Source organism: Hypanus sabinus (assembly GCF_030144855.1).
Source record: "Hypanus sabinus isolate sHypSab1 chromosome X2 unlocalized genomic scaffold, sHypSab1.hap1 SUPER_X2_unloc_24, whole genome shotgun sequence".
NCBI lineage: Eukaryota > Metazoa > Chordata > Chondrichthyes > Myliobatiformes > Dasyatidae > Hypanus > Hypanus sabinus.
In genome coordinates this window covers 64369-207981 of record NW_026778995.1, presented here as the reverse complement: position 1 = coordinate 207981, position 143613 = coordinate 64369, and the positions used below count along the sequence as shown (strand labels likewise).

The following is a 143613-nucleotide window of genomic DNA, read 5'->3' as shown; positions in this document are numbered from 1 at the left end:
AATATTTAGAATGGAGTGGTTCCTTTAGACAGACGCAGCCTGGATTCAGAAAAGGCAGATCTTGTTTGACAAACTTACTGGAGTTCTTTGAGGACATAATGAATGCAGTGGATAGAATGGAACAGGTGCATGTCATAAACTTGGATTTCGAGGGGGATCTTAAAGAAACATACAGAATTTTGAAGGGAATAGATGAGATAGAAATGGGAAAGTTGTTTCCATTCCATTCCACACTGGAACTAAAGGACATTACCTCAGGATTCAGGGCAGAAGATTTACGGTGGAGATGAGGAGAAACCGTTTTTCGCAGAGAGTGGTGAATCTGTGGAATTCCCTGCCAAGGGAAGCAGTTGAGGCTTCTTCACTAAGTATGCTTATGAAACAGTTAGCTGGGTTTTTGTATAGCAAGGGAATTAAGGGTTCTGCGGAAAAGGCAGGTAGATGGAGTTGAGTTTGTGGACAGATCAGCATGATCTTATTGAATAGTGGAGCACGATCAATGGGCCGGATGGCCTACTCCTGCTCCTATGTCTTATATTCTTATGTTCACTGAACCTAGCCACAACAGCCATTTCAACGCCAGTAACTCCAACTTGTGCATGGGATAGTTTTTCGGAGGGGGCGACTCACTTCCTCCAGCTTTGGCAGGCTCCGGCTGCCAAATGCGAAAGGCTTCAACCCGGTGCCCTGATCGTGATGCAGGACAGCCCTGCGCCCTCTCTGCTGGCATCCGTATGCAGTTCATAGGGCAATCGGGGGTCTGCAAAAGCCGGCACAGGCGCCTGTGTCAGCGGTTCCTTCAGCGACTGAAAGGCCTCTTCACATTTCACATCCCACCTTGCTCCAAAAGGCTCAGGTCTAAGATATTCTTTACTCTCCTCTCCCTTTGTCCTCGTCCCTTTCTTCACCAAGGAAGGGTACCGCACAGAGGCTGAACTATATGGGTTGCTCACTCTCGCGTGACCGATAACGAACCTCCGATGGGATTCACAGAACCCAATTAACGAGTGCTGAACATTCACAGCCTGGGGCGTTGGCCATGCGCTCACTGCCTCCACCTTTGACGGATCGGTACGACACCATGTCCTGAGACTGTGTGCCCTACGTTGCTGGCAGACGTCTTACAGAACTGGCACTTCATCATGGAAAGTTTTAACCCTGAAGATTTCAGGCGGACCTGCACCTTCAGTCGCCTCGGTACATATTCCAGTATGACACTATGAAGCCATCCGAATACACCAATAACTCAAGCAAGTTCATAATCCCCACCTTTTTCTCCATGATCCGCTGGAAGATTGTAAGGGCTCCCGATATGCCATGGGCCATCCTTTCCAACTGGAAATTGAAGTGGACATATGAATGGCGTCGTCCCTTCGTCAGCCTCACTCATATCCTCTGGTAATATCCACTCCTCATCTTTAGCTTACTGAACCACATAACACCAGTCAGCGCATCATCACTCCTTTGGGACTTTACGACTGTTCTGAATCCTATGGTCCACCCACAACTGTACCTTCCTATTCTTCTTCCTGGCCACGACTACCGGGGACGCATAGGGGCTTCTGGACTCAGTGATGATCCCAGCTTTGTTCAACCTACACAAGTGCTGCCGAACGTCCTTCGCCTGAGCGCTGGGTCAGTCTCCGCGTCATCACTCTGAGCGCGGTATCCTTGGTCACACGGATAGTGTGATGAGTGCTGTTGGAACCCACATCAAACTAATCAGTGGGAAAGACAATCTTCCAGCTTTGGTCTCTTCTACATCAACCTCCTTTTCCAACCCGCAGGCACCTGGGAGTCAACTTCCCCCTTTTGCAGGCAGTTTATCCTGTCTTTTCTGATAAGGTCACTACTCATTGCCAGCACAGGGAAGATATGCCCCGGCGCATCCCCTGCTTGAAGGTGACATCCCCCTCCGTAATGTTCCTGACAATCACTGCCGTTCTGTTTGTCTGTACAACCGAGGCTTCTGCAGTTCGCACCTCACCTGTAACCCAAAAGGCGCGCCCGACTCCTCTTCGCAGTCTTCTGGAGTATTCACCAATTGTCCATTACCCTCAGGCATTCCGGGAAATTTGGAGATTCCCATTACTGTCACTAACTCTCCGGACCGTAACACGAACGGCTTTGACTGGGTGAACCACACACTCCCTCTGTTAAACACGTTATCCTGTCCAATGCAGCCACGCACTTACTCAAAAGCAGCTCGGAACAGTAGGTGAACAGACATTATTCTCAGAAAGCTCTCTCCCAGCTTTCACCTTGCGGGCTCCTATCAGCCTCTACACAATGAGTATTGGTCCTCTCAAGAATTGAAGTGCCCCACCTTCTCCGGACAAACTAGCGCTCATGTCTCAAGCACCTCAGCCACTCCCTCATCGGACTCCGAAACTCCAGCTTCACTGACAAATAACCATCATACGGGTAGTCACACGCACGAAGCCCCCACTGAGTGGCGTCGATGGTGAATGCGTCAAATACTGGTTGTCAAATGAACGGTAGAGCAAAGGAACCTGCGACGCTGTGTCAAGTTTGGCTCTTGCATAAAATCCCTCTATCTGTATTTTTCAGGAATAGGATCTTTTGCTTCAGAGTGTTCCAGGACATATTGCTGGGAACATGCGACCCACGATAGGCCAGGCCGTACCTCACTGGTTATCATTTGACATTTTCCAAACGTCTCTTTCTGCTGAGGGACCCGGAAGTTCACTCTCCGATGGGTTTCCCGTCGTTCAAACTCCCGCCTGAAATGTCTCTCCACCACATTTATAACAGAGAGATCCGGCCGCTCCCCTTCTCGTGGTACACCGGCTGTTAGCAGTCCTCTGCATAGTCCATCCCCCCCAGGGGATCCGCCTCCCTATCAGCTTCATCATACGAATGCCCCACAGGCACTGATTAGTAACTGGGACATCTCAGTTCTCAACTCTGCCAGTCTCCTCTACGACACCCCGGGGCAGACCATCCGTGCTCGCTGCAACGCAGGAAACGACTACCGACTACTACACCCTGCTGACGGCGCTCTGCCGCGCCTCCGGCGCATTCTCCTCCTCCCCTGCTTCTCTGATAAGCTCAACAAACGACGGAGAGGGCGCGTCTTACGGGACAGTTCAGGGCCTGGGAGCCTTTCGCTATTTGGACCATTCTTAGCTGATCCACCTCAGCCGACTAATTGTCCCCTCTAAGCCGCATGCAATTTAGCTGTCTCTCCAACCGAAAAACGTAGGCAGAAAGCTTTACCCCCTCCTCCTGCCAATGTTTAGGAACCCGAACATGAACTTCATTGGTCTTACCGTTACACAAAACACCTTTTCTAGTGCTGGAAAGTAGGTCGCAGAACTGGCAAGTGGGTTTTGTGCCTTCTCTGCTCTCACTACGTCAGCAGCCCGCCCGCTCAAATTTTAAACCAATCGCTGTTGTTTTACGTCATCAGAGCACGACCAGTCTACTGACACCGAGGAGATCTGCTCTGCCCTCTTACTCCTCTTCCCCTTTAGGTATAGACTTCATTCAAGGGAAAAGGCGGGACCACCATAGCTGGGAGTTATTCATTTATTCCACAGGAGGTAATTGCCAATGACAACACACTCCTCACTGCGGGGCTGACTACAATTTCCACATCAGGGCACGTCTTCCACTCGCTATGCGGAAACGAGCGAACCCTGTCTTTGATATTTTTGGCCTTCGGTTGCGGGAGACTCGGCTTACAATTTGGCCCGCTCACCTATTCTCATCTTTCCCTGGAAATTATGAACAGTCCACGCCCCACCTCCCCTTGGGCGTCAATAGTACTAGGCAGTTCCACTGCCGTTATATCACCGCTAGTCTGAACTAAAACAAAGTCTGTGCCCGCTATTTTATCAAACCTCCGTCCAAGAAACGTTACTGTCCCTATAGATTTAACAGTACTTGTAATGTCGAATTAAAAATTCATCAGAATTACGAATATCTACCCCATTCAACACGCACGTATTCGTGACCAGTACCACTGTGGATTCACACCACCACACAACACCGGCACCATCCGTATCCTCACATCGTAATCACTTTCCCGGCCAATATTTTAGGACAATCTGAAACACACAACCCGCTGGTTCATTTGCAGCATCACACAACACCCGACAAAATCCCGGTAGAGCCCTCACAATTGTAACCCTCAGTTCTGTCGGCTGCTGAAGTCTAGGGAAGACAATCTCTGGCCCTGCCAAACGGATGAGATTGAGATGCGAATTCATCCCGAAATCCCTCTGTTTGTGAGGATGCTCCGTGATTTGTAACAAATCAGTACCTCGAAATAAAAACCCTGATGCATACAATTAAACAACTCTGCTTTCTGATTCTTAATTTGGATACAGGGTTATTGAAGAGGAAACAAAAAAAGCTTATCTAAAAGCCACTAAAAGTTCACCAAAGGAGCTGTCAGGTTGTTGTTATAAAGTCTCAAGCTTCCTTCACAGTTCAAACTCCAACACAGTGCACTATATCCCGGTTACCTTTCTTTCACTGGACGAAAAGGATTCATGTCGTGAACAAAATATTTATCGGGAACAGAATCTGGAATAAAATAACCTGGGATAAGAGATAACAGAAAATGATATCAGATGATTTGCTGGAGATAATGAAGCCACAGGAATTTCACACACACACACACACACACACACACACACACACACACACACACACACACACACACACACACAGTTATTGCCATTTGAGACCGCTTTGTTTTTGCGAATATCATGGATTTGCCTTAAGTGCTGTGTATTTAATCCAGGAAGGGAAACAGGCCAACAAGCTTCACCTACGTAGAGACATCTTCTCTTCGCGGTAACATCCCTTCTGACATATTATAAATTAATGCTTTCCGTGTCTTGTAAAAATTGAAAAATAAAGAGAAAATACAGTGAACAATGGATGAAAATAATAAAACTGCATGAACTGACACTAAATATCAAGCTCATTACAGTAATCACAGACGACCCCCATGTCAGTGTGGATATCATATTGTCCTTCGAGAATTCTAACTATACCAATCTGTTGCTAAGTCGTTTCTCATTCACATTGGACGCTATCGTGGAACCAGACCAAACAAAAAACAAAGAGGCTTGAAGATACCCCTTCTATGGAAAATATTCTCTCCTTTAACAGCCAAGCCACATGGCTTTCCAAAACATAAAAAAGTCTCAACATACTGCGCTGCACTGTTAATGATTTGAGGGTGATAGTGCACGTTGTAAACATATTGAAACATGGAATAATTTCATCTGTAACGTGGAAACTCTGTGTAAGAAGAATGTATAAGTTGCAGTGCTATGGCCCCGGTGTCGCCAAATCCTTCCTTTAATAAACTCCGACCAACGCCGTAACGATATCTCCGATACTCTTCTGTTTGCCCCACTTTCCCATCCCAATTAAACTAAAGATGCAAACTTCGGCGGACGTAAGCGGATCCCAATGGTCAAACTGACGTCTTCATGAATTAATATATTTATCTTGGAAAGGGACAAAGAATCTGCGGTGTTCAGTTGAGAGCGATGCCCGAAGTATGTCAACACTACGATTTAACATTTTAACAAGGAAAGTATTTTCAAAGGAAAGTTGTTGGAATTATGGAACAAACTGACAGAACCGACATAGATAAGTGTAACTGAAATCATGAACAGATATTTCAACAGTTACAGGGACAGAATTGGTTCAACTGCATAGAGCAGACAGACAACCAGGACATGAGCGTAGATAGAGGTCTTGACTATAAATACCAGTTTGGCGGAAATGTTTATTTCAGTCTCTGGAATCCCGTGAATCGATGATTTAATGAATAAGTGGCAGACGGGGGCGTAATGATGAGTGATCAGCAATAAATTAGCATCATAATAAATGTACTTCGTCCATAAAATCGCACCGAAGACAACTAGTATGAGATCTCCTTTAGCCTTTTCCATCTGGTAAAGGTGATGCATTTCGAAAAGGCGGAGCAAACTCCGTCGGTCAAATGGCCTAAGTCTGCTCCTATACCTCATAGTCTAACGGTCGTAAATTTTGAACTTGGGAAAGAACACCAGAGGGAAAGCGGCCTTAACAACAACACTGTTGTTGATATTGGACCGATATAAAACAAGAGCTCCAATTTCATGATATGAGATGGAAAGACCTGCTTGTCTGATCTAACTGGAAGGTTCAGCGAAAGAGCTGCCACTTACTGCATTTGGAAGGACATTTTTTTTTCCCCTGTGACCTCAATCTGCCACATAAACTCCATACACGTTAATCCTTCTTTCTTTGGACAAGATGACTGGCCTTGCAGTGTTTCATGTTGATATAATAAAGGCGTGAGAGTTCCCAAACAAAACACTTATAAGGAACAGGTTCTATAATAAATTAACCTGGGACTGGAGACGACAAAAACTGTTCCGACATGATATACTGGAGATACAATGAAGGAATGGGACTTCCCACACACCGGAACAGCGTGAGGATAAGCTATTGTTATGTCTTCAGGCGGATATCAACTCCAGTCAGGAAAATATGGAGACTGCATCACCTCCTGATAAATCACCTATGTTAGACATCAGCTGACTTCCCACAATGAACAAACAGACCCTTGAAATATTTGCAAAATAATGAAGGAAAAAATGCAGTCAACAATGTATGAAAATAACACTCCTACAAGGAATAGCACAAAATGTCAATGGAGAAAGGGGAAATCAATCGGTACGTCTGTGAGAGAAATACAAGTATTTCGTGTTAACCAGTGCAGTTCTATGGAAAAAAATGGTATTGAATGTATCTGTTTTTAGAGATTATTTTGCGGAACAAACTCCGTACATTAATTAGACATGACTCCGCAACCTCCATATCACTTTGGAATCATAAATTGGATCTTGGAAACATAAATTAGACCCTGGAAACATAAACTGAAGAAAAACAGATGTTCTCAGAGAAACGTTCGGAAGGAATGTGACAAATGTTCAGGGGATATTTGCTTGGGGTTCTGAGTTGGTACATTCCAATGAGACGTGGAACGGATGGTGGGGTACAAGATCCGTGGTGTACAAAGGCTGCTGGAAATCTAGTCCAGTCGAAAAGAAGGACTTACGAAAGATTCAAAAAAATTAGGTAATGATATGAATCCAGAATATTTTAAGGCTAGCAGGAAGAAGGTTAAAAATGAAATTAGTAGAGCTAGAAGAGGCCATGAGAAAGCATTGGTGGAGTGGATTAAGGAAAAACCGAAGGCATTCTGCAAGTATGTGAAGAGCAAGAGGATCAGACGTGAGAGACTAGGACAGTCTAGCGTGACAGTGGAAAGGTGTGTATGGAACCGGAGGAAATAACGAAGGTACTTAATGAATACTTTGCTTCAGTATTCACCACGGAAAAGGATCTTGGCGATTATAGAGATGCCTTGCAGTGGACTGAAAAGCTTGACAATGTAGATATTCAGGAAGAGGATGTGCTGTACTTTCTGGAAAGCATCAAGTTGGATAAGTGACAGGGATGGGACGGTTTGTGACCCAGACTACTGTGGGAAGAGAGGGAGGAGATTGCTGACCCTCTGGCAATGATCTTTGCATCATCAAAGAGGACGGGAGAGGTTCCGGAGGATTGGAGTGTGCGGATGGTATTCCCTTATTCATGAAAGGGAGTAGGGATGGCCAAGGAAATCATAGGCCTGTGAGCCTTACTCCAGTGGTTGGTAAGTTGATGAAGAAGATCCCGAGAGGCAGGATTTATGAACATTTGGAGAGGCATAATATGATCATAGTCAGCATGGCTTTGTCAAAGGCAAGTCATTCCTTACGAGCCAGTTTGAATTTTTTTGTTGATATAACTAAAGACATTGATGAAGGTAGTGCCGTAGATGTAGAGTATATGGATTTTCGCAAGGCATTTGATAAGGTACCCCATGCAAGGCTTATAGAGAAAGTAATGAGGTATTGCCTTGTGGATCCAGAACGGGCATGCCCACTGAAGGCAAATGCGGTTGTAGTCGGGTCATATTCTGCATGGAGGCCGGCGACCAGTGCTGTGCCTCAGGAACTGTTCGGGGACCCCTACTATTTGTGATTTTTATAAATGACTTGGATAAGAAAGTGGAGGGATGGGTTAATAAATATGCTGATGACACAATGTTGGGGGTGTTCTGGATAATGTGGGGGGCTGTCAGAGGTTACAACGGAACATTGACAGGATGCAAAAATGGTCTGAGAATTGGCAGATGGAGTTCAACCCAGATAAGTGTGAGCTGTTTCATTTTGGTAGGTCAAATATGATGGCAGAATATAGCATTAATGGTAAGACTCTTGGCAGTGTGGAGGAACAGAGGGGTCTTGGGGTCTGAGTCCATAGGACACTCAAAGCTGTTGCGCAGTTTGACTCTGTGGTTAAGAAAGCATACAGTGCATTGGCCATCAATCGTGGGATTGAGTCTAAAGGCGAGAGGTAATGTTGCAGCTATATAGGACATTGGTGAGACCCAACGTGGAGTACTGTGCTTAATTCTGGTCGCCTCACTACAGGAAGGGCGTGGAAAATATAGAAAAGGTGCAGAGGAGATTTCCAAGGATGCTTCCTGTGTTGGGGAGCATGGTTTATGAGATTAGTTTGAGTGAACACGGTATTTTCTCCTTGGAGCGACGGAGGATGAGAGGTGACCTGATAGAGGTGTACTAGATAATGAGCGGCATTGATCGTGTGGATAGTCAGAGGCTTTTTCCCAGGGCTGAAATGGTTAGCACGAGAAGGCATAGTTTTAAGGTGCTTGGAATTAGGTACAGAGGAGATGTCAGGGGTAGGTTTTTTACACAAAAAGCGGTGAGTGCGTGGAATGGGCTGCCGGCGGAGGCGGTGGAGGCGGCAACGGTAGGATCTTTTAAGAGTCTTCGAGATGGCTATTTGCAGTTTGCTATGGGTAACGCCTAGGTAGATCTAAGGTAGGACAGACAGACAGACATACTTTATTGATCCCGAGGGAAATTTGGTTTCTTTACAGTAAATGATGCCAAGTGGAAATAAGTCCAGAACCAGCCTATTGGCTCAGAGTGTCTGACACTCCGAGGCAGGAGTTGTAAAGCTTGATGGCCACAGGCAGGAGTGACTTCCTATGACGTTTTGTGTTACATCTCGGTGGATGAGTCTCCGGCTGAATGTACTCATGTGCCTAACCAGTATATTATTGAATGGATGGGAGACATTGTCCGAGAAGGCATGCAACTTGGACAGCATCCTCTGTTCAGACACCAATGGACATGTTCGGCATAGTTTTGTGGCCGAAGGACCTGTATTGTGCTATATGTTTGTTTTCTATGTTTCTATGTGGAGGTGGACTTCGAGATGTATAACTAACCTACTCGTTTATTGATGTCAGTTGTGGGAAAGATGATGGAGTCAATTATAAAAGAGGAAATTACGGCACATTTGGATAACAGTAGAAAGATCAGTCCGAGTCAGCACGGATTTATGAAGGGGAAATCATGCTTGACAAATCTTCTGGAATTTTGTGAGGATGCAATTATGAAAATGGACAAGGGAGATCCAGTGGATGTAGTGTACATGGACTTCCAGAAAGCTTTTGATAAAGATCCACATGGAAGATTAGTGGGCAAAATTAGGGCACATGGTATTGAAGGTAGACTACTGACATGGATTGAAAATTGGCTGGCTGACAGGAAGCAAAGAGTAGCGATTAACGGGTCCCATTCGGAATGGCAGGCTGTGACCAGTGGGGTACCGCAAGGTTCGGTGCTGGGACCGCAGCTGTTTACAATATACATTAGAAATTTAAATGAAGGGATTAAAAGTAACATTAGCAAATTTGCCGATGACAGAAAGCTGGGTGGCAGTGTGAAATGTGAGGAGGATGTTATGAGAATGCATGGTGACTTGGACAGGTTGGGTGAGTGGGCAAATGCATGGCAGATGCAGTTTAATGTGCATGAATGTGAGGTTGTCCACTTTGGTGGCAAGAACAGGAAGGCAGATTACTATCTAAATGGAGACAAGTTAGGAAAGGGGGAAGTACAACGAGATCGAGGTGGTCTCGTACATCAGTCAATGAAAGCAAGCATGCAGGTACATCAGGAAGTGAAAACTAATGGCATGCTGGCCTTTATAACAAGAGGAATTGAGTATAGGAGTAAAGAGGTCCTTCTGCAGCTGTACAGGGCCCTAGTGAGACCCCACCTGGAGTATTGTGTGCAGTTTTAGTCTCCAAATTTGAGAAAGGACATTCTTGCTATTGAAGGAGTGCAACATAGTTTCACAAGGTTAATTCCCGGAAAGACAGGACTTTCATATGTTGAAAGATTGGAGCGGCTGGGCTTGTATACACTGGAATTTAGAAGGATGAGAGGGGATCTGATTGAAAAACATAAGATTATTAAGGGATTTGACACGCTGGAGGCAGGAAGCATGTTCCCGCTGATGGGTGAGTCCAGAACTAGAGGCCTCAGTTTAAGAATAAAGGGTAGGCCATTTAGAACAGAGATGCGGAAAAACTTTTTCCCCCAGAGAGTGGTGGGTATGTAGGTGGCTCTGTCCTAGAAGGCAGTAGAGGCCAAGTCTCTGGATGCTTTCAGGAGAGAATCAGATAGAGGTCTTATAGATAGCGGGGAGAAGGGATATGGGGAGAGGGCAGGAACGGGATACTGATTGTGTATGATAAGCCTTGGTCACAGTGAATGGCGGTGCTGGCTAGAAGGGCCGGATGGACTACCCGGGCACCTACTGTCATTTGTCTATTGTGTACTGAGTTATTTATCCTCCGGTTTGACCACTTTTGTGGCTCCAAACCAATCTGAAAGCAAGAAGGAAGTGTGACCATACGGGAAAGATTATTGAATTGAACAATCAAACGAAATGCCTTCCTTGACCTCAGAATCTTAATGCGCTTCGCCTATTGTTACTATTGTTGATTATTTGAGGGTAATAGTCCACCTTGTAAAGATATTGAGACTGAGGATTATTTCATGTGAAAAGCACCAACTCTGTGTCATAGAATTGTCATAGAATACATATAATGTACAACGTTCTCGTTTGAAGGTGTGAATAAACAGAATTGAACATAATTGTTATTTTGTAATTCCAACAAGAGAGCGATTTTCATTGCACGATGACGCAATTCATATAAATGTCTTACCTCAAGTGTTTGTTTAGTGGACTGTCACTGATGTGACTGACCACGTAGTATGATTAATTTTCAGAGGGCATTTTCCTCACCTGTATAAGAGCTTGCAAAGCAATCAACAGTAGCGATCAGTAGTTGGACTGCTTTCAACTGATCACCAACTCACACAGAAAATGGGATATCCAGCAATTTACTACATCGCGAGTATTTACTATCCTGTACTGGCAGCGATTGGTATCCCTGGTAAGTAACTGGAATTGGCTACTACTGTATGTGTGTGTTTTGTTCTTCTTGCATTTGTTACAGACGGTGCCTCCTCCGGTTCAGGTTCAAAGTTATATTTTATTTTATTCTTTAATTTTACCCTGGATTTGCTGCTCCTTTCTCATGTCCGATCACTTTGTCAATATTAACAATTGATTGAGTGTTAATATTGATACTTTTCCGGCATTTTACCTTTCTCGTCTTTGCAGCTTTACTATCACGTGTTGTTCCAAATCTGATTCCACATCGACACAGAACCCCAAATGTTTACTGAAATTTAAACAAACCCTACAGCATCGCCGCAGCTCTCTTTGCCAGCGCCCCGGTTTTTCGGCAACACCCAGTTCCTTTTCTCTCCGTCTCAATGTCACTGGAAAGACTCGTCTGTTTATTTATCGACATGTCTTGAGATCGTCTCAATGTCACTGGAAAGACTCGACTGTTTATTTATCGACATGTCTCTGAAATCGCCACGATAAACTGAAAAACTCTTTTATATCACCGTGTCTTCTTAGGCCCAGTTTTGATTTACATCAATATTTATTTCATTTCAACCATCCAGCATACAACATGAGGAAGCAAAATTCCTTATATTGCTTCTCAGTCGCAAAGTACGAGATTGAAGTTTATTTGCCACCTGTACATCGAAACGCATTTAGCCGCCCTGCCCATCCACTCAAAATGTCATCTCCCTGAGTCCATTTTATCCCTGCAATATATAAAACCTTCAGCATTCTCAGCTGTCTGGATGAGTGAATCGATAAGTCGCTCACCGATAACTTGCCGACAACTGTAAAGTTGCAGCTCAACTGTTACTCTGGTCCGTCGTTGTCATCCAAACGAAGGACAGTGACGGAGCCCGTACGAAGAACATTTCCGCTCTCGGAATTGAAGCCTGTCACACCCGGGATATGATCAGATGTCTGAGATTCACTCAATCCGATTTAACACATTTCTATGCCTGTAATCCAAGTTAACATGATCTGGGTGTCTGTGCATGAACGTCACTCTTCTTTGCTTCCTTGCAGTTAATTTAGTGGCGATTGTGATCCTGTCTCTGAGAAACTGCGGACTCTCCAAATGCATCTCCCGGTACCTGGTGGGAATGGCAGCAGCTGACTTACTGGGTGTTATTATTTCTGTTGTAATCGATCAGATCAATAATATTTATGTTTATGCCCTTCCTTTGCTCATTACGCCGGTTTGCGCCGTGACGCTTGTCCTGAGTGTTGTAACCATGGACTGTTCTGTTTGGCTCACGGTGGCTTTCACGTTCGATCGCTGCGTTGCAATCTGCAGCCAAAAGCTGCGGGAACGATACTGCACCGAGAGGACTGCGACTATTGTGATAGTAATTGTGTGTTTAGGAAATTCTGCGAAAAGTGTTCCATTCTACTTTGCGGTAGAACCTTACGATATCATTGACAACATACCCTGGCGATGCGTTTTCGGAATGGATTACCTAACTTTCCCTGCGTGGAAAGCATTCCAGTTGTTTAGCACGATCACTACACCTTTATTGCCGATCGCTTTGATTCTACTTTTTAATACTTTAACAGTCAGTCATATTATCGCGGCAAACAGAGTTCGCCGGGGGCTCAGGAACAGCAGAGAGAAAAAGAATGATCCAGAGGTGGAGAACCGGAGAAAGTCAATAACTTTGTTGTTCACACTGTCAGCCAATTTCATATTGTTGTGGATCCCTTATATTGTATATACTATGAACTGGCAAGTTCAGAATTACTATTACACCAACAGATATTTGAATACCCCGACGTATATCCTGCAACAGTTTGGGTTCATGTTACAATATCTCTGTACCTGCACCAACACGTGTATCTACACTCTGGCACAGAGGAAATTCAGGGAGGAACTGAAGGCTGTAGTCAAACATCTGGTTACGTTATATGATCGACTCTGTAGCTAAAACACTGTTCGATCGTGAGCTTTGAAGGAGTTCAAATGCATTTCAATGTTATTTCCATGTCTGGTAAATGTGTCCATATTCCAGCAGCCAGGTGACCAAATGTTAGTAGCTTGTCGGTTCCGGTAAATTCAGCAAAATTACTTCAACAATACGGGGAAGAAACAACAAATGGGCTCTCCAAGGATCTCCAATCCTATTTTCCCGTTCCTTCACAAAAATTACTATCGTAACGGTTCAGAAGTTCACCCTGACAACCCTCCGCTGAACCCTCACCAACATTGCTTTTGGTCCATTACTGAGGTCCACAACCCCAGAGACAGGAAACGATACACTATGGGGTTGACAGAGACTAGGGACTGTACAGTATAAGGGTGACAGAGACTGGAGATTATAGAGTATAGGGGTGACAGAGACTGGAGATTGTAGAGTATAGGGGTGACAGAGACTGGAGATTAGAGAGTATAGGGGTGACAGAGACTATTGACTGTGCAGTATAGTGGTGACAGAGACTGGAGATTATAGAGTAGAGGGGTGACAGAGACTGGAAACAATACATTATGGGTTTGACAGGGACTGGAGACTATGGAGTATAGGGTTGACAGAAAATGGAGTCTATAGAGTGTAGGGGCGACTGAGACTAGAAACGACACTCTATGGGTTTGACAGAGACTAGGGCCTATACAGTATTGGGGTGACAGAGTCTGGAGATTATAGAGAATAGAGGAATCAGACACTGCAGTCTATAGAGTATAGAGGTGGCAGAGATCGGAGATTACACAGACTGGAGATTACATAGAATAGGGGTGACAGAGACTGGAGAAGGTACACTATGCGGTTGACAGAGACTAGGGACAATACAGTACAGAGGTGACAGAGACTAGAGATTATGGAGAATAGGGGAGTCAGAGATTGGGGATTATATAATAAAGGGGTGACAGAGACTGGAGGCGATACACTATGGGGTTGAAAGAGATTAGGGACTATACAGTATAGACTGGAGACTAAAAATTACTCCAGAATGCCGCCCGCAGCTTCGTCTGCGGCCATATCCATCTATTTTCATTCCGTTCACCAACTTTACTGTTAGACATTCCCGCTTGACGGCGGGTGTCAAGTCAGATGCTCATTTACTCATTTACATGCCCATTTACATCTCGTTTAATGATTGGCAAAATGAAGACGTTCCATCTTAAAGGCGCATTCCCATAATCAAGTGGACTGGACTGTGGTGTAGAGAACTTGGAAATAAAATCTTCGCTGTCTTTGTTTTCCAATGAAAAGTACATTACCCCCAACAAAACCGATCGATTATACGTAATGAAACACAGTAATGCAAATTACATTAAAGTCACGCCATGACTTCAGAAAACGGTTAAATGAAATCAATCAAGCCCCCTAAATTTTCAATGAAGCCTGCATGATTTATTTCGTGACATGCTTCACCCTGAAATAGCAATGAAAAAAACCTACACGATTCAGAAGCATGATGTTCAATATGGCATGAGGAATAATTAAGTATAGTAAGTCATGGGGATATAATTCCTTCCCTTCTTGTTTCTCACATAAACCCAGCACATTCATGTTCCCATTCCAGTTCGTGACAATATAATTTCGTCCGTTCTTGTTTTACACGTTTATGTATTCTGTAAAGATGTACCCATTTTCCCATCAGCCTTTCCATAATCTCCTAATTCTCAACATACAGAACTCTGAACTTCCGATTTGTTAAGTGAAGTGTCTTTATCCAGAGTTCAATTTTTATAACTTACAGTCAACCCACTCATTCCCATCAATATCTCCTTCAGGGACCTATAAGAAGGAAATATATAAACAAGTACCTGAATATGAATTAATGCCTGGTGCACAGTAAATCTGACCGACTGCTGTAATATCGTGTTTAAGTGTCATCAAAACATAAAAGTAATCTGAGCAATTATAATGTTACGTGTGAAGAAATTTCTCCACCAACCTTCATTTTAAAATGATGGCAACCAATTCTGCTGTATATACTGATAAATGGTTGCAAAGTAATTTCTCTGTCATTGTCTATACTTCATGCACAAAAATGGGCTACTCCAACATTCCCAGTTAAATTATCTTTCGTTCCATCTGTAAAAATGTTAAAAACTTGACATGCTTAGTGTAACGCTTAGGACTATCGGCTTGTATTTGTCCAGGGGAAAATCCCTCCTCCTCCTCCCGCTAAACCGCGTCTCCCGTTTGTGTAGATGCTGTATAATGCACACTGGTACAAACTCGCACTCACAATATCAGACAGCACACAATGCACGTTTACAGAGTACACTTTATAAATTTTGCTGGAACTAGGTTATTCATAGCGATACAATATAAAAAGAAAGAAAAAGGGCTAAAACGTTTTTAGAGTTCAATGAGTTCGTGCACAACCGTTGGAGCTCAGTTATCGAAACCTTCTGTCCACCATTCGATCTTCTCCGACCTCCTCGACCCGCCGCCTGGGACCAACCTGGGACCAAAGGGTCCAGCACGTCCTTCCTCTTCGGTTCTCCTCCCGAAAACCCCGCGCACTGACTCCAGGCTCCCACACATACAAACAGAACAACATAGGTTCCTGTGGTTAGTTTGAAAACAGAGCATTACCAAATCAGTTACCCACAAAGAAGTAATTTCATTATAATGTTACAAATAAGCCATTTTATTTAAGCAGTTAACAATTAACATTACAGTTTATAAACTGAGAACCCTGAAATCTCCCCCTCCCCCACCAAATTGAGTCATGCCCTCATGACGTTCAGATAATTCGCCAACCCCTCCTGCAGAACACACCGCCCAATCCAAATGCAGAAAGCAGTGGCATCACTCCCCAAAACAGTGGAGATCACACCCTGTTCCCCAGGTGCCACATAGGCCAACCTGTCTGGGTGGTGCCTACTTCTCCGAGGCCTGGGCACTCCCTCCTCTAAATCTTCCACCTCGGACATTAGGGGAGACCCATAGTGAGTACGAGGCGAACCCTCCCGCGAACGGTCAGCCAAACCCCTCTGCACCATGGAACCGTCTATCTCTTGCTTGGTCCCTGCATCCTTTATTCCAACACCCTGTGATACCCCCGACTTCCCATCACTGGCCCCCCTTACCCCGTCTAACCCAGTGGGGGAAGGGCCAGGAGCCTCCCCCTCCATCACGGGAGCGTCAGCGAACGGCAGCATTTACCAATCGCCCGAGTCATCATCCTCCGAGTCAGTACCCCTCCCAGGGACTGGGCCCAGGTACGACTCCCCCGCAGAGTCCTGCTATAGGTTCATCCGGCACCTCGGGCTCCGGCTCTACCTGTGCATCTCGCCCCAGGGGCAACAGGGGAATCCTATGGAGAATCTTGACGGGCCCCCTCCCATCCTTGAGCCTCACCCGAAAAACCGGTAGATTTGGCATCTGACTCTCTATTACATAGGCCGTGCTGGACCAGCGATCAGCCAGCTTGTGTTTCCCAGGTAGTCCATAATTCCATATGAGGACTCGATCTCCCGGCAGTAGTTGGGAGAACTTCACCTTCTTGTCATACCTCCTCTTATACCTCGGTAGCCGCCTCCCTAACCAGCTCATAAACTCTTTGTACTTCTTTCTTCATATCAGACACATACTTCAAGTAGGGTTTCGGCGTCCGATTACACCTATACGGCTGGGGATGGCCCTGCAGATGACAGGGTGTAGCCTTCGATTTCTCAACCCCCTTCATACCCAGTAGCTCATAGATGAGCTTAATCACAAAGTCTCGTCCTTGGTCACAATGTATCCGCCGGAGAAGGCCATAATGCACATAATAGCATTTTCGCCACCTCAATCGCCCTTTGCTCCTTGGTGGGAATCGCTTGTGCATACCTGGTGTAGTGGTCTTTGATGACGAAGACGTTCGCCGTATTGCTGGCATCTGGTTCTATGGCTGAGAAATCCATACACACCAGGTCCAACAGCCCCTCACTTTTCCAGTGTGACAACGGAGCAGCCTGCACAGGCAGCGTCTTCCGGCGTACGCAGCGAATGCACGACTGGCAATACTCTTCCACCTCCGCCTTCATTCGGGGCCAGTAAAACCTGTCTTTGAGAGATCCATAGATCTACTCCACCCCCGAATGTCCAAAATCTTCTCAGCCCACTCCACATCCCTCTTTTCCACCGCGCACGAAACAGGGCCAATTACCGGGTCATCTCCCTGAGCATCAGCCACTTACCGTGGACTGAATTAGGACCACTGTTTCGTCTTCAGGTCACAGTAAACTGGGGGTAGGTCGTCATCCGAAGCTCCCAATTGGTTCACTGCACGTTCCGGCTTCCCCTTTTCCTCGACCTTCACGGTGATAGCAAACTGACACATGGGTTTCACCCCAGGGGCAGGAATGCTCTCCCAGTACTCGTCCGTCTCCTGTTCCTCAGCTCCTGTCGTGAAAAAGCATCTACATCGAGAATCCTTCTCCCTGGCCAGTACGCCAGGCTATGATCATATACCGACAAGTTCGCCAATCACCGAAGGTCCTGTAGCATCCAGTTTCGCCCAAGTCAGGATATAAGTAAGTGTGTTGTTGTCCGTCCTCACCTCAAACCTGGCTCCGGAGAGACAGTCACTCAGCTTATCCATCACTGCCCACTTCAACATCAGGAACTCCAACTTATGGGTGGGACAGTTTCTCTCGGAGGGCGATAATCTTCGGATGACAAACGGGACAGGTCTCAACCCGGCACCCTGATCTTGATACAAGACGGCCCCTAACCCCTCCCGATTGGCATCGGGGGTCTGCAAAAGTCAGCACCGGTGCCTTGGTCAGTAACTCTTTCAGCGATTTGAAAGCCTCCTCACATTTTGCATCACACCTCAGTAGGAAGGTCTCCAACGGGTTGAGATGTTCTCCAACCTGCCGTGCCCATTTTCCTTTCTTCCCCAAGGGAGGGTAACGACGCAGAAACTGGTTCAAGAGGGACTCACTTTGGCGTAGCCCTTCACAAATCTCCGATAATAACTACAGAACCCCGAGAACGAGCGCAGAGCGCTCACAGTCCGGGGCCTCGGCCACGTGGCCACAGCTTCGATCTTATCCGGGTCTGTAGCTACTCCATCCCGCGAGATTATGTGTCCAAATTAGCTAACAGACGTCTTGCCGAACTGTCTCTTCTCCTCCCTCACCCGACATAACACCTTCAGTAGCCTCGCTTCGTGTTCTTCCAAGATGGCTCCAAACACTACCAAATCATCCAAATACACCAACACTTCAAGCAAATTCATATCACCCAGCGTCTTCTCCATGACCCTCTGGAAAGTGACAGGGGCTCCCGATATGCCCTGGGGTATCAGTTTGAACTGAAAAAAAAAACAGGTTCTCTCTTTGTCGGCGTCACTCATCGGGATCTGGTAATATCCACTCCTCAGGTCCAGCACACTGAATCACTTCGTTCCACTCAGACAGGCCAGCGCGTCTCCGACCCTCGGGACAGTGCGCCGGTTCAGGGTCCTATAGTCCACACACACGCGTATCTTTCCGTTCTTCAGGGCCACTACTATTGGCCTCTTACCTTCGGCCCTCGGAACCGTATACTGGTCAGGAAGGGTGCGCCTGCTCAGTGTCCTATAGTCCACACACACGCGTATCTTTCCGTTCTTCAGGGCCACTACTATTGGCCTCTTACCTTCGACCCTCGGAACCGTATACTGGTCAGGAAGGGTGCGCCTGCTCAGTGTCCTATAGTCCACACACACCCGTACGCTCACTTTCCGCTTCCTGCCCACTACTAATGGGAACGCATCGAGGCTTCGGAACCCAGCGATGATCCCCGTTTCCTTCAACTCACACACGTGGAGTGTTCGTCCCGGATTGAATTTGTGGATGCTGGTGACCCCTCTGCGTAAATACAATACGGTTGGGGTGGCGGCAGCTGCTTTTCGGCGATGGTGTGCGGCTGCGAAGGGGGCAGAGAGCAATCTGTGCGTGTTGAGGGGGGGCGGGGGGGTGGAGACTACCGTACCGGATGAAGTGTTACGTCGAGGTTTGAGTGCAGTTAAAACCTATTGCAAAGTGGAGATTGTATCGCGGAACTTTGTTTTTGAGGCAGGTACAGCTGCAGTGTTAGTGTAGACAAGTGAGGACAAGAGCTGTCAGATTTGGAAAAGTTGGTCAGTTCCCGTTCCACCGTGAAAGGCGAGAGCTCGGAGTTGGCCTCTGCACTTACCTCCTTAGCGAGAAGGGCAGAGGAGCCCCGCCAGAAGATAAGAGTTTTCTCGGAGATATCGCCCGTTCCCGAAGGTGAGGAAGATTATGAGACATGGGTTGAGCAAACGTCACAGTTGTTGAGGGAGTGTCAGTGCTCGGATGAGGAAAAGCGACAGAGATTAGTTGAAAGTTTGCGGGGAGAGGCGGCTGGGGTAGTGCGAGCTGTGAAGGTTAACCAGCCTTTGGCCACACTGAAGGACGATATGGAGGCCTTGGAAAGAGCTTTTGGGTTGACTGGGAGCTCCTCGGGGAGTTTCAAAGCATTTATCAGGAGGAGGGTGAGAAGCTCTCTGCGGACCTTTTATCGGCTAGAGAGACAGCTTAATGGATTGCGGCGCCGGGGGGTCATTCGGGCTGAACAGGTGGGTCAGTTCAGGATGGATCCGGTATTTCGGGGAGCCCAGTCCGAGGACAAGATTGCTTGTAGTCTCCGGCTCTTATAAAACGCGTCCTTCTCCGACGTTCGTTCAACTGATCAGAGATGAGAGGGGGGATGAGCGCGGGTTGAGGCCGCGGGAGGACTCTGTAAGCTGGGTGAGATCGTCAGACCGCTGGTGGGGATGGGAGAGGAGCCGGGTCCACCCGGCAACTGATAAAGGCGGTGGTGGCCAAGCTGAGAGTTGAGGGGGTCGGTAGGGAGGGTTTCGCCCCCCAGAGGATGGTCAACGCAGGATGCTGCAAGTGGCGGAAGGTCTGCGAGAAGAGGCGCGGCTAGTTGCGTGTGCTATTACTTTGGGAAAGAGAGGCATTTCCGGAGAGACTGTGAGAGGCATGGTTTGCTATTACTGTGGGAAAGAGAGGCATTTCCGGAGAGACTGTGAGAGATAGTGAGGTGTGTTATAACCAAGGGTATCCAAGAAGGGAGAGCTGTCGGGGAACTCAGAGGGGGCCCAGTGAGGGAAAGGCCTTGCGTCTCTCGGGGAACTCGTTCCTGGCAATGTACCAAGGAACCCCCGAAATCAAAAGACACGGTTCTGGAGGGATTAGTGGGACTCCCTTCTAGCGCATCGCTACGGATAGAGGGAATCTCTGCTAAAGCCATACTTGACACCGGGTCGCAGGTCTCGCTACTGTACCGTTCGTTTCACAGTCAGTACTTAAAGAATTTTCTATTGACCCCATTCAGGGCACTGGATATTTGGGGCGTCAATACCATGGATTATAGACGTGTATTTGTCAGTGAATCTGTAGTTTTCAGAAGCCAATGTGGGAGAGTCCGAAGTTTTGGAGACATTAACGCTGGTTCATTCGCACCCAGTTGAAGCAGGGGCTGCTTCAATACTGGTGGAGACCAACACCCCTGTGGTGCAGAGTTTCATGGGGTCCTGCCAGGAGAGGAAAAATGAGTACTGCTTGGGGGCCCATGTCGGGCACCCAGCGTTTCATGCTGCTTTCAAGGAAGTGCGGCATATCCCTGGGCCAGAAATTGATTTTAAGCGAGGGACTGTGTGCTGCACCCAGTCGAGCCTGTGATAATAAGGCCCGGGGAAGTAGCAAGAAAAATGGTAAGCCCCAGATTTCACGAAGTGCCTGATGGCGAGGCCCTTTTAGTGGAAGATCTCTAGGGGGAGTCACGATTTCCGGCTGGGGTGCTGGTGAGGCCCGAAGTGCAGAGGCCCTCGGTGGTACAGGCGGGGCGGATAACTGAGTGTCAGGAACACTACGAAGAGAGACATCACCTTTCAGAGAGGGATACCACTGGCGCATTTGTTCCCCGTGATGGTAATATCTAGCGCCCCTGTGAGGCCCACTAAGGAGGAAGGATTGGAAAACAGAGGAAACCTGACCGCTGAGGCCTTTAACTTTGGGGACTCTCCTCGGACACCCCGTTCAGGGAGAGGTCGCGGCGACTGGCCTCTGCAGATGTGGAGGAAGCTGCAATCATCACTGAGTGCCGAAGGCCCTATGCGTCCCCAATAGTGATGGCCCAGAAGAACGGAAGAGTACACAGGTGTGTGGACGATAGGACCCTGAACCGGTACACTGTCCCTGACTAGTAGACTGTCTGGAGGGTCGGAGACGCGTTGGCCTGTCTGAGTGGAGCGAGTTGGTTTAGTGTGCTGAACTTGAGGAGTGGATATAACCAGATCCCTATGAGTGATGCCGACAAAGAGAAAACGGCAACACACACAAGATGCTGGGGGAACACAGCAGGCCAGGCCGAGACCTTTCGTCAGTACGAAGACGACATTTCAGGACAGAAAGAGAAGGCGGCATTTATATGCCCTATGGGGTTTTTCCAGTTCGCAAGGATGCCCGAGGGTATATCGGGGTCCCCTGCCACCTTCCAGAAGGTCAAGGTGGGGGATATGAATTTGCTTGAAGTGCTGGTGTATTTGGTTGATTTGGTTGTGTTTGGAGCCACCTTGGAAGAACGGGAAGCGAGGCTGCTGAAGGTGCTAAGTCGACTGAAGGAGGAAGGGTTCAAACACTCCCTGGACAAGTGTCTGTTCTGCAAGACGACTGTTAGCTATGTTGGACACATATTCTCGTGGGATGGAGTAGCTACGGACCCGGCTAAGATTGAAGCGGCCGAGGCCACGGACTGTAAGCGCTTTGCGCTCGTTCTTGGGGTTCTGTGGTTATTATCGGTGATTCGTGAAGGTCTACGCCAAAGCGTGGTTACCCTCCCATGGGGAAGAAATTAAAAGAAGTGACGGGAGGTTGGAGAATATCTCGAACCGTCGGAGCCCTTCGGACAGAGATGGGAAGCAAACTGTTAGGAGACTGTTCAAATGCTGAAAGAGTTGCTGACCCAGGCACCGGTGCTGGCTTTTGCTGATCCCCGATTACCCTATGTACACACAAGACGCCAGCCGAGAGGGATTATGGGTTGTCTTGTATCAAGATCAGGGCACCGGGTTGAGACCTGATGCGTTTGTCAGCCGGAGTTTGTCGCTCTCCGAGATAAACTCCCCCACCCATAAGCTGGGGTTCCTGGCGTTGAAGTGGGCAGTGGTGGATAAGCTGAGAGACTATCTCTCCGGAGCAAGGTTTGAGTCGATAACAGACTACAACCCAATTACTTATATCCTGACTTCGGCGAAAGTGGATGCTGCAGGACTTCAGTGGTTGTCAGCCTTGTCGGTATCTGATTTCAGTCTGAAGAACCGGCCGGGGAGCAGGAATGGCCATGCGGATGCCTTCTCGCGACGGGAGCACGGGGAACAGGAGACGGACGAGGAGTGGGACAGCGTTCTTGGCCCTGGGGTGAAAGCCATGTGTCAGTTTGCTATCACCGTGAAGGCCGAGAAAAAGGGGAAGCCGGAACGAGCAGTGGACCCACTGGAGGCTTCTGTTGACGCTCCACTCCCAGTTTACTGTGCCCCGACTGCACTGAAGACTAAGCAGATGCCAGAATTAAGTCCGGGGGAAGTGGCAGCTGTTCTGCGGGATGACCCGGGATTTGGCGCTGTTTGGTGCGCGGTGGAAAAGGGGGATGTGGTGTGGGCGGAGAAGATGAAACAGGCTTCAGTGCCTCCGTTATTGAGGGAATGGCCTCGACTGAAGTCGGGGGAACATGTTTTATATCGGGTAACGTCACCCCCGGACCAACCCCCGGACCGTGAAGTATCGGAAGATTGTGTTGAAGTCACTGCACGATGAGTCTGGACATTCGGGGGTGGAGTAGTTGGCGCGCGGTGTAAAAAGGGTGATCTGGGCGGGGAAGACAAAATACGCTTCAGTGCCTCCGTTATTGAGAGAATGGCCTCAGCTGAATTTGGGGAAAAAATTTTTGTACCGGGTCACGTCACCCCCGGACCGAGAAGTATCGGAATATTGTGTTGACGTCCTTGAACGATGATTTTGGACAGTCGGGGGTGGAGTAGATCTATGGATTTCTCAAATACAGGTTTTACTGGCCCCGAATGAAGGCGGTGGTGGATAAAGTCGTGCATTTGTTGCATACGCCGGAAGACGCGGCCTGTGCAGGCTGCTCCGTTGTCACACTGGCAAAGTGAGGGGCCGCTGGACCTGGTGTGAGTGGATTTCTCTGCCATGGAACCCGATGCCAGCAATACGGCGAACGTCTTAGTCACCACAGACCACTACACCAGGTATGCTCAAGCGTTCCCTACAAAGATCAAATGGCGACTCCGGTGGCGAAAGTCCTATATTGTGCATTATGGCCTTCCCCGGTGGATACATAGTGACCAGGGTCGAGACTTTGAGAGTAAGCACATCTACGAGATACTGGGTATGTTGGGGGTTCAGAAATCGAGGACTATGCCCTATCATCCGCAGGGCGATCCCCAGCCGGAGGGGTTTAATCGGACGCTGCCAGACATGCTGGGAACTCTGTAGATCAGCAAAAAGAGTTGATAGAGTCAACATATTAGACATCTGGTTCACTGTTACAACTGAACCCGAAATGAAGCTACTGGATATTCGTCCAACTATTTGATGTTTGGGAGAGATGCAAGGTTGCCCATTGATCTCTGTTTTTGGGACGGATGCAGTTAAAGTATCGCCGAAACCCACTTGAAGTATGTGTCTGATATGAAGAAAGAACTACAAATAGCTTATGAGCTGGGGAGGGAGGCGGCCGCCGAGCAGAGTCGGGGAAGTAAGAGGAGGTTTGACCAGAAGGTGAAGTTCTCCCAACTACTGCCGGGAGATTGAATCCTCATAAGGAATTTGGGACTACCTGGGAAACACAAGGAGGCTGATCGCTGGTCTTGCATGCCCTGTGTAGTAGAGACTCAGATGCCAAATCTCCCGGTTTTCCGGGTGAGGCTCAAGGATGGGAAGGGGCCCGTCAAGATTCTCCATCGGAATCACCTGTTACCCCTGCTGCGAGATGTACAGCTACAGCGGGAGCCCGAGGTGCCTGTTGCATCCTGTACCAGGACTCTGCGTCCACGCAGGGTGGAGGAAGAGCCCACACCGGGAGAGTCGGGACCGGGCCCAGTCCCTGTGAGGGACACTGACTCGGAGGATGATGAATCCGACGATCGGTACATGCTGCCGTTCGCTGACGCCCCCTTGATGGAGCGGGAGGCTCCCGGTCCTTCTCCCACTAGGTTGGATGGGGTAAGGGGGCTAGTGATGGGCAGTCGGGGGTACCATAGGGCGTTGGAATAAAGGATGTGCCGCCCAAGCAAGAGATAGAGGGTTCCGAGGTGCAGAGGGGTTTGGGTGACCGCTCGCGGGAGGGTTCGACTCGTAGGCACTATTGGTCTCCCGTATTGTCCGAGGTGGAAGATTTAGAGGACAGAGTGCTCAGGGCTGAAAGTACTAGGCATCCCCCAGACAGGTTGACCTATGTGGCACCTGGGGAGCAGGGTGTGATCTCCACTGTTTTGGGGAGTGATGCTACTGCTTTCTGCACTTAGATTGGGCGGTGTGTTCTGCAGGAGGGGTTGGCGAATTATCTGAACGTCATGAGGGCATGACTTAATTTGGTGGGGGAGGTGGGAGAATACAGGGACCTCAGATTATTAACTCTAATGTTAACTGTTAACTGCATATATAAAATGGCTTCTCTGTAACGTTATAGATAAATGGCGTCTTCGTGGGTAACTGATTTGGTAATGCCATGTTTAGTTGAAATGTTTGGGTTATAATTATTGATAACGGAGGAACTAACCACTGGAAGCGATGTTGTTCTGTTTGCATGTGTGGGAGCCTGGAGTCAGTGCGCAGGTTCGGGAGGAGAACCGAAGAGGAAGGACGTGCTGGACCCTTTGGTCCCAGGTTGGTCCCAGGCGGCGGGTCGAGGAGGTCGGAGAAGATCGAATGGTGGACAGAAGGTTTCGATAACTGAGCTCCAATGGTTGTGCACGAACTGATTGAACTGTAAAAAAAAAGTTCTGGCGCCCTTTTCTTGCTTTTTATATTGTATCTCTATTACTTAACTAGTTCCTGTAAAATTTATAAAGAGTAATCTATAAAACGTACATTCTGTGCTGTCTGATATTGTGTGTGCGAATTTGTACCAGTGTGCGTTACACAGCATCTACACAAACGGGAGATACGGTTTGGCGGGAGGACGGATTTTCCCCGGGACAAATACAAGCCGATAGTCCTAAGTGTTACACTAATCATGTCAAGTTTTTAACATTTTTACAGGTGGAACGAAAGATAATTTAACTGGGAATGTTGGAGTAGCCCATTTTTGTGCCTGAAGTGTAGACAATGACAGAGAAATTACTTTGCAGCCATTTATCAGCATATCGCGCAGAATTAGTTGCCATCATTTTAGGCTGAAGGTTGGCGGAGAAATTTCTTCCCACGTAACGTTATAATTGTTCAGATACTTTGATGTGTTGATGACTTTTGAACACGATATTCTAGCAGTCGGTCAGATTTACTGTTGGAAACCCAGCAGGCATTAATTGATATTCAAGTACTTGTTTATATATTTTCTTCTTATAGGTCCCTGCACACAAAGGTATTGAGGGGAATGAGTGGGTTGACTGTAAGTTACAAAAGTTGGACTGTGGATAATGACCCTTCATTGAAAAAATCAGAAGTTCAGAGTTATGTTTGTTGGTAATTAGGAGCTTATGGAAAGACTGATGGGAAAATGAGTTCTCCTTTACAGACTACATAAACGTGTTGGGTGTATGGGGAGAAAGGGGTAAAAGAAGAACGGACGGAATTATATTGACATGAACTGGAATGGGAGCATGAAAGTCGTGGGATTATGGGAGAAACAAGGAGGGAAGGAATTATATCCCCATGACTTACTATGCTTAATTATACATTTGTCATGTAGCAAAACATGCTTCCGGATCGTGTAGGTTTTTTCATTAAGAAACGTCTGAACACAGGTGAAGCAAATCTGGAAAGTAATCATGCAGGCTTGAGTGCAATCTGGGGGGGGGGGCTTGATTGATTTCATTTAGCCGCTCTCTTAAGTCATAGGTGTGTCTTTAATTAAATTCGCCGTATTGTGTTTCATTACCTATAATTGATAGGATTTGTTGGCAATAATTTAGATTTCGTCAGAAGACAGAAGCAGTGAGGATTTTATTTCGCAGTTCTCTACACCACAGTCCCGCCCAGCTGATAACGGGAATGCGCCTTTATGTTGGAGTGTCACCCGTCGTAAATCCAAAGCCTGACCTACTTCTTAACTTAGCCAATCATTCAAGGAGATGGCAGGAACTGGTGTGATTCATATGAGGTTAGTAAATGTGCATCTGACTCGACCCGCGCCGTCTTGTGGGAATGTCTGACAGTGAAGTTGGTGAGCGGAATGGGAATAGATGGACATATCCGCAGACGGATGTGCGGGCGGCATTCCGGAGTAGTTCTTTGTCTGGCATCTGGCGGGAAGAATGAGGTTCTGACTCTCTTGGACGGTGCTTTGCCCCTCCCGACACACAGACTATCTTAACGTCCCGGACTGCCGGTCGATGAGTAAAACTACAGACCTCCTCCTGCTCTCCATCTCAGGGTCACTGCGGTTCTCCACCTTACTCTGACCCTTCAGCCCCTTACGGACCCAACTGGTCACTAAAATGTATCTGACTGTCAGAGCGTTGAGCAGCAGGATCCCAGCGAAAGGGAGGAACGGAGTTAAAACCGTATCGAGCCAGTCATATCCCACCAACCAGTGAAATAACGGTCCTTGATAATGCAGAGCCTCGGTACATTGTCCATGATAATCCGGGGTTCCCATATGAAGAATCGGGGAACGTTTCTCAGACAGGACAGTACGCCGGTTGTTGTCAGAACCACAGCCGCAGTTTTCCCGGTGCAATATTTTGTTTTCAGTTTTTTGGCAGCAAATGGCGACAAATCGGTGAAAGTGACGGTGAACCAAACGGAACAATGTATGGCCGTGACAATCAGTACACCGATAACAGTGCTAACAGGGGTGATGTCCAGAAAACTCCGCAGGAAGTAATACAATGTGATTCGATACAAAATGACCCCGGTGACAATGGTCAGTAAATCCGCCGCTGCCATGGACAGCAGGTGGCTAGTGGTGCAGGTAGAGAGGCCGAAGTTTCCCCGGGACAGGATCACAATCGCCACAAGAGAGAGAGAGAGAGAGAGAGAGAGAGAGAGAGAGAGAGAGAGAGATTGAGAGAGAGAGATGGAAAGATGCGCACCTAAATGTTCGCAGATTTAGTGTGCGTTGTCGAACATGGGAATACACGCGGATTTAGTGATGTCCGCTTTCAAATATCGGGGTGCATACGTGGCAGCACGTGATGGTCTTGCAGATCAATATTTCCACACGGGTTTTGGACTGGGTTCGGAGTTTTTACGTCGAGGCAGATTTTCAATGCGACTCATTTTTTGTTCTGAGATAATCTCATGCACATATGGAGTTGTCAGCAGGTCTGTTGTGCGCACTGATTTGGAACGACAATCGTGGTCCTTGGTGGTGCGCATGCGTTTAGGGTTGCACACGAATTCATGGCTGTCTTCCCGAACATGTGGGGGCGCACTTACCTGGGGACCAGATTTAGCGGTTTGTCGGCAACTATGGAGGGCACACGGCTTTGGGTGGGGGGATTTGTATTTGGGGGTGCACGCAGATTTAGGATTGTGCAGTCGGAGGTAGGACTGCACACAGATTTAAGGTTGCATCCAGATTTGGGGTTTCGGCCGATCTGGAGGTGCAAACAAACAACTGGGTGGCTGGGGATTTTTTTTTAATGTTGATACAGCCATTTCTAAACTGTTTGAAATGATTCTTGCTCTGAGATAAGCTATTATGCATGTGAGGTGTTTGGGGTGCGCACTGATTTGGGGCTGGCACAGATTTTCATTGCTTTCGGGCTTTCTGGCGATGTTTACTGAGTTCGGTGTTCTCACAGATTTTTTGGAGACTGCGGATTTGGAGTTGTGACGGGTTTTAATTTCCGATACTTTTATAACCCCTGTGCTTTGTCCTTTCAACGGGTGCACATAGATTTTGTGGTGCTCTCTTATTTCTGTGTTGTCGAATATGGGATCAGCGTACGCCAGCGGATTTGGATTTACACAAGAATTGTGGGTTGCGTGCGAGTGCTTAATATCGAGTCTGCCGTTTTGTGTACTGTTTGAAAATTATGCTTTGGGATTAGATGAACTGCATGTGGAGCTTTCACCTGGTTGGTGTGCAAAATGATTATGGAGTGCGCTCCTGTTTCAGAATGTGCGCAGATTTGTGGGTGCACACGGATTTGGGTGTACACACTGATTTGCGGGTTGCTTGCGGATTTGGAGGGGCGCCCCGATTTGGGGTTGAACATGGATTTGGGGTGTACACGGATTACGGAATGCGTCGGCCAATATGGGATGCACAGTAATTTGCTGATGTAATTTGCCATATACGGGGTACACACCGATTTGCGGATGTGAGCAATTGTGGTTCATTTGTCGAATATTATGGTTCACTTGGATTGGGCGTCCATTCAGAATTGGGTGTGAATGAACGGGTTGACTATTTCGCTGCAAAAGCTGTTGAAGATTCAACTGTAGATAAAGACCTTCCACTTTGCAAATCAGAAGCTGGTTCAGAGTTTGCAGGGTTAAGAATTAGGGGCTTATGGTAAATCTAGTGGGATACTGGGCACAAGGGGAGCACCTTTAGAGAACACCTGTGTTCGGTTCATGGGAGAACCGGGTAAAAACAAGAAGGGAAGGAATTATATTGATACGACCTGAATTAGCCCGACTATAACGAATTATTCCTTATGTCGTGTTGGAAAACTCCATACTGGGTCATGTAGTTCTTGTCATTATGAAGCACTTGAACACACACTATTTCAGGGTGAAGGTGATCAGGTAGACAGAAATGAAATACAGATTTCATTACAATCGTTGAGGGCGGATATCTTTCATTTCAGTCGTGGGAATGAGTTTAATTTGATTCTCTCTATTGGGCTTCACGTGGGTACAATCTGTAGGATTTTTGGAGTGTAATTCAGTTTTCATTAGAACAAAGAAGCAGCAAGGGTTTTATTTCCCAATCCTCTACACCATATTCCAGTCCAGTTAGTGGCGGGAACGTGCATTAATTTGGAGTACCAACCATGTATCCAAAACCCGCCCTATTTACCCGCCCACGTTAGCCAATCATTCAAGCGGAAGGCGGAAACTGGTGTGCTTGACATTTGATTATCCTACCAGCATCAGACTAGAACACCAGCTGTCTTGTGGGAAAGTCGGTCTGTGAGGTTGGTGGGTGGGAATAGGAGTAGATGGACATATTCCCAGACGAATGGATGGCTGGCATTTCAGAGTAGTTCGTTGACTGACATCTGGCGAGTCCAGGACAGTGCTTTGCCCCTCCTCAGAAACACACTATCCTAATGTCCCAGACCTACTGGTCAATGGGACAGTCGGCCCCGGAATAACAACTGCGAGATCAGGCGGTGAATGTGAGGAGTTGGCCTCCGGACTGGAGAAATTGTGGCCGCGTCCGGCTTGTGCTCAGGACGCAGCTTTATTAATATAATGAACCACCGAGGGGACAGAATATTTCACCGACCTAATTATCTGTTCCCTGAATTTTGACTGAGTCACCGCGTAAATAAACGTGTTGGTGCAGCAGTTGAAATCACTCAGCAAACCCCCGACGTAGATAAAGATCCATTCAGAATCATTGAAACTGAATCCTTTCCCTGAGACCTGATAATATATGATATTTACAACCAGTGTCACCCACAGGAGGATGAAGCTGCCGGAGATGGTGAAGAGTAAAACCACAGACCTCCTCCTGCTCTCCATCTCCGGGTCACTGCGGTTCCCCCCCTTGCCCTGTCCCTTCAGCCCCTTTCGGACCCGACTGGCCACTAAAATGTGTCTGACTGTCAGAGCGTTGAGCAGCAGGATCCCAGCGAAAGGGAGGAACGGAACAAAAACCGTATCGAGCCAGTCATATGCTACCCACCCGGGGTCAGTGAAATAACTGTCCATCACTTTACAGAACCACGGTACATTGTCGATGATCACCCTGGGTTGCCGTGTGAAGTATCGGGGAACATTTTTCAGACAGAATAGTGCGCCGATTGTTGTTAGAACCACAGCTGCAGTTTTCCCGGTGCAATATTTTGTTTTCAGCTTCTGGCAGCAAATGGCGACAAACCGGTCAAAGGTGAAAGCGACGGTGAACCAGACAGAACAGTTTGTGGCTGTGCATCTCAGTACATCGATAACACTGCACACAGGGGTGATGTCCAGAAAACTCCACGGGAAGTAATAGGATTTGATTCGCCACAAAATGACCGCGGTGACAATGGTCAGTAGATCAGCCGCTGCCATGGCAACCAGGTAGCGAGTGGTGCAGGTAGAGAGGCCGCACTTTCCCGAGACAGGATCACAATCGCCACTACATTCACTGCGTGTGGGAAAGGGGGAGAAGAGGAGGGAGAGGGGGAGGGAGACAGGGAGAGGGGAGGTGGGAGGGCGAGGGAGCAGAGAGAGTGAGGGAGAGAGAGATAACAGACAGAGGCCATTACTGAACGCATTCCTCAAGGGATCGGGTTTCAGCTGAAGACCAGGAGTTGTGGAGTCAGTGCACGGCTGCTAACCTAACATGGGACACTGGTCACACTGTCTCTGACCTGCCTTCTTCAGTGTGGAGATAAGACAATTGTGGACAATCGTCGGCGATAAAAGCGATCTGCATGAACAACATAGGTCGGTGCTGATCCCGATTCCTGTCCCTGACCTGGCCGGTTTCACTGATTTAATCGTGACTGACCTGGCCCCTGGAAACTCGTAAATGATGGGGCCGATAAGGCATGCAGAGGAGAGGAACACACACAAAACACTGGAGGGACTCAGCAGGTCAGGCAACATTCTGTACATGGAATTGAACAAACTTTGGTATTGGGCCGAGACTTTTCTCCAGGACGAAGAGTTGTCCTGGAGAAAATTTACGACGCGTCTCAGAGGGAAAGCAGGAACAACTGAGCAACCTGAGGCTGAGCGGCTCCGTTAATGGATTAATTCCACAGCGCAGTTCAATTCGATAACTCTCGTCAGCAGATCCGTTGACACTGGTTCAGATGATCATACCCAATTATTGACCGACAGGCAGTGGGATCCGACTGTGACAGACTCCACAGGGAGACATGAAACACAGGACCAGGGGTTCTCTCTGATCGATAACTCAGAAACAGTGAACTTTACAATGTAAACCCATCCCAGTCACAGCTTGCGGGAGATCTGTCTGTCCCCACACTGGGACAACTCCGGACAAGGTGTCATTGAAGGCAAGAACAACGTTCGAGTCGATCACGTGAGTTTGATGAGAGACAGGAGTTTAGCTCCGCTTGTCATTAAATATGAAAATTCAGAGTGTTGAACTGACAGGATCAATATCTCTGACGGATATTTCTACAATGATCATCAAGTTAGAAGCTCGTCAAATGATCATAAACAGATTCACATGGTTAACACACAGAAATACCAAACAAGAATTGCTCTGCTCACTTACCAGGAACTCCAATGACGGCGATGAACACGTACAGTATTTTCTCCACACTTCTGTACCTATTGAACAATGCAGGCATTTTCTCTGTCCAGTGATCTGTCCCCACTGTGCTACAGGCGATCTCTTGGAATGAAATGTAAAGGCAGCCCAAGCCTACGGTTTTTAATACCATTTAGCGACTCCAGAGGGACACATTTTAACAGATTTAAAAATAGCTGTTTTAAAATTATTTACAAACCAATTACGTCAGGCAGATGCAATCCCCGTGGTGACAGATTGCGATTAAATAATGAACGAGTGCAATGTGTGGACTGTTTATGTGAATTAGTTTGTCCCAACAAAGGTGACTGAACCTTCAGTGGTTTCTTATCAATTCAATATTCTCCCACTCTAAGTATGTACTTCAATGGAGCCATTTGAGAAACATAATACTGAAGTAAATTATGTCATTGTAGCCTGTAAAATTGTATTGCATCACCTACTGTTATCATTCTCCTCGAGAGTATGAACTCTTGGATTAGTTTGTGTTTGGGGGACTCTAACCAAGATGTCAAAAGTCTTGAAAATCTTTTCTGTTCTATAAAAGAAAAAATATCTTGTTAGTTAAGCAATTTTTAGGACTGCTCTCAAATTATTCCAGTCTTAACAAAATTGTTAATTTCAAATTCCCAAACGTAACGGTACACCAATGAGTAATATTCTCCTGAAATGTAGGCAGCTATATCCGAATACAGATGCACGGATTTCCATCTGCTCAACCAGGATTTCACATTGCCAGTGTGGAATTCGGGTGACCTTAATATCAATTACATGGAAAACAAATAAGGAAACACAACGAAACACGCACACGCACGCACACACACACACACACACACACACTCTCTCTCTCTCTCTCTCTCTCTCTCTCTCTCTCTCACACACACACACACAAGACAGTACAAAAATCCATGTTTGTATCATTCTTTCATTCCTTCATTTCATTATATTTATTATCAGAATATGTATGCAGTACACAATCCTGTGATTCTTCTTCACCATATAGCCTCGAAACCAAGAAAAAAACATCAACAACTCCTCTTCCGCACGAAATGCACATAAACAAATAAAAACGCAACAGAAACATTGTCCCCAATCCCACAGCTGTTTCGTTCCACAGAATAATTGCAAAACTTAAAATAAACAGTGCACTTTCACACATTACAAAGAAACGTGGGGGTGGGGGTGGATACAGCTGCGTGGGACACTGACACAAAAATGCATTTTCAACACAAAAGTGAATTCAGGTCATAATAACATATTTACTTTGATCATCTTATTTTTTGTCCTTCGAAGCCAAAGTCACACGCCTCCTTCCACGTCCTCAGTTAGCATACAGCAAAGCAATCTGGGATAATGTAGGGTCTATTGAGCACATTACAAGATTAAATACATTAAAAAATCTCCAAGTTTCGAATGTATATCAACGGTACTCCCACACGTGAGTGTCACGTAAATTCATTCATAATAACTGCATCTTCTGTTTCCCAATGTGTTGCATTGAATGTAGCCATGTTTAGGGTGGTTCGAGACTCTCCCGCATTGTGAACCATATATATATACACTACTATTTCTACTTCTACTGGAAGCTCATTCCACACAGTTACCACTCTCTGAGTAAAGAAATACCCCCTAGTGTTACCCTTAAATTTTTGTCCTCTAACTCGCAAATCATGTCCTCTTGTTTTAATCTCCCCTACTCTAAGTGGATAAAGCCTATCCTCGTCACCTCTATCTATCCCCCTCATAATTTTAAATACCTCTATCAAGTCCCGACTCAAACCTTTATGCTCCAAAGAATAAAGACGTAATTTGTTCAACCTTTCCGTGTAAATTAGGTGCCGAAACCCAGGTAACATTCTAGTAAATATTCTCTGTTCTCTGCCTATTTTGTTGATATCTTTCCTATAATTCGGTGAGCAGAACTGTACACAATACTCCAAATTCGGCCTTACTAATGCATTGCACAATTTTAACATTACTCAATGCTCTGATTTATAAAGGCTAGCATACCAAAAGATTTCTTCACCACCCTATCCACTTGAGACTCCACCTTCAGCGAACTCTGCACCATTATTCCTTGGTTCTACTGGTTCTACTGCATTCCTCAATGTCCTGCCATTTATCATTTATGTCCTATTTGGATTATTCCTACCAGAATGTAGGACCTCACACTTATCAGCATTAAACTCCATCTGCCATCGTTCAGCCCACTCTTCTAACTTTCTGTAAACTTTGAAACAAGCTTTCCACAACGCCATCTACCTTAGTATCATCTGCAAGAAATTTTATGGGGCGGATTCCTACTTTAGTTTCAACAAGGGATCCAGCCGCACCAACCGACCATGTGGTGAACGCACATGTAACTTGGAGACCCCCTGGGTAACTCTGGATTCAAGTCGTGGCTTATCATCAGCACCATGGGCATTATATTATAGGTAACACAGTTGACCTTCTTGGGGCAATAGGCCATCGTTACATGCTGACGTCCCAACCCACCTGGGTTGTGGGCAATCAATGCCAAAATAAACTTCGTGTCCAGAATTGCATCATTTCTTTGTGGATCCAGTATTCATAACAGGGGGAACATAGATATTCCAACCACGTCGTTGACTACCCAGCCATTAGGTGGCGTTGTGGAGTTTGTACTGATCGGCCGCACCCACCCCCGTCTCCCTTCATTCTGCCACTGCAAACTTTGTTCTGTGATAGGGTCGTTTTAGAACCCTTTTTCCCCTTATCCTCCTCAGTACCTTTCTCCCTCACTCCCTTTCCCTCATTCGCATCATCTTTCTGAGAGCCCATGCTTCAGCATGTGTGGGGTTTGAATGGAGCAATCATTTCACACACCCTTCTGCTCTCCTCGGTACTGTGCGATACCAAGTTCCTCGGCCAGTTCCTACTCTGTCACGGAGTCAAATTCTGCGTATCCAAAGTAGGACCCAAAATACTCGAGAAAACCGGCCACAACCTCGTAACAAATAAAGAAGGTTCCTCCCTTTCCACTGTCTGCAGTTATGCAAAACCTCCACTGTCACCTCTATTAGTCCAGCAGCTTCTAATGGTGTCTTCTGTAAATCACCCCGTGTCCCCTGGGCGGGTGCCTGTTCCTCCGGCAGGGCTAAAGGGAAAGCTGAAGTTAGACAGTGAAGGGTTAGCTTCCCCTCCTCCGTTTCATATAGACCGTGAGTTATCCTATCTGCTGAATGCACCGGGAAAATTTCCGAGAATCATCTCTCATTCACAGCTCAAGCACTCAATTGGGCCACGTCAAAGGGGACAGAATAACGTGTCACAAACGCCCTACACCCCCGACTCTGGTGTGTCCTGCAGTCCCTCCATTACTACAGGCGCCACTGGGGCACTGGGTGTTGAAGCTTCCACCCACTCTCGGAAAAACCTGCTGGGAGGCGGGCCAATTCCCCAATAATCCTGGCTCTGACACTGTTAGTCCCGGAGTGCAGGGACAAAGGATGGCAGACGTGGCTGTTCCTCATGGAGATCGACTGTAGTGGGTTCCCGGCACGGCCAGCATGGAGGTTGCTGTCTGTGCTGGGCCTTGATGAAAAGAGCAAGAAGCAAGCAGCTGGCAGGATGGGGGAGGGAGCAGAAAGAGCCCCTTACTGGGTATGGAGCTGGAGAGAGGGGTTGAGCTCAAGGTCAGGAACAGTTGGGCAGTGACTTGGCCCTCACTCCTGATCCACCAACTGGAAAGAGTAGTGGTTAACGGTTGAAACACTCTATGAAATTTGGACACTACCTGACCATATCTGACCCCGGACAAAGGCTACGATTACCTCATCAGGTGACTGGTGACCGGTGTGTGATACAAGCGTCTCTTCATACGTTAAATCACCCCAATCTGCATCACCATCATCGTCCGTCCTCGCACATATCACTCCTCTCCGAGCTGAGAGTTCACTTTGCAGATTTTCCATCTGTTTTAAACACTTGCGATCAGCGCAGCCTTTCTTCTCAGCTGCCAATTTCTTCATGACATTCGTAACAGCCGTAAATCCCGACCCTGACTTTTCCTTTCTCTAATTCTGTATCCGCCTGTTTATCCTCCTCTTCTGTTTTCTCATTTTCTCTTGTTAACGCTTTCACACTGAGCCTGAAACTGACTCATGTGGATCAAATTCACCTGATCCTGCTCCGTCACAATTTCTAACTCTTCCCTACACTTACACAATTTCTCTGCCAATTTCAGTTTTTTCTCTCTTCACTTCAATTAGATCATCCAACAAACATCACATTACAACATTTTTAATCCCTGGTAATTTCTTTAACTTATTTTCACGAACTATTTTCCACAATTCTTCCTCCACAGTCCCGGAACCTTGGCTGTCAAACTTTTCTAACCACGCCTCATAATTTGACCATTTCCTTAATAATTAACGATGAAAGTAATCTCTGAAATCCTCTGAATCCCTGGTTTCTTCCTCCTGTCCTTTCCCTTTCACAGTTTAATATCCTAATCTACTGTGTGGGTCAACTCGACACCAGGGTCCCAGACCACTTTTCCTTCTTTTCGAGTGCACCCAGGGCGCGAAAATATGTTCACCGTTCATCAACTGAGATCAGTTTGGAACCTCATCAGGAAACTCGTAATTGTTACAGCTCTCTCTTTAATTTTCCTGCACAAACAACAAAGTAACAATGAAAACCCCAGGCTAACAACTGAAACATGAATTCCACTGCTGCCTCTGTATTAATAAACACCCTGACCACTTCTCAAATTCACAACACTGAAACAGGGGATCCCACTGTATCCAAATGATCGATCATTTCTTCTCCTATCCCTTCCATGGGGGTTCTTCCTTGTGATAGTTAGTCTCCGGAGTTATCACACCTTTGCATTTGAAACTCTTTACTTGTTTTGAAACAAGCATGATTTGAAACATTTGACACAACTCTTATCAGTTCAGAGGACGCATCTCATTCTTGTTGGCTGAGGTCCATCAGGCTGATGACTAACAGATTTCCATTGGATGTAGTCCAAGGGCTACACAACATCATGTCAAAGGTAATTTATTTTGTTCTCCTCCACAATGGATCCAAACAGACAAACTGTGTCGCTCGGACTCTCAGCAGAAATATCGAGATTCCTTCTGCAGAACTGCCACTGTACGTAATCCACACCTTATCTCAGAGTGACTTCAGGTTCAGAGATAACGAGATTACTTCTGCAAACCCGACAGTGTACATAATGCACAGATTATGTGAGAGTGATTTCAGGCTTACAATGGGAATACCAGTAACTTCTTGTGTTCAGTTGATCTGATCAGGTTATCCCACAGCAATCAGTGCACAAAATGGGGGTGACAGAACAGCTTCACAAAATGGCAGCCTCTATTCCTTCGACCTCATGGCAAAAACACAGGTAATTGAACACTCTACTTCCACTGTCATTGCCCCATTCCCGTTCGATGTTTTCTTGCGTATGTTAATTCATTCAGACAGTGGTGTATTTTGGTGCAGAGCAGTCAGGATGGGATGCTCCTCCAGTCAGATGTGGGAACTCTGGACATCCGACAGTTTGCCGATGACTATTTGCAGGAAGTGCACCCAATCACAGACTGGTTCAGGGAGTTGGATGTACTCAGGATCATTCGGGAGCCTGAAGATACTATCAATGAAACATCTGAAGAGGTGGCCACACCCAGAGTACAAGCTTCGGACAGGAGAAGCGTGACCACCAGCAGAGGTAAGGGTCATTAGGAAGACAGTGCAGGGCTGTCCTGTGGGCATTCTCCACAGCAGAACACCTTGTTGGATACTGCTCAGTGGGTGGGGAGTTGATCCATTGGGGCATGGAAGCAACAGAAAGGCCGGCAGCACTGTCCACTCTGAAGCTTAACAGGGAAGTGTAAATTTAGCCCTTGTGGCAGTTATAAGAGATGATATTCTGGGGAGAGAAAGGAGATTCTGTAGGTGTGGCAGGATTTAAATTAGAACTGATTTCTGCGTCACAGATCCAAACCATTAAATTCCAGTCCCATTAAACGTGAACATTCGCTGAGGAATAACTCCCACGCCCAGTGACCAGAGTGCGGAACTGGGTTTGATAAACAGCAGCAGTAATTGCCGAGTTCGGCACCAACAGTCACTTTTGAACTTGATTCAGCAACTGTGATGGTGAAATATCCAGCCTGTAGCCTGTCGCCTGTTTAAACAGTTTCCCCAGTGTGAACTCGGTAGTGCGTCACAAGGTGGGATGACTGAGAGAATCTCTTCCCACATTGGGAGCAGGAAAATGGCCTTTCTCCAGTGTGGACTCGTCGGTGTGTCTGTAAGTCGGATGACTGACTGAATCTCTTTCCACAATCAGAACAGGCGTACGGTCTCTCCCCAGTGTGAATACGCTGATGTATCATCAGTTGAGATGACTGAATAAATCCCCTTCCACAGTCTGAGCAGGTGAACGGTCTCTCCCCAGTGTGGATTCGTTGATGCACCTTCAGTTGATATGACCGAATAAACCCTTTCCCACAGTCTGAGCAGATGAACAGCCTCTCCCCAGTGTGAATTTGCTGATGTGTCTTCAGTTCAACTGACCGAGTAAATGCCTTCCCACAGTCTGAACAGGTGAACGGCCTCTCTCCAGTATGAACTCGCTGGTGAGCCTGTAGCCTGGATGAGTCAGTGAATTTCTTCCCACAGTCTGAGCAGGTGAACGGCCTCTCCCCAGTGTGAATTCTCTGATGCACCTTCAGTACAGATGAATGAGTGAATCCTTTCCCACAGTCTGAGCAGGTGAATGGCCTCTCTGTGGTGTGAATTCGCTGATGTTCCTTCAGTTGAGATGACCGAATAAACCCTTTCCCACAGTCTGAACAGGTGAATGGCCTCTCCCCAGTGTGAGTTCGCTGATGTATCTTCAGTTCAGATGACCAAGTGAATCCCTTCCCACAGTCTGAGCAGGCGAATGGCTTCTCCCCAGTGTGAAGTGACTGGTGTCTCAGCAGTTGCGATGACTGAGTGAATCCCTTCCCACAGTCTGAGCAGGTGAACGGCTTCTCACCAGTGTGAACTCGCTGGTGTGTCAGTAGGCAGGATGACCGAGTGAATCCCTTCCCACAATCAGCGCAGGTGAACGACATCTTATCAGTGTGAACTCGCTGTTGTGCATGCAGGTGAGATGAGTGAGTGAAGAGTGAATCCCTTCCCACAGTTCTTTGTCAATTCATAAGTCAAATATCAGATGTAGTAAACCCCTTGCACAATCAATGTAGTTGAAGAACTGATCTCCAGTGAACAAATGCTGGTGTGTTCTCAGTTCCCCGGTTCCAGTGGATTTCAGTGAGTTACAACAGAAAACTTCATTTCAGACACAAAGCACTTTTCCAGCTGTGATGACAAAATTCTTCATCTCCAAGGATCAACAGTGATACATTGTTAAATATCTAGTAACTCCTTAAATATCTGGGCAGAGACAGCAAACTGACATGTTGTTCTGTTTAAAATTCCCGCACACAATTTTTGTCATTTCTAACCTGTAAAAAAGATTTACAAAAGACATCAATGAATGAAAGTCATCATTCAGAGAAGTGTATGGTCATCCACTTTGTTAGAGGCAATGAGAGTGCAGACTGTTTTCTCAATAGAGAGGAAATAATGTTGAAGAGTAGGAGAATATAAAAGCAAGGATGTATTGTTGAGTATTTATAAAGTGTGGCCTCACTTGGACTGTTGAGAACAGATTCAGGCCCCTTAAGTAGAACAGATGTACTTACATTGCAGAGCGTTCAAAGGAAATTTACAAAAATATTTCAGGACTTATAAGGTTTGTCAGATGAAGAACATTTGATGGCTCGGGGCCTCTACTTACTGGAGTTCAGAATAATGAAGGGGCCCTCATTGAAATCGATCTAACATTGAAAAATCTCGATAGAGTGGATATGGAGAGTATGTTGACAAGAGTGGGGGAGTCGAAACCCAGAGGACGCAGCATCAAAATCGAGCTTTGTTCTTTCAGAATGGAGGTGAGGAGGAATTTCTTTAACCGGAGCGTGGTGACTCTGGGGGATTTGCTGCTATGAGTTGCTCTGGAGTCCAAGTAATTGGGTCTATTTTCGGGAAGAGGGTGATGGATTCTTGATTAGTCAGGGCAGGAAGGGATATGGGGAGAAGGCAGGAGAGTGCGGCTGAGATGGAAATGGATTAGCTTCAATATAATTATGGAGAAAGACAGGACTGGACCTAGAGTTGAGATTTTTGATTGGAGAAAGGCTAACTTTGAGGGGATGCGAAGGGATTTAGAGAGAGTGGATTGGGTCAAGTTGTTTTATGGGAAGGATGTAATAGAGAAATGGAGGTCATTTAAGGGTGAAATTATGAGGGTACAGAATCTTTATGTTCCTGTTAGGGTGAAAGGAAAGGTTAAAGGTTTGAGAGCACCATGGTTTTCAAGGGATATTAGAAATTTGGTTCAGAAAAAGAGGGATGTCTACAATAGATATAGGCAGCATGGAGTAAAGGAATTGCTCGATGAATATAAAGAGTGTAAAGGAATCTTAAGAAAGAGATTAGAAAAGCTAAAAGAAGATACGAGGTTGGTTTGGCAAATAGGGTGAAAGTAAATCCGAAAGGTTTCTACAGTTATATTAAAAGCAAGAGGATAGTGAGGGATAAAATTGGTCCCTTAGAGAATCAGAGTGGTCAGCTATGTGTGGAACCGAAGGAGATGGGAGAGATTTTGAATGATTTCTTCTCTTCGGTATTCACTAAGGAGAAGGATATTGAATTGTCTAAGGTGTGGGAAACAAGTAAGGAAGTTGTGGAACCGATGACAATTAAAGAGGGGGAGGTACTGGCGCTTTTAAGAAATTTAAAAGTGGATAAATCTCCGGGACCTGACAGGATATTCCCCAGGACCTTGAGGGAAGTTTGTGTAGAAATAGCAGGAGCTCTGACGGAGATCTTTAATATGTCATTGGAAACGGGGATTGTGCCAGAGGATTGGCGTATTGCTCATGTGGTTCCATTGTTTAAAAAGGGTTCTAGAAGGAAGCTTAGCAATTATAGACCTGTCAGTTTGACATCAGTGGTGGGTAAATTAATGGAAAGTATTCTTAGAGATAGTATTTATAATTATCTGGATAGACGGGATTTGATTAGAAGTAGCCAGCATGGATTTGTGCGTGGAAGGTCATGTTTGACAAACCTTATTGAATTTTTTGAAGAAGTAACGAGGAATGTTGACAAGGGTAAAGCAGTGGATGTAGTCTACGTGGCTGTAGTCTACATGGACTTCAGCAAAGCCTTTGACAAAGTTCCACATGGAAGATTAGTTAAGAAGGTTCAGTCGTTAGGTATTAATGCTGGAGTAATAAAATGGATTCAACAGTGGCTAGATGGGAGATGCCAGAGAGTAGTGGTGGATAATTGTTTATCGGGATGGAGGCCGGTGACTAGCGGGGTACCTCAGGGATCTGTTTTGGGCCCAATGTTGTTTGTAATATACATAAATGATCTGGATGATGGGGAGGTAAATTGGATTAGTAAGTATGCCGATGATACTAAGGTAGGAGGTGTTGTGGATAATGAGGTGGATTTTCAAAGCTTGCAGGGAGATTTATGCCAGTTAGAAGAATGGGCTGAACGTTGGCAGATGGAGTTTAATGCTGAGAAGTGTGAGGTTCTACATTTTGGCAGGAATAATCCAAATAGAACATACAGAGTAAATGGTAGGGCATTGAGGAATGCAGAGGAACAGAGAGATCTAGGAATATCTGTGCATAGTTCCCTGAAAGTGGAGTCTCATGTAGATAGGGTGGTGAAGAGGGCTTTTGGAACGCTGGCCTTTATAAATCAAAGCATTGAGTACAGAAGTTGGGATGTAATGCTAAAGTTGTACAAGGCATTGGTAAGGCCAAATTTGGAATATTGTGTGCAGTTCTGGTCATCGAATTATAGGAAAGATATCAATAAATTAGAGAGAGTGCAGAGGCGATTTACTAGGATGTTACCAGGGTTTCAACAATTAAGTTACAGAGATAGGTTGAACAAGTTAGGTCTCTATTCATTGGAGCGTAGAAGGTTGAGGGGGGATTTGATCGAGGTATTTAAAATTTTGAGAGGGATAGATAGAGTTGACGTGAACAGGCTGTTTCCATTGAGAGTAGGGGAGATTCAAACTAGAGGACATGATTTGAGAGTTAGGGGGCAGAAGTTTAAGGAAAATACGAGGGGGTATTTCTTTACTCAAAGAGTGATAGCTGTGTGGAATGAGCTTCCTGTAGAAGTAGTAGAGGCCAGTTCAGTTGTGTCATTTAAGGTAAAATTGGATAGGCATATGGATAGGAAAGGAGTGGAGGGTTATGGGCTGAGTGCGGGTAGGTGGGACTAGGTGAGATTAAGGGTTCGGCACGGACTAGGAGGGCCAAGATGGCCTGTTTCCATGCTGTGATTGTTATATGGTTATATGTTATATGGTTATATTGTTATATGGTTATATGGTTATATGAGCAGACTCGATGGGCCAAACAACCTCATTCGGCTCCTGTATCTGATTAATTTTCACAGCCGATATATTGTGAGATAATTTTAATCTCCTTTCTGAACTCTGACATCACACTGTTACAGCGAGGATCAACCCAAGTTGGGGGAAAAACTCACCTTCTAACTGCTCATGACGCCGGCAACTGGTCTGTCCATCTAATTCCCCAACAGATTTCCTGCCTGTGTGAGAATGGGAATTTCAATCTGTGACTTAGCTCAGTCTGATTCCTTCCATTAGTATTATTCTCTGTCCCATATTATTCCGAGCTGCGCAGTAACTGAAATGTTCCCACACAGACAGCCTTTGCTGCTGCACAGCTGGTGTTTTGTTGATGCCGTGCTGTTTTCAGGCTGTTTAAACATTTAACTTTCAGACAAATGGTCGGTCCATACGTTCTGAGAAAAATAAATTAGAGAAAACATAGGTATTATTTCAAGTTCTGATCGTGTACGGCAGCACTACAAAGAGCATGTGATGTTACATAGCAAACCCTGGAGAGTTTCAAATTACTCTGCCCCTCCGCACAGGTGATTGACGGTGGAGAGCCCGTCAGCGGCAATGCCAATGAACATGATGGGGAGGGCAGTCCTTGTTCTCATTGGAGTGTGGCATATTTGTGATGAGAACGCTACAGGTCACTTGTTAACCAGGCCAAAGGTAATTGGTATTATTATGTACCCAAAGCGAATGGTACTAAACAAGTTCTCACAGGTAGAAAGGTCCAGATCAAGATGGAACAAAGGTGATTTCCACAAGGACTAAAGCTGATGTAAGGATTTTGTTTCCTTCTTTTCATACAGTAAAAATTGACATTTTCATTGACTGGAAGGTCAGCTCCTCAGTGCTCGGTGGTGCCCGAGTGATCCATCTACTCCCCTTCCCTCCCCCTGCGATTCCAAATACGGCCTACGGACTAACGGGGAAAACGCTGGCCCTGTCATCAATGGCTGCCTCATTACCCAGAAACCTACACGAAGAAGAGACCCATCTATCCGCCACGGCTCCAGCGTCTCCGCTCCTCAGCAGCAAATTCCCCGGAGCCCCCGTAGAGAGAGGGGTAAGGACTTGGACTAACCCGGGGTGGGGAAGAAAGGTGTGGCCGGTCGCGGTTCGGACGCCGGTACCGATAATAATCCGCCCGGATCCCCGCTCCTACCTGCAGCGAGTCTCCGAGCTTTTTGTCCACCGTGCGCACGCGCGAAACGCCCGCGACCCTTACGCATGCGCATGTGATCGTCTGGTCACGGACGGCGATTTCTGGAACTAACAGGAGAAAGTCTGCAAATGCTGGAAATTCAAGGCGACTCACACAAAACGCTGCAGGAACTCAGCACCTCAGGCAGCATCTATAGAAAATTATGAACAGACGGCGTTTTTTGGCAGAAAGCCTTCTGCAGGGCAGAGAAGCACGGGGGAAGATGCCAGAATAAAAATGTGGTGGGGGAGGGGAAGAGGCGAGCTGGAATTTGATGCCGGGTGGGTGGGGAAGGTCAAGAAAGGGTGGGCTGGAGAATAAAGAATCTGATAGGAGGGGAGAGTGGACCAGAGAGAGGGCAGGAGTAGGGTCCCGGGAGGAATGTAGGAAGGTGAGAAGTACAAGGTCAGAGTGGGGCATAGAGGAGGGTGACGGTAATTTGTTCTCCTGAGTTGAAATCGATGTTCATGCCATCAGATTGGAGGGTACCCAGACAGAATATAATGTGTTGCTCCTCCACGGGGAGAGGAGCTCATCTTGGCACAAGAGGAGTCCACGGATCGACACGGCGGAACAGGACTGGGAATGAAGAATTAAAATGCTTGCTGACTGGTAAGTCAGACTTGTGGAGGATGGTGCGAAGTTGCTCCTAATTGATGACTGCACCCTCAGGGTGGCGGAGCAACAACTTATATTCTGCCTTGGTACGAGTGCACCAGTCTTGTCTGTTTGAATCCAGAGCCCAAGAAAAGCTCCCTTTCGTGTCTCAGTGGTCTTTGACCCCCTGAAGAACTGTTTCTGAGTGACAGCTAAGATCCACCTGCAATTCCTCGGCCCACTTTCCCAACTGGTCTCGATCCCACTGGAACCTTAGACAACCCTCACTTTCTCCACACACCGGTTTAGGTGACATCCACAACCTCACTAATTGTTTGATCTGCATTCTCCAAATAATTAACACATATCATTGCCCAGTTGTAAGCGGATGAATTTACTTTCTCTTTCATTTCCAAGGGGGACGAGACTGCCTGGATCCGGGGTGGGGGGGGTGGGGTGCAGGGAAACACGGGCTTTCAGTGTCTGAGCCGGTGAGGAAGCCGTAAGTGGCCAGTCCACAAGACAAGACAGCAGATCCCCTCGGCAATCAAACCGACCCTCATCAGGCCTGTCCCTCCGTGTCCAATCACCCTCTCAGTGCGAACTCAATCGCCACTGCCACTCCTTCAATGGGGCGACTGAGTCGTGCAGACGGTGTGAAACCACCTCATTTGCGTCGGGACCATTTCCATTCCACCCATCCCCAGGCAAAGGAGCTGGTTTTAAACTTGTTTTTACATTGGTTTATTTCTGATTTTAAAAGTTGTCATTTCTGTGTACTGATGTCTGTTTGTCATCCTGACCAGTTCTGCCTGAAGTTGATTGGCCTGATTGTTTTTGGTGAAATTTGACAATGGCGTCACCCCGGGTATGGACCTTCATGTCCGTATCTGAACAGGAACCGTCCCTGCTCCCACTCTAGGCTCAGCTAGAGTGACTGTACTGGCACTGGAGACGGTCCAGTCCCTGACCTGCCAGACTGCACCGTCGGGTAAACCCCGTTACAACTGATACCAGGACATCCCAGAATAAAGGACGAACCCTTGTCTGGCATCTGCTAGCTCTGAGATCTCTCTATCCACCCGGACAAGTACTGCCCCGCCCCCCACAAGCGCCGACACCTACCGTCAGTGTGTCCAACACCAGGGGCACACATCATGTTCTCTGGCGGCAACAAACCAGCCCGAGACCCCGGTCTCCGGTTGGCAGCAGCTCATTTGAGGGACCCGACTTTTGGGCTCCACCTCATTCGGGGGCAGACGTTGTGGGTGGGTGAAGCTCATTTCACACACCTGTGACCCTCTGAGTGAAGAGGTATCCCCTCATGTGCCCCATAAACTCCGCACCTTTCACCCCTAACCCCCTGTCAAGTATCTCTCTGCTGAGACTCACGGAACACAATCCCAACACTGAGTGTTGCTTCATCAAGCAGCTTTATTCTTTATTACCTGCAGGGGGTAAGTTCACCTCCATTCTCACCAGGGATGGGAGGGGACTTCAAACACAGCGTTTACAAAATATTTCTTCTGTACATAAGAACGAGACGAGGTTACTGCTCCCAGCGAGCTCCGTGTTCCCGATACATTTGTTGTTGCTGCCATCTCCGGTTGAGTCGTCTCTGCTACTTCCTCATTCCTGCACAGCGTTCAGTGTTTGCAGTCACGAGTTCCTTTAGTAAGCACATTTCTTGTCGTTTCCTCCTGCTACTTTAGTCACCTACATATATCGCATATACTAGCTCAGCACTCCGGGGTTTGTACAGCTCCATTTTGTCTCATCAAATACTTACAATAAAATGTAAAGTTCAGTACATATTTCCCCATTCCCTCCTCTTTGTTGTCCTATGACAACAGACATTCAGCATCATCAGAACTTACGAAGTAAATGATGTCTTTAAGGCGGAAGTACTTCAGATCTCAGGGCTTTCCTTTCCCTTACGTCCCAACCATTACCTAAGAGTACCCAGAACCCTGATGTCCCCTCGTTTCAGTCACATGTAAGAGTAAAAGAATCATAATCTGATTATTATTACTCTAATGGTTATTCCATAATGTAAAACCGTATTCTCTCATCCAGATTCCAAAAATGGCTTCCTGAGGGGTTATCATTGCGGAAATGTACAATGTAAACCAGTATCCCTCCATCCTCCCAGAGTCCCACATGGCCACTGACTTACTGAGGGGTTATCATTGTGGAACTGCTCTCCCACTTCTCTCATTCTATCTGCTGCCTCTCAAATATAATCCATCAGGTGAGTTACATTTTCAGATTTGTCTGGTGTGTTGGTGCAACATTCTTGCCCGATTAAAGCACACATATCCCACTTTTTATCTTATATAAAGTCTCGGGTGGCTGGAGAACGATGCTGGTGAGGCAGTGACGGGAAACAAAGAAATGGTAGACAGACTGAATAAGTATGTTGTGTCTGTCTTCACTGAGGAAGACACCAGCAGAATGGTGGAACTTCCGGGTGTCAGGAGTCAGAAGTGTGCAAAGTTACCAGAACCAGAGTGAAGGTTCTTGAGGAACTGGAAGGCCAAGTTAGATAAGTCACGTGACCCAGATGGTGTACACCCCAGCTTTCTGAAAGAGGTGGCTAAAAAGATTGTGGCCCCATTAGTAATGAACATTCAGGAATCACAATGTTCCGCAATGGTTCCTCAAGAATGTAATATTGCCAATGTCACACCACTTTTCAAGAAGGGAGGGAGGCAGAGGAAAGGAAACTATAGGCCAGTTAGTCTGTCCGCAGTGATTGGGAAGATGTTGGAGTCGATTATTAATGATGAGGTCTGAGAGTACCGTGTCACAAGATAAAATAGGCCACAGTCAGCATGGTTTCCTGAAGGGAAAACCTTGTCTGACCAACCTGTAGAAATTATTTTAAGAAATAACAAGCCGGACAGACAAAGGAGAATCGATTGATGTTGTTCACCTGGATTTTCAGACGGCTTCTGACATGATGCCACACACGAAACTGCTTTAACAACCCACGAGCCCATGGTATTACCGGAAAGATTCCAGCTTGGACAAAGCCGTGGCTGACTGAGAGGAAGCAAAGAGTGGATATAAACGTAGCCTCTTGATGAGTGGGTTCCACAGTCGTCTGTGTTGGGACTGATACTCTTCATGTTAAATGTCAGTGAAATTGATGACCTTGCTGCAAAGTTTTCAGACGATATGAAGAAGGTTGAGGGTCAGGTCGTTTTGAGGAAATAGAGAGACTATGGAAGGTCTTCAACAGATGAGAATGGGCAAAGAAGTGGGAGATGGAATACAGTGTCAGCAAAGGGTATCAGCATGCACTTTGGTCGAAGAAATGGTAGGGCTGACTATTTTCCAAATAATCCCTAAAGGTCAATTTTCAGATTGAGTCTGTGGTGAAGAAGGCAAATGTAATATCAGCATTCATTTCAAGAGGAATAGAATATAAAGGCAGGGATGTAATGTTGAAGATTTTGTAAGCACTGGTGAGGCCTCACTGGGAGTACTGTGAGCAGTTTTGGACCCCTTATATTAGAAAAGATGTGCTAAGACTGGAGAGTGTCCAAAAGAGTCTAAGACCAAAGGACATAGCCTCAGAGTAGAGGGGTGTCTTTAGAATGGAGATGAGGAGGAATTTCTTTCGCCTGAGAGTAATGAATCTATGGACTCTATGGACAGTGCTACATTGGTAGCTGTGGAGGCCAAATCTTCATGTACATTTAAGGCAGAGTTTGATAGTTTCTTGATTGGTCAGGGCATGATGGGCTACCAGGAGAAGGCAGGAGATTGGGGCCAAGAGGGAAATTGGATCAGCTAAAATAAAATGGCGGAGCAGACTCAATGGGCTAAATGGCCTAATTCTGCTCCAAGATCTTATGGTCTTAGAACAGCCTCACATTTAATGTCAGCAAGAGCATGGAGCTGATTGTTGAAATCAGGAGGAGGAAACAGGATATCCATGAGCCAGTTCTCATTAGAGATCAAAGGCGGAGAGGGTCAGCAACCTTAAATTCGTCAATGTCATCATTTACGAGGATGTGTCTTGAGCCCAGCATGTAAGTGCAATTACGAAGAAAGCACTGCAATGTCTCTATTTCCTCAGAAGCCTGCAAAGATTCAGCATTACATCTTATATATTTATTGTTATCATTTCCTTTTGCATTTGCACAGTTTGTTGTCTTTTGCTCAGTGTATTTTATCTACGATGTTGGGTTCAGGTTTTCATTGATTCAATCATGATTCTTGGATTTACAGAGTTTATCCCAAAACAACAATCTCAGGATTGAACATGGTGACATGCGTAAACTTTGATAATAAACTTACTTTGTAAATTTTGAACTCTACATTTAAATCTGTAGATACTCTCTCAAACACACAAGTGGCTTATAATTTCTAAAGGTTCAGCATCTACTGGGTAATTCATTTCGCTCCGATCAGAATGGTCGTCCCATCACAATGACCCCTCTTCTGAGGCACCCCATCTACAGGAAAAATCCCCGAATCAAACTGGGATCACTATTTCAAGCGCGCACACACAGACAAACACACAGTTGTTTCAAAGGGCGACAATCAAAGCTGTGCCTAAAAGGAACAGGCTGAGCTGCCTCAATGACAATTACTCAATGGTGCTCACATCTACGGTGATGAAGTGCTTTGAGGGGTTGGTCACGACTAGAATCAACTCCTGTCTGTGCATGGACCTGGACCCACTGCAATTTGCCGATCATCACAATATACCTACAACAGACGCAATCTCACTGGCTCACACTCAGCCTTAGATCACCTGGACAATAGCAATACACAAGTCAGGTTCTGCAACTGGATCCTCACCAGGAGACCACAGTCTGTGTGGATCAGAAATAACATCTCCTCCTTGCTGACAATCAACACCGGCACACCTCAACGATGTGTGCTCAGTCCACTGCTCCACTCTCTCTAAACCACGTCTGTGTGTCTAGGCTCATCTATAAACTTGCCGATGACGCAACTATTGTTGCTGGAATTTCAGACGGTGACGAGGAGGAGTACAGGAGTGAGATAGATCAGCCAGTTGAGTGGTGTCGCAGCAACAACCTTGCACTCAACATCATGAAGACAAAGGAATTGATTGTGGATTCAGGAAGGGGAAGTCGAGGGAACACACACCAGTCCTCATCGTGGGATCAGAAGTGAAAAGGGTGAGCAGTTTCCATTTCCTGCCTGTCAACATCTCTGAGGAACTATCCTGGGCCCAACATATTGATGCAGTTACAATGAAGGCACAACATCGGTTATATTTCATTCGGAGATTGAGGGGAATCGGTCTGTCACTAAAGACACTTGCAAATTTCTACAGATGTACTGTGGAGAGCATTCTAACTGGTTGCATCACTGCCTGGTGTGGAGAGGCCACTGCACAGGATCAGAAAATGCTGCAGAAAGTTGTAAACTCAGCCAGCTCCTTCATGGGCACCACAGCATCCAGGAAACATTAAAAAGATGATGCAACAAAAAGGTGGCATCCATCATTACGGACCCCCATCACCCAGGACATGACCTCTTCTCGTTGCTACCATCAAGGAGGATGTACAGGACCCTGGAGACACTCTCACCGGTTCAGGAAAAGCTTTTTCCCTCCACCATCAGATTTCCGAATGGACAATGAACTCAAGAATATTTCCTCGGTATTTTCCCTCATGTTTTGCTTCAAATTTAATTTTATAAATACTTGTTGTAATTTATAGTTTTTATTACAATGTACTGCAGACACAAATGAACAAATTTCACCACATATGCGGGTGATATTAAACCTGATTCTGATACACAAACACACACAGCTGGGCTCAGGCATACAACACTCCCACCTTCCTCCCTTTGTGACACCCTGCTTGCTCTGTGGCACCCGGTATGAAGCTCAAACTGTTGCAACACCTGCCCTTTAAATTCATGGCTGAGGCTGCGTTGTGTCTGTTCACTGTTTGAGTTCGATATTAAATGAAGAGGATTGAATGGGAAGGAACGTTTGAATAGAAGAATAAAGATCTCCTCTGAAGGTATATGGGGTCCTGGTGAGAGCGTACATGGAACACTGTGCACAGGTCTGGTCTCCGTCCCGGAGTCAGCCTGTGGGATGAAGGAAATGAAGAGTTTTCCCAGATTGATATAGGAGGTGGGGTAGTGTCCTCGGAGAGATTATACTGATCGGGCCTGTCTCAAAATTAGAGAAACAAAAGGCCGTCTGACTGAGACTGAGTCTCACAGGGTATTGACAGGGTAGAGGCAGGAATGATGTTTCCTTTGGCTGTGGTGAGGAACCGGAGTCACAGAATCCGATTTCACCTCAGCAGGAGTGAGATGAGGAGAAATTTCCTCACCAGTGCAACAAATCTTTAGAATTTTCTCCACAAGGTTTCTAAATTTGAAGGTCAAGTGTTGGGGTTCTGCGATGCTGGGAACATTGTGGGAAAGTGGCGCTGAGGTCAAAGCACAGGTATGTTCTGAGTGAAAGGCAGAAAAGACGGAAAGTCTGTTTATTTATTTCTAAAGTCCGAGTTTACCTTGGCGCCTGGTTCTCCCGTGACCTTCAGCCTGTCCTTTTGCACAGGGGAGCGCTCACACACCGGAGCTCCATCGGCAGCCGCTGCGGGCCAGCTCCCGGATCCCAGCAGCAGGAGACAGGACCGGGAGGAAACTCCGGACAACAGGCCCCGATCCACGGCGGGGAAAGACCGGGCTCCCCCTGTGTGGCTGAAACATCTCACGGAATCTCCGCCCGAATCTTCACCTCCGCCATCGGAAGGGTTCAAAACGCCGGCCGCTGTTGCAGCCTTTACCCGGGGATCTGCTCCCAATCTCGGGTCTCTCACCGGGTCCACTCGTTCCCGGTTCCAAACTTCGGTCCGCCCAGCGTCCCGCCCACTGACACTCCTCAGCCAATGGAGGCAAGAGTCTCCCAGTGGTGATCTCCGATTGGCTGTGAGTGTGTCCGAGGGCGGGCTGCTGCCGGGAGCTGGAGATGTCAGTCACAGTTTGTTCTCAGAATCAAAGCAAGTTCCCCGAGGCTCAAAGTTCAAAGTAAATTTTATTATTATTCTAAATATTTTTTAATTTTTATTGAACACAAACAAAAACAGACACACTGAACATATGCTAACAGAGCCAGGGAGTCACACAAGTGCAGCAACAAATATATAACTGTTAACTTTAAATATACAAATAAACAAAGAAATCCGCTCTAAATACTGTTGGACAGAAGGGACTGTATCTTAGAGGAGTCACAAAACAAGAACGTTTACAGAGATAACACAAAATATTGACAGATTTGTACAGTCTTTACAGGTTTCTGGTTACGGGAAGTGTTCAGAGTATAAACGTATAGTTTGAAGTCTGAGGTAAAAATCTAAATGAAGGTTTCTTATTGCTGTGATTGCATTTACGGATATAAAATTTGATGTAAATTAACAAAAGATTTATGATAGAGCAATGATCCCCATGAGATTTGGTGTTATTAGTAAACCCAGATAAGACATTTTGAAAACAAAAACTGAAATCCACATTACGAAATTGACAAATATCAACCCTAAATGTTTTAACATACTCACAATCCCAAAACAGATGAAATAAATTCGCTGGATATAAACCACAAAAATAACAGTTCGTTTCAATATCAGAACTAACTCTTGTCAAATAAACACTGTATAATTTTAAATAAGCCCCAGATACTCCTCCGCCTCAGATTCCCCAAGTGACTATTCCAGAAACAAACAGAGTACATATAAGTCGCCACATACAACTCCTACAAACATACAGAGCAAAGCTGCAGAACGGTAACTATATCTGGATCACTGAAAGATCAACCAGAGTGCAGAAGACAACAAACTTCGCCAATGCAAATAAACAACGAGAGGATGAAATAACCGCAGCGGCTGCCGATAGATGTCCGGTGCTCTCAGCACTCCCTGTTCAATCTGACAGGACAAGAAACAGTGAGGCACAAAGGTAAACTCGTGTTTCAGAAAATAAGAAACAGAGAAGGTGTGGCCATTCGGCCCCTTGCGCCTCTTCTGCCCTTCAATCAGAACTTGCTTGACCTTTGACCTCAGCACCACTTTCCTGCAACTTTCCATCACCGCTGAGCCCCAGGATATGTCCATTCAATTTAGGAACCTTGTGGAGATAATTGCAATGATTCACTGCACTCTGGTTGAGGAAATTTCTCCTCATCTCAGTCCTGCTGAGTTGTCCTCGGATTTTGAATCTGTAAGCGCAAGTTCCACACGTTGCAGGAAACATCATTCCAGCCCTTCCGCTGTAAATATCCTGTGAGATTGTGTGCCTCTAATTCTGAGACAGGAATTTGATCTGTCTCAGTCAAACCACCTCATATTTCACTCATTTTGAGACCGTCCCACTACGATGATTTGTTGTGGGAGCATCTCTATGGACAGCAAGTGAGTGCAGTTATCCTGTGTTGTTCCACAGCCTGATGGTTGAGGGGTAGTAACTGTCCCTAACCCTGGTGGGGCGAGTCGTGAGGCTCTTGTACCTTCTACCTGATTACAGCAGTGAGAAAAGAGCCTGCCTGTGTTGTGAGCCTGATCACAGCCGCCTGTATCACCGTCCCATCTGGCCTGACCTATCCGGGACCAAAGGGATTGTGGAGAGTAAATGTGGCACACTATCAATTATCACCGTGATCCGTCCAATCTGGCCTGCCCCATCCGGGACCAAGGGGATAGTGGAGAGGAAATGTGGTACTCTGTCGAGTATCACTGCGATCCGTCCCCTCTGGCCTGCCCCATCCGGGAACAACTGTCACTGTCATCCAGGCTCTCATCCTGCCTCTTATTATTCTTGTCTGTGATTGCAGTGCGACAATCTCTGGCCCAATGTCCCCTCTTTCTACAAACCCCGTTTCTGTCCTTAGCCAAGTGTCCTCTTCATCTGCACCATCCGCACGATCCTGCCACCCGTTCTGGGTTCTTCGTTGGGACCTGAACTCCATCTCCTCACTACCGGGTCTCTGTGCACACTCTCGCTTTTCCCCAGTCCCTTTAAAGAGTCCATATTCATCAGAATTTATGTCACCTGGGGCCAGGTCTGACACAGCGAATTGAGATTAGTTAACTTAAAGGAGTGGGCAGGCTTGGGCCTGAGAGAGTTTAGAAAAGTCTGCACTGCCAGCTGGACATACTGATCGATCCAGCGGTTTGCCGGCATTGGAGTCACACGTATCCTTAAAACGAGCTATAAAGTACGCAAGGGATTCTCCTTTTCTCTGTAGTTACTGGGTAAATTCACCAAAATCCGCCTGCAGTCCGGCTGTTATTCAAATGGGTTCCCTTACCTCAGTGACCCACCGTGCCATGGCTTGTATTACATCAGCCCCTCTGGTGGCTCCCGGTCACCTTCGGGCATCTGCCTGGGAAAGGGGAACCCACTCCTTGTCTCTGCCCGAGAAGTTCCATATATAACCCTGAGGAGTGGCACAAGTCCACGGGCAGAGCCTGGAAAGTGGAACCCACTCCCTGTCCCTGTCTGAGAGGTTCCATATATAACCCTGAGGAGTGGCACAAGTCCCCGGGCAGGGTCTGGAAAGGAGAACCCACTCCCTGTCCCTGCCCGAGAGGTTCCATATATAACCCTGAGGAGTGGCACAAGTCCCCGGTCAGGGTCTGGAAAGGGGAACCCACTCCCAGTTCCTGCCCGAGAGTTTCCATATATAACCCTGAGGAGTGGCACAAGTCCCCGGGCAGGGTCTGGAAAGGGGAACCCACTCCCTGTCCCTGCCCAAGAGGTTCCATGTATAACCCTGAGGAGTGGCACAAGTCCCCGGGCAGGGTCTGGAAAGGGGAACCCACTCCCTGTCCCTGTCTGAGAGGTGCCATATATAACCCTGAGGAGTGGCACTAGTCCCCGGGCAGGGTCTGGAAAGGGGAACCCACTCCGTGTCCCTGTCTGAGAGGTTCCATATATAACCCTGAGGAGTGGCACAAGTCACTGGCAGGGTCTGGAAAAGGGAACCCACTCCCTTTTTCAATGAATTCAGGTAAAGTCCCTGGTCCGGACAGTTATACTGCTGAATTTTTAAAATCCTTTTCTTCTTTTCTCGCTCCATGGTTTTGTAAAATTTTTAAAGATGCGTTAACCATAGGTAAATAACCACAATCTTTTTATGATGCCTCCATTTCTCCAATTCTTAAAAAAGATAAAGACCCCACTGAATGTGAATCCTATCGGCCAATATCCTTGCTGAAAACGGATTGTAAGATTTTTACCAAAATTCTTGCCACCAGATTAGAAAAAGTACTACCTCAAATTATCTCTGAAGATCAGACCAGATTTATTAAAAACTGTTATTCATCTTTTAACATTAGAAAATTTATTAATATAATTTATACTTCTCCATCTAAAATACTAGAATGTCATTTCCTTTGATGCTGAAATAGCGTTTGATAGAGTTGAATGGCTATATTTATTTTATACGTTGCAGAATTTTAATTTAAGCTTAAAATTTGTATCATGGATTAAATTAATGTATTATAAATCTTTGGCTTCGGTTCTTACCGATAATCAAAGATCTCCTTTTTTTCAGTTGTCCCGTGGGACGAGGCAAGGCTGCCCTTTAAGTCCTCTATTATTTGACATTGCTTTGGAACCTTTAGCCGTTGCCATTCGTGAATCACCTAATATTTTTGGTATTACATGTGGGTAAGGGACTTATAAGTTATCATTATATGCTGATGATTTGTTACTATACATATCTGACCCTGAGAGATCTATTCCTGCTATTTCATCCTTGCTTGCTCAGTTTAGTAGCTTTTCTGGCTACAAACTGAATTTTAATAAGTGTGAATTATTTCCATTAAATATGCAAGTGCCAATTTATAAACACTTACTGTTTAAAGTTGTCACAGATCATTTTACTTATTTGGGTATTAAAATTACCAAGAAACATAAGGGTTTATTTAAAGTTAATTTTTTACCTTTAATTGAACAAATCAAGCAACTTGTTATCAGGTGGTCCCCATTATCTCTGTCATTGGTTGGTCGAATTAATACTAACAAGATGATAGTATTACCCATATTTTTATATTTAATCGAAGCATTACCAATTTTTATTCCTAAATCTTTTTTTGATATTATTGATTGCAAAATATCTTCGTACATGTGGCAGAATAAAAATCCTAGATTAAGTAAGAAATATTTACAGAAGATTAAGTAGGAAGGTGGTTTGGCTTTGCCAAACTACTGGGCAGTTAACATCCGATAGTTAATACCTTGGACACGAGAATTGGTCGTAGTACCTTGCCCACAATGGGTAAATTTGGAGTGTAAATCTGTACAAGACTTCTCATTCTTTTCTATTTTAGGATCTTTGCCTCCTTTTGCTTTATCTAAACCAAATAAACAAATAACTAATCCTGTAGTTAAACATACACTAAGAATATGGTTTCAATTTCATAAATTCTTCAGCTTGAATAAGTTTATCTTATCAACCCCTATTATTTCTAACTTTTTGTCCAGCCCTCTTTTATGGACTAAGCCTTTGTGTTATGGAAAGCAAAAGGTATAACATGTTTTTGTGATCTATTTTTAGATAACAGTTTTATGTCCTTTGAACAGCTATCCAGCCTAAAACTCATTTTTTTTAAGATACTTGCAAGTTTGAAATTTCTTGAATGTTAGTCTTTTCTGAATTTATGTCCAATGGACATTACAGAAAAAAATTCTGGCTCTGAATCCGTGCCAGAAGGGTTTAGTAGCCATCATTTATAATATGATCATGAAAATACAGCTAGGAGTATCAGAAAAAAATAAGAAGGAATGGGAAAAAGAACTTCATTGTCTTATACTCACAGGGCAGTGGGAGAATATTTTACAATTAATCAATTCTTCTTCTATTTGTGCTAAACATGCCTAATAGAATTTAAGGTTGTTCATAGGGCTCACATGTCCAAGGATAAACTCGCTCGATTTTATTCTTATGTTAATCCAGCCTGTCACAGATGTCATTCTGAAGTCGCTTTATTGACCCACATGTTCTGGTCTTGCCCCTGTTTGCAAAACTATTGGAAAGATATTTTTGGTATTATTTCAACAGTTCTGAATATCAAATTGCAACCACATCCTTTTACTGCAATTTTCAGTTTACCAATGGTGGATAATAGTCGTTTATTCCCCACCCCCCCCCCCCCCCCAGCTTGGCGGATAATTGCATTTGTTACATTAACAGCTAGAGGATCTATCCTATTGAATTGGAAAGATTTTAATCCACCAACGATATTACAGTGGTTTTCTCAAACTATTTCTTGTTTGAGTTTAGAAAAAATTACAAGTGTTGTCTTTGACCCTTCAGTTAAATATGAAGAAACTTGGAGACCATTTATTCAACATTTTCATATAAACTAAACCGACTTTTCCTGAACCTGACTTTTATTGTCCTTAATTATTTGGATGGAGGTGCGGAGTTATTGACGCTACTGTGTATAATTGATATAATGCAATGGCCCATGTCGGTTAGGATTCTTTTTCATTTTTTTCCTCTTTTTTTGTAACCACTATGAGTTTGGGAGGTTATTATCATCTATTTCTATTTATACCTTAACCTATTAATTACGTACTCTCAAGCTCTTTGTATTCGTGTTTCACTTATGTTTGTTTAAACTCAAAAAAAAGATTTAAAAATAAAGGACTATTCTGAGGAAAGGGTGGAATAGGCGCAACGGGCCGAATGGCCAGACATGCTCCTGTTTGTTATTTTCTAAAGCACGAGTTTACCTTTGCGCCTTGTTCTCCCTTGGTTTTCAGCCGTTCGGATTGCACAGGGGAGCGGTGAGAGCTCCGGAGATCCACCGGCAGCCGCTGCGGGGCAGCTCCCGTCTCCCAGCAGGAAGGGACGGGTCTGGGAGACAACTCCAGACAACAGGCCCCGATCCTCGGCGGGGAAAGGCCGGGCGCCTCCGTGTAGCTGGAATATCTCACGGAATCTCCGCCGGTCGCTTCAGCTCTGCCTTCGAAAGGATTCACGACCCGCCGGTGGTGCAGCCGAAACCCGAGGCGCAGCTCCCGGTCTCCGGCCCACTCGGTCCCGGTCCAAACAGCGTCCCGCCCACTGACACCCCTCAGCCAATGGCAGCATCCCTCTCCCAGCGGTGATCGCTGATTGGCTGTGTATGTGTGAGAACGGGCTGCTGCTGGGAGCTGGAGATGTCAGTCACAGTTTGTCCCCAGAATTAAAGGAAAATCCCCGAAACTCAAATTTCAAAGTAAATTTTATTATCAGAGTACAGATAAATCACCACATTCAACCCCGAGAAGCATTTTCCTGCGGACGTACTTAGAAAAAGTATAGAATAGTAACCATAACAGAAGCAGGCAGTGAAAGATCAGCCAGAGTGCTGAAGGTAACAAACTGTGCAAAAACAGAGAAACACCGATAAAATAACGAGAGCATGAAATAACCGGAGCGGCTGCTGATGGATCTCCGGAGCTCTCACCGCTCCCCTGTGCAATCCGACAGGCGGAAGGCCAAGGGAGAACAAGGCGCAAAGGTAAATTCGTGATTTAGAAAATAAGAAACAGGAGCAGGCGTTGCCACTCGGCCCGTGGCACTGTTCTGCCCCTCACTCAGAACATGTTGAACTTTGACCTCAGCGCCACTTTCCTGAAACGTTCCCAACATCGCCGAGCTCCTAAATATGTCCGTTTACTTTTGGAAACTTGTGGAGAAAACTCCAAATATTCACACACTGTGTTGGGGAAATTTCTCCTCATCTCAGTCCTGCTGAGGTGGCCTCGGATTTTGAGTCTGCGATCCCTGGTTCCACTGCCCAGCCAGGAAAAACATAATTCCTGCCCCTACCCTGTAAATACCCCATGAGACTGTGTCTGTCTCAGTCAGGAAGCTTCTCCATGTGAACCTTGTGTTAATGAAATTGGTGACAGTTCTTTCAGACCAGCAGCTTTGACCACAAGAACACCAGACAGTGGTCAGCACGGAATGTCCTGCAGTTACTGCAGGAGAAGGACTGGATGGACACAGTGGAGTGGTTCCCTGAGCAGACAGTCCAGACCATCTGGCAGAATGCCTCATCACCAGATCTCTCCAACGGGCAGCACGATTACTGCTGTCCTGATGAAGGGTCTCGGCCCTAAACGTCGACAGTGCTTCTCCCTATAGATGCTGCCTGGCCTGCTGTGTTCCACCAGTATTGTGTGTGTTGTGTGATTCCCCGAGTCTGCAGCGCGCGTAGTGGACAATCGCGGTACTGCAGGGGATCAGCAGCTCCCGGAACGCGGAAGCATTCTGAATCAGGAAGTGCTGGAGTTAACATGGCTTCGAAAGGAGAGACCGAGAGTTTGAGCGAGGAGGTGATTTGTCCCGTCTGCCTGGATTTCTTCACCGATCCGGTTACACTGGAGTGTGGACACAACTTCTGTCGGTCTTGTATCACACGGTATTGGGAAAGGGAGCAGAGAAACTCCTGCCCGGAATGTAGAGAGGAGTTTGCTGACCGTACCCTCAGGGTGAATCGGGCCTTAGCAAATCTGGCTGAAAAATTTCGAAATCTAAACCTGAATCCGAAAGGGAAGGAAAGTAAACGTCACTGCGAGGAACATGAGGAAGAATTGAAGCTGTTTTGTGAAACGGACAAGACACTGATCTGTCTGATCTGTAGAGACGCGCAGGAGCACAGAGAGCACCGCTTCATGCCGATTAAAGAAGCTGTTAAAATCTACAAGGTAAAAACTAACGTTAACTTAACATATTTCCTTTGTCCTTTGCTACACCTGACTCCTAACCTCCTCCCTCGTCACCATTCAGGGCCGCAAACAGCCCAGTTCCATGGTCGATTGTCCTCTCGTATTAGATTCCTTCTTCTCCAGCCCTTTACCTCTTCCACCTGTCCCCTCCCAGCTTCTCACTTCATCACCCTCCCCCACGTCCCCCTCACGCTATCTCACCCGTCACCTGTCAGCTGGTTCTCATCCCCAACCATTTTATTCTGGCTCCTGTCACATTCCTTCCCAGTCCTAATGAAGGGTCTCATCCCGGAACACCGACTGTTTATTTCCCCTGAATAGATGCTGCCTGACTCACTGAGTTCCTCCGGCATTTTGTGTGATAATCGGGTTTGATCTCCTGTTACTTTTGAAGCATCTTTGTTTCTATTTCCTTCACTCTCTGACTTCCAGGATCAGCTAAAATCTTCCTTAGACTCTCTCACAAAAAAGAAATCAGACTTCCAGGGAAAGGAGCAGCAACAGAAAGAGAAGATTTCCGGAGTTCGGGTGAGGCTTCCTGAGCGGGATTTCTGATTTTACTGTCGAGTTTTGCTCCCTTTAATGCAGAATAGCCGAGTATCGCAGCTCCAGTGACCTGGGTTCGATCCTGACCTCTGCTGCTGTCTGTGTGGAGTTTGCATGCTCTCCCTGTGACCACGAGAGAGTCCAACACATCCCAAGGACATGCTGGATGAATGGTTGATTACAATTAACCCTGTGAAGTTGGGGAGGGTATGCGGGAATCAGATGGGGGTTTATGGGTCAATGAGAGAGAATATGTTTCTGGAAAACGTGAGGGAATGGTGTTGACGGGAATGCACTCAGAAGTAGCATGGACTCCAATAGACCGAACTGAACGACAAAAGGAAACAGAGCACAGCAATGCAGTATATTAATCTTCACCTTTCATTCGACAGGAACAGTCACACAGCCTTCAGTCCCACATCACATCCCAGTTTGCTGAACTGCGCCAGATTATCACTGAGAAAGAGCAGAGCTTACTCAGGGATCTCAGGGAAGAAGAGAAGAGGATTCTCAACCAAATGGAGAAAAGTCTTCGGGAGATTCAGGAGAATATAAGGAGTATTCAGGAGGAAATCACTAAGTTAAAGGAACAGATGGATCAGAAAGACAGTGTGATATTTCTCAAGGTGAGGAATTATATTTCAATTTGTTTCTGTCAAAAGGCACTAAATGAACAGTGGTATATTTGAAATAAACACAGCTCAGAGGCCAATTCTAACAAATCAATTGCCGCTGCTGGCGACCTCACACAAGTTGTTATACCTGCATGATGCGCCCTCCCATCACTCCAATAATGACATTTCAAAATGTCCAAGATACGCTTTCAGTCCTTCAGTAGCAAAATACAATCTTGAAGCGATGAAACTTCAGGGTAATTCATTGTAAAGTAAGCTGCAACACAGCGGTCAAGTACAGAATGACATCCGCCCGTCCCCAGCTCAAAACTGCCCAGAACAAAGTACAGATACGTATCCTTTTCCCTTCACTTTTACCACGTCCCCAATCACGTGACGAGTTACCATAATAAACACGTAACACAGAATACAATGCAGTCAGAAAACAGACGTGTTGCTCCTACACACAACATTTACAAATGGCAGTAAACTGTTTCTCACCAGACAATTGATGCAACTATTCAGGGTTGTTGTTGTCCCATAATAATAAGATTATTAAGGGATTGGACACGCTGGAGGCAGGAAGCATGTTCCCGCTGATGGGTGAGTCCAGAACTAAAGGCCACAGTTTAAGAATAAGGGGTAGCCCATTTAGAACAGTGATGCGGAAAAACTTTTTCACCCAGAGAGTGGTGGATATGTGGAATGCTCTGCCCCAGAAGGCAGTGGAGGCCAAGTCTCTGGATGCATTCAAGAGAGAGTTAGATAGAGCTCTTATAGATAGGCGGGTCAAGGGATATGCGGAGAGGGCAGGAATGGGGCACTGATTGTGTATGATCAGCCATGATCACAGTGAATGGCAGTGCTGGCTAGAAGGGCCGAATGGCCTACTCCTTCACCTATTGTCTATTGTTCTAAAACTTGGCTTCCACAACTTCTGTACATCCCAGGACAGAATGCAAATCTCTCTGAAATTATTTACTCCGATCATAACACAGAGCTGCTGACTGTTTCCTTAATTACCGCATTAAATATCCTCTGAAACTCCCATTAACACCCGGTTCCAGTCACAGGCTGTGAGTGTGTCTGATGCAGTTGGTGTGAGGGTCTCAGTGAGAACAAAGAATTTGACCCACACATCAGACCTATCTCCTGTATCCGGTTTCCGTCAGATTATGGAAACTTTCACTGTCTCTTTATTTTTTGGATACATTTCACATGGGATTATATCCCATTCTCTATCATAAACAGGCCATTAGGTCCATCTTCTATCAGTATCCCTGCTTCACAAGCCTCCTGCCACCTACTCACCGCACCCAGCAACAGTGCCCTGAACTCCCTGGTCCCTCAACTGTTTATCCAGCCTCCCCATTACAGTCAGTCTCTGCTGTTCCATTTCATCCACTCCTGTGACAGCGAGTTTCACATCCTCCTCACTAAATTTCTTGTGGAATTTGTTAAAATCCATCTGGAATTACATCTCCCCACGAGTCTCCCCATAAATAGAGGTACTTCCTCCACCTGCACACAATCACATACATCACTGATCTTAAATTCCTCCATCCTATCACACTGACGTCATATCCAGATGATAATGCACAGCCTGTCCTGTCCTCCCTGTAAGTTTCTTCCTCTCAGTAATGGTCTGACATTCATAAACTTTCCCTGTCATTTACCCCATGGTTCTGTATTGTCCGTGTGTCTGAGTGATTGTGGGAGTGGGAATTTTCAACACCTTGTAATGATTTGGATGAAATTCAGGATGTGGACAGTAAGTCCAAGTCTAATCAGATTTGTGTTTTATTTATTTCAGGAGGAAGCTCGTCGGAACAGAAGGTAGGACAGGCTCTTTACTGAAACCCTGAATGGATTTGAAAATAGTTCAGAATAGCAATTTATAACCAGCAGTTTAATATTTACAGGATTAATGACGATGTCCAGGAATTGTCAGTGACAGATGAGACCCTACCGGTTGAAAAATTCGATCACCTCTATTTGTTGAACACAGTGCTGAGAGAAATGCTTGATGCTATTAATCGAGGTAAAACTTACAAAGATTCATTTCTCCTTGTTTATGAAGATCAATTTACTTCCAATTTGAGGCAAAGATTGTCTATAATACTGGGGTGCAGGGGAACTGAAGTTTATTCCACATCAACCCCACTGACTGGGAGGCATCACTGTCACATGGTCAGCTGGAGATGTCAGACCCCTGGACACACCAGCACAGGGTCACAATACAACCAATACACGGGACTGGCAGATGAACCACTGTGTTCCAATCCCAGGCGAATGCACTAACACACCAGTACATAAGTTTGGATCTAACCAGAGGAACTGGGAATTTAATACTGACAATAATATTGTAGGGAATAAAAATGAGTATCAGTGTGGTGACCGGGATTGTCAGGAAAATACACAAGTCCTTCATGTGCCCTGTGAGTGCAGACCCTGACTGACACAGGTCTTCCCCCTTCCGGATCAGCAACTCTCACTGTTGTTAGAGGCCGAAGAGGGGAGTGGTCGTGATCGGGGACTGAATCACCAGGGGAACAGACAGGAGAATCTATTGATGTGAACGGGACACCCGAATGGTATGTTGCCTCCTGGGTGCCAGGGTCAGGGATGCCTCGAATCGTGTCCGCAGCATTTTAGAGAGGGAGGCCAAAGAGCCAGATATCTTGGTAAATTTATGACAATGACATTGGAAGTAAAAGCAAAGAGGTCCTGAAAATAGAATTTGGAGAGCTTGGTAGAAAGCTCAGAAGCAGTACCCCCAGTGTTGTAATTTCTGGATTGCTGCCTGTGCCACGTGCTGGTGAGGGTAGAAACAGGATAATCTGACAGAGAAACATGGCTGAGAAGATGGTGCTGGGGACAGGGATTCAGGTTCTTGGATCATCGGGATCTGTTCTGGTGGAGGAACGAACTGCTCAAAAGGGATAGGTCGCACCTCGACCCGAGGGAGAACAATATTCTCAGAGAGGTTTGATAGAGCTGTTGGGGAGGGTCTGAACTAATTTGTTGGGGGGGAGGTCGGGAACTGGAGTGAAGGGATAGGACTGATGGTAAAATGCAAAGATAGCACGCAGTCAGACTGTCAGATATGGCGGACAGATGCGAGGACAAAATGTCAGCCAGCAGGGTGAGTGTCAGTGCATTAGAGATGCAGATTTAAAAAGGGTAGCAGATACAGTACACAAAGTGTTATATCTCAATGCATGGAGTATGAGAAATAAGGTGGATGATCTTGTTGCACTATTACCGATTGTCAGGTGTGATTTTGTGGCCATTACAGAATCATGGTTGTAGTTGGGATCTGAATGTCCAAGGTTACACAATGTATCGGTGGTGTAGGAAGGTCGGGTGAGGGGGTGGTGTGGCTCTGCTGGCAAATCAGCAGCTAGATGTGACATAGGATTGGAAGATGTTGAATCCTTGTGGGTTGAGGTAAGGAACTGCAAAAGTAAAAATGACACTGACACCAGTCATATACAGGCCTCCCAACAGTCAGTGGGTTGAGGCCCACAGATTACAACTGGAAATAGAAAAAGCTGATGAAAAGGACAATGTTATGATAATCATGGGAGATTTCAACATGCAGGTCAATTGGGGAAATCAGGTTGGTAAAGGATTTCAAGAGAGTGAGTTTGTTGAATGCAATGTGATGGCTTTCTAGAGCAGTTTGTCGTTGAGCCTACTCGGGGAACAGCTCTACTGGATTGGGTGTTATGTATTGAACCAGAGGTGAGTAGTTAAAAGAAACCTTAGGAGGCAGAGCTCACAACATGACTGAGTTCAACTTGAAATCTGATAAGGAGACAGTAAAGTCTGACTTTGTAGTATTTCAGAGGAGTAAAAGAAATTACAGTGGTCTGAGAGAGGAGTTGGCCAAAGCAAATTGGAAGGAGATGCTGCCAGGGATGAGAGCAGAGCAGAAATGGTGTCAGTTTCTGGGAAAATGAGGATAGATGTACTCCAAAAATAAATAAATACTCAAATGGCGAAATAGTACAACCATGGCTGACAGGGGAAGACAAGTTAATGTAAAGGCAAAGGAGAGGGCATACAACTAAACAAAAATAATTCGGAAGAGAGAGGATTGGGAAGCTTTTAAATATCTACAGAGAGGAACTAAAAGGTGGGAAAAAATAAACAAGAAATTGATTTGAATTGAACTGGCCTGGTTGAAGAAGCTGTCCCGGAGCCTGTTGCTCCCGGCTTTTATGCTGCGGTACCATATCCCGGATGGTAGCAACTGGTACAGTTTGTGGTTGGGGTGACTCTGGTATCCAATGATCCTTCAGGCCCTTTTTACACACCTATCTTTGGAAAACAAGATAGCAAACAATATCAAATTATTTTTCAAGTATTGTAAAAAAAATAAAACAGAGATGAGAGTGGATATAGGACAGCTAGAAAATGAGGCTGGATGCATAATAACAGAGGATAAAGAGATGGCAGATAAGCCAAATATTTTGCACCAGTATTCACCGTGGAAGACACCAGCACTGTGCCCGGTGTTGAAGAGTGCGAGGGAAGAGAAGTGAGTGCAGTTACTGTTACAAGGGACAAGCTGCTCAAAAAGCTGAAAGCCCCAAAGATACATAAGTCACTCAGACCAGATGAACTGCACCCCAGTGTTCTGAAAGAGGTCGCAGTAGAAATTATGGAGGCATTCCAAATGATCTTTCAAAATCACTGGACCCTGGCATGGTGCCAGAGGACTGGAAAATGGCAAATGTCACTTGACTCTTTAAGTAAGGAGGAAGGCAGCAGAAAGGAAATTATTGACCAGTTTGCCTCACCTCTGTGGTTGGGAAGAAATTGGAGTCAGTTGTTAAGTATGAGGCTATGGAATACTTGGTGACACTGGACAAGATAGGACAAGTCAGCATGGCTTCGTTAGGGAATATTCTGCCTGACAAACCTGTTGGGATTCTTTGAGGAGATTACAAGCAGGATCGATAAAGGGGATGCAGTGGATGTTGTATACTTGGAATCTCGGAAGGCCTTTGACAAAGTGCCACGCATGAAGGTGGTAACCAGGTTAAGAGGCCATGGTATTACAGAAAAGTTACAGGCATGGTTAGAACATTGGCTGATTGGTAGGAAACAGCGAATGGGAGTCAACGGAACCTTTCCTGGTTGGCTGCCAGTGACTCGTGTTCCTCAGGGACACAGGTGTTAGGACACCTTCATTTTATGCTGTATATCAAGATTTAGCTGATGGAATAGACAATAAGATATAGGAGCAGAAATAGGCCATTCGGCCCATTGAGTTTGCTCCAATATTCAGTCATGGGAAGACCCAATTCTTCCGGACATCCCCACTCCCCTGCTTTCACCCCATACCATTTGATGCCCTGGCTAAATGAGAACCGGTACATCTCTGCCTTAAATATGCCTTGGCCTCCACAGCCACATGTCGCAACAAATTCCACAGATTCTCCACACACACTGACTAAAGTAATTTCTCCGCATCTCAGTTCTAAAAGGACGTCCTTCAATCATGAAGTCATACCCTCTTGTCCTAGAGTAAATGGCTTTGTTTCCAGGCTTTGCAGATGATACGAAGATTGGCGGAGGGGCCGGTAGTGTTGAGGAAACAGTTAGGCTGGACAAGGATGAGGAGAATGGGAAAGAAATTGGCAAATTATATACAATGTTGGAAAATACATGGTCCTGCACTTTGGTCGTAGAAATAATGTGCAGATTTTTTTTTCAAATGGGGAGAAAATCAAAAAATCTGAGCCGAAATTGGATTCAGCAGTCATTCTGCAGAACTCCCTAAAGGTTAACTTGAAGGTAGAGTCACTGGTGAGGAAGGCAAATCCAATGTTAGCATTGAATTCAATCGGTTTAAATAGCATTCATTTCAAGAGCAGGGATGTGATGCTGAGGATTTATAAGGCACTGGTGAAGACTCACCTTGAGTACTGTGAACAATTTTGGGCTCCTCGTCTAAGAAAAGATGTGCTGGCATTGCAGAAGGTTCATTTCATAAGGATGATTCCAGGAATGAAAGGGTTATCATACGAGGAACGTTTGATAGCTCTGTGTCTGCACTCGCTGGAATTTAGAAAGATGAGGGGGAATCTCATTGAAACCTTTCAAATGTTGAAATTCCTAGAAACCTTTCGAATGTTGAAAGTCTCAGACAGAGTAGATGTGGAAGGGATGTTTCCCATGGTGGTGGAGTTTAGGACAAGAGGGCACAGCCTCAAGACAGAGGGGGAATCTATTTAAAACATGCGGAGAAATTTGTGCCAGCAGCTAGTGAATTTGTGGAACCTGTTGGGTGTATTTAAGGCAGAGCTTGATAGGTTCTAGATTGGACACAGCATCAAAGGTTACGGGGAGAAGACCAGGTAGTGGGGCTGAGGAGGGAAAAAAAGGATCATCAATTATTGAATGGCGGAGCAGACTCGATAGGAAAATGGCCTAATTCTGCTCCTATGTTTTATGGTGATCAGACCACTTCATTGAAGCATTGTGAGAATCAGCTCGGACACACCAACAAGCATTGACATGAGTCAAGATTTCATCTCGGGAGAAGCACACACAGCATAACCGGCCTGGCAAAGCTCCCTCACACACATACACAGGAAGGACTGGCAGATTGTAGTCAGAGCCTCAGCAATGTACATTGTTATTTCCCTCAGTAACCTGGAAACCAGTCTCTTCAGAGACAGTAATTTATTCATTTAAACAACTCAATCACGTGTGACACATTGTCAACACACACCAGACATGTGATGACACACTGTAACATACAAATTCTTCAATGTGCACACTATCCTTCAATGTGTATACACACCACACGGATATTTACCACAATCAACACACACACACACACACACACACACACACACACACAGATATACTATCAGAGTGTGACACACGGCCACAGTTATAGGCACAAATTCCCATTTAGGATTGAAATCTGCCGTCCTTACCCAGTCTGTCTGTTCTGTGTCACTGAGCTGCCCTCTGACGTGACGTCACATCAACACTTCACAGACAGACTCCAGGGTGAGATTCCTCAGGAGGATGATCTGGGAGGGTTTGATGGATGTTGAACTCACGGCCCACTTCATCAATCTGCAAGACTAAGATGTCTTCTTGAGCATGGCCCATTTGTGTGTTTGCCCCCCCCCCCCATCCCTCTAACCATTCCCCATCTGTGTATTTATTTTAAAATATGTTATTTTTTACCTGTTTCTACAGCGTCTGAGGGCAAATTCCGTTCAACAACCTCCCTCTCTCTGAGAATGTTACCCGATTTCCCATCTCACTTTCCATCTGAGGCCTCTGGTTCTGTACTCCCATTTCTTGGAAAAAGAACGTTATTTAAGCTCCTTAGAATTATTTACCTTGATAAGGGGTCATACCTGAACATCCTACACTACAGCTGAATAGCCCAAGCTTACCCACTCTCTGATTTTAACCCAAGCCCCCAGTCCTGGTAACATCCTCCTGAAGCCTCCTGTCCAGTGTAATGACATCCTCCCCATATTCAGGAACCGGAAAAGCAGACAATACTCCAAGTGTGGTCTGTCATCGACATCAAAGGCCTTGCTTAAGTTCATGTGGACAGTGTGGAATAGGCTGATGAATACAGGACTGAAGGTGTTTTTTTAGATTGGGACAAGAAGGGCGGCGTGGGAGCAAAATTCTGAAGGAAGACAATGTAAAAAAAAAACTTTGTGTACAAGAACGGCGAGACTGCACAGGACAGCACGGAGAGTTTAAAAAGATGACCACCCTATACAGCGGGCAGCGGAGTGGGTGGCAGCAGAGTGTAGGGCTTTGGCTCAACGGGCTTAGGCGGTAACGGGAAGAGCTGAGAGCGAGGAACCGACTCTTTTTCTCCCCTTGGCAAATCGGCCTGGACGGACGGGGGAACAGCAGGGCACATTAGTTAACCGTTTAAAAAGTCCGTGTGCTTGGTGAAGTAAGTGGGTGAGTAGACCCATCTTTCTTTGTGTCATTCCTGTAGAATTAGGTAGCATGTCTGCAGGGTCTGTGCTTTGTTCAGGGTGTCAGATGTGGGAATCCTGGGAGACCTCCAGCCTCCCTGATAGCCACATCTGCACCAGGTGAACCGAGATTCAGCTCCTCGGAGACCGTGTTAGGGATCTGGAGCTGCAGCTTGATGACCTACTGCTTATTAGAGAAAATGAAGAGGTGATAGACAGGAGCTACAGGGCGGTAGTTATCCCTAGGCTACAGGGGTCAGAAAACTGGGTGACTGTCAGGAGAGTGAAGGGAAATGCCCAGATAGTGGAGAGCACCCCTGTGGCTGCCCCCCTCAGCAACAAGTATATCGTTTTGGACGCTGTTGAGGGGGATGACCTGACAGGGGACGGCTACGGTGACCGGGTCTCTGGCACTGAGCCTGGCGCTGTTGTGCAGGAGGGAAGGAGGGAGAAGAGGAATGCGGTAGTCATAGGGGATTCCATAGTCAGTGGAACAGACAGGAGATTCTGTGCGCCTGGCAGAGATACCCACATGGTGTGCTGCCTCCCAGGTGCCAGGGTACGGGATGTCTCGGATCGGGTCCAGAATATTCTGAAGGGAGAGGGCGAGCAGCCAGCTGTCTTGGTACATGTTGGTACCAATGACATAGAGAGGAAAAGGGAGGAGGTCCTGAAGAGAGATTTCCGGGAGTTAGGAATGAAGCTGAGAAGCAGGACCTCCAGGGTAGTAACCTCAGGATTGCTACCTGTGCCACGTGCTAGCGAGGGCAAGAATAGTAGGATCAGGCTGATGAATGTGTGGCTGAGAGACTGGTGCAGGGGGCAGGGCTTCAGATTCTTGGATCATTGGGATCTCTTCTGGGGGAAGTACTACTTATTCAAAAAGGACGGGTTACCCCTGAACCCGAAGGGGATCAATATCATCGCGGGAATGTTTAATAGAGCTGTTAGGGAGGGTTTAAACTAATTTGGCAGGGGGATGGTAAACCGGAATGATAGAGCGGAGGAGAGGGAATCTATAAATCTAAAATAGTGAGCAGTAAAGATGTCAGGAAGGACTAGGGGATCAGAGATACTGGATTGGATATTGTGTAATGACCCAGAGGTGATTAGAGAGATTGAGGTGAAGGAACCGTTAGGAGGCAGTGATCGTAACATGATTGAGTTCACTGTGAAATTTGAGAAAGAGAAGCCGAAATCCGATGTGTCGGTATTGCAGTAGAGTAAAGGAAATTACAGTGGCACGAGAGAGGAATTGGCCAAATTTGACTTGAAGGGGACATTAGAGGGAAGGACGGCCTAGCAGCAGTGGCTGGAGTTTATGTGAGGAGTGAGGAATGTGCAAGACAGATATATTCCAAAAAAGAAGAATTTTTCAAATGGAAAAAGAGAAGTCAAAGCCAAAGTGGCTGACAAGAGAAGTCAAAGCCAAAGTAAAAGCAAAGGAGAGGGCATTCAAAGAAGCAAAAATTAGTGGGAAGACAGAGGATTGGGAAGATTTTAAAAGCTTACAAAAGGAAACTAAGAAGGCCATTAAGAGGGAAAAGATGAACTATGAAAGGAAGCTTGCAAATTATATCAAAGAAGATACTAAAAGCTTTGTCAAGTATATAAAGAATAAAAAACGGGTGAGAGTGGATATTAGACAGATAGAAAATGATGCTGGAGAAATTGTAATGGGAGATAAGGAGATGGCTGAGGAACTGAACGAGTATTTGCATCAGTCCTCACTGAGGAAGATATCAGCAGTATACCGGACACTCAAGGGTGTCAGGGAAGAGAAGTGTGCGCAGTCACAATTACGACAGAGAAAGTACTCAGGAAGCTGAATAGTCTCAGGGTAGATAAATCTCCAGGACCAGACGGAATGCACACTTGTGTTTTGAAGGAAGTAGCTGTGGAGATCGCGGAGGCATTAGCAATGATCTTTCAAAAGTCAATAGATTCTGGCATGGTTCCGGAGGAGTGGAAGATTGTAAATGCCACTCTGGTATTTAAGAAAGGGGCAAGGAAGCAAAAAGTAAATTATAGACCTGTTAGATTGAGAAATGGTTGTAAAGTTTCTGGAGTCAATTGTCAAGAATGAGGTTACGGAGTACCTGGACGCATATGACAAGATAGGCCAAACTCAGCATGGTTGCCTTAAAGGAAAATCCTGCCTGACAAACCCATTGAAATCTTTTGAGGAGATTACAAGTAGGCTAGACAAGGGAGATGCAGTGGATGTTGTGTATTTGGATTTTCAGAAGGCTTTTGACAAGGTGCCACACATGAAGTTGCTAAACAAGATAAGAGCCCATGGAATTATGGGAAATTTACATATGTGGATAGAGCGTTGGCTGATTGGCAGGAAACAGAGAGTGGGAATAAAGGATCCCATTCTGGTTGTCTGCCAGTTACCAGTGGTGTTCCACAGGGCTCCATGTTGGGGCCACTTCTTTTTACATTGTATATCAACAATTTGGATTATGAAATAGATGGCTTTGTGGCTAAGTTTGCTGATGATACAAAGATAGGTGGAGGGGACGGTAGTGCTGAGGAAACAGAGAGTCTGCAGAGAGACTTGGATAGATTGGGAGAATGGTCAAAGAAGTGGCAAATGAAATACAATGTTTAAAAGTGTATGGTCATGCACGTTGGTAGAAGAAATAAACGGGCTGACTATTATTGAAATGGAGAGAGAATTCAAAATTCTGAGATGCAATTGTACTTGGAAGTGCTCGTGCACTTAAGGTTAACCTCCAGGTTGAGTCGGTGGTGAAGAAGGTGAATGCAATATTGGCATTCATTTCTGGAGGAATAGAAAATAAGAGCAGGGATGTGATGTTGAGGCACTATAAGGAACTGGTAAGACCTCACTTGGAATACTGTGTGCAGTTTTGGGCTCCTTGTTTACGAAAGGATGTTCTGACATTGGAGAGGGTTCAGAGAAGATTCACGAGAATGATTCCTGGAATGAGAGGGTTAACATGTGAGGAATGTTTGACCGCTCTTGGACTGTACTCCGTGGAGTTTAGAATGAGGGGGAACCTCACAGAAGCATTTCGGATGTTAAAAGGCATGGACAGAGTGGATATGGCAAAGTTGTTTCCCATGGTGGGGGAGTCTAGTACGAGAGCATGACTTAAGGATTGAAGGGCGCCCATTCAGAACGGAGATGCAAAGAATTTTTTTTAGCCAGAGGGTGGTGAATCTGTGTATTTCTTGCGGCAGTGGAAGCCAAGTCATTGTGTGTATTTAAGACAGAGATTGATAGGTATGTGAGTAGACAGGGCATCAAAGGTCATGGTGAGAGGGTGGGAGAGTGGGACTAAATGGGAGAATGGGAAAATGGATCAGCTCATGATAAAATAACTCCTGCTTTAAAAATCAAACACAAGAAAATCTACAGATGCTGGTAATCCAAGCTGCACAGGTCCTGATGAAGGGTCTCGCCAGATCTCTCTGACACCTGTCTGGAGAGAGTTGATGTTGGGAGGATGTGGGTGGGTCGAGAACGGTGAGCACAGCCTCCGACTATAGGGATGTCCATTTAGGACAGAGTCTCCCCCGATCCCCGGGGCCGCGCTGACCGAGTCTCCCCCCGATCCCCGGGGCCGCGCTGCCCGAGTCTCCCCCCGATCCCCGGGACTCTCTAATTCTCTGCTTCTCCCCCCGTTCCCCGGGGCCGCGCAGTCCGAGTCTCCCCCCGGATCCCCGGGGACTCTCTAATTCTCTGCTTCTCCCCCCAGTCTCTGTCACCCTGGATGTGGAAACGGCGTATCCGGGTCTCGAGGTGTCTGGGGATCGGAAGAGTGTGAGACGGACCGGGACCCGGAGGAATCTCCCTGACACCGGGAAGAGATTCACAGACTGGGATTGTGTGCTGGGATCGGAGGGATTCACATCGGGGAGACATTACTGGGAGGTGGAGGTGACGGGGAATCGGTTCTGGTGTCTGGGAGTCGCCGCAGAGTCTGTGGAGAGGAAGAGACGGGTCAGACTGAGTCCGGAGACCGGATTCTGGGTCATCAGGCGGTTTGGTGACGTGTTACATCGGGATTGTGACGTGTCCGGTCGCCCCTCCCCCGAGTCCCGTCTCGCTGCCGGTCCCATCCCCGGGAGGGTGGGAGTTTATCTCAGTTACGAGTCCGGGACAGTTTCATTTTACAACGCGGAGACCAAGTCCCATCTCCACACCTTCACTGGGAATAAATTCACGGGGAAACTTTATCCTTTCTTCGCGACCTGGGATGTGAACCAGTGGCTGAGAATCTGCTCCGGTTCCGCTCCGGGTCTGTAAACGGGTCGGGTCCCGGGACCGGCGTCAGGAGTAAAGTCCCTGTAAATATAAATGTGCGGAGAGTGCAGCTAAATACGTGGCTAAGGGGATGGTGCAGGAGGGAGGGCTTCATGTTTCTGGACAATTGGGCTTTGTTCCCGGGAAGGTGGGGCCTGTTCAGACGGGACGGTTTGCCCCTAAACTGGGCGGGAGGGGGAGGAATAACATTCTTGCGGGTAGATTTGCCAGTGCTGCTCCGGGGAATTTAATCCAGATTTGCAGAGGGAGGGGAACCAGAGTGTCAGAGCAGATAGTGAGGTGCAGGAGGATAAGGAACATGAGAGGACTGCATGTATAAACGGAAATGAAAAAAAAGCAGATGATATACATATTCTCAGGTACAGCTATTTCAATGCACGGAGTATTGTCGGTAAAACAGATGAGTTTAGGGCTTGGGTTGACACGTGGGATAACGACATGACTGCTATCAGTGAGGGGCAGAACTGGCAGCTTAATGTTCCGGTAAAATTGGAGAACGGCCAATTTTGTGGAAATGAAAAAGGATCTAGGAAGAGTGGATTGGGATAAGTTTTTTTTTCTGGCAAGGATGTGTTCAGTAAGTTCACAGGCATAAGAAATTAAATAGAGATTGGGTTGGAAATGTTATAGCAATTTCATTTAATTCAAAATCGAGAGGAGTTGCAATTTCGGTTAATAAATCTTTACCAATTAAAATACAAAATGTAATAATTGATTCTGTGGGGAGATACGAGATTATACATTGTCAAATTTTTTCAGAATTATGCAAATTTTATGAACATTTATGCACCAAATGAAAATGATGCAAAATTCATACAAGAAGATTTTTTGAACTTGGCTGACGCAAATGATAAAATATTAATAGGCAGAGATTTTAATTTTTGTTTAGATCCAGTTTTGGAAAGGTCAACTACAGTTGTTACAAAATTAAAAGAAATAAAACTAACTTTATCATTAATGAAAGATTTAAACCTGATTGATATATGGAGGAAAATTAATCCAAGAGAAAGAGATTATTCATTTTATTCAAATAGACATAAAGCTTAGATGGAGATTTAATACAATTTTATTAAAACGTCAAGATTTTTGTGATTTTATGAAAAAACAGATTCAATTTTTTTTGGATACAAATTTACATTCAGTTGAGGGTAAAATTGTATTATAGGAAGCGATGAAAGCATATTTAAGGGGTCAGATTATAAGTTATACATCTAAAATTAAGAAGGAAAATTGGGAAAAGATATAAAGTTAGAAAAAGAATCTCAAAGATATATGACAGAACAAAAACAAAGACAACTTGTTAATAAAAAACTACAATATAATATCGTACATATCGTACAGAAAAAGTAATTATGAGAACTAAACAGAAATATTACGAATTAGGTGAAAGATCACATAAAATTCTTGCTTGGCAGTTGAAAACAGAACAGGCTTTTAAAACAATAAATGCAATTAGAACAAGTGTAAATAAGGTTGCTGATAAACCTTTGGAAATTCATGAAACTTTATTTTTTTTTTATATACTGAACTATATCAATCAGAATCACAAAATAAGATTACTGAGATGGATAAATTTTTATCACAAATAACCCTTCCGAAATTTAATTTGGAAGAACAGAAAGGATTAGATATGCCCTTTACATTAAAAGAGGTTGAAGAAGCTGTAGGATCACTTGAGAGTAACAAATCCCCAGAAGAAGATGGTTTTCCTCCTGAATTTTATAAAAAAAATTAAAGATATATTAATTCCTCCCTCTATGGAATTAATATACCAAGTGGAAAGAATGCATAAACTCCCACAATCTTTTTTAACAGCGATCATAACTGTATTGCCAAAAAAAGAGATCCTCTAAAACCAACATCATATAGGCCTATTTCTTTGTTGAATACAGATTATAAGATAATAGCAAAAATTTTATCTAATAGAATATCTAAATATTTACCAAAATTAATGCATATGGATCAAACAGATTTTATTACAATCAATGGATAATCTAACCTGGTTACTTAGTATAATTCATCTGGCACAAAAAAGAGAGGAAATGAGTGTGGCATTTGCTTTGGATGCAGAAAAAGCATTTGATAGATTGGAATGGGATTTTTTTGTTTAAGGTATTGGAAAAATATGAGCGAGGAAAATCTTTTATACAATGGATTAAAACCTTAAATACTAATCCTCAAGCTGAAGTAGTTACAAATGCTCAGATTTCAACACCATTTTGCTTAACGAGGTCAACTGGACAAGGCTGCCCGTTATCACCTGCTTTATTTGTATTGGCAAAAGAACCATTAGCTGAATTAATTAGAACAGATTCAGATATTGGCGGTTTTAGAGTTAATCAAGAAGAATATAAAATTAATTTATTTGCTGATGATGTTTTGATTTATTTTACAAACCTATTACAATCTTTGCAAAGATTATCTTTTAAATTGGAAGAATACGGGAAAGTATCAGGGTATAAATTAAATTGGAATAAAAGTGAAATTTTACCCCTTACAAAAGGAAATTATAATCAATGTCGATTAGTAACTCAATTTCGATGGTCAATAAATGGGATAAAATATTTAGGTATCAGAGTTGACAATGATGTAAAAAATTTATATAAACAAAATTATTTGCCATGATTAAAAAAAAATAAAAGAGGATCTTGATAAATGGATGATGTTACCAATAACATTAATAGGTAGAGTTAATGCTGTAAAAATGAATATATTCCATAGATTGCAATATATATTCCAAACTTTACCAATACAATTACCGCAGAAGTTTTTTCAAGAACTAAATAAATATGTAAGGAAATTTCTTTGGAAAGGAAAGATGTCAAGAATATCATTGGAAAAATTGAGATGTAAATTTGATTTAGGAGGGTTACAACTTCCAAATTTTAACAATTATGATAAAGCAATTCAACTTAGATTTATTGCATCTTTTTTTGTTGAAAAAAAAACCCGGCATGGATTAGAATAAAATTAGATAAGATAGGAGAAAACATACCAGAAGATTTTACATATAAATGGGAATCCAAATTGATACGGGAAAAAAAAGAATCTCCTATATTAAGACACTTGAATGATTTATGGAATAAGGTAAATATGGATGATAAGATAAAGAAATCTTTATTAGCAAAAATAAACTTTAATTCAAAATAGGCTTATTCCTTTTACAATGGATAATAAACTTTTACATAATTGGTTCCAAAAGGGGATTAAATATATATGTAATTGTATTGATGTCGTTTGAGCAATGAAAAAATAAATATAAAATATCAAACAACACTCTTTTCTCTTATTTTCAATTAAAGGACAATTACGAGAAAAGCTGGGTCAAACAATGTTGATGCCAAAACTTAGTGAAATAGAAATATTAATTCAAAAAGGAAAAATTTAAAAAATTACATCTTGTATGTACAATTTGATTCAAAAACAGACTGAATCTGGAATTCATAAATCAAGACAAAAATGGGAAACTGATTTGAATGTTAAAATTGTTGGAAAAAGTTGGTCAAGATTATGTTCTGATAGTATGATAAATACAATAAATGTTCAAATTAGATTAATACAATATAATTTTTACATCAATTATATATAACACCACAGAAAATAAATAGATTAAATTCAAATATGTCTGACCAATGCTTTCGATGTAATCAAGAAATTGGTACTTTTTTACATTCTACTTGGTCTTGTTTTAAAATTCAACCATTTTCGATATATCTGACTTTTATTGGAACAAAGTACTGGAGTTCAACTCCCAAATAGTCCAATATTATTTTTATTAGGAGATATTGAAGGGACAATACCGAAAATTAAATTGAATATGTATCAGAAAAAAATTATAAATATTGATTGGCAGTAGCTAAAAAAGTTATCGCAATTACTTGGAAATCTGAGTTATATTTAACTATGGATTATTGGAATAATGAAATATATAGTTGTATTCCACTTGAAAAAATTACATATAATCTAAGAAATGAATATGATATATTTTTCAAAATTTGGCTCCCATACCTACAAAAGATAGGATTAAATATATAGGTCCTTTGAAGATAAAATTATAATGTAATTGGGGAAAGTAAGAATAAATATTAAAATTATTTTGAACTCCATGGAGCATGTGGGTATCCTCCAATATCGAGGCAATCTTTTTCTTCTTTATTTCTTTCTTTAGATAAGGGTTAAGGTGGGGATGGGGAGGAGGACTAATATTATTTTTCTTTTTCTTACTAATTTTTCATTACATTTATTCTTTGTAATTTTCTAAAAATTTAATAAATAAATAAAAAGAACATCTCAGTAATCCAACAGCCCACTCACCTTTGCTACCCTTTATGTTATTTCCTTACGTTTAACACAATTATTACGTGCCTTTTCCAGCTCAAACTGTGAATTGATTTAAAGTCAGTCCCATAATTTAATAGCTTTTATTTGAAAACTATCTACCCTCGCAAAGATTGTACTGAAGACTGCATTTGATTTTTCTTCAGCCTTGTACGCTTCACATTGAAATAGTATGTGTTTCGACGGTTTCATAATGACAAAATGTACACGACACAGAATGAAGTTTTCCAATTAGTTACAAGGCATAATTAAGCATAGTGTGGATATTTCTGTCATGTGAATATCATTCCTTCCCTTGTTTTAAGCCCTTCTTCTATAAACCCAACAGGTTTATGTATTCTGGAAAGGTGTCTGTCTTTACGTCCATTATCCTACGTCTTGCCATAAGCCCCTAATTCTTAACACTACCAACCCTTTAGCTTCTAATTTGCTAAGTGGAAGGTCTATATCCACAGCTTAACATTTAACAGCTTTTGGTGCTAAACAGTCAACATCATCATTTCCCTCAACAGTGTGATATGCAGGCCCCATAATGTGCAGACATATAAATCAAACTTTATATATGAAATACCGTTTGACAAGTTTCCAACAGTCAATCTGACCTACTGCCAGAATGACCTGTTTAAGACTCATCAAAACTGAAATGTATTCTGAGCAAATTATAAGGACCAATTTCCTCCATCCACTGTAAGCCTAAACTGTTGGCAAAGAATTCTGCTTTCTATGCTGATAAATGGCTATAAGTCATTTCTTTATCATTACCTGCTATTCAGGCACACAAAAACAGCCACACCAACATCCCCAATTAAATTATCTTTTGATTCATCTGTAAAAATGGTTACTGTATGATAATAACTTTCATTAATATACTGATGACCAACAGACTCTCAGGCAGAACCGAATCCGATCGTGTAAAAAGTAAAATCACCTGAAGTCAATGGAAAAAACAATGTGGGGTTACAGAGAACGCTACAGTGGGACATACTGTGTCATCAAATACACCCATATTCGCAGCATGGTAAGAACCCAGCCACCCAAAACAAAAAACACTCTTCTAGTGATGTTCCCAACCGTCCTCTAGCACAACTTTAACAGGATGATCATTTCCTTGACCCGCAAATTAATCCAGTATGTTGACATCAACTTGAACCTCTGTTACTTTGAGGGCAATTGTCCCATTGCAATCAGTAAAGCCAAAGCAGGAGACAACATTACCGCACCAGAACACAATTAAAAGTCTGTAATTGTATCACATACAAACACTTTTAATTTGAAGATGAAGGTGATCCACAAGCCACACAGACATAATCATGAACAGATCAAATTAAACAAATATAATTGGTCAACAAAGATTTTCATGTTGCACCCAAGAATACCCACATAGATGTCTGAGGAGATTTAAAGCTCCTTTATATTTATCAATTATTTTACTGACAGGTGCTTCCCCATCAGCTTATTATTCATCCACATACTGAGAAATCTTACCACTGACACTTCCTCGAGACATTAATCCCATAAGTTAAAATCAAGTGCAAGTCTATTAATGCTGTTTGTAAACCACGTAATGTGTTTTAACGACTGAAAGCTTACAATCCTCATCAATCTGCCCACTGTTTGATCTATTAATTGTAAATTGCAGTTAATACCTCAAATCCATAAAGCTAAGTCATCTGTATATTGTGATTTACCCAGGGAATCCCATTTTCCCATCTCACAGAAAATATCATTAATCATAATATTAAATAATGAAGGGCTACAAATACTGCCTTGTGGGATTCCATTCTCTATCTCATAGACACAAACATGCCGACCGTTACTTGGACAGTCCATACAAAAAAAAACTCAGAAAAAAATACAATGACCCCCTTACTCCTAATTTAATCAAAAGTCCTTTCTTCCATATCATTTCCCTTTTCAGTCTCAATACTGCTATTACAACATCTTTATTTAATTGTGCTTTCCGAATATCATCTTCCAAACCTAAAACTGAATCTAATGTCATTTCACACTTCCAAAATCCACTCTAATAAAACACTTTATCACCACTCTTTCCAAAATATAACTCAAGCGCTTGATTACCATACATTCCATAAGTTTACATAAATGAGACTTTCACGATATAGGCCCTTAACTAGAAGGATCAAATGGGGATCTACCAGGTTTTCAGGCACTACTATTTCCATTTTCCATGAGGAAAGTGGATGCACAATTCAAATATTTAATATTTTACAAATGCAAATTATATACAATTACAATTTCAAATATCACTCTTTCCTGGAGACACCTGACCTGCATTATTAATAGACTTCTTAAATTCATACAAAGAAATCTCTCCATCTGTGATACTATCATTGCTGCAGCAGACTTCCAACACATCAGGGTATTCACTGAAAAAACATATCCCTACATTGTTTAACTTCTTCACTTAAATTATCCTGATTATGAATCTCATCAAATGACCCAGCCAGTAACACAACCTTCCCTGTTTCAGTAACAATCATTTTGCCCTCAATAATCAACACAGGAATATTATGATCCCCACAAATCCCCCCATTTTCTAAATCATATCCCAAACAATTCCAAGTTTGATATCCCTTCCAATATTATCTCCATATAACCTCCAGTAAATCACCTCCTTCCTCACCACGGCCTTTGCCCTTTTATTGTTAATAATGTAACTCGGAGACTGATGCACCATCACATAAAAACTCACATTTCTCCCAATTTGCTTCCTGTCCCGTTATAAATCCAAATCCAAACTCATGAAGACAGGAAGGCTGACTGACGTTCACATAAACTAATCACCCTCCGAGTTCCCATTTGAGCGACAGGTACTACAGCCAATGACAGCAGGCGTCAGTGTTAGGTCTGAGCTACGATAGGCTGGAGGAAATCAGCCCATGACCAGCCCCTCCTCTTCCGCTCCATCGCCATGGCGGAGATCAGCGAGTCGCTTCTGTCGGTGTCGCCGGCCTCGGCGCCCACAAGGACGGGTGTGATTCCCCTTCGCGCCTCGGTGGGTCTGTTTCGGTGACGGCTGTGGTGGCTGACGAAACATGCTTTGACAGGGAGCGAGCGAGGAACAATGACTACAACTCCCAGAAGGCCCCACTGATGACGTTGTGGTGTTGTTTAGGGGTAAGGTATCAAAGCAAAATGGAGGAAAATGTAATGTATTACGTTTTCTGTACTGTGTCGTGCCTTCAATAAACAATTAAACTAAAAGAGAGATTCCAGCGAGAAATAGATAGAACATAGAACAATACCGCACAGTACAGGCCCTTCGGCCCACAATGTTGTGCCGACCCTTAAACTCTGCCTCCCAATCTTAACTTCCTCCATATACCTATCTAGTTGGCACTTAAACTTCACCAGTGTATCTGCCTCCACCAGTGACTCGGGCAGTGCATTCCACGCACCAACCACTCTCTGAGTATAAAATCTTCCCCCTTGAACTTCCCTCCCCTTACCTTAAAGCCATGTCCTCTTGTATTGAGAGTGGCGCCCTGGGGAAGAGGCGCTGGCTCTCCACTCTATCTATTCCCCTTAATATGAACTATACCTCTATCATTTCTCCTCTCATCAGCCTTCTCTCCAGAGAGTAAAGCCTTAGCTCCCTTAATCTCTGATCATAATCCATACTCTCTAAACCACACAGCATTCTGGTAAATCTCCTCTGTACCCTTCCACAACATTCTTATAGTGAGGTGATCAGAACTGGACAGAGTACTGCAAGTGTGGCACAACCAGAGTTTTACAGAGCTGCATCATTACATCGTGACTCTTAAACTCTATCCCTCGACTTATAAACGCTAACACCCCATAAGCTTTCTCAACTACTTTGTCTACCTGTGAGGCAACTTTCAGGGATCTGTGGACATGTAGCCCCAGATCCCTCTGCTCCTTCACACTTCCAAGTATCCTGCCATTTACTTTGTACTCTGCCTTGGAGTTTGTACTTCCAAAGTGTACCACCTCACACTTCTCCAGGTTGAACTCTATCTGCCTCTTCTCAGCCCACTCCTGCATCCTATCAATGTTTTTCTGCAATCTTTGACAATCCTCTTCTCTATCTGCAACATCACCAACCTTTGTGTCTTCTGCAAACTTGCCAACCCATCCTTCTACTCCCACATCCCGGTCGTTAATAAAAATCACAAAAATTAGGGATCCCAGAATTGAAACTTGTGGGACACCACTAGTCACAACCCTCCAATCCGAGTGTACACCCTCCACCACAACTCTCTTTCTGCCGGCAAGCCAATACTGAATCCACCTGGTCAAACATTCCTGGGTCCCAGACCTTCTGATTTTATGAATAAGCCTACCGTGTGGAACCTTGTCAAATGCATTACTAAAATCCATGTAGATCACATCCACTGCACTACCCTCATCTATATGCCTGGTCACCTCTTAAAAAATCTCCATCAGGCTTGTTAGACACGATCTGCCCTTCAGAAAGCCATGCTGACTGTCACTGATCAGACCATGGTTCTCTAAATGCCATCCACCTCTGCGTGTTTCCCATTCCCCAGTGTACTACGACAGGTATATGTAGCCTCAGGTCCCCCGGGCGGGAGGGGGCAAGAGAGCAAATGCTCCGGGGGCCCTGGCCTTCATCCTATGGGGGGGGGGAGAAGGTCTGCCACCCCTGTGGTGAGGCGCCTTGGTGGCTGAGGTGGGGCATTTCCTGTCTCAGGAAATCTCTGAGTTCTGCCCTCAGGCAGTTTCAGGTAAGGAAGGTGCAGAGGGTGGGTTGGTGTGGGCATAATCTGGCTGGGTGGGGCGGTCTGGGTGGTCTTGTTGCAGCTAGATTTGCCCCTGTAATGCAGAGAACGAAGTGAGATTGGGGAGAAAGACGGGGGAGTGGGGAGAGGAAAGAAGGGGGAGTGGGGCCTGTGAGAGAGAGGGAGAGAGGGCAATAGAAGAGAGAAGGGAGTGTGGGGACCGGGAGAGAGACGGGGAGTGGATATGAAGAGACGGGGTAGTAAAAGAGAAAAGGGATTGTAGGGGGAAAGAGAGAGAGAGAGAAGGGAGAGTGTGGATTGAAAGAGGTAGAAGTCCGAGTGGGGAGATGAAGAGAGATGAGGAAGAATAGGGAATAAGTGACGAGTAAGGGCAAGTGTGTTGTGGAAGAGGGATTCCGGAGAAAGGGGAGTACAACAGTGTCACTCCACTCTTCAGGAAGCGAGAGAGGCAGAGGGAAGGAAACTGAAGGCCAGTTGGTCTGACCTCAGTGTTTGGGAAATGTTGGATTCGATTGTTAAGGATGATGTCTCAGTGCTCTTTGGGCAAATGATAAAAAGGGCCGTAGTCAGCATAGTTTCCTGACAAATCTGTTGAAATTCATTGAAGAAATAACAAGCGGGATCGACAAAAGACAATCGGTTGATGTTGTGTGTTTTGAATTTCAGGCCTTTAAAAAGGTGGCAGACATGAGGCTGTTTAACACGCTACGAGCCCATGGTATTACAGAAAGAGCCCAGCACAGATAAAGCAGTGGCTGATTGACAGGAGGCAGAATGTGTGAATAAATGGAGCGTTTTCTGTCTGGCTGCAGATGTCCAATGGCATTCCACAGGGGTCTGTGATGGGACCCATTCTTCTCTGCTATATGGCAATGACTTGGATGATGTATTTGATGGTTTTGCTGCAAAATCTGCAGAGGACATGAACAGAGATGGAGGGAAAGGTAGTTCTGAGGACGTAGAGAGGCCACAGAAGGAGCTAGACAGATTAGGATTGGAAACGGCAGATGGTATACAGAGCATTCATTTCATGAGGACTAAAAGGTAAAAGTAGGGACGAAATGTTGAAACATTAAAAAGCTCTGGTGAGGCCTCACTTGTAGTATTTTGAGCAGGTTTGAGCTGCTTGTCTTAGAAAGCATGTGCTGAATCTCGAGGGGGTTCAGAGGTGGGGCACGAAAATGGTTCCAGTATTGAACAGGTTGTCATATCACCATTGATGTCTCTGGGCCAGAATTCAGAAAAATAAGGGGTGAACTCGTTGAAGGAGGAGCCTTGATAGAGTGGATGTGGGCAGGGTTTTTCCTGTGATTGGTGGGTCTAAGACCGGATGAGACATGAGGGCATCCTGTTAGAACGGAAATGAGGAGGAGTTTCTTTAGCCAGAGTGGAGAATCTATGGGATTCTTTGCCACAGGCAGTGGTGGAGGCCGAGTCTCTCTGTACATTTACTACAGATGGTCATATATTACTGATTGTTCAGGGTGTTAAAGGATACGGGGAGAAGACAGGAGATTGGGTCTGTTGCGAAATTGGATCAACCAGGATGATATGCTGATATATTGAAACAGAGTGGATGGGCCGAATGTCCTAACCTGCTCCAGCACCTCATGGTCTTATGGACTTTCTGCCTTTTGAACACTTCTGTCTCTTTGGGATGTGTATATCCTGCGCTTTCTGAATTGCTTCCCGAAATTCCACCCATTCTTGCTTTGACGTTATCGGTGCCAAAGGTCTTTTCCAATCACTTTTGGCCAGCTCCTCTCTCAGGCCTCTGCAGTTTCCTTCATTCCACTGCAACACTGCATCTCCGTTGTGCTTCCCCTTCTCAAATTGCAAATTCAATCCCGGTTCATTGCATCACACCCTAACCAGAATAGCAGATCCCTTAGTGCAGTGGTCCCCAGCCACCAGGCCGCAATGCATGTTCTACTGGGCCGCGAGGAACCGAAATGATTTGGCGATAGTGGGTTTAACCACGAGCTGCTCTCTGAAGCCACCTCGCAGGCATTCTAGAAATTCTCCCCCGGGGCATCCAGCAGCAACCGGGCTTTCCCAATCTATTTGTGTACTGAAATCCCACATGACTATTGTAACGTTGACCCGCTGACTTGCATTTTCTATCTCCCGTTGTAGTTTGTAGACTACGTCCTTACTACTGTTTGGGGTTCTGCACATACCTTCCACCAGGATTTCTTTGCACTTGCAGTTCCTCAGCTCTCCCCACAGCGACTCAGCACCTTCCGACCCTATGCCAGCTCTTTCTGATGGTTTGATTTTGTTATGTTTACCAACAGGGCCACGCTGTCAGTGATGCCCACAACCTCATGTATGCCAGTCCGCAGCTCTTCCTCCACGTCAGTTTGCACAATGCGCGCATTCAAATGTAATACCGTCAGTCCTGTGTTCAGCCTTTTAGATTCTGTGTGTCTTTTCCATCGCAACTCATCCTGTCGAATGCCAGGTTGCCCGATCAGCAGCCTCTCATTGCCAGCAGTCTCACAACATACTGTCTCTGTCTACAAACCAACGACCTCATCCTCGGCGGTAGCACATCGGTTCCCAAACCCCTTACCTAACTCTAAAATATCTTTTTTAGGGCCTGCTGACATTTTTAACTGTCATTGGTGCCAATATTTACCAACAAGTCTGGTTGCTCGCCCTCCCCCTTTAGAATGCCAGGGGCCTGATCGGAGTCATCCCTGTCCCTGGCACCTGGACACATCTCACCATCCGGGTGACTCTATCGCCAGCACAGAACCGCTGGTCGTTGGTTGACAACAGGAGGAACTCTAACCCTGTTACGGCGGAGGGAGGATCGGGTGAGAGTTAATGTTCTAGAAATGGAGGGGTTGTCTCATGGATCAGAGGGAATGAAAGGTTGGAGAGGCTTCTGTTGTTTCCTCTGTAGTGATGAGGCCTGAGGGAAGACCAGAGGCAGACTGAGGCTGAGTAGAGATCTGAGAGAAGAGAACCGACATCGTTTGTTCACCAGGTGAATATCTCAATTACCAGAGGATGCGATTTCAAAGTGAGCGTGGGACAGTTCAAAGATGATGTTTACCTGTGCCCCGGTACTCCACTCTGCTCCACAGTTCGTTTTCTCTCTCTCTCTCTCACTCCCTTTCTCCCTCTCACCCCCCCCCTTAATTCTCTTATCTCTCCGTCTCTCTCTCTCTCTCACTCTCTCTCTATACATATACAATTCCTCAATTTCTCTATCACCTCTTTTCCTCATCCGTACTCTTTTGCACCCTCCCACTCTTTCCTCCAAACATTCTTCCCCACACAGTCACTAACCTGCATCTTTCCCTTACTGTCTCTTACTCCGTTTATGCCTAACCTTTCGCTTGCCGATCTTTCTCCCCAATTCCCCCTTTCCTGTAGCTTGCTGTCTCCGCCACCCACCCGTCTAGACCAGCACCCCTCCCCCACCCCGCACTGTGATGACGGTTTTACACACTCAGTGGATTACAGATGTTGTATAATTTCTCGTCGGTTGGAAAGATTCAATGTTCTCTCAGAAGATAAAGGCTTGTGGTTTCTGGGAGAGGCCTGGTTGTTACCGTTTAGTGTGCTGCAGTATAGGCGGCGGAGGAGTGTGGAGAACGGGGGAGAGGGAGGGTAAGTGAGGAAATAAGAGGGGGAAGAAGAGGGAAAAGGAGAGGGGTAGAGAGAAGGGGAAGAGAGAGAGAGAGAGAGAGAGAAAGAAAGAGAGAGAGTGACAAGTAGAGGGGGGGAGAGGGAAGAGGAGAGGAGAGGTGAGCCTAAATTGGGACAGTTGGTTTCAATGAATCAAGGTACAGTGATAACTTTTGATTCGCATCCCGTCCATATAGATCAATTCATCACCTCGGGACTGGGAGTGCGGGGTCGCGAAATGAGAAGGGACAATTAATTAAATGAACGAATCATACAGACCAATTAATCACAACACTGCATTAGGGAGATTGTGAAGTTAGTGATTCATCTCTCAGGAAGTCAGAATGTTCGACGTGTGTGGGGTCTTTGATACTGTGGACTGTTTTATTGAGGCAGAGAGATGTGTAAACAGTGTCCACAGTTTCCGTGCTATTCTGAACCTGTTCACAGCTCTCTGCAGTGTTTCCGGTGGTGGCCAGTGCTGTTGCCGTGACAACACGACTAGTTTCCGCACAGGATGTGTTCTGTAAAAACAGATGATGGTCGTCCAGGAGGAGCCGATTTTCTTCAGCCTCTCAAAGAAGCAGAGAGGCCGCTGAGCTTTCTTGGCGATAGTGTCCTTGTGGCTGGACAAGGACAGGCTGTCAGTGGTGTTCACTCTCAGGAGATTGCAGCTCTCAACCCCCTTATCCTCTGCCGTTGATGTAAACAGGAATGTCGGCATCGCCCCGGCTGACTTCCTGTTGTCAGTAACCAGCTCTATTGTGTTGGTGAAATGGAGGGGGTGGGGAGTGTTGATACCAGGTCACAAAGCTCTCCAGCTCCGACCCGACACGCGGGTGAAGAAGGTTTACTGGAGTAAATTCCAACCGTGTGCAAAAAGCGCTGGCTGTCTCACTCTCTCTCCCTCTCCCTCTCTCTCTCCCCCTCCCTCTCTCTGTCCCCCTCCCTCTCACTCTCTCCCTCTCTATCACTCTGCCTCTCTCTCAATCACTCTCCCTCTCCTCCCCACTGTCTGTCTCCCTCTCCCTCTCACTCTCTCTCAATCTTACTCCCTCTCCCTCTCTTCCTCTGCTTCTCCCTCTCTCACTCCCTCTCCCCACCCTCTATCTCTGTCTCTCTCCCCCTCTCTCACTCTCTCCCCACCCCCTCTCTGTCTCTCCCCCTCACTCTCTCTCACTCTCTGTCTCCCTCTCTCTCCCTCTCTGTCTCTCTCTCCCTCTGACTTCCTGTCACTCCCTCTCTCTCACTCTCTCTCCCCACCCACTCTCTCTCTGTCTCACTCTGTCTCCCTCTCTCGTTCTCTGTCTGTCTCACTCTCTGTCTCCCTCTCTCTCCCTCTCTCTCCCTCTCTGTCTCTCTCCCTCTGACTTCCTCTGTCACTCCCTCTCTCTCACTCTCTCCCCACCCACTCTCTCTCTGTCTCCCTCTCTCGTTCTCTGTCTGTCTCACTCTCTGTTCCTCTCTCCCTCTGTCTCTCTCCCCCTGTTTCTGTTCCTCTCTCTCCCTCTCTCTGTCTCACCCCCTCTCTTCCTCTCTGTCTCTCTCCCACTGTTCCTCTCTCGCTGCCTCTCTCCCCCCACACTCTCTCTCTTGTTGTCTCTCTCCCTCTCCCCACTCTCTCTCTCTGTCTCTCCCTCCTCTCTCTCTTCCTCTCTCACTCTCTCTCTCCCCCACTGTTCCTCCCTCTGCCTCTCTCCCCACGCTCTCTCTGTCTCTCTCCCTGTCTGTCTCCCTTTCTTTCTCTCTGTGTCTCTTTCACTCTCTGTTCCTCTCTCTCCCTCCCTCTCTCTCTCTCTCTGTCTCTCTGTCTGTCTCTCTCCCTCTCTCTCTCTGACTTTCTCTCCCCCTCTCAATTCTCTGTCTCCCTCTCCCTCTCAATCTCTCACTCCCTCTGACTCTCCCTCACTCTCTCCCCACCCTCTCTCTGTCTCTCCCTCTGTTCCTCTCTCTCTCTATCTCTCCCTCTGTCTCTCTATCTCTCTCTCCCTCTCTGTTCCAATCTCTCTGCCTGTCTCTGTCTCTTCCTCTCTCTCTTGCTCTCCCTCTCTCTCTCCCCCTCTCTCTCACTCCCTTTCTCTCTATCACCTTTCAGTCTTTCCCTCTCCCTCTCACTCTCTCCCCACCCTCTCTGTCTCTGTCTCTCCCCTTCTCTCTTCCTGTGTATCTTGCTCTCCCTCTCTCTCTGCCTGTCTCTCTGTCTCTCTCCCTCTCTCTGTTTCTGTCACTCCCTGTTCCTCTCTCTCACTCTGTTCCTCTGTCTCTCCCCCCCTGTCTCTCTCTACCTCTCTCACTCTCTCCCCACCCTCTCTCTCTGCCTGTCTCTCTGCCTCACACACTCTCTCCTGCTCTTCCTCTCTGTCTCTCTCACTGACTGTTCCTCTCTCTCTCTCTCACTCTGTTCCTCTCTCTCTCCCTCTCCTTCTCTCTCTTCCTCTCTCTGCCTCTCTCTCCCCCACTGTTCCTCTCTCGCTGCCTCTCTCCCCCTCTCTTACTCTCCCCATGCTCTCTCTCTGTCACCCTCTGTCTCTCCCTCTTTCTGTCTCCCTCTCTTTTTCTCTCTGTCTCTCTCTCACACGGTCTCCCCACACTCTCTCTCTGCCTGTCTTTCCTTCTCTCCACCTCTCTCTCTCTCACTCTCTGGCCCTCTCTCTCTGTCTCTCTCACTGTTCCTCTCTCTGCCTCTCCTCTCTCTCTATCTCTGCCTCTCTCCCCCTCTCTGTCTCTCTCTCACTCTCTATCTCTCCCTTTCTCTCTCTCCCTCTCCCACTCACTCTCTCCCCACCCTCTCTCTCTCTCTCCCTCTTTCTGTCTCTCTCTCACTTTCTCTGTCTCTCTCCCTCTCTCTCCGTCTCTCTCCCTCTCCCTCTCTCCCCACCCTCTGTCTCTCCTTCTCTCTCTCTATCTTGCTTCCTCTGTCTCTCCCTCTCTCTGTCTCTCTCCCTCTCTCACTGTTCCTCATTGTCTCTCTCACTCACTGTCTCTCCCTCTCTCCTTCCCTCTCCTTCTCACTCTGTCTCACTGTTCCTCTCTCTCTGACTCTCACTCTCTCCCCATGCTCTCTGTCTCTCACCCTCTCTGTCTCCATCTCTCTCTCACTCACTCTCTGTTCCTCTCTCTCCCTCTGTTTTTCTCTCCCTCTCTCCCCACCCTCTGTCTCTCCTTCTCTCTCTCTCTATCTTGCTTCCTCTGTCTCTCCCTCTCTCTGTCTCTCTCCCTCTCTCACTGTTCCTCATTGTCTCTCTCACTCACTCTCTGTCTCTCCCTCTCTCCTTCCCTCTCCTTCTCACTCTGTCTCACTGTTCCTCTCTCTCTGACTCTCACTCTCTCCCCATGCTCTCTGTCTCTCACCCTCTCTGTCTCCATCTCTCTCTCACTCACTCTCTGTTCCTCTCTCTCCCTCTGTTTTTCTCTCACTCTCTCCCCATGCTCTCTCTCTGTCTCTCTCCCTCTCTCCTCACCCACCTCTCTCTCTGTCTCCCTCTCTTTCTCTCTGTCTCTCTCTCACTCTCTGTTCCTCTCTCTCCCCCACTCTCTCTTTCTGTCTCTCTCCCTCTCTGCTCCCTCTCTTTCTCTCCCCCCACCCTCACTGCCTCCCACTCTCTCTGCCTGTCTCTCTGTCTCTCCCTCTCTCTGTCTGTGTCTCTCTGTCTGTCTCTCTCAATCTCTGTCTTTCTCCCTTTCTCTCTCTCTCTCTCGCCCTTAACTTTCTTATCTCTCCGTCTCTCACTCTCTCACTTTACATATACAATTCCTCAATTTCTCTATCTCCTCTTTTCCTCATCCGTACTTTTTTACACCCTCCCACTCTTTTCCTCCAAACATTCTTCCCTACACAGTCACTAACCTGCATCTTTCCCTTATTGTCTCTTACTCCGTTTATGCCGAACCTTTCGCTTATCTCTCGTTTTCTCCCCAATTCCCCCTTTCCTGTAGCTGGCTGTCTCCGCCACCCACCCGTCCAGACCAGCACCCCTCCCCCACCCCGCACTGTGATGACGGTTTTACACACTCAGTGGATTACAGATGTTCTATAATTTCTCGTCGGTTGGAAAGATTCAATGTTCTCTCAGAAGATAACGGCTTGTGGTTTCCGGGAGAGGCCTGTTTGTTTCCGTTTAGTGTGCCGCAGAATAGGCGGCGGAGGAGTGTGGAGAAGGGGGGAGAGAGAGGGCAAGTGACGTAAGAGAGGGGGAAAAAGAGGGGAAAGGAGAGGGGTAGAGAGAAGGGAAAGAGAGAGAGGGAGAGAAAGAGTGACAGGCAGAGTGAATGGGGGGGGGCGAGAGGAGAGATGAGCAGAAATTGGGACATTTGCTTTCAATGAATCAAGGTACAGTGATAACTTTTGATTCGCATCCCGTCCATAAAGATCACTTCATCACCTCGGGACTGGGAGTGCGGGGTCGCGAAATGTGAAGGGACAATTAATTAAATGAACGAATCATACAGACCAATTAATTACAACACTGAATTAGGGAGATTGTCAAGTTAGTGGTTCATCTCTCAGGAAGTCAGCATGTTCGACGTGTGTGGGGTCTTTGATAATGTGGACTGTTTTATTGAGGCAGAGAGATGTGTAAACAGTCCATAGTTTCCATGATGTACTGAACTTGTTCACAGCTCTCTGCAGTGTTTCCGGTGGTGGCCAGTGCTGTTGCCGTGACAACACGACTAGTTTCCGCACAGGATGTGTTCTGTAAAAACAGATGATGGTCGTCCAGGAGGAGCCGATTTTCTTCAGCCTCTCAAAGAAGCAGAGAGGCCGCTGAGCTTTCTTGGCGATAGTGTCCTTGTGGCTGGACAAGGACAGGCTGTTAGTGGTGTTCACTCTCAGGAGATTGCAGCTCTCAACCCCCTTATCCTCTGCCGTTGATGTAAACAGGAATGTCTGCATGGCCCCGGCTGACTTCCTGTTGTCAGTAACCAGCTCTGTTGTGTTGGTGAAATGGAGGGGGTGGGGAGTGTTGATACCAGGTCACAAATCTCTCCAGCTCCGACCCGACACGCGGGTGGAGAAGGTTTACTGGAGTAAATTCCAACCGTGTGCAAACAGCACTGGCTATGTGAACACGGGTGGATCTGTCCAGACGGACTGAAGGGTCTATTTACGCGCTTTCCCCGAATCTCGTCCTTCTCTCTCACTTTTCTCACTCTCACCTTCCTCTCTCTAGTCTCTCTGCGTTTCTCCTCTCTCATCCCAAACTCTACTATCCCCCCTCACTCTCCTCCATTACTCCCCACTCCCACTGCCTTACACCACTCTCACACTCAACCCTCACCCTCTGCTTACTCCCTACCTTCCTGAATCCTGCATCACTCATATGAAACATATTCCTCCCGCGCCCTCCTCATCCAGGCGAAAGGCTTTATCTGCTGTCGCTTCCGCAGGACACGGATTTACTCAACTTCCGGTGACTCTGATTCACTGTCAAACCCTCAGCGGAGAGGGAGGGAGAGGGGATTTATCAGGCCATTGGGAAGAGGGAGAAACAAAGATGGTGTAATTGGGAAGGGGGCAAGGGAAGAGGGAGACTAAGGGATGACGACATGTGGGGAGAGGAAAGTCTGTAGAAGGAGGAGAGATAGAATGGGTAAAGAGCTCGGGGGATGTTCAGAAGCAGGAGATACTGGGATGATGGAGAAACAGGGCTGAATGGAACCAGACAGGAGAAGAAGTTCACTCACCCTCTCCATCTCCCTCTCCCTATCCGTCCCCATCTCTCATTCCCCCTACTCTCTCGCCTTCTCCCTCTTTCTTTGTCTCACTCTCTCTCTCTTTTTCTCTCTCCCTCTCCGTTTCTCTCAGTTCTCTCTGTCTCCCTCTCCATCTTATTCTTTCTCTCTCTCTATCACTCGGCCTCTCTCATTCACTCTCTCTCTCTGCCTCCCTCTCTCACTCTCTCTCAATCTCTCACTCCCTTTCCCTCTGTCTTCCTCTGTCTCTCCCTCTCCCCACCCTCTCTCTATCTGTCTCCCTCTCCCTCTCATTCTCTCTCCCCTCTTCCTCTCACTTTCTCTCCTCTCCCTTTCTCTCCTCTCCCTCTCTCTATCACTCTCTCTGTCTCTCTCTTCCCCTCTCTATCTGTCTCTCTCTCTCTCCCTCTTTCTCTGTTCCTGTCTCTCTGCCTGGACCTCTCTCTGTGTCTTGCTCTCCCTCTCTGTCTCTCCCTCTCTCCATCTCTCACTCACTCTCCCCCCTCTCTGTTCCTCTCTCTGCCTCTCTCCCTACCCTCTCTTTATGCCTGTCTCTCTCTCAATCTCTCTGTCTCCTCCCTCTCTCTGTCTCTCTCACTCTCTCCCTCTCTTTCTCTCACTCTCACCCTCTCTGTCTGTCTCGCCCTCTCTCTCTCTCTCTCTGTCTTGCTCTCCCTGTCTCTCTCTCTCACTCTCTCCCCCCTTTCTCTCTCTGTTCCTCTCTTTCCCTCTCTCTGTCTCTCCCTCTCTGCCTCTCTCACTCTCTCTCCCTCTGTCTCACTCTCTCCCCACCCTCTCTCTCTATGTCTGTCTGTCTCTCTCTCTCAATCTCTCTCTGTCTCTTCCCCTCTCTATCTGTCTCTGTCTCTCTCTTTTACTCTTCCATTCTCTCTCCCTCTCTCTCCCACTCCCTCTCTCTCTCACTCTCACCCCACCCTCTCCCTCTCTCTGTCTCCCTCTCTTTCTCTCTGTCTCACTCTGTACCTCTCTCTCCCTCTCTCTGTCTCTCTCCCTCCCCTCACTCTGTCTCTCCCTCTTTCCCCACCCTCTCTCTCTCTGTCTGTCTCTCTCCCTCTCCCTCTCACCCTTCCTCTCTCTCTTTCTCTCTCTCTGGCACTGTTCCTCTCCCTCTCTCTTTCTCTCTCTCACTCTATCCCTGTCTCCCCCCCAGTTCTCTCTCTCCCTCTCCCTCACACTCTCTTCCCTCTCCCTCTCTCTATCACTCTCTGCCTCTCTCACTCAGTATCTCTCTCTTCCCCGCTCTGTCTGCCTCCTCCTCCCTCTCACTCTCCCAATCTCTCTCTCCCTATCCCTCAGTCTTTCTCTGTCTCTCTGTCTTCCTCTCTCTCCCCACCCTCTCTCTGTCTCTGTCTCACTCTCTGTTCCTCTCACTCTGTCTCCCTCTCTTTCTATCATTATCTCACCCTCTCTGTCTATCTCTCCCTCTGTCTCTCTGTTCCTCTCTCCCTGTCTCTCTCTCTCTCTCTCCCCACCCTCTCTCTCTGTGCCTGTCTCTCTGAATCTCTCTCTGTCTCCCTCCCTCTCTCTGCCTCTATCTCTGTCACTGTTCCTCTCTCCTCTCTCTCTGTCCCTCTCTTTCTCTCACTGTCTCACCCTCTCTGTCTCTCTCTCCATCTCTTTTACTCTCTCTCCCCCTTTCTCTCTGTTCCACTCTCTCTCTGTCTCTCTCTTTCTGTCTCTCCCTCTGTCTCACTCTCTCCACACACTCTCTCAGTATCCCTCTCTCTCTTGCTCTCCCTCTCTCTGTCTCTCTCACTCCCTATTCCTCTCTCTCTCTCACTCCCTGTTCCTCTCTCTCTCACTCTCTGTTCCTCTCTCTGTCTCTGACACCCCTCTCTCTCTCACTGTCTCTCTCCCCTCTCTCTCTCCCCCACTGTCTCTCTGTCTCTCTCACTCTCTGTTCCTCTCTCCCTCTCTCTTCCTCTCTCTTTCTCTCCCTCTCTCCCCGCTCTCTGTCTCTCTCCCCCTCTCTCTGCCTGTCTCCTCTCTCTCTCTGCCTCTCCCTCTCGCCAGCTCACTCTCTGCCTCTTCTCTGTCCCTGTGTGTGTGTCTCTCTGTCTCTCTCTCTCCATCTTTTTCTCACTCTCTCCCCACCATCTATCTGTCTCCCTCTCTCTCTCTCTGTTAACCTCTCTCTCTTCCTCTCTCTCCCTCTCTCTCTGCAACAGTCTCTCTATCACTCACTGTTCCTCTCCCTCTCTCTCTACCCGTTAACTTTCTTATCTCTCTGTCTCTCCCTCTCTCTCACTCTCTTTACATATACAATTCCTCAATTTCTCTATCACCTCTTTTCCTCATCCGTACTCTTTTGCACCCTCCCACTCTTTCCTCCAAACATTCTTCCCCACACAGTCACTAACCTGCATCGTTCCCTTATTGTCTCTTACTCCGTTTATGCCTAACCTTTCGCTTGTCTCTCGCTTTCTCCCCAATTCCCCCTTTCCTGTAGCTTGCTGTCTCCGCCACCCACCCGTCCAGACCAGCACCCCTCCCCCACCCCGCACTGTGATGACGGTTTTACACACTCAGTGGATTACAGATGTTGTATAATTTCTCGTCGGTTGGAAAGATTCTCAGAAGATAAAGGCTTGTAGTTTCTGGGAGAGGCCTGTTTGTTTCCATTTAGTGTGCTGCAGAATAGGCGGCGGAGGAGTGTGGAAAAGGGGGGAGAGAGAGGGTAAATGAGGACGTAAGAGTGGGGGAAGAAGGGAGAGGAGAGGGGCAGAGAGAAGGGAGAGACAGAGAGAGAAAGCGAGAGAGTGACAGGCAGAGAGAATGAGAGGAGGGGGGAGAGGAGAGGAGAGATGAGCGTAAATTGGCACATTTGCTTTCAATGAATCAAGATACAGTGATAACTTTTGATTCACATCCTGTCCATAAAGATCAATTCATCACCTCTAAACTGGGAGTGCGGGGTCGCGAAATGTAGGGAGACAATTAATTAACTTAACGGATCATACAGACCAATTAGTCACAACACTGCATTAGGGAGATTGTGAAGTTAGGGGTCCATCTCTCAGGAAGTCAGAATGTTCGACGTGTGTGGGGTCTTTGATAATGCGGAATGTTTTATTGAGGCAGAGAGATGTATAAACAGTGTCCACAGTTCCCATGATGTACTGAACTTGTTCGCAGCTCTCTGCAGTGTTTCCGGTGGTGGCCAGTGCTGTTGCCGTGACAACACGACTAGTTTCCGCACAGGATGTGTTCTGTAAAAACAGATGATGGTCGTCCAGGAGGCGCCGATTTTCTTCAGCCTCTCAGAGAAGCAGAGAGGCCGCTGAGCTTTCTTGGCGATAGTGTCCTTGTGGCTGGACAAGGACAGGCTGTCAGTGGTGCTCACTCTCAGGAGATTGGAGCTCTCAACCCCCTTATCCTCTGCCGTTGATGTAAACAGGAATGTCTGCATCGCCCCGGCTGACTTCCTGTTGTCAGTAACCAGCTCTATTGTGTTGGTGAAATGGAGGGGGTGGGGAGTGTTGATACCAGGTCACAAATCTCTCCAGCTCCGTTCCGACACTCGGGTGGAGAAGGTTTACTGGAGTAAATTCCAACCTTGTGCAAACAGCACTGGCTATGTGAACACGGGTGGATCTGTCCAGACGGACTGAAGGGTCTATTTACGCGCTTTTCCCGAAACTCGTCCTTCTCTCTCACTTTTCTCCCTCTCACCTTCCTCTCTCTAGTCTCTCTCCGCTTCTCCTCTCTCATCCCAAACTCTACTATCCCTCCCCCTCACTCTCCTCCATTACTCCCCACTCCCTCCGCCTTACACCACTCTCACACTGATCCCTCATCCTCTGCTTACTCCCTACCTTCCTGAATCCTACATCACTCATATGAAACATATTCCTCCCGCGCCCTCCTCATCCAGCTGAAAGGCTTTATCTGCTGTCCCTTCCGCAGGACACGGATTTACTCAACTTCCGGTGACTCTGATTCACTATCAAACCCTCAGCGGAGTGGGAGGGAGAGGGGATTTATCAGGACATTTGGAAGTGGAAGAAACAGTTGAGGGAGTTGGGAAGGGGGCGAGAGAGGAGGGAGACTGAGGGATGACGAGATGTGGGGAGAAATAATTATGTAGAAGGAGGAGAGAGAGAACGGGTAAAGAGCTCGAGGGATGTTGAGAAGCAGGAGATACTGGGAAAATGGAGAAACAGGATTAAATGAAACCAGACAGGAGAGGAATTTCACTCTCACATTCTCCACATCCCTCTATCACTCCCCCTCCTCTCTCTCTCTCTCTCCCTCTCCCCTTCTCCCTCTTTCTCACTCTCTCTCTCTTTCTGTCTCCTTCTCCCTCTGTCTCTCCCCCACTCTCTCTCTCCCCCTCTGATACACTTTCTCTCCTCTGTCTATCTCTCTCACCCTCTCCACACCCCCTCTCATTCTCCCTCTCACTCTCTCCCCATCTTCTCCCATTCTGTCTCCCTCTCTCTCTGTTCCTCGCTCTCTCTGTCTCTCTTCCTCTCACTCTCCCTCTGACTCTCCCTCTCTCTCCCTCTCTGTCTTCCTCTCTCTATCCCTCTTTCTCTGTGTCCCCCTCTCTCTCTCTCTCTTCCTCTGTCTCTCTCTCTCAGTGTACTATAAAGGCACGGAGGAGGGAAGAATATGCAGTCTGGGAGAAAGGCGGAGCTGGGTTCACTGAATGAAGCCAATGCCGATATAATCAATTGCTGACTCGATCAGTTTCACTCCTCCCTCTCCATCTCTGTCTAACTCATTTCCCTCTCTCCGTGGCCGAAGCACAAATGTGAAAATGGTGAGGGAAAAAAGAGAGTGAGGCAGAGAGATGTTAAGAGACAAAGGGTAGACTATAGTGGGGAGAATGGGAGAGTGCGGGTAAGTAGGTTGAACAGGGTGACAGTGGGATGAGCAAGTGGGTGTAGTGATAGAGGGTGAAGAGAGGCACCGAGGGAAGGAGGAAGGAAGGTGGAGGGTAAGAACGTGAGCAAAGTGTGGGGAGGCAGAGAGGGAGAACAATTTTACGTGAAATTTGGGCAAGCAAGAGAAGGAGAGCAGGAGAGCGGGAACGGGGTGGGATAGACAGGGAGGGAAGGACAGAGGGGAAAGGAAGGAGTGGAGTAGCGTGGAGGCGGGAGAGATGGAGAGGGCTGGAGTGGAGGAGAGCGTGGGAGTGATTGCGAGAGTAATACACTGGAGATATTTTGTATGTGTGTATGTGTGTGAGAGAGTGATAAAGGGGGAGACAGAGAGACTGCAATGAACTGTCGGGGTGAGAGAGCGACAGAGGGAGTGAGAGCGCGTGGCAGACATGGGTAAGAATGGAGGAAGGGAGAGAGGTGCAGGAAGTGGGAAAGGAGAACAACACACACAAAATGTTGGAGGAACTCAGCAGGTCAGGCAACCTCTATGGAAAATAATAAAGAGTGGACGTGTCGGACCGAGATCAGCAAGATGAGCGGATTCGATCAGTGGGGAGTGGGAACTTCCTGAGGATGCTGCGGGATTGTTTGTTAGATTACAGTAAGTGAGAAGTACAATATATAATGAAAAACACAATCCCAAGTCTAAAACAAAGAGTGAAAGAATTGATGAAGGAACAAGTGATACGAACAATCTACCAAACAAGTGTAAACAGAATCATTGATCTTAGAGAGGGGGTGTAGTGGGGGTGAGGGGGAGAGTGGGGTAGACTGGAGAGGGGTGGAGAAAGGGGAAAAGGGGAGAGGGAAGGAAGAGAGTGATGAGAGTGAAAGAAAGAGAACATGGGGAGAGGGTCGAAGAGTAGGAGAATGGGGTATACTGGGGAGGAAAGAGTGAAGCAGAGAGTTGGAAGAGAGTGGGAAGTGTGGGGAGGGAGTGTGGAGGGGGGAGGAGAGTGTGAGAGAGAGGAGAGAGTTGAGAAAATTGAGGGAGGGAGAGAGAGAAGAAAATGGTAAGGATTGAAATTGAGGTTTGTAGGCCAGAGAGTGGGGAGGGGGAGGGACAGAAATGGATGGGTATGTAGTGGGAGGTGCCTCACCTCATCTTGCCCTGATAACGGATCCTACTTTTCCTTTTGCTAAGGCAGACGTTGATGGACTTTTGATCGGTCAGGGCATGAAAGGATACGCGGCGAAGGCAGGAAAATGCGGCTGGGAGGTAAAATGGATTTACCATGATGAAGCGGCAGAGCAGATTTGATGGGCCAAATGGCCTAATTCTGCTTCTGTCTCTCATGGTCTTATGGTCCAAGAGCAGCCTCTCATTCAATGAGAGCAAGAGCAATGAACTGGTTATGGACTTTGGAGGAGGAAACAGGAACCCATGAGGCAATCCTCATCGGGGCTCAAAGGTGGAGACGTTCAGCAACTTTAAATTCCACAGTGTTAACATTTCAGAGGATCTGTCCCGAGCCCGGGACACAAGTGCAATTACAAGAAAGCAGGAACTGTCTGTCCTCAGTAGTATGGCCCAGCACATCACGGGTAAAACTCTCCTCACAACTGAGCACATCTCTGAGGGCTGTTGTCGCAGGAAATCAGCATCCGTCATCAAGGACCCCCACCACCCAGGCCATGCTCTCTTCTCAATGCTGCCATCAGGAAGAAGGTGCATGAGCCTCAGGAGCCTCAACCCCAGGTTCAGGAACAGTTATTACACTCAACCAACAGGTCCTTCTTTCCTTTAACAATATTTTTTATTCAGAAGAAAAAAAAATTTAGAGTGCAACACATAGATACATTTCAACATAACTTGCTGTATACATATATATTGTACTACAACATATATTGTAGTAAAATTGATCAAAATGTTATAGCATAACACATAAAGGTATACCACTCTAATCAAAAATTTAAAGATAGGTCATACATCATAAAATAATTTATATATATATATATATATATATATATCTATAAAAAGTCAACCCCCTACCAACTACCAAAGAAAAAAGCTGACGGATGACAATGGATTAGAAAAAAAACGTATTCACTTGAGAAGAGAACGTAAATATATACGTAAAAGTATATTTATAAATATTTATAAATTGGAAAAGTAATTTAGGAAAGGTCCCCAAATATCATAAAAAGTTTGTTTCAAATTTAAGACTGAGCCGCAGATCTTTTCTAAATTTAAATACAACATATATTACGTAGCCATTGAAGATGTATAGGAGGGGTAGACTCCTGCCATTTAAGCAAGATTGCTCTTCTTGCAAAAAGAGAGGTAAAAACTAAAACCTGTAGGTTACGAGTATTTAAAGTTATATCTTCATTTGCAATAATACCAAACAAGGCAGTAAGGGGATTTGGGTCAAATTGGACCCTAAAAAGTTGAGAGAAGGTATGAAATACTTCCGGCCAAAACTTTTCAATTGCAGGGCAAAACCAAAACATATGAATTAAAGAAGCATCAGCAGAGTTATTACGAAGTGGAGAAACAGTCGGGTAAAACCTGGAGAGCTTCTGTTCAGAAATGTAAGCTCTATGAACCACTTTAAATTGTAGAAGAGAATTACGAGCCCAGAAAGATGATTTATTAACCCGTTTAAGAAATTTATTCCATCTATCATCAGAAATCTCACAATTTAGGTCATCCTCCCAAGCATTTTTTTATTTTATCTAAAAGGTCTTGTCTAGAAATCAATCAACAAGTTATAGATACCAGTTATAGAACGATTAACAAAAGGTTTTAAATTTAAAAGATCGTCCAGTAAAATTTTATCAGGATCTATAGGAAAAGTAGCTAATTGGAAACATAGAAAATCTCTAATTTGAAGGTATCTGTAAAAATGTGATTTTGGGAGTGCAAATTTATTTGACAATTGGTCAAATGATACAAGAGATCCTGAGATAAACAAGTCCCAAAAACACTTAATACCTAGTTCATCCCAATCCTTAAAGACTTTGTCAGTCATGGAAGGGATAAAACAATAATTAAGGAGAATGGGAGATGATAATGAAAAATTCGCTAAACCAAAACATTTTCTAAATTGAGACCGGATCCCTAAACTTTGCTATTCCCACAACCAATGGACACAATCAACAGCTCTTCATCTCATGTTCTTGATGTTTATTTCGATTATTTTTTAGTTTTATTTCTTTTGTATTTGAATTTTGTTGTCTTTTGCACATGGTTGTTTTGTTTGTCCTGTTAGGGGCGATTTTTCATTCATTTTATAATGGCTCTTGAGTTTACTGAATTTACAATATAATCAAATCCCAGGATTATACATGGTGACATGCCTATACTTTGATAATAAATTTACTTTCCACATTTTAAATTGTACATTTCAATTTGTAAGTAACTCTGAAACACAAGAGCGGGTTGTGAGCTCAGTCTGCTGGGTAAATTATTTTGTTCTGATCTGAATGGTCGGCCCAACACTGTGACCCGTCTTTCGAGGCACACCAACTACTGGAAATATTCCTGAATTGAACTGGAAAGCCTCAAATACTCTGTCTCTCTGCTCAAGCGTGTGAACACACGTAGACACACACGCACACACACACGTTTCAAAACGTCGACAATCATACCAGTGCCCAAAAATACCAGGGTGACCTGCCTGAACGACTATCGCCCAGTGTCACTCACTACTGTGATGAAGTGCTTTGAGGGGTTGGTCATGTTCAATCAACTCCTGTCTGTGTGCAGGGACCCACTGCAATTTGCCAATCACCACAATCTGTCAACAATTCTCACTGGCTCACACTCGGCCTTAGATCACCTGGACAATAGCAATACACAAGTCAGGCTGCTGATTACAGCTCAGCATTCAACACAATCAGACCCTCAATTGTAATCAACAAGCTCCAAAACCTGGGCCTCTGTACCTCCTTCTGCAACTGGATCCTCACCAGGAGACCACAGTCTGTGTGGATCAGAAATAACATCTCCTCCTTGCTGACAATCAACACTGGCACACCTCAACGATGCGTGCTCAGCCCACTGCTCTACTCTCTCTACACCCACGTCTGTGTGGCTAGGCTCATCTATAAACTTGCTGATAACGCAAAAATTTGGTGGAATTTCAGATGGTGATGAGGAGGAGTACAGGAGTGAGATAGATCAGCAAGTTGAGTGGTATCACAGCAACAACCTTGCACTCAACATTATGAAGACAAAGGAATTGATTGTGGATTCAGGAAGGGGAAGTCGAGGGAACACACACCAGTCCTCATCGAGGGATCAGAAGTGAAACGGGTGAGCAGTTTCCATTTCCTGCCTGTCAACAACTCTGAGGAACTATCCTGAGCCCAACATATTGATGCAGTTACAATGAAGGCACAACATCAGCTATATTTCATTCGGAGACTGAGGGGAATCGGTCTGTCACTAAAGACACTTGCAAATTTCTACAGATGTAGTGTGGAGAGCATTCTAACTGGTTGCATCACTGCCTGATGTGGAGAGGCCACTGGACAGGATCGGAAAACGCTGCAGAAAGTTGTAAACTCAGCCCGCTCCTTCATGGGCACTGGACTCCACAACATCCAGGAAACATTGAAAAGATGATGCCACAAAAAGGTGGCACCCATCAATAAGGATGCCCATCACCGAGGACATGCCTTCGGCTCATTGCTACCGTCAAGGAGGATGTACAGGACCCTGGAGACACACTCACCTGTTCAGGAATAGCTTCCTCCCTCCACCATCAGATTTCTGAATGGACAATGTGCCGATAAACACTTCCTCAGAATTTTCCCTCACTTTTTGCACTACATTTGAAATATAATGTTACACATACTAATTGTAATCTGTAGTTTTTATTACTAAATATTGCTGACAAATTTCACCACAAACGCCGCTGATATTAAACCTGATTCTGATACGCAAACACACACAGCTGGGCTCAGACATACAACACTCCCACATTCCTCCCTTTGTGACACCCTGCTTGCTCCGTGGCCCCCGGTATGAAGCTCAAACTGTTGCAACACCTGCCCTTTGAATTCATGGCTGAGGCTGTGTTGTGTCTGTTCACCGTTTGAGTTCGATATTAAATGAAGAGCATTGAATAAAGGAAGGTTTGAATAGAAGAATAAAGGTCTCCTCAGAAGGTATATGGAGTCCTGTTGAGAGCGTACATGGAACAGTGGTTCCATGTTCCGTGTACCATGACTCCCGGAGGTCTGGTCTCCCTCCCGGAGTCATCCTGTGGGATGAAGGGAATGAAGAGATTTCTCAGATTGATTTAGGAGGTGAGGTAGTGTCCTCGGAGAGATTATACTGACCGGATCCGTCTCAAAATTAGAAAAATATAATGCCGTCTGACTGAGACAGACACAGTCTCACAGGGGATTGTCAGGGTAGAGGCAGGAATGATGTTTCCTTTGGCTGTGGTGAGGAATGGGGGGTCACAGAATCCGAGTTCACCTCAGCAGGACTGAGATGAGGAGAAATTTCCTCACACAGAGAGCAGGGAACCTTTGGAATTTTCTCCACAAGGTTTCTGAATTCGAAGGACAAATTTTGGGGTTCTGCTCCAGTTTCCTTTTTCTACAGTCCGAGTTTACCTTTGCGCCTGGTTCTCCCTTGACCTTCAGCCTGTCCTTTTGCACAGGGGAGCGCTCACACACCGGAGCTCCATCGGCAGCCGCTGCGGGCCAGCTCCCGGATCCCAGCAGCAGGAGACAGGACCGGGAGGAAACTCCGGACAACAGGCCCCGATCCACGGCGGGGAAAGACCGGGCTCCCCCTGTGTGGCTGAAACATCTCACGGAATCTCCGCCCGAATCTTCACCTCCGCCATCGGAAGGGTTCAAAACGCCGGCCGCTGTTGCAGCCTTTACCCGGGGAGCTGCTCCCAATCTCGGGTCTCTCACCGGGTCCACTCGTTCCCGGTTCCAAACTTCGGTCCGCCTAGCGTCCAACCCACTGACACTCCTCAGCCAATGGAGGCCAGAGTCTCCCAGCGGTGGTCTCTGATTGGCTGTGAGTGTGTCCGAGGGCGGGCTGCTGCCGGGAGCCGGAGATGTCAGTCACAGTTTGTTCTCAGAATCAAAGCAAGTTCCCCGAGGCTCAAAGTTCAAAGTAAATTTTATTATTATTTTTATTTTTTTTAATTTTTATTGAACACAAACAAAAACAGAAACACGAAACATTTGCTAACAAAGCCAGGGAATCACATAAAAACAGCAAGAAATATATATCTATTAACTTTAAATATACAAATAAACAAGGAAATCCACTCTAAATATTGCTGGACAGAAGGAACTGTATCTAAGAGGAGTCACAAAACAGGAACATTTACAGAGATAACCCAAAACATTGACAGATTTGTCCAGTCTTTACAGCTTTCTGTTTATGGGAAGTTTTCAGAGTGTAAGTGTATAGTTTGAAGTCTGATGTAAAGTCTAAATGAAGGTTTCTTATTGCTGTGATTGCATTTATGGATATAAAATTTGCTGCAAATTAACAAAAGATTGATGATAAAGAAAGAATCCCTATGAGATTTGGTGTTATTAATAAACCCAAATAAGACATTTTGAAAACAAAAAGTAAAATCCACATTAATATATTGATCTAAAAATTGACCAACATCAACCCAAAATGTTTTAACATTTTCAGAATCCCAAAACAGATTAAATAAATCCTCTGGATATAAACCGCAAAAAGAACAGTTTGTTTCAATATCAGAATTAATCCTTGTCAAATAAACATTGGTTGGATAATATCTATGTATAATTTTAAATAAGCCCCAAGAACTCCTCCATTTCAGATTCCCCAAGCGTCTATTCCAGAAACTAACAGAGTACATATAAGTCGCCACATACAACTCCTACAAACATACAGAGCAAAGCTACAGAACGGTAACTATATCTGGATCACTGAAAGATCAGCAAGAGTGCGGAAGACAACAAACTTGGCCAATGCAAACAAACAACGAGAACATGAAATAACCGCAGCGGCTGCCGATAGCTGTCCGGTGCTCTCAGTGCTCCCTGTTCAATCTGACAGGACAAGAAACAGTGAGACACAAAGGTAAACTCGTGTTGCAGAAAAACAGAAATAGAAAAGGTGTGGCCATTCGGCCCCTTGCACCACTTCTGCCCTTCAATCAGAACATGCTTGACTTTTGACCTCAGCACCACTTTCCCGCAACTTCCCATCACCTCTGAGCCCTAGGATATGTCCATTCAATTTAGAAACCTTGTGGAGATAATTGCAATGATTCACTGCACTCTGGGTGAGGAAATTTCTCCTCATCTCAGTCCTGCTGAGTTGTCCTCGGATTTTGATTCTGTAAGCGCTGGTTCCACACCCTATGGGAAACATCATTCCAGCCCTTCCGCGGTAAATATCCTGTGAGATTGTATTCCTCTAATTCTGAGACAGGAATGTGATCTGTCTCAGACAAACCACCTCTTATTTCACTCAGTTTGAGACAGTCCCAGTACGATGATTTGTTGTGGGAGCATCTCTATGGACCAGTGAGTGCAGTTGTCCTGTGTTGTTCCACAGCCCGATGGCTGAGGGGTAGTAACCGTTCCTGACCCTGGTGGGGCGAGTCCTGAGGCTCTTCTACCTTCTACCTGATCACAGCAGTGAGAAAAGAGCTTGCCTGTGTGTTGAGCCTGATCACAGCCGCCTGTATCACCGTCACCTCTGGCCTGTCCTATGCGGGACCAAAGGGATTGTGGAGAGTAAATGTGGTACTCTGTCGAGTATCACTGTGATCCGTCCCCTCTGGCCTGCCCTATCCGGGACCAAAGGGATTGTGGAGAGTAAATGTGGTACTCTGTCGAGTATCACTGTGATCCGTCCCCTCTGGCCTGTCCTATCCGGGAACAAAGGGATTGTGGAGAGTAAATGTGGTACTCTGTCGAGTATCACTGTGATCCGTCCCCTCTGGCCTGCCCTATCCGGGACCAAAGGGACTGTGGAGAGTAAATGTGTTACTCTGTCGAGTATCACTGTGATCCGTCCCCTCCGGCCTGACCTATCCAGGACCAAAGGGATTGTGGAGAGTAAATGTGGTACTCTGTCGAGTATCACTGTGATCCGTCCCCTCTGGCCTGCCCTATCCGGGACCAAAGGGATTGTGGAGAGTAAATGTGGTACTCTGTCGAGTATCACTGTGATCCGTCCCCTCTGGCCTGTCCTATCCGGGAACAAAGGGATTGTGGAGAGTAAATGTGGTACTCTGTCGAGTATCACTGTGATCCGTCCCCTCTGGCCTGCCCTATCCGGGACCAAAGGGACTGTGGAGAGTAAATGTGTTACTCTGTCGAGTATCACTGTGATCCGTCCCCTCTGGCCTGCCCTATCCGGGACCAAAGGGACTGTGGAGAGTAAATGTGTTACTCTGTCGAGTATCACTGTGATCCGTCCACTCTGGCCTGTCCTATCCGGGTCCAAGGGATTGTGGAGAGTAAATGTGTTACTCTGTCGAGTATCACTGTGATCCGTCCCCTCTGGCCTGTCCTATCCGGGAACAAAGGGATTGTGGAGAGTAAATGTGGTACTCTGTCGAGTATCACTGTGATCCGTCCCCTCTGGCCTGCCCTATCCGGGACCAAAGGGACTGTGGAGAGTAAATGTGTTACTCTGTCGAGTATCACTGTGATCCGTCCCCTCCGGCCTGACCTATCCAGGACCAAAGGGATTGTGGAGAGTAAATGTGGTACTCTGTCGAGTATCACTGTGATCCGTCCCCTCTGGCCTGCCCTATCCGGGACCAAAGGGACTGTGGAGAGTAAATGTGTTACTCTGTCGAGTATCACTGTGATCCGTCCCCTCCGGCCTGACCTATCCGGGACAAAAGAGATTGTGGAGAGTAAATGTGGTACTCTGTCGAGTATCACTGTGATCCGTCCCCTCTGGCCTGCCCTATCTGGGACCAAAGGGACTGTGGAGAGTAAATGTGGTACTCTGTCGAGTATCACTGGGATCCGTCCCCTCTGGCCTGCCCTATCCGGGACCAAAGGGACTGTGGAGAGTAAATGTGTTACTCTGTCGAGTATCACTGTGATCCATCCCCTCCGGCCTGACCTATCCAGGACCAAAGGGATTGTGGAGAGTAAATGTGGTACTCTGTCGAGTATCACTGTGATCCGTCCCCTCTGGCCTGCCCTATCCGGGACCAAAGGGATTGTGGAGAGTAAATGTGGTACTCTGTCGAGTATCACTGTGATCCGTCCCCTCTGGCCTGCCCTATCCGGGACCAAAGGGATTGTGGAGAGTAAATGTGGTACTCTGTCGATTATCACTGTGATCCATCCCCTCTGGCCTGCACTATCTGGGACCAAAGGGATTGTGGAGAGTAAATGTGGTACTCTGTCGAGTATCACTGTGATCCGTCCCCTCTGGCCTGTCCTATCCGGGTCCAAGGGATTGTGGAGAGTAAATGTGGTACTCTGTCGAGTATCATTGTGATCCGTCCCCTCTGGCCTGTCCTATCCGGGACCAAAGGGATTGTGGAGAGTAAATGTGTTACTCTGTCGAGTATCACTGTGATCCGTCCCCTCTGGCCTGCCCTATCCAGGACAAAAGGGATTGTGGAGAGTAAATGTGGTACTCTGTCGAGTATCACTGTGATCCGTCCCCTCTGGTCTGACCTATCCGGGACAAAAGGGATTGTGGAGAGTAAATGTAGTACTCTGTCGAGTATCACTGTGATCCGTCCCCTCTGGCCTGCCTTATCCGGGACCAAAGGGATTGTGGAGAGTAAATGTGGCATTCTATCGATTATCACTGTGATCTGGGCTCTCTTCCTTTCCCTTATTATTCTTGTCTGTGATTGCAGTGCGACAATCTCTGGCCCAATGCCCCCTCTTTCTACAAACCCCGTTTCTGTCCTTAGCCAAGTGTCCTCTTCATCTGCACCGTCCACACGATCCTGCCACCCGTTCTGGGTTCTTCGTCGGGACCCGAACTCCATCTCCTCACTACCGGTTCTCTGCGCACACTCTCACTTTTCCCCAGTCCCTTTAAAGAGTCAATTGCGCTCCCTATTCATCAGAATTTATGTCACCCGGGGCCAGGTCTGACACGGTGAATTGAGATTAGTTAACTTAAAGGAGTGGGCAGGCCACTAGATTAGAAAATGTATTTCTTCAAATTATCTCTGAAGATCAGACCGGATTTATTAAAAACTGTTATTCATCTTTTAACAATAGAAAATTTATTAATATAATTTATACTTCTTCATCTAAAATACCAGAATGTCATTTCCTTAGATGCTGAAAAAGCATTTGATAGAGTTGAATGGCTATATTTATTTGATACGTTGCAAAATTTTAATGTTAGTTTGAAATTTAAATCATGGATTTAATTAATGTATTATAAACCTTTGGCTTCGGTTCTTACCAATAATCAAAGATCTCCTTCTTTTCAGTTGTCCCGTGGTACGAGTCAAGGCTGCCCTTTAAGTCCTCTATTATTTGACATTGCCTTGGAACCTTTAGCAGTTGCCATTCGTGAATCACCTAATATTTTTGGTATTACCCATGAGTAAGGGACTTATAAGTTATCATTATATGCTGATGATTTGTTACTGTGCATATCTGACCCTGAGAGATCTATTCCTGCTATTTCATCCTTGCTTGCACAGTTCAGTAGCTTTTCTGGCTACAAACTGAATTTTAATAAGTGAATTATTTCTATTAAATATGCAAGTTCCAATTTATAAACCATTTAAAGTTGTCACAGATCATTTTACTTATTTGGGTATTAAAATTACCAAGAAACAGAAGGGTTTATTTAAAGTTAATTTTTTACCTTTATTTGAACAAATAAAGCAACTTGTTACCAGGTGGTCCCCATGATCTCTCTCATTGGTTGGTCGAATTAATACTATCAAGATGATAGTATTACCCAAATTTTTATATTTATTCCAAGCATTACCAATTTTTATTCCTAAATCTTGTTTTGATATTATTGACTCCAAAATATCCTCTTATGTGTGGCAGAATAAAAATCCTTGATTAAGTAAAAAATATTTACAGAAGCCTAAGAAGGAAGGTGGTTTTGGTTTGGCAAACCAGAGATTTTACTATTGGGCAGTTAATATTCAATATTTAATATTTTGGACACAAGAATCGGTCATAGTACCTTGCCCACAATGGGTAAATTTGCAGTGTAAATCTGCACAAGACTTCTCATTGTTTTCTATTTTAGGATCTTCGCTTCCTTTTGCTTTATCTTCACCGAATAAACTAATAACTAATCCTATAGTTAGACATACATTAAGAATATGGTTTGAATTTCTTAAATTCTTTGGCTTGAATAATCAAGCCCTATTATATCTAACTTCTTTTTCCAGCCCTCTTCTATGGACCAAGCCTTTGTGTTGTGGAAGACAAAATGTATAACATTGTTTTTGTGATTTATTTTTAGATAAGTTTTATGTCCTTTGAACTGCTATCCAGCATAAAACTCATTTTTTTAGATACTTGCAAGTTAGGAATTTCTTGAATGTTAGTATTTTCTGAAATTATGTCTAATGGACTTTACAGAAAAAATAGGGCTTGTGTCCAAGAATAAACTCACTCGATTTTATTCTTATGTTAATCCAACCAGTGACAGATGTCATTCTGAAGTCGCTTCATTGACCCACATGTTCTGGTCTTGCCCCTGTTTGGGAAATTATTGGAAAGGTTTTTTGGTATTATTTCAACAGTTCTGAATATCAAATTGCAACCACATCCTATTACTGCAATTTTCGTTTTACCAATGGTGGATAATAGTCGTTCATCCCCCCCCCCCCCCCGCAGCCTGGTGGATAATTGCATTTGTTACGTTAATGGCTAGAAGATCTATCCTATTGAACTGGAAAGAAATTAATCCTCCAACTATATTTCAGTGGTTTTCTCAAACTATTTCTTGTTCGAGTTCAGAAAAAATTACAAGTGTTGTCTTTGACCCTTCAGTTAAATATGAAGAAACTTGGAGACCATTTATTCAACATTTTCATATAAGCTAAACTGACTTTTCCTAAACCTTACTTTTATTGTCCTTAATTATTTGGATGGAGGTGCGGAGTTATTGACGCTACTGTGTATAGTTGATATAATGCAATGGCCCATGTCGGTTAGGATTGTTTCCATTTTTTTGGGTGGGGGGGGGTTCTTATTTTCTCCATTTTTTGTAACCACTATGAGTTTGGGAGGTTATTATCATCTATTTGTATTTATACCTTAACCTATTAATTATGTGTTTTCAAGCTCTTTGTATTCATGTTTCATTTATGTTTGTTTAAAATCAATAAAAAGATTTAAAAAGAAAGGACTATTCTGAGGAAAGGATGGAATAGGTACAACGGGCCGAGTGGCCAGACATGCTCCTGTTAGTTATTTTCTAAAGTACGAGTTTACCTATGCGCCTTGTTCTCCCTTGGTTTTCAGCCGTTCGGATTGCACAGTTGAGCGGTGAGAGCTCCGGAGATCCACCGGCAGCCGCTGCGGGGCAGCTCCCGTCTCCCAGCAGGAAGGGACGGGTCTGGGAGACAACTCCAGACAACAGGCCCCGATTCTCGGCGGGGAGAGGCCGTGCGCCCTCCGTGTAGCTGAAACATCTCACGGAATCTCCGCCGGTCGCTTCAGCTCTGCCTTCGAAAGGATTCACGACCCGCCGGTGGTGCAGCCGAAACCCGAGGCGCAGCTCCCGGTCTCCGGCCTCACTCAGTCCCGGTCCCAAACTCCGGCCGGCGTCCCTCCCACTGACAACCCTCAGCCAATGAGAGCAACCCGCTCACAGCGGTGATCGCTGATTGGCTGCGAGTGTGTGAGGACGGGCTGCTGCTGGGAGCTGGAGGTGTCAGTCACAGTTTGTTCTCAGAATTAAAGGAAAATCCACTAAACTCAAATTTCAAAAATAAATTTTATTATCAGAGTGCAGATAAGTCACCACATACAACCCCGAGAAGCATCTTCCTGCGGACATACTTAGAAAAAGTATAGAATAGTAAACATAACAGAAGCAGGCAGTGAAAGATCAGCCAGAGAGCTGAAGGTTACAAACTGTGCGAATGCAAATACAGAAACAGGATAAATAACAAGAGCATGAAATAACCGCAGCGGCTGCCGATGGATCTCCGGAGCTCTCACCGCTCCCCTGTGCGATCCGACGGGCGGAAGGCCAAGGGAGAACAAGGCGTAAAGGGAAACTCATGATATAGAAAATAAGAAACAAGAGAAGGCGTTGCCATTCGGCCCGTTGCACTGTTCTGCCCCTCACTCAGAACATGGCTGATATTTGACCTCAGCGCCACTTTCCTGCAACGTTCCCAACATCGCCGAGCCCCTAAGTGTGTCCGTTTAATTTAGAAAACTTGTGGAGAAAACTCCAAATATTCATCGCACTGTGTTGGGGAAAGTTCTCCTCAGCTCAGTGCTGAGGTGATCACGGATTTTGAGACTGTGACCCCTTGTTCCACTGCCCAGCCAGGAGAATCATCATTCCTGCCCCTATCCTGTAAATACCCTGTTAGACCGTGTCTGTCTCAGTCAGGAAGCTTCTCCATGTGAACCCTGTGTTAATGAAATTGGTGACAGTTCTTTCAGACCAGCAGCTTTCACCACAAGAACACCAGACAGTGGTCAGCACATTATGTCCTGCAGTTACTGCAGGAGAAGTGGAGTGGTTCCCTGAGCAGACAGTGCAAACCATCTGGCAGAATGCCTCATCACCAGATCTCACCAACAGGCACCAAGACCTCGCCTGTCTGGTGGCGAGGGGGCCCCTCCCAGTCTGATCCTTGCTGCATGCCCGGAGTTCACTCCCACAGCGCGCTGCCCCGAGATTACTGCAGTGGAGACGAAAGGGCCCCTCCCAGTCTGATCCTTGCTGCATGCCCGGAGATCAGTCCCACAGCGCGCTGCCCCGAGATTACTGCAGTGGAGACGAGAGGGCCCCTCCCAGTCTGATCCTTGCTGCATGCCCGGAGATCACTCCCGCAGCGCGCTGCCCCGAGATTACTGCAGTGGAGACGAGACGGTCACTCGCCTCTTTGCGGACTGTGGGCTGGCGAAGATCTGTGGAGAAAGATGCAAGGGCCTGTGCCACAGCAGCTGCGTGACAGAAGGCTCACTGATCCTCGGGCTGTTCCCAGGGCGCGCTGGAAAACGGACAGCGAATGCTGCTGGAAGATCGGGGAAACTCAGGGAAAGATGCCCGAAACTTGTTGGCCTGCCATCACACCGAGATGTCCGGAGATCAGCACTTCCCAACCTGGGGTCCACGGTTACTGGTATTGGTCTTTGGCATAATAATGTTTGGGAATCCCTGTCGTACAGAAATGCTGCCGACTGGCACATTCCAGACTACAGGGACACCATTGGAACTATCGGGTCCCTCTACTGCTCGACTGGGAGAGGCCGTGTTGGCCACCACCCCAGGGGGCGCATGAGCGTCAACAGACAACAGAATACCCCATAAAGAACGAATGTAAATTCATTGCGTAAAGGTATTGGCACGTTGTACGTCGGCCGAGACCCTCGGGCCTACCCGGAGAATACGTGAGGAAGAAGGTAAAGCTGCGCAAGCGCGGGTGACGGGCGCGGGCTTTAAAAAGCGGCCCACTTTCAGGAGCGGGCAGCCGAGTGCGCAGGAGCAGAGTGCTGGGCTTTGGCTCAGCGGGCTTCGGCGCAAGAGGACTTCGGAGAGAGGAAATCGGTGAGTATGAGTACGTGCTTTTCATTTATTCTGACTAATCTGGGATCAGGTAATGGGGGAGACAGTTAGAGCAGTGGTGTGCTCTGTATGCAGTATGTGGGAGGTCAGGGTCAACACAGTTGTCCCTGATGACCACACCTGCAATAGGTGCATCCAGCTGCAGCTCCTATCAGACCGAGTTAGGGAATTGGAGCAGGAGCTGGATGAACTACGGATCATTCGGGAGGTGGAGGCAGAGATAGATAAGAGTTATCGGGAGGCAGTCACACCGAAAAAACAGGAAGTAGGCAAATGGGTGACAGTCAAGAGAGGCAGGGGGAGCAGACAGAGAGAGAAGAGAAACCCTGTGGCCGTTCCCATCAACAATAAGTATACCGTTTTGGATACTGTTGGTGGGAATGACCTACCAGGAACAAGCTGAACTGGTCCTATCTCTGGCACTGAGGTTGGACCCGTGACTAGGAAGTGGAGGAGGGAAGAGAAGAGAGCGGTATTGATAAAGGATTCTATAGTCAGGAGGGCGAATAGGAGATCTTGTGGGGAAGATCGGGAGTCTCGGCTGGTATGTTGCTTCCCTGGTGCCGGGGTCCGAGACAGCTCAGATCGGGTGCAGGTTATTTTCGAGAGGGAGGGCGAGAATCCAGATGTTGTGGTCCATGTAGGGATAATGGAGACATGGCTGCAGGGAGATCAAACCTGGGAAATGAATGTGCAAGGGTATACGTGCTATCGTAAGGACAGAAATGTGGGCAGAGGGGGTGGGGTGGACCTGTTGGTGAGGAATGAGATTCAGTCCTTTGCAAGGGGGGACATAGGGTCAGGAGAAGTAGAGCCTTTGTGGATAGAACTGAGGAACAGTAAGGGCAAAAGGACCCAAATGGGTGTTGTCTACGGGCCACCAAACAGTAGCATGGATATGGGGTGCAAGTTGAATAGGCAGTTAACATTGGCATGTGGCAAAGGTACTGTCGCAGCAGTTATGGGGGATTTCAACATGCAGGTGAACTGGGAGAATCAGGTTGGTGCTGGACCACAGGATAGGGAGTTTGTAGAGTGCCTACGGGATGCATGCTTGGAACAACTTGTACGAGAGCCGACCAGGGACAAGACTATTCTGGATTTAGTGTTATGTAATGAACAGGATTTGATAAGCGATCTCGCAGTGAAGGAGCCATTAGGAGGTAGTGATCACAATATGATAAGCTTTTATCTGCAATTTGAGAAGGATAAGGGCAGATCCGAGGTGTCAGTGTTGCAGTTGAACAGGGGAGACTATGGAGCCATGAGGGATGAGCTGGCCAAAGTTGACTGGATGGATAGCCTAGCAGAAAAGACAGTGGAACAGCAATTCCCAGTATTCTTGGGAATAATGCACAAGGTGCAAAATCAGTTCATCCCCCAGAGATGGAATGATTCAAAGGGGGGAAAGGGGCCTCAGTGGTTGACAAAGGAAGTCAGAGACTGCATAGCATTAAATAAAAGGAAATATGACAGAGCTAAGGTGAGTGGGAGGACAGATGATTGGGAAGTTTTTAAGGAGCAACAGAACTTAACTGAAAAGACAATACGGGGAGAAAATACGAGGTATGAACGCAAGCTAGCTAGGAATATACAGGAAGATAGCAAAAGCTTTTTTAGCGATGTGAAGAGAAAGAAGATAGTTAAGAACAATGTTGGGCCCTTGAAGAATGAATTGGGTGAAATTGTCGTGGGAAACAGAGAACTGGCAGAAGAATTTAATGAGTACTTCACTAAGGAAGACACAAGCAATCTCCCAGATGTATGGATGGGCCAAGGACATAGGGTAACAGAGGAAATGAAACAGATTGACATTCGGAAGGAAACGGTGATGAGAAGAATGATGGGACTGAAGGCTGACAAATCCCCAGGTCCAGATGGTCTGCATCCTAGGGTACTAAGGGAGGTGGCCCTGGAAATTGCGGATGCATTGGTAATCATTTTCCAATGTTCCTTAGATTCAGGATCAGTTCCTGAGGATTGGAGAATGGCTAATGTTATCCCACTTTTTAAGAAAGGAGGGAGGGAGCAAACAGAGAACTATCGACCTGTCAGCCTGACATCGGTGTTGGGAAAGATGCTAGAGTACATTATTAAGGATGAAATAGTGGCATATCTAGATAGAGTGATATGATTGGGCCGAGCCAGCATGGATTTACCAAGGGTAAATCATGCTTGACTAAACTGTTGGAGTTTTTGGAGGATGTAACCAGGAGGTTAGATGGGGGAGATCCAGTGGATGTAGTGTACCTCGATTTTCAGAAGGCATTTGATAAGGTCCCACATACGAGATTGTTGGGTAAAATCAAAGCTCAGGGCATCGGGGGAAGGCATTGACATGGATTGAAAACTGTTTGGCAGATGGAAAGCAAAAGGTAGCGGTGAATGGGTGTTTCTCGGAATGGCAGGTGGTGACTAGTGGGGTGCCACAGGGCTCGGTATTGGGACCACAGATGTTTACCATTTACGTTAACAATTTGGATGAAGGCATAGAAAATAACATCAGCAAGTTTGCTGATGATACTAAGCTGGGTGGCAGTGTGACATGTGATGAGGATGTTAGGAGAATTCAGGGTGACTTGGATAGGCTGGGTGAGTGGGCAGATACTTGTCAGATGGCGTTTAATGTGAATAAGTGTGAGGTTATCCACTTTGGGAGTAAGAACAGGAAGGCAGATTATTATCTGAACGGTGTAGAGTTGGGTAAGGGAGAAATACAAAGAGATCTCGAGTCCTTGTTCATCAGTCATTGAAGGTGAATGAGCAAGTGCAGCAGGCAGTGAAGAAGGCTAATGGAATGTTGGGCTTTATTACAAAGGGAATTGAGTACAAGAGCAAGGAAATCCTCTTCCATTTGTACAGAGCCCTGGTGAGGCCACACCTGGAGTATTGCGTACAGTTTTGGTCTCCAGGGTTAAGGAAGGACATCCTGGCTGAAGAGGAAGTGCAGCGTAGATTCACGAGGTTAATTGCTGGGATGTCTGGACTGTCTTACGCAGTGAGGTTAGAGAGACTGGGCTTGTACACGCTGAAATTAAGGAGATTGAGAGGGCATCTGATTGAAACATATAAGATTATTAAGGGATTGGGCAAGATAGAGGCAGGAACTATGTTCCAGATGCTGGGAGAGTCCAGTACCAGAGGGGATGGTTTGAGAATAAGGGGTAGGTCATTTAGGACAGAGTTAAGGAAAAACTTCTTCTCCCAGAGAGTTGTGGGGGTCTGGAATGCACTGCCTCGGAAGGTATTGGAGGCCAATTCTCTGGATGCTTTCAAGAAGGAGCTAGATAGGTATCAAGGATAGGGAAATCAAGGGATATGGGGACAAGGCAGGAACCGGGTATTGATAGGAGTTGATCTGCCATGATCTCAAAATGGCGGAGCAGGATCGGAGGGCCGAATGGGCTACTTCTGTACCTATTGTCTATTGACTATTGTTTTATCATTCTGAATAAAGCTTATAAAGCTTATTTTGATACAATAAAAGTATCAACATCTGATCAGTATCCAGCGTGAAGGAGACCAGGCCTTTTACTGGAGACAGGACAGACATGGGTCAAGTCACGAAGTTTTTCTCACGAAGGGCTGTTGAAATCAGTACCTTACCGAAAAAAATAACATTTTCCACCCTGTGACGTAGAATGTCCAGTCCTGTGCTTTTTCCTGCAACCACAGGTCGGTCATCACCACTGAATCTCTCTCCTCACAGCACAATATTCTCTCCGCATCCCCAGTTTAATGGCATGTTTTCACTGTTTACTTATTCACCGTTTTGCACTCCACTCTGACTCTCTTAGACCTGGAGAAAGATTAAAAAAACGAGCTGCTGGAGGAACTCAGCGGGTCGGGCAGCATCTGTGGAGGGAAATGGACAATCGACATTTCGGGTTGAGACAGTTCAGATGAAGGATCTCGATCCGGAACGGTCCTTCCGATCGGAGCGATGGGGCCTTTGGACATTCAGCTGACGTTTTTTTGTCGCTCTAGGTGTTTACGAGATGGGGTTGCTGGGCTTATGGCCAACTCACCATCTCTTTATCCTCTGTTATTATGCATCCAGCCTCATTTTCTAGCTGTCCTATATCCACTCTCATCTCTGTTTTATTTTTTTACAATACTTGAAAAACAATTTGATATTGTTTGCTATCTTGTTTTCCAAAGATAGGTGTGTAAAAAGGGCCAGAAGGATCATTGGATACCAGAGTCACCCCAACCACAACCTGTACCAGTTGCTACCATCCGGGATACGGTACCGCAGCATAAAAGCCGGGAGCAACAGGCTCCGGGACAGCTTCTTCAACCAGGCCAGTTCAATTCAAATCAATTTCTTGTTTATTTTTTCCCACCCAATCATCCTTTTAGTTCCTCTCTGTCGATATTTCAAAGCTTCCCAATCCTCTCTCTTCCGAATAATTTTTGTTTAGTTGTATGCCCTCTCCTTTGCCTTTACATTAACTTGTCTTCCCTTGTCAGCCATGGTTGAACTATTTCGCCATTTGAGTATTTATTTATTTTTGGAGTATATCTATCCTCATTTTCCCAGAAACTGACACCATTTCTGCTCTGCTCTCATCCCTGCCAGCATCTCCTTCCAATTTGCTTTGGCCAACTCCTCACTCAGACCGCTGTAATTTCTTTCACTCCTCTGAAATACTACAACATCAGACTTTACTGTCTCCTTATCAGATTTCAAGCTGAACTCGGTCATGTTGTGAGCTCTGCCTCCTAAGGTTTCTTTTAACTACTCCCCTCTGGTTCAATACATAACACCCAACCCAGTAGAGCTGTTCCCCGAGTAGGCTCAACGACAAACTGCTCTAGAAAGCCATCACATTGCATTCAACAAACTCACTCTCTTGAGATCCTTTACCAACCTGATTTTCCCAATTGACCTGCATGTTGAAATCTCCCGTGATTATCATAACATTGTCCTTTTCATCAGCCTTTTCTATTTCCAGTTGTAATCTGTGGGCCTCAACCCACTGACTGTTGGGAGGCCTGTATATGACTGGTGTCTGTGTCATTTTTACTTTTGCAATTCCTTACCTCAACCCACAAGATTCAACATCTTCCAATCCTATGTCACATCTAGCTGCTGATTTACCAGCAGAGCCACACCACCCCATCGGCTTCCTTCCTTCCTCCGATACATTGTGTAACCTTGAACATTCAGATCCCAACTACAACCATCCTTCAGTCAAAATTCAGTGATGGCCAGAACATCATACCTAACAATCGGTAATAGTGCAACAAGATCATCCACCTTATTTCTCATACTCCATATATTGGAATATAACACTTGGTGTACTGTATCTGCTACCCTTTTTAATTCTGCATCCCTAATGCACTGATACTCACCCTACTGGCTGCAATTTTCTCCTCTCATCTGTCCGCCCTATCTGACAGTCTGACTGGACGCTATCTTTGCATTTTTACCATCAGTCTTATCCCTTCACTCCAGTTCCAACACCCCCCCCCCCCACCAAATTAGTTTCAATCCTCCCCAACAGCTCTATCAAACCTCTCTGTGAGAATATTGTTCTCCCTCGGGTCGAGGTGCGACCCATCCCTTTTGAGTAGGTCATTCCTCCACCAGAAGAGATCCCAATGATCCAAGAACCTGAATCCCTGTCCCCAGCACCATCTTCTCAGCCATGTTTATCTGTCAAATTATCCTGTTTCAACCCTCACCAGCACGTATCACATGCAGCAATCTGGAAATTACAACCCTGGGGGTGCTGCTTCAGTGCTTTCTACCAAGCTCTCCAAATTCTATTTTCAGGACCTCTTTGTTTTTACTTCCAATGTCATTGTCACAAATTTACAAAGATATCTGGCTCTTTTCCCTCCCTCTCTAAAATGCTGCGGACACGATTCGAGGCATCCCTGACCCTGGCACCCAGGAGGCAACATACCATTCAGGTGTCCCGTTCACATCAATAGAATCTCCTGTCTGTTCCCCTGATGATTCCCTAATGCACTGATACCCATCCCTGACCCTGGCACCCAGGAGGCAACATACCATTCGGGTGTCCCGTTCACATCAATAGAATCTCCTGTCTGTTCCCCTGGCGATTCAGGCCCCGATCACGACCACTCCCCTCTTCTGCCTCTAACAACAATGAGAGATGCTGATCCGGAAGGGGGAAGACCTGTGTCAGTCAGAGTCTGCACTCACAGGGCACATGAACGACTTGTGTATTTTCCTGACAATCCCTATCACCACACTGATACTCATTTTTATTCCTGACAATATTATTGTCAGTATTAAATTCTCAGCTCCTCTGGTAGATCCAAACTTATGTCCTGGTGTGTTAATGCATTTGCCTGGGTTTGGAACACAGTGGTTCATCTGACAGTCCCGTATATTGATTGTGTTGTGACCCTGTGCTGGTGTGTTCAGGGGTCTGACATCTCCAGCTGACCATGTGACAGTGATGCCTCCCAGTCAGTGGGGTTGATGTGGAATAAACTTCAGTTCCCCTTCAGCCCAGTATTACAGACAATCTTTGCCTCACATTGGAACTAAATTGAGCTTCATAAACAAGGGGAAATGAATCGTTGTACGTTTTACCTCGATTAATAGCATCAAGCGTTTCTCTCAGCACTGTGTTCAACAAATAGGGGTGATCGAAGTTTTCAACTGGTAGGGTCTCATCTGTCACTGCTAATTCCTGGACATCGTCATTAATCCTGTAAATATTAAACTACTGGTTATAAATTGCTATTCTGAACTATCTTACAAATCCATTCAGTGTTTCAGTAAAGAGCCTGTCCTACCTCCTGTTCCGACGAGCTTCCTCCTGAAATAAATAAAACACAAATCTGATTAGACTTGGACTTACTGTCCACATCCTGCATTTCATCCAAATCATTACAAGGTGTTGAAAATTCCCACTCCCACAATCACTCAGACACACGGACAATACAGAACCATGGGGTAAATGACAGGGAAAGTTTATGAATGTCATACCATTACTGAGAGGATGAAACTTACAGCGAAGACAGGACAGGCTGTGCATTATCATCTGGATATGAAGTCAGTCTGATAGGATGGAGGAATTTAAGATCAGTGATGTATGTGATTGTGTGCGGGTGGAGGAAGTACCTCTATTTATGGGGAGACTTGTGGGGAGATGTAATTCCAGATGGATTTTAACAAATTCCACAAGAAATTTAGTGAAGAGGATGTGAAACTCGCTGCCACAGGAGTGGATGAAATGGAACAGCAGAGTGACTGTAATGGGGAGGCTGGATAAACACGTGAGGGACCAGGGAGTTCGGGGCACTGTTGCTGGGTGTGGTGAGTAGGTGGCAGGGGGCTTGTGAAGCAGGGAAACTGATAGAAGATGGACCTAATGGCCTGTTTATGATAGAGAATGGGATATAATCCCATGTGAAATATATCCAGAAAATAAAGAGACAGTGAAAGTTTCCATAATCTGATGGAAACCGGATATGGAGGATAAGTCTAATGTGTGGGTCACATTCTTTGTTCTCACTGATTGACAAAGACCCTCACACCCTCCGCACCAGACACACGCACAGCCTGTGACTGGAACCGGGTGTTAATGGGAGTTTCAAAGGATATTTAATGCGGTATTTAAGGAAACAGTCAGCAGCTCTGTGTTATGATCGGAGTAAATAATTTCAGAGAGATTTGCATTTTGTCCTGGGGTGTACAGAAGTTGTGGAAGCCCAGTTTTAGGACAATAGACAATAGGTGCAGGAGTAGGCCATTCGGCCCTTCTAGCCAGCACAGCCATTCACTGTGATCATGGCTGATCATGCATAATCAGTACCCCGTTCCTGCCCTCTCCCCAAATCCCTTGACCGCACGATCTATAAGAGCTCTATCTAACTCTCTCTTGAATGCATCCAGAGACTTGGCCTCCACTGCCTTCTGGGGCAGAGCATTTCACATATCCACCACTCTCTGGGTGAAAAAGTTTTTCCGCATCACTGTTCTAAATGGCCTACCCCTTATTCTTAAACTGTGGCCTCTAGTTCTGGACTCACCCATCAGCGGGAACATGCTTCCTGCCTCCAGCGTGTCCAATCCCTTCATAATCTTATTATTATGGGACAACAACAACCCTGAATAGTTGCATCAATTGTCTGGTGAGAAACAGTTTACTGCCATTTGTAAATGTTGTGTGTAGGAGCAACATATCTGTTTTCTGTCTGCATTGTATTCTGTGTTACGTGTTTATTATGGTAACTCGTCACGTGAGTGGGGATGTGGTAAAGGCGAAGGGGAAAGGTTACGTATCTGTACTTTGTTCTGGGCAGTTTTGAGCTGGGGACGGGCGGATGTCATTCTGTTCTTGACCGCTGTGTTGCAGCTTACTTTACAATGAATTACCCTGAAGTTTCATCGCTTCAAGATTATATTTTGCTAATGAAGGACTGAAAGCATATCGTGGACATTTTAAAATGTCATTATTAGAGTGATTGGAGGGCGCATCATGCAGGTATAACAGCTTGTGTGAGATCGCCAGCAGCGGCAATTGATTTGTTAGAATTGGCCTCTGAGCTGTGTTTATTTCAAATAGACCACTGTTCATTCAGTGCCCTTTGACAGAAACAAATTGAAATATAATTCCTCACCTTGAGAAATATCACACTGTCTTTTTGATCCATCTGTTCCTTTAACTTTGTGATTTCCTCCTGAATAATCCTTATATTCTCTTGAAGAGCCAGAAGATTTTTCTCCATTGGGTTGAGAATCCTCTTCTCCTCTTCCCTGAGATCCCTGAGTAAGCTCTGCTCTTTCTCAGTGATAATCTGGCGCAGTTCAGCAAACTGGGATGTGATGTGGGACTGAAGGCTGTGTGACTGTTCCTGTCGAATGAAAGGTGAAGATTAATATACTGCATTGCTGTGCTCTGTTTCCTTTTGTCGTTCAGTTCGGTCTATTGGAGTCCATGCTACTTCTGAGTGCATTCCCGTCAACACCATTCCCTCACGTTTTCCTGAAACCTACTCTCACTTATTGACCCATAAACTCCCATCTGATTCACACACACCCTCCCCACCTTCACAGGGTTAACGGTAATTAGCCATTCATCCGGAATGTCCTTGAGATGTGTCGGATTCTCTCGTGGTCACAGGGGGAGCATGCAAACTCCACAAAGACAGCACCAGAGGTCAGGATCGAACCCAGGTCACTGGAGCTGCGATACTCGGCTATTCTGCATTAAAGGGAGCAAAACTCGACAGTAAAATCAGAAATCCCGCTCAGGAAGCCTCACCCGAACTCCGGAAATCTTCTCTTTCTGTTGCTGCTCCTTTCCCTGGAAGTCTGATTTCTTTTTTGTGAGAGAGTCTAAGGAAGATTTTAGCTGATCCTGGAAGTCAGAGAGTGAAGGAAATAGAAACAAAGATGCTTCAAAAGTAACAGGAGATCAAACCCGATTATCACACAAAATGCCGGAGGAACTCAGTGAGTCAGGCAGCATCTATTCAGGGGAAATAAACAGTCGGTGTTCCGGGATGAGACCCTTCATTAGGACTGGGAAGGAATGTGACAGGAGCCAGAATAAAATGGTTGGGGATGAGAACCAGCTGACAGGTGACGGGTGAGATAGCGTGAGGGGGACGTGGGGGAGGGTGATGAAGTGAGAAGCTGGGAGGGGACAGGTGGAGGAGGTAAAGGGCTGGAGAAGAAGGAATCTAATACGAGAGGACAATCGACCATGGAACTGGGCTGTTTGCGGCCCTGAATGGTGACGAGGGAGGAGGTTAGGAGTCAGGTGTAGCAAAGGACAAAGGAAATATGTTAAGTTAACGTTAGTTTTTACCTTGTAGATTTTAACAGCTTCTTTAATCGGCATGAAGCGGTGCTCTCTGTGCTCCTGCGCGTCTCTACAGACCAGACAGATCAGTGTCCTGTCCGTTTCACAAAACAGCTTCAATTCTTCCTCATGTTCCTCGCAGTGACGTTTACTTTCCTTCCCTTTCGGATTCAGGTTTAGATTTCGAAATTTTTCAGCCAGATTTGCTAAGGCCCGATTCACCCTGAGGGTACGGTCAGCAAACTCCTCTCTACATTCCGGGCAGGAGTTTCTCTCCTCCCTTTCCCAACACCGTGTGATACAAGACCGACAGAAGTTGTGTCCACACTCCAGTGTAACCGGATCGGTGAAGAAATCCAGGCAGACGGGACAAATCACCTCCTCGCTCAAACTCTCGGTCTCTCCTTTCGAAGCCATGTTAACTCCAGCACTTCCTGATTCAGAATGCTTCCGCGTTCCGGGAGCTGCTGATCCCCTGCAGTACCGGGATTGTCCACTACGCGCGCTGCAGACTCGGGGAATCACACAACACACACACAATGCTGGTGGAACACAGCAGGCCAGGCAGCATCTATAGGGAGAAGCACTGTCGACGTTTAGGGCCGAGACCCTTCATCAGGACAGCAGTAATCGTGCTGCCCGTTGGAGAGATCTGGTGATGAGGCATTCTGCCAGATGGTCTGGACTGTCTGCTCAGGGAACCACTCCACTGTGTCCATCCAGTCCTTCTCCTGCAGTAACTGCAGGACATTCCGTGCTGACCACTGTCTGGTGTTCTTGTGGTCAAAGCTGCTGGTCTGAAAGAACTGTCACCAATTTCATTAACACAAGGTTCACATGGAGAAGCTTCCTGACTGAGACAGACACAGTCTCATGGGGTATTTACAGGGTAGGGGCAGGAATTATGTTTTTCCTGGCTGGGCAGTGGAACCAGGGATCGCAGACTCAAAATCCGAGGCCACCTCAGCAGGACTGAGATGAGGAGAAATTTCCCCAACACAGTGCAGTGAATATTTGGAGTTTTCTCCACAAGTTTCCAAAAGTAAACGGACATATTTAGGAGCTCGGCGATGTTGGGAACGTTTCAGGAAAGTGGCGCTGAGGTCAAAGTTCAACATGTTCTGAGTGAGGGGCAGAACAGTGCCACGGGCCGAGTGGCAACGCCTGCTCCTGTTTCTTATTTTCTAAATCACGAATTTACCTTTGCGCCTTGTTCTCCCTTGGCCTTCCGCCTGTCGGATTGCACAGGGGAGCGGTGAGAGCTCCGGAGATCCATCAGCAGCCGCTCCGGTTATTTCATGCTCTCGTTATTTTATCGGTGTTTCTCTGTTTTTGCACAGTTTGTTACCTTCAGCACTCTGGCTGATCTTTCACTGCCTGCTTCTGTTATGGTTACTATTCTATACTTTTTCTAAGTACGTCCGCAGGAAAATGCTTCTCGGGGTTGTATGTGGTGATTTATCTGTACTCTGATAATAAAATTTACTTTGAAATTTGAGTTTCGGGGATTTTCCTTTAATTCTGAGGACAAACTGTGACTGACATCTCCAGCTCCCAGTAGCAGCCCGTTCTCACACACACACAGCCAATCAGCGATCACCGCTGGGAGAGGGATGCTGCCATTGGCTGAGGGGTGTCAGTGGGCGGGACGCTGTTTGGACCGGGACCGAGTGGGCCGGAGACCGGGAGCTGCGCCTCTGGTTTCGGCTGCACCACCGGCGGGTCGTGAATCCTTTCGAAGGCAGAGCTGAAGCGACCGGCGGAGATTCCGTGAGATATTCCAGCTACACGGAGGCGCCCGGCCTTTCCCCGCCGAGGATCGGGGCCTGTTGTCTGGAGTTGTCTCCCAGACCCGTCCCTTCCTGCTGGGAGACGGGAGCTGCCCCGCAGCGGCTGCCGGTGGATCTCCGGAGCTCTCACCGCTCCCCTGTGCAATCCGAACGGCTGAAAACCAAGGGAGAACAAGGCGCAAAGGTAAACTCGTGCTTTAGAAAATAACCAACAGGAGCATGTCTGGCCATTCGGCCCGTTGCGCCTATTCCACCCTTTCCTCAGAATAGTCCTTTATTTTTAAATCTTTTTTTTGAGTTTAAACAAACATAAATGAAACACGAATACAAAGAGCTTGAGAGTACGTAATTAATAGGTTAAGGTATAAATAGAAATAGATGATAATAACCTCCCAAACTCATAGTGGTTACAAAAAAAGAGGAAAAAAATGAAAAAGAATCCTAACCGACATGGGCCATTGCATTATATCAATTATACACAGTAGCGTCAATAACTCCGCACCTCCATCCAAATAATTAAGGACAATAAAAGTCAGGTTCAGGAAAAGTCGGTTTAGTTTATATGAAAATGTTGAATAAATGGTCTCCAAGTTTCTTCATATTTAACTGAAGGGTCAAAGACAACACTTGTAATTTTTTCTAAACTCAAACAAGAAATAGTTTGAGAAAACCACTGTAATATCGTTGGTGGATTAAAATCTTTCCAATTCAATAGGATAGATCCTCTAGCTGTTAATGTAACAAATGCAATTATCCGCCAAGCTGGGGGGGGGGGGGGGTGGGGAATAAACGACTATTATCCACCATTGGTAAACTGAAAATTGCAGTAAAAGGATGTGGTTGCAATTTGATATTCAGAACTGTTGAAATAATACCAAAAATATCTTTCCAATAGTTTTGCAAACAGGGGCAAGACCAGAACATGTGGGTCAATAAAGCGACTTCAGAATGACATCTGTGACAGGCTGGATTAACATAAGAATAAAATCGAGCGAGTTTATCCTTGGACATGTGAGCCCTATGAACAACCTTAAATTCTATTAGGCATGTTTAGCACAAATAGAAGAAGAATTGATTAATTGTAAAATATTCTCCCACTGCCCTGTGAGTATAAGACAATGAAGTTCTTTTTCCCATTCCTTCTTATTTTTTTCTGATACTCCTAGCTGTATTTTCATGATCATATTATAAATGATGGCTACTAAACCCTTCTGGCACGGATTCAGAGCCAGAATTTTTTTCTGTAATGTCCATTGGACATAAATTCAGAAAAGACTAACATTCAAGAAATTTCAAACTTGCAAGTATCTTAAAAAAAATGAGTTTTAGGCTGGATAGCTGTTCAAAGGACATAAAACTGTTATCTAAAAATAGATCACAAAAACATGTTATACCTTTTGCTTTCCATAACACAAAGGCTTAGTCCATAAAAGAGGGCTGGACAAAAAGTTAGAAATAATAGGGGTTGATAAGATAAACTTATTCAAGCTGAAGAATTTATGAAATTGAAACCATATTCTTAGTGTATGTTTAACTACAGGATTAGTTATTTGTTTATTTGGTTTAGATAAAGCAAAAGGAGGCAAAGATCCTAAAATAGAAAAGAATGAGAAGTCTTGTACAGATTTACACTCCAAATTTACCCATTGTGGGCAAGGTACTACGACCAATTCTCGTGTCCAAGGTATTAACTATCGGATGTTAACTGCCCAGTAGTTTGGCAAAGCCAAACCACCTTCCTACTTAATCTTCTGTAAATATTTCTTACTTAATCTAGGATTTTTATTCTGCCACATGTACGAAGATATTTTGCAATCAATAATATCAAAAAAAGATTTAGGAATAAAAATTGGTAATGCTTCGATTAAATATAAAAATATGGGTAATACTATCATCTTGTTAGTATTAATTCGACCAACCAATGACAGAGATAATGGGGACCACCTGATAACAAGTTGCTTGATTTGTTCAATTAAAGGTAAAAAATTAACTTTAAATAAACCCTTATGTTTCTTGGTAATTTTAATACCCAAATAAGTAAAATGATCTGTGACAACTTTAAACAGTAAGTGTTTATAAATTGGCACTTGCATATTTAATGGAAATAATTCACACTTATTAAAATTCAGTTTGTAGCCAGAAAAGCTACTAAACTGAGCAAGCAAGGATGAAATAGCAGGAATAGATCTCTCAGGGTCAGATATGTATAGTAACAAATCATCAGCATATAATGATAACTTATAAGTCCCTTACCCACATGTAATACCAAAAATATTAGGTGATTCACGAATGGCAACGGCTAAAGGTTCCAAAGCAATGTCAAATAATAGAGGACTTAAAGGGCAGCCTTGCCTCGTCCCACGGGACAACTGAAAAAAAGGAGATCTTTGATTATCGGTAAGAACCGAAGCCAAAGATTTATAATACATTAATTTAATCCATGATACAAATTTTAAGCTTAAATTAAAATTCTGCAACGTATAAAATAAATATAGCCATTCAACTCTATCAAACGCTATTTCAGCATCAAAGGAAATGACATTCTAGTATTTTAGATGGAGAAGTATAAATTATATTAATAAATTTTCTAATGTTAAAAGATGAATAACAGTTTTTAATAAATCTGGTCTGATCTTCAGAGATAATTTGAGGTAGTACTTTTTCTAATCTGGTGGCAAGAATTTTGGTAAAAATCTTACAATCCGTTTTCAGCAAGGATATTGGCCGATAGGATTCACATTCAGTGGGGTCTTTATCTTTTTTAAGAATTGGAGAAATGGAGGCATCATAAAAAGATTGTGGTTATTTACCTATGGTTAACGCATCTTTAAAAATTTTACAAAACCATGGAGCGAGAAAAGAAGAAAAGGATTTTAAAAATTCAGCAGTATAACTGTCCGGACCAGGGACTTTACCTGAATTCATTGAAAAAGGGAGTGGGTTCCCTTTTCCAGACCCTGCCGGTGACTTGTGCCACTCCTCAGGGTTATATATGGAACCTCTCAGACAGGGACACGGAGTGGGTTCCCCTTTCCAGACCCTGCCCGGGGACTAGTGCCACTCCTCAGGGTTATATATGGCACCTCTCAGACAGGGACAGGGAGTGGGTTCCCCTTTCCAGACCCTGCCCGGGGACTTGTGCCACTCCTCAGGGTTATACATGGAACCTCTTGGGCAGGGACAGGGAGTGGGTTCCCCTTTCCAGACCCTGCCCGGGGACTTGTGCCACTCCTCAGGGTTATATATGGAAACTCTCGGGCAGGAACTGGGAGTGGGTTCCCCTTTCCAGACCCTGACCGGGGACTTGTGCCACTCCTCAGGGTTATATATGGAACTTCTCGGGCAGGGACAAGGAGTGGGTTCATCTTTCCCAGGCAGATGCCCGAAGGTGACCGGGAGCCACCAGAGGGGCTGATGTAATACAAGCCATGGCACGGTGGGTCACTGAGGTAAGGGAACCCATTTGAATAACAGCCGGACTGCAGGCGGATTTTGGTGAATTTACCCAGTAACTACAGAGAAAAGGAGAATCCCTTGCGTACTTTATCGCTCGTTTTAAGGATACGTGTGACTCCAATGCCGGCAAACCGCTGGATCGATCAGTATGTCCAGCTGGCAGTGCAGACTTTTCTAAACTCTCTCAGGCCCAAGCCTGCCCACTCCTTTAAGTTAACTAATCTCAATTCGCTGTGTCAGACCTGGCCCCAGGTGACATAAATTCTGATGAATATGGACTCTTTAAAGGGACTGGGGAAAAGCGAGAGTGTGCACAGAGACCCGGTAGTGAGGAGATGGAGTTCAGGTCCCAACGAAGAACCCAGAACGGGTGGCAGGATCGTGCGGATGGTGCAGATGAAGAGGACACTTGGCTAAGGACAGAAACGGGGTTTGTAGAAAGAGGGGACATTGGGCCAGAGATTGTCGCACTGCAATCACAGACAAGAATAATAAGAGGCAGGATGAGAGCCTGGATGACAGTGACAGTTGTTCCCGGATGGGGCAGGCCAGAGGGGACGGATCGCAGTGATACTCGACAGAGTACCACATTTACTCTCCACTATCCCCTTGGTCCCGGATGGGGCAGGCCAGATTGGACGGATCACGGTGATAATTGATAGTGTGCCACATTTACTCTCCACAATCCCTTTGGTCCCGGATAGGACAGGCCAGAGGGGACGGTGATACAGGCGGCTGTGATCAGGCTCACAACACAGGCAGGCTCTTTTCTCACTGCTGTGATCAGGTAGAAGGTACAAGAGCCTCACGACTCGCCCCACCAGGGTTAGGGACAGTTACTACCCCTCAACCATCAGGCTGTGGAACAACACAGGATAACTGCACTCACTTGCTGTCCATAGAGATGCTCCCACAACAAATCATCGTAGTGGGACGGTCTCAAAATGAGTGAAATATGAGGTGGTTTGACTGAGACAGATCAAATTCCTGTCTCAGAATTAGAGGCACACAATCTCACAGGATATTTACAGCGGAAGGGCTGGAATGATGTTTCCTGCAAGGTGTGGAACTTGCGCTTACAGATTCAAAATCCGAGGACAACTCAGCAGGACTGAGATGAGGAGAAATTTCCTCAACCAGAGTGCAGTGAATCATTGCAATTATCTCCACAAGGTTCCTAAATTGAATGAACATATCCTGGGGCTCAGCGGTGATGGAAAGTTGCAGGAAAGTGGTGCTGAGGTCAAAGGTCAAGCAAGTTCTGATTGAAGGGCAGAAGAGGTGCAAGGGGCCGAATGGCCACACCTTCTCTGTTTCTTATTTTCTGAAACACGAGTTTACCTTTGCGCCTCACTGTTTCTTGTCCTGTCAGATTGAACAGGGAGTGCTGAGAGCACCGGACATCTATCGGCAGCCGCTGCGGTTATTTCATCCTCTCGTTGTTTATTTGCATTGGCGAAGTTTGTTGTCTTCTGCACTCTGGCTGATATTTCAGTGATCCAGATATAGTTACCGTTCTGCAGCTTTGCTCTGTATGTTTGTAGGAGTTGTATGTGGCGACTTATATGTACTCTGTTTGTTTCTGGAATAGTCACTTGGGGAATCTGAGGTGGAGGAGTATCTGGGGCTTATTTAAAATTATACAGTGTTTATTTGACAAGAATTAGTTCTGATATTGAAACGAACTGTTATTTTTGTGGTTTATATCCAGCGAATTTATTTCATCTGTTTTGGGATTGTGAGTATGTTAAAACATTTAGGGTTGATATTTGTCAATTTCGTAATGTGGATTTCAGTTTTTGTTTTCAAAATGTCTTATCTGGGTTTACTAATAACACCAAATCTCATGGGGATCATTGCTCTATCATAAATCTTTTGTTAATTTACATCAAATTTTATATCCGTAAATGCAATCACAGCAATAAGAAACCTTCATTTATATTTTTACATCAGATTTCAAACTATACATTTATAGTCTGAGAATTTCCCATAACCAGAAACCTGTAAAGACTGTACAAATCTGTCAAAGTTTTGTGTTATCTCTGTAAACGTTCTTGTTTTGTGACTCCTCTTAGATACAGTCCCTTCTGTCCAACAGTATTTAGAGCGGATTTCCTTGTTTATTTGTATATTTAAAGTTAACAGTTATATATTTGTTGCTGCACTTGTGTGACTCCCTGGCTCTGTTAGCATATGTTCAGTGTGTCTGTTTTTGTTTGTGTTCAATAAAAATTAAAAAATATTTAGAATAATAATAAAATTTACTTTGAACTTTGAGCCTCGGGGAACTTGCTTTGATTCTGAGAACAAACTGTGACTGACATCTCCAGCAACCGGCAGCAGCCCGCCCTCGGACACACTCACAGCCAATCGGAGATCACCACTGGGAGACTCTTTCCTCCATTGGCTGAGGAGTGTCAGTGGGCGGGACGCTGGGCGGACCGAAGTTTGGAACCGGGAACGAGTGGACCCGGTGAGAGACCCGAGATTGGGAGCAGATCCCCGGGTAAAGGCTGCAACAGCGGCCGGCGTTTTGAACCCTTCCGATGGCGGAGGTGAAGATTCGGGCGGAGATTCCGTGAGATGTTTCAGCCACACAGGGGGAGCCCGGTCTTTCCCCGCCGTGGATCGGGGCCTGTTGTCCGGAGTTTCCTCCCGGTCCTGTCTCCTGCTGCTGGGATCCGGGAGCTGGCCCGCAGCGGCTGCCGATGGAGCTCCGGTGTGTGAGCGCTCCCCTGTGCAAAAGGACAGGCTGAAGGTCACGGGAGAACCAGGCGCCAAGGTAAACTCGGACTTTAGAAATAAATAAACAGACTTTCCGTCTTTTCTGCCTTTCACTCAGAACATACCTGTGCTTTGACCTCAGCGCCACTTTCCCACAATGTTCCCAGCATCGCAGAACCCCAACACTTGACCTTCAAATTTAGAAACCTTGTGGAGAAAATTCTAAAGATTTGTTGCACTGGTGAGGAAATTTCTCCTCATCTCACACCTGCTGAGGTGAAATCGGATTCTGTGACTCCGGTTCCTCACCACAGCCAAAGGAAACATCATTCCTGCCTCTACCCTGTCAATACCCTGTGAGACTCAGTCTCAGTCAGACGGCCTTTTGTTTCTCTAATTTTGAGACAGGCCCGATCAGTATAATCTCTCCGAGGACACTACCCCACCTCCTATATCAATCTGGGAAAACTCTTCATTTCCTTCATCCCACAGGCTGACTCCGGGACGGAGACCAGACCTGTGCACAGTGTTCCATGTACGCTCTCACCAGGACCCCATATACCTTCAGAGGAGATCTTTATTCTTCTATTCAAACGTTCCTTCCTATTCAATCCTCTTCATTTAATATCGAACTCAAACAGTGAACAGACACAACGCAGCCTCAGCCATGAATTTAAAGGGCAGGTGTTGCAACAGTTTGAGCTTCATACCGGGTGCCACAGAGCAAGCAGGGTGTCACAAAGGGAGGAAGGTGGGAGTGTTGTATGCCTGAGCCCAGCTGTGTGTGTTTGTGTATCAGAATCAGGTTTAATATCACCCGCATATGTGGTGAAATTTGTTCATTTGTGTCTGCAGTACATTGTAATAAAAACTATAAATTACAACAAGTATTTATAAAATTAAATTTGAAGCAAAACATGAGGGAAAATACCGAGGAAATATTCTTGAGTTCATTGTCCATTCGGAAATCTGATGGTGGAGGGAAAAAGCTTTTCCTGAACCGGTGAGAGTGTCTCCAGGGTCCTGTACATCCTCCTTGATGGTAGCAACGAGAAGAGGTCATGTCCTGGGTGATGGGGGTCCGTAATGATGGATGCCACCTTTTTGTTGCATCATCTTTTTAATGTTTCCTGGATGCTGTGGTGCCCATGAAGGAGCTGGCTGAGTTTACAACTTTCTGCAGCATTTTCCGATCCTGTGCAGTGGCCTCTCCACACCAGGCAGTGATGCAACCAGTTAGAATGCTCTCCACAGTACATCTGTAGAAATTTGCAAGTGTCTTTAGTGACAGACCGATTCCCCTCAATCTCCGAATGAAATATAACCGATGTTGTGCCTTCATTGTAACTGCATCAATATGTTGGGCCCAGGATAGTTCCTCAGAGATGTTGACAGGCAGGAAATGGAAACTGCTCACCCTTTTCACTTCTGATCCCACGATGAGGACTGGTGTGTGTTCCCTCGACTTCCCCTTCCTGAATCCACAATCAATTCCTTTGTCTTCATGATGTTGAGTGCAAGGTTGTTGCTGTGACACCACTCAACTGGCTGATCTATCTCACTCCTGCACTCCTCCTCGTCACCGTCTGAAATTCCAGCAACAATAGTTGCATCATCGGCAAGTTTATAGATGAGCCTAGACACACAGACGTGGTTTAGAGAGAGTGGAGCAGTGGACTGAGCACGCATCGTTGAGGTGTGCCGGTGTTGATTGTCAGCAAGGAGGAGATGTTATTTCTGATCCACACAGACTGTGGTCTCCTGGTGAGGATCCAGTTGCAGAACCTGACTTGTGTATTGCTATTGTCCAGGTGATCTAAGGCTGAGTGTGAGCCAGTGAGATTGCGTCTGTTGTAGGTATATTGTGATGATCGGCAAATTGCAGTGGGTCCAGGTCCATGCACAGACAGGAGTTGATTCTAGTCGTGACCAACCCCTCAAAGCACTTCATCACCGTAGATGTGAGCACCTTTGAGTAATTGTCATTGAGGCAGCTCAGCCTGTTCCTTTTAGGCACAGCTTTGATTGTCGCCCTTTGAAACAACTGTGTGTTTGTCTGTGTGTGCACGCTTGAAATAGTGATCCCAGTTTGATTCGGGGATTTTTCCTGTAGATGGGGTGCCTCAGAAGAGGGGTCATTGTGATGGGACGACCATTCTGATCGGAGCGAAATGAATTACCCAGTAGATGCTGAACCTTTAGAAATTATAAGCCACTTGTGTGTTTGAGAGAGTATCTACAGATTTAAATGTAGAGTTCAAAATTTACAAAGTAAGTTTATTATCAAAGTTTACGCATGTCACCATGTTCAATCCTGAGATTGTTGTTTTGGGATAAACTCTGTAAATCCAAGAATCATGATTGAATCAATGAAAACCTGAACCCAACATCGTAGATAAAATACACTGAGCAAAAGACAACAAACTGTGCAAATGCAAAAGGAAATGATAACAATAAATATATAAGATGTAATGCTGAATCTTTGCAGGCTTCTGAGGAAATAGAGACATTGCAGTGCTTTCTTCGTAATTGCACTTACATGCTGGGCTCAAGACACATCCTCGTAAATGATGACATTGACGAATTTAAGGTTGCTGACCCTCTCCGCCTTTGATCTCTAATGAGAACTGGCTCATGGATATCCTGTTTCCTCCTCCTGATTTCAACAATCAGCTCCATGCTCTTGCTGACATTAAATGTGAGGCTGTTCTAAGACCATAAGATCTTGGAGCAGAATTAGGCCATTTAGCCCATTGAGTCTGCTCCGCCATTTTATTTTAGCTGATCCAATTTCCCTCTTGGCCCCAATCTCCTGCCTTCTCCTGGTAGCCCATCATGCCCTGACCAATCAAGAAACTATCAAACTCTGCCTTAAATGTACATGAAGATTTGGCCTCCACAGCTACCAATGTAGCACTGTCCATAGAGTCCATAGATTCATTACTCTCAGGCGAAAGAAATTCCTCCTCATCTCCATTCTAAAGACACCCCTCTACTCTGAGGCTATGTCCTTTGGTCTTAGACTCTTTTGGACACTCTCCAGTCTTAGCACATCTTTTCTAATATAAGGGGTCCAAAACTGCTCACAGTACTCCCAGTGAGGCCTCACCAGTGCTTACAAAATCTTCAACATTACATCCCTGCCTTTATATTCTATTCCTCTTGAAATGAATGCTGATATTACATTTGCCTTCTTCACCACAGACTCAATCTGAAAATTGACCTTTAGGGATTATTTGGAAAATAGTCAGCCCTACCATTTCTTCGACCAAAGTGCATGCTGATACCCTTTGCTGACACTGTATTCCATCTCCCACTTCTTTGCCCATTCTCATCTGTTGAAGACCTTCCATAGTCTCTCTATTTCCTCAAAACGACCTGACCCTCAACCTTCTTCATATCGTCTGAAAACTTTGCAGCAAGGTCATCAATTTCACTGACATTTAACATGAAGAGTATCAGTCCCAACACAGACGACTGTGGAACCCACTCATCAAGAGGCTACGTTTATATCCACTCTTTGCTTCCTCTCAGTCAGCCACGGCTTTGTCCAAGCTGGAATCTTTCCGGTAATACCATGGGCTCGTGGGTTGTTAAAGCAGTTTCGTGTGTGGCATCATGTCAGAAGCCGTCTGAAAATCCAGGTGAACAACATCAATCGATTCTCCTTTGTCTGTCCGGCTTGTTATTTCTTAAAATAATTTCTACAGGTTGGTCAGACAAGGTTTTCCCTTCAGGAAACCATGCTGACTGTGGCCTATTTTATCTTGTGACACGGTACTCTCAGACCTCATCATTAATAATCGACTCCAACATCTTCCCAATCACTGCGGACAGACTAACTGGCCTATAGTTTCCTTTCCTCTGCCTCCCTCCCTTCTTGAAAAGTGGTGTGACATTGGCAATATTACATTCTTGAGGAACCATTGCGGAACATTGTGATTCCTGAATGTTCATTACTAATGGGGCCACAATCTTTTTAGCCACCTCTTTCAGAAAGCTGGGGTGTACACCATCTGGGTCACGTGACTTATCTAACTTGGCCTTCCAGTTCCTCAAGAACCTTCACTCTGGTTCTGGTAACTTTGCACACTTCTGACTCCTGACACCCGGAAGTTCCACCATTCTGCTGGTGTCTTCCTCAGTGAAGACAGACACAACATACTTATTCAGTCTGTCTACCATTTCTTTGTTTCCCGTCACTGCCTCACCAGCATCGTTCTCCAGCCACCCGAGACTTTATATAAGATAAAAAGTGGGATATGTGTGCTTTAATCGGGCAAGAATGTTGCACCAACACACCAGACAAATCTGAAAATGTAACTCACCTGATGGATTATATTTGAGAGGCAGCAGATAGAATGAGAGAAGTGGGAGAGCAGTTCCACAATGATAACCCCTCAGTAAGTCAGTGGCCATGTGGGACTCTGGGAGGATGGAGGGATACTGGTTTACATTGTACATTTCCGCAATGATAACCCCTCAGGAAGCCATTTTTGGAATCTGGATGAGAGAATACGGTTTTACATTATGGAATAACCATTAGAGTAATAATAATCAGATTATGATTCTTTTACTCTTACATGTGACTGAAACGAGGGGACATCAGGGTTCTGGGTACTCTTAGGTAATGGTTGGGACGTAAGGGAAAGGAAAGCCCTGAGATCTGAAGTACTTCCGCCTTAAAGACATCATTTACTTCGTAAGTTCTGATGATGCTGAATGTCTGTTGTCATAGGACAACAAAGAGGAGGGAATGGGGAAATATGTACTGAACTTTACATTTTATTGTAAGTATTTGATGAGACAAAATGGAGCTGTACAAACCCCGGAGTGCTGAGCTAGTATATGCGATATATGTAGGTGACTAAAGTAGCAGGAGGAAACGACAAGAAATGTGCTTACTAAAGGAACTCGTGACTGCAAACACTGAACGCTGTACAGGAATGAGGAAGTAGCAGAGACGACTCAACCGGAGATGGCAGCAACAACAAATGTATCGGGAACACGGAGCTCGCTGGGAACAGTAACCTCGTCACGTTCTTATGTACAGAAGGAATATTTTGTAAACGCTGTGTTTGAAGTCCCCTCCCATCCCTGGTGAGAATGGAGGTGAACTTACCCCCTGCAGGTAATAAAGAATAAAGCTGCTTGATGAAGAAACACTCAGTGTTGGGATTGTGTTCCGTGAGTCTCAGCAGAGAGATACTTGACAGGGGGTTAGGGGTGAAAGGTGCGGAGTTTATGGGGCACATGAGGGGATACCTCTTCACTCAGAGGGTCACAGGTGTGTGAAATGAGCTTCACCCACCCACAACGTCTGCCCCCGAATGAGGTGGAGCCCAAAAGTCGGGTCCCTCAAATGAGCTGCTGCCAACCGGAGACCGGGGTCTCGGGCTGGTTTGTTGCCGCCAGAGAACATGATGTGTGCCCCTGGTGTTGGACACACTGACGGTAGGTGTCGGCGCTTGTGGGGGGCGGGGCAGTACTTGTCCGGGTGGATAGAGAGATCTCAGAGCTAGCAGATGCCAGACAAGGGTTCGTCCTTTATTCTGGGATGTCCTGGTATCAGTTGTAACGGGGTTTACCCGACGGTGCAGTCTGGCAGGTCAGGGACTGGACCGTCTCCAGTGCCAGTACAGTCACTCTAGCTGAGCCTAGAGTGGGAGCAGGGACGGTTCCTGTTCAGATACGGACATGAAGGTCCATACCCGGGGTGACGCCATTGTCAAATTTCACCAAAAACAATCAGGCCAATCAACTTCAGGCAGAACTGGTCAGGATGACAAACAGACATCAGTACACAGAAATGACAACTTTTAAAATCAGAAATAAACCAATGTAAAAACAAGTTTAAAACCAGCTCCTTTGCCTGGGGATGGGTGGAATGGAAATGGTCCCGACGCAAATGAGGTGGTTTCACACCGTCTGCACGACTCAGTCGCCCCATTGAAGGAGTGGCAGTGGCGATTGAGTTCGCACTGAGAGGGTGATTGGACACGGAGGGACAGGCCTGATGAGGGTCGGTTTGATTGCCGAGGGGATCTGCTGTCTTGTCTTGTGGACTGGCCACTTACGGCTTCCTCACCGGCTCAGACACTGAAAGCCCGTGTTTCCCTGCACCCCACCCCCCCCCACCCCGGATCCAGGCAGTCTCGTCCCCCTTGGAAATGAAAGAGAAAGTAAATTCATCCGCTTACAACTGGGCAATGATATGTGTTAATTATTTGGAGAATGCAGATCAAACAATTAGTGAGGTTGTGGATGTCACCTAAACCGGTGTGTGGAGAAAGTGAGGGTTGTCTAAGGTTCCAGTGGGATCGAGACCAGTTGGGAAAGTGGGCCGAGGAATTGCAGGTGGATCTTAGCTGTCACTCAGAAACAGTTCTTCAGGGGGTCAAAGACCACTGAGACACGAAAGGGAGCTTTTCTTGGGCTCTGGATTCAAACAGACAAGACTGGTGCACTCGTACCAAGGCAGAATATAAGTTGTTGCTCCGCCACCCTGAGGGTGCAGTCATCAATTAGGAGCAACTTCGCACCATCCTCCACAAGTCTGACTTACCAGTCAGCAAGCATTTTAATTCTTCATTCCCAGTCCTGTTCCGCCGTGTCGATCCGTGGACTCCTCTTGTGCCAAGATGAGCTCCTCTCCCCGTGGAGGAGCAACACATTATATTCTGTCTGGGTACCCTCCAATCTGATGGCATGAACATCGATTTCAACTCAGGAGAACAAATTACCGTCACCCTCCTCTATGCCCCACTCTGACCTTGTACTTCTCACCTTCCTACACTCCTCCCGGGACCCTCCTCCTGCCCTCTCTCTGGTCCACTCTCCTTCCTATAAGATTCTTTATTCTCCAGCCCACCCTTTCTTGACCTTCCCCACCCACCCGGCATCAAATTCCAGCTCGCCTCTTCCCCTCCCCCACCACATTTTTATTCTGGCATCTTCCCCCGTGCTTCTCTGCCCTGCAGAAGGCTTTCTGCCAAAAAACGCCGTCTGTTTATAATTTTCTACAGATGCTGCCTGAGGTGCTGCGTTCCTGCAGCGTTTTGTGTGAGTCGCTTTGGATTTCCAGCATTTGCAGACTTTCTCCTGTCAGTTCCAGAAATCGCCATCAGCGACCAGGCGATCACATGCGCATGCGTAAGGTCGCGGTGAGTTTCGCGCGTGCGCACGATGCACAAAAGGCTCGGAGACTCGGCGGCAGGTTGGAGCGGGGATCCGGGCGGATTATTATCGGTAGCGGCGTCCGAACCGCGACCGGCCACACCTTTCCTCTGCACCCCGGGTCAGTCCAAGTGCTTACCCCTCTCTCTACGGGGGCTCCGGGGAATTTGCTGCTGAGGAGCGCAGACGCTGGAGCCGTGGCGGATAGATGGGTCTCTTCTTCGTGTAGGTTTCTGGGTAATGAGGCAGCCATTGATGACAGGGCCAGCGTTTTCCCCGTTAGTCCGTAGGCCGTATTTGGAATCGCAGGGGGAGGGAAGGGGAGTGGATGGATCACTCGGGCACCACCGAGCACTGAGGAGCTGACCTTCCAGTCAATGAAACTGTCAATTTTTACTGTATGAAAATAAGGAAACAAAATCCTTACATCAGCTTTAGTCCTTGTGAAAATCACCTTTGTTCCATCTTGCTCTGGACCTTTCTACCTGTGAGAACATGTTTAGTACCATTCGCTTTGGGTACATAATGATACCAATTACCTTTGGCCTGAGTAACAAGTGACCTGCAGCGTTCTCATCACAAATATGCCACACTCCAATGAGAACAAGGACTGCCCTCCCCATCATGTTCATTGGCATTGCCTCTGATGGGCTCTCCACCGTCAATCACCTGTGCGGAGGGGCAGAGTAATTTGAAACTCTCCAGGGTTTGCCATGTAACATCACATGCTCTTTGTAGTGCTGTCGTACACGACCAGAACTTGAAATAATACCAATGTTTTCTCTAATTTATTTTTCTCAGAATGTATGGACCGACCATTTGTCGGAAAGTTAAATGTTTGAACATCATGAAAACAGCACGGCATCAACAAAACACCAGCTGTGCAGCAGCAAAGGCTGTCTGTGTGGGAACATTTCAGTTACTGCGCAGCTCGGAATAATATGGGACAGAGAATAATACTAATGGAAGGAATCAGCCTGAGCTAAGTCACAGATTGAAATTCCCATTCTCACACAGACAGGAAATCTGTTGGGGAATTAGATGGACAGATCAGTTGCCGGCATCATGAGCAGTTGGAAGGAGAGTTTTTCCCCCAACTTGGGTTGATCCTCGCTGTAACAGTGTGATGTCAGAGTTCAGAAAGGAGATTAAAATTATCTCATAATATATCGGCTGTGAAAATTAATCAGATACAGGAGCAGAATGAGGTCGTTTGGCCCATCGAGTCTGCTCCACCATTTCATTACAGCTGATCCATTTCCATCTCAGCCGCACTTTCCTGCCTTCTCCCCATATCCCTTCCTGCCCTGACTAATCAAGAATCCATCACCCTCTTCCCAAAAATAGACCCAATTACTTGGACTCCAGAGCAACTCATAGCAGCAAATCCCACAGAGTCACCACGCTCCGGTTAAAGAAATTCCTCCTCATCTCCATTCTGAAAGAACAAAGCTCGATTTTGATGCTGCGTCCACTGGTTTTCGACTCCCCCACTCTTGTCAACATACTCTCCACATCCACTCTATCGAGACTTTTCAATGTTCGATAGATTTCAATGAGGGCCCCATTTTTCTGAACTCCAGTGAGTAGAGGCCCCGAGCCATCAAATGTTCTTCATCAGACAAACCTTATAAATCCTGAAATATTTTTGTAAATTTCCTTTGAACGCTCTGCAATGTAAGTACATCTGTTCTACTTAAGGGGCCTGAATCTGCTCTCAACAGTCCAAGTGAGGCCACACTTTATAAATACTCAACATCACATCCTTGCTTTTATATTCTCCTACTCTTCAACATTATTTCCTCTCTATTGAGAAAACAGTCTGCACTCTCATTGCCTCTAACAAAGTGGATGACCATACACTTCTCTGAATGATGACTTTCACTCATTGATGTCTTTTGTAAATCTTTTTTACAGGTTAGAAATGACAAAAATTGTGTACGGGAATTTTAAACAGAACAACATGTCAGTTTGCTGTCTCTGCCCAGATATTTAAGGAGTTACTAGATACTTAACAATGTACCACTGTTGATCCTTGGAGATGAAGAATTTTGTCATCACAGCTGGAAAAGTGCTTTGTGTCTGAAATGAAGTTTTCTGTTGTAACTCACTGAAATCCACTGGAACCGGGGAGCTGAGAACACACCAGCATTTGTTCACTGGAGATCAGTTCTTCAACTACATTGATTGTGCAAGGGGTTTACTACATCTGATATTTGATTTATGAATTGACAAAGAACTGTGGGAAGGGATTCACTCTACACTCACTCATCTCACCTGCATGCACAACAGCGAGTTCACACTGATAAGATGTCGTTCACCTGCGCTGATTGTGGGAAGGGATTCCCTCGGTCATCCAGCCTACTGACACACCAGCGAGTTCACACTGGTGAGAAGCCGTTCACCTGCTCAGACTGTGGGAAGGGATTCACTCAGTCATCGCAACTGCGGAGACACCAGTCACTTCACACTGGGGAGAAGCCATTCGCCTGCTCAGACTGTGGGAAGGGATTCACTTGGTCATCTGAACTGAAGATACATCAGCGAACTCACACTGGGGAGAGGCCATTCACCTGTTCAGACTGTGGGAAAGGGTTTATTCGGTCATCTCAACTGAAGGTACATCAGCGAGTTCACACTGGGGAGAGGCCGTTCACCTGCTCAGTCTGTGGGAAAGGATTCACTCAGTCTTCTGTACTGAAGGAACATCAGCGAATTCACACTGGGGAGAGACCGTTCAGCTGCTCAGTCTGTGGGAAAGGATTCACTCATTCATCTGTACTGAAGGTGCATCAGAGAATTCACACTGGGGAGAGGCCGTTCACCTGCTCAGACTGTGGGAAGAAATTCACTGACTCATCCAGGCTACAGGCCCACCAGTGAGTTCATACTGGAGAGAGGCCGTTCACCTGTTCAGACTGTGGGAAGGCATTTACTCGGTCATCTCAAGTGATGGTACATCAACCGATTCACACTGGGGAGAGGCCATTTTCCTGCTCTGAATGTGGGAAGAGATTTATTCATTTATCTGACCTGCAGGTGCACCAGCGAGTCCACACTGGAGAGAGGCCGTTCACCTGCTCAGACTGTGGGAAGGCATTTACTCGGTCAGTTGAACTGAAGACACATCAGCGAATTCACACTGGGGAGAGGCTGTTCATCTGCTCAGTCTGTGGGAAAGGGTTTATTCGGTCATCTCAGCTGAAGGTGCATCAACGAGTCCACACTGGGGAGAGACCGTTCACCTGCTCAGACTGTGGAAGGGGATTTATTCAGTCATCTCAACTGATGATACATCAGCGTATTCACACTGGGGAGAGACCGTACGCCTGTACTGATTGTGGAAAGAGATTCAGTCAGTCATCCGACTTACAGACACACCGACGAGTCCACACTGGAGAAAGGCCATTCTCCTGCTCAGACTGTGGGAAGGGATTCTCTCAGTCATCCCACCTTGTGACGCACTACCGAGTTCACACTGGGGAAACTGTTTAAACAGGCGACAGGCTACAGGCTGGATATTTCACCATCACAGTTGCTGAATCAAGTTCAAAAGTGAATGTTGGTGCCGAACTCGGCAATTACTGCTGCTGTTTATCAAACCCAGTTCTGCCCTCTGGTCACTGGGCGTGGGAGGTAATTCTCGGCTAATGTTCCCGTTTAATGGGACTGGAGTTTAATGGTTTGGATCTGTGACGCAGAAATCAGTTCTAATTTAAATCAACAGAATCTCCTTTCTCTCCCCTGACTATAATCTCCTATAACTGCCACAAGGCCAAAATGTACACTTCCCTATTAAGCTTCAGAGTGGACAGTGCTATCAGCCCATGTGCTACCATGACAGTGCTACCATGTTGTTTTCATGCCCCAACGGATCAACTCCCCACCCACCCAGCAGTATCCAACAAGGTGTTCTGCTGAGGAGAATGCCCACAGGACAGCCCTGCACTGTCTTCCTAATGACCCTTACCTCTGCTGGTGGTCACGCTTCTCCTGTCCGAAGCTTGTACCCTGGGTGTGGCCACCTCTTCAGATGTTTCATTGATAGTATCTTCAGGCTCCCGAATGATCCTGAGTACATCCAACTCTCTGAACCAGTCAGTCCGGCGCTGTGATTGGGTGCACTTACTGCAAATAGTCATCGGAAAACTGTCCGATGTCCAGAGTTCCCACATCTGACTGGAGGAGCATCCCATCCTGACTGCTCTGCACCAAAATACACCACTGTCTGAATGAATTAACATATGCAAGAAAACATCGAACGTGAATGGGTCAATGACAGTGGAAGTAGAGTGTTCAATTGTCTGTGTTTTTGCCATGAGGTCGAAGGAATAGAGGCTGCCATTTTGTGAAGCTGCTCTGTAACCCCCATTCTGTGAACTGATTGCTGTGGGATAACCTGATTAGATCAACTTTACACAAGAAGTTATAGGTATTCCCATTGTAAGCCTGAAATCACTCTCACATAATCTGTGCATTATGTACACTGTCAGGTTTGCAGAAGTAATCTCGTTATCTCTGAACCTGAAGTCACTCTGAGATAAGGTGTGTATTACGTACAGTGGCAGTTCTGCAGAAGGAATCTCGATATTTCAGCTGAGAGTCTGAGCGACACAGTTTGTCTGTTTGGAACCATAGTGGAGGAGAACAAAAGAAATTACCTTTGGCATGAAGTTGTTTAGCCCTTGGACTACATCCAATGGAAATCTGTTAGTCATCAGCCTGATGGACCTCAGCCAACAAGAATGAGATGCGTCCTCTGAACTGATAAGAGTTGTTTCAAATGTTTCAAATCATGCTTGTTTCAAAACAAGTAAAGAGTTTCAAATGCAAAGGTATAATAACTCCTGAGACTAACTATCACAAGGAAGTATCCCCAAGGAAGGGACTGGAGAACAAATGATGGATCATTTGGATACAGAGGGATCCCCTGTTTCAGTGTTGTGAATGACAGAAGTGCTCTGGTTGTGTATTAGTACAGAAGGAGCAGTGGAATTCATGTTTTAAGTTGTTAGCCTGGGGTCAACATAGTTACTTTGTTGTTTGTGGATGAAAAATAAAATGCGAGCTGTGATTAATTACGAGTTGCCTGGTGAGTTTCCAAACTGACCTCAGTTGATGAACGGTGAACATATTTTCGCGCCTTGGGGTGCACTCAAAAAGAAAGAAAACTGGTCTGGGACCCTGGTGACGAGTTGAACCACACAGTAGGTTAGGATATTAAACTGTGAAAGGGAAAGGACAGGCAGAACCCAGGGATTCAGAGGATTTCAGAGATTACTTTCATGGTTAATTATTAAGGAAATGGTCAGATTATGAGGCGTGGTTTGAAAAGTTTGACAGCCAAGCGTCTGGGACTCTGGAGGAAGAATTGTGGAAAATACTTAGTGAAAATAAATTAAAGAAATTAAAAGGGATTAAAATTGTTATGATGGAATGTTTGTTGGATGATGTAACAGAAGTGAAGAGAGAAAATACTGAAACTGGCAGAGGAATTGTGTAAGTGTAGGGAAGAGTTAGAAATTGTGACGGAGCAGGATCAGGTCAATTTGATCCACATGAGTCAGTTTCAGGCTCCGTGTGAAGCGTTAACAAGGGAAAATGAGAAAACTGAAGAGGAGTATAAACAGGCGGATACAGAATTAGAGAAATGAAAAGTCAGGGTCGGGATTTACGGCCGTTGTGAATGTCATGAAGAAATCGGCAGCTGAGAAGAAAGGCTGCGCTGATCGCAAGTGTTTAAAACAGATGGAAAATCTGCAAAGTGAACTCTCAGCTCGGAGAGGAGTGATACGTGCGAGGACTGACGATGATGGTGATGCAGATTGGGGTGATTTAACGTATGAAGAGACGCTTGTATCACACAGCGGGTTGCACTCTTCAGTCACCTGATGAGGTAATCGTAGCCTTTGTCCAGGGGCAGATATGGTCAGGTAATGCCCAACCTTCTCAGAGTGTTTCAACCCTTAACCACTACACTGTCCAGCTGGTGGATCAGAAGTGAGGGCCAACTCACTGTCCATCTGTTCCTGACCTCCAGCTCAACCCCCCCTCTCCAGCTCCATACCCAGTAAGGGGCTCTTTCTGCTCCCTCCCCCATCCTGCCAGCTGCTTGCTTCTTGCTCTTTTCATCAAGGCCCAGCATAGACAGCAACACAGAGACAGGTGTGGGGCGGGTGTGACACGGTATTCTGTCCCTTTTGACGTGGCCCATTTGAGTGCTGGAGCTGTGAATGAGAGATGATTCTCGGAAACTTTCCCAATCCATTCAGCAGAGGATAACTCACGGTTTATATGAAACGGAGGAAGGGAAGCTAACCCGTCTCAGAAGGATGATGTGAATGAGGGAAGAGTGAGTAAGGGAGAAAGGTACTGAGGAGGATAAGGGGAAACAGGGTTCGAAAACGACCCTATAACAGAACGAAGTTTGCAGTGGCAGAATGAAGGGAGACGGGGGTGGGGGTGGCCAATCCGGATGAGCTCAACAACGCCACCTAACGGCTGGGTAGTCAACGACGTGGTTGGAATATCTACGTTCCCCCTGTTATGAATTCTGGATCGACAAAGAAATGATGCAATTCTGGACACAAAGTTTATTTTGGCATTGATTGCATTAAAAACTCAAGAGGGTTGGGACTTGTCAGCATGTAACGATGGTCTATTGCCCCGAGAAGATCAACTGTGTTCCCTATAGTAGAATGCCCATGGTGCTGATGATAAGCCACGACTTGAATCCAGAGTTACCCAGGGGGTCTCCAAGTTACATGTGCGTTCACCACATGGTCGGATGGTGCAGCTGGAGCCCTTGTTGAAACTAAAGTAGGAATCCGCCCCATAAAATTTCTTGCAGATGATGCTAAGGTAGATGGCGTTGTGCAAAGCTTGCTTCAAAGCTTGCAGTGGGATTTCGGTCAGTTAGAAGAGTGGGCTGAACGATGGCAGATGGAGTTTAATGCTGATAAGTGTGAGGTCCTACATTTTTGTAGGAATAATCCAGATAGGACATACATGATAAATGGCAGGGCATTGAGGAATGCAGTAGAACACAGTGATCTAGGAATAATGGTGCATAGTTCGCTGAAGGTGGAATCGCACGTGGATGAGGTGGTGAAGAAAGCTTTTGGTATGCTGGCCTTTATAAATCAAACCATTGAGTATAGGAGTTGGGATGTAATGTTAAAATTGTAGGAGCCATTAGTAAGGTCCAATTTGGAATATTGTGTACAGTTCTGGTCACCAAATTATAGGAAAGATATCAACAAAATAGAGAGAGTACAGAGAAGATTTACTAGAATGTTACCTGGGTTTCAGCACCTAATTTACACGGAAAGGTTGAACAAGTTAGGTCTTTATTCTTTGGAGCATAGAGGTTTGAGGGGGGACTTGATAGAGGTATTTAAAATTATGAGGGGGATAGATAGAGTTGACGAGGATAGGCTTTATCCACTTAGAGTAGGGGAGATTCAAACAAGAGGACATGATTTGAGAGTTCGGGGACAAAAGTTTAAGGGTAACACGAGGGGGAATTTCTTTACTCAGAGAGTGGTAGCTGTGTGGAATGAGCGTCCAGTAGAAGTGGTAGAAGCAGGTTCGGTATTGTCATTTAAAGTAAAGTTGGATAGGTATATGGACAGGAAAGGAATGGAGGGTTATGGGCTGAGTGCGGGCCAGTGGAACTAGGTAGGTGTAAGCGTCGGCACGGACTAGAAGGGCCGAGATATCCATATATATGGTTCATAATGCAGGAGAGTCTCGAACCACCCTAAACATGGCTACATTCAATGCAACACATTGGGAAACAGAAGATGCAGTTATTATAAATGAATTTACGTGACACTCATAAGTGTGGGAATACCGTTGAAATACATTCGAAACTTTGAGATTTTTTAATGTATTTATTCTTGTAATGTGCTAACTAGACCCTGCATTATCCCAGAGTGCTTTGCTGTATGCTAAGTGAGGACGTGGCAGGAGGCGTGTGACTTGGGCTTCGAAAGACAAAAAAAATAAGATGATCAAAGTAAATATGTTATTTTGACCTGAATTCACTTTTGTGTTTAAAATGCATTTTTGTGTCAGGGCCCCACGCAGCTGTATCCACCCCCACCCCCACGTTTCTTTGTAACGTGTGTGAAAATGCACTGTTTATTTTAAGTTTTGCAATTATTTTGTGGAACGAAACAGCTGTGGGATTGGGGACAA

The 143613-nt window shown here is 45.7% G+C and overlaps 6 protein-coding genes across 12 annotated transcripts; 3 read left to right on the top strand and 3 right to left on the bottom strand.

The window, feature by feature from the left end:
• Nucleotides 1-29333: 29333 nt before the first annotated feature.
• Nucleotides 29334-32839, bottom strand: LOC132385815 (probable G-protein coupled receptor 139). Of its 2 annotated transcripts, none has more exons than XM_059958040.1 (2): nt 31944-32839; nt 29334-30839 (listed from the first exon to the last, which is right to left on the bottom strand). In XM_059958040.1, the coding sequence occupies exon 2, from the start codon at nt 30761-30763 to the stop codon at nt 29933-29935; it is 831 nt and encodes a 276-aa protein (XP_059814023.1). In that variant the 5' UTR covers nt 30764-30839; nt 31944-32839; the 3' UTR covers nt 29334-29932. The 2 variants fall into 2 exon arrangements, with proteins under 2 accessions (XP_059814023.1, XP_059814024.1); XM_059958041.1 differs by having other exon boundaries at nt 32423-32839.
• Nucleotides 32840-32851: 12 nt separating this feature from the next.
• On the bottom strand, nt 32852-57926 carry LOC132385814 (zinc finger protein 135-like). 4 transcript variants are annotated; one of them, XM_059958038.1, is made up of 3 exons: nt 57017-57743; nt 42597-42875; nt 32852-39472 (listed from the first exon to the last, which is right to left on the bottom strand). In XM_059958038.1, exon 3 carries the CDS (start codon nt 39077-39079, stop codon nt 38147-38149), a length of 933 nt encoding a protein of 310 aa, XP_059814021.1. In that variant the 5' UTR covers nt 39080-39472; nt 42597-42875; nt 57017-57743; the 3' UTR covers nt 32852-38146. The 4 variants fall into 4 exon arrangements, 3 of the variants coding, with proteins under 3 accessions (XP_059814021.1, XP_059814020.1, XP_059814022.1); XM_059958037.1 differs by lacking the exon at nt 57017-57743 and adding an exon at nt 43637-43746; XM_059958039.1 differs by lacking the exon at nt 57017-57743 and adding an exon at nt 43556-43572.
• A 97-nt stretch (nt 57927-58023) lies between these two features.
• LOC132385822 (nuclear factor 7, ovary-like) lies at nt 58024-76721 on the top strand. The gene is made up of 6 exons (XM_059958045.1): nt 58024-58981; nt 59435-59530; nt 59941-60174; nt 61976-61998; nt 62085-62203; nt 71876-76721. The coding sequence occupies exons 1-6, from the start codon at nt 58571-58573 to the stop codon at nt 72424-72426; spliced, it is 1434 nt and encodes a 477-aa protein (XP_059814028.1). The 5' UTR covers nt 58024-58570; the 3' UTR covers nt 72427-76721.
• A 12383-nt stretch (nt 76722-89104) lies between these two features.
• LOC132385812 (helicase SRCAP-like) lies at nt 89105-103332 on the top strand. 2 transcript variants are annotated; one of them, XM_059958034.1, is made up of 2 exons: nt 89105-96377; nt 96925-103332. In XM_059958034.1, the coding sequence occupies exon 1, from the start codon at nt 90780-90782 to the stop codon at nt 92712-92714; it is 1935 nt and encodes a 644-aa protein (XP_059814017.1). In that variant the 5' UTR covers nt 89105-90779; the 3' UTR covers nt 92715-96377; nt 96925-103332. The 2 variants fall into 2 exon arrangements, with proteins under 2 accessions (XP_059814017.1, XP_059814015.1); XM_059958032.1 differs by having other exon boundaries at nt 96921-103332.
• A 5305-nt stretch (nt 103333-108637) lies between these two features.
• Nucleotides 108638-120820, bottom strand: LOC132385813 (nuclear factor 7, brain-like). 2 transcript variants are annotated; one of them, XM_059958035.1, is made up of 6 exons: nt 120272-120820; nt 119723-119818; nt 119079-119312; nt 117249-117271; nt 117043-117161; nt 108638-114323 (listed from the first exon to the last, which is right to left on the bottom strand). In XM_059958035.1, exons 1-6 carry the CDS (start codon nt 120680-120682, stop codon nt 114262-114264), a joined length of 945 nt encoding a protein of 314 aa, XP_059814018.1. In that variant the 5' UTR covers nt 120683-120820; the 3' UTR covers nt 108638-114261. The 2 variants fall into 2 exon arrangements, with proteins under 2 accessions (XP_059814018.1, XP_059814019.1); XM_059958036.1 differs by having other exon boundaries at nt 108638-114267.
• A 14621-nt stretch (nt 120821-135441) lies between these two features.
• LOC132385823 (zinc finger protein 239-like) lies at nt 135442-138310 on the top strand. Its single transcript, XM_059958046.1, has 2 exons — nt 135442-135532; nt 136213-138310. Exon 2 carries the CDS (start codon nt 137722-137724, stop codon nt 138292-138294), a length of 573 nt encoding a protein of 190 aa, XP_059814029.1. The 5' UTR covers nt 135442-135532; nt 136213-137721; the 3' UTR covers nt 138295-138310.
• Nucleotides 138311-143613: the final 5303 nt, after the last annotated feature.

Excerpts from the sequence above, each read along its gene's own strand:
- LOC132385815 (XM_059958040.1), bottom strand. The coding sequence starts at position 30,763 with ATGGCAGCGGCTGATCTACTGACCATTGTCACCGCGGTCATTTTGTGG.
- LOC132385814 (XM_059958038.1), bottom strand. The coding sequence starts at position 39,079 with ATGTCGTTCACCTGCGCTGATTGTGGGAAGGGATTCACTCGGTCATCC.
- LOC132385822 (XM_059958045.1), top strand. The coding sequence starts at position 58,571 with ATGGCTTCGAAAGGAGAGACCGAGAGTTTGAGCGAGGAGGTGATTTGT. Across the intron at positions 61,999-62,084 it reads GAAGCTCGTCGGAACAGAAG|GATTAATGACGATGTCCAGG; the intron begins GTAGGACAGGCT and ends TAATATTTACAG. Across the intron at positions 62,204-71,875 it reads GCTTGATGCTATTAATCGAG|TCTCTGTCACCCTGGATGTG; the intron begins GTAAAACTTACA and ends TTCTCCCCCCAG.
- LOC132385812 (XM_059958034.1), top strand. The coding sequence starts at position 90,780 with ATGTTCAGAAGCAGGAGATACTGGGATGATGGAGAAACAGGGCTGAAT.
- LOC132385813 (XM_059958035.1), bottom strand. The coding sequence starts at position 120,682 with ATGGCTTCGAAAGGAGAGACCGAGAGTTTGAGCGAGGAGGTGATTTGT. Across the intron at positions 117,162-117,248 it reads GAAGCTCGTCGGAACAGGAG|GATTAATGACGATGTCCAGG; the intron begins GTAGGACAGGCT and ends TAATATTTACAG. Across the intron at positions 114,324-117,042 it reads GCTTGATGCTATTAATCGAG|ATGCTGCCCGACCCGCTGAG; the intron begins GTAAAACGTACA and ends TTCCCTCCACAG.
- LOC132385823 (XM_059958046.1), top strand. The coding sequence starts at position 137,722 with ATGTCGTTCACCTGCGCTGATTGTGGGAAGGGATTCCCTCGGTCATCC.